Below are 107,469 nucleotides of genomic sequence, written 5' to 3' on the forward strand. Positions count from 1 at the left end.
AAATAAACACAATGAAGCAAAAAGCTTGAAAGAAATAAGGTAAAGCAACTGGAGGTTGGCTTTTTTTTTCCACACAAGGGTAGTTTTTAGCCCACTTTGTGCTTTTAACATGCTCGGCTAGCACCACCTAAAGGAAGAAGAAGCAAACCGTCTGCTTGCAGCAAACAGGCTCAGCAGCGACTGAACTGGATCAAATGTCGCAGAGAAATGATTCAGCATTTCGGTGGTGAAAGTCTGACTTTTGTTCAGTAAACAACAGGAACAGAGCCTAATGAGCCCCAGCAATAAGCTGCAAGAAGCTCACTGGAAATGGAGAACATTTGTAAGGCTCCCCCGGTCACGAGAGAGGAAAGCTTAAGTGTCTGCCAGAGAAGGCGATGCTATCAAGTTTTCTGTTGTTTGTGGGTTTGTTTATTAGCTGGCTTGTTTACATTTTTATATATCTGAGGACTATCTACTTACTTTCTGCCAAGTACTTGAAAGCAAAATATTCCTTCATCCAGAACACCTGGTCTGAGCAGAAAAACGCGTGCTGAGTCCACAAATGGTAGAATACCATTGTTGGAGCCGTTGCAGTGCCATTTGGCCTAAAGACGCCTCTGAATACATTGGAAATTTGCCCTAAAGTTTCCTTGTAGTTGCAAACTGCAATGCAATCTGATGTGTCACCAACATATATCTATCTTACCCTGGAACAAGTTGTGGAGGCTTGGTGAGTCACAGGGAGATGAATTTCAAGGGCCCACAGGCAGCCACTGGTGCAAACCAGATCATAGAAGGCAGCTGTTAGCTTTCCCCCAACTCCACTATCTTTAGACCTCAGTTTTGGTTCTTATAGTCACTTCCCTTTGTATGTAAATGTTGCCCAGCCACAGGGCAGCCCAAACTGACTCATAATCCGTTCTGCCTGTGGGTCCTGTCTAACTTGTGAACCATTCCTTGCTAGTTAAACTGTTGAATTTTATATCTGTGATTTAACTTTTAACAAGAACATGAAAAAATTTGGGCTGGAAGAAACTGTGCTGTGGAGAAGAGGTCAAGCATATGTCCAGCATGGCAAATCAGAAGAAGCTACTGAGAGAAGTCACACAGAAACTAAACTTTGAAGGAGTTTGGCTTTGATTGAAGGAGATAAAATATGATATATATATATGTGTGTGTGTGTGTGTGTGTGTGTGTGTGTGTGTGTGTAAAGAAAAACAAACAGTTCAAAGTGCAAGTAAAGACAGATGTACTTGGGGAGTTATTCTGCAGCCAGATTATTAAGAGTCTTGGCATGCAAAGTGATGCAAAAACACCTGATAGTATTTGCAGGTCCCTGAACACAGACAGACAGACCTACGTGGTTCCCATAGACGGACTCATGTCATGCTCAGAATGGCCACTGGAGAATCGCAATTCTTAATGGCTCAGTTTTATGGCGAAGAAACAGAAATGCAGTCAAGTTTCATCCTTCCTTCAACATCTCATCACATATGAAGTTGGAAGCTTGCTCCTAACCACTACTCCATATTGCCTCTTGTTACTCTAAGGAGTTTGGTTTTAAACTGTCTCCCACATGAAGAAAACTTAAGCAAAACCTTCTCAAAAATGAAACCAAACCAAACAAAAACAAATAGTGAAAATATAAGGCGAGCTCCCCCAGTATCACAAATGTTATTGTAGTACATTCTGAAATCTCTCCATGTTAGACTAACACAAGGCAACTAGTTAAAGAATGTAAAGGAGCCGGGCGTGGTGGCACATGCCTTTAATCCCAGCACTCGAGAGGCAGAGGCAGGCGGATCGCTGTGAGTTCGAGGCCAGCCTGGACTACAAAGAGAGTCTAAGACAGCCAAGACTACACAGAGAAACCCTGTCTCGAAAAGCCAAAAAAAAAAAAAAAAAAAAAAGAATGTAAAGGAGTTAGCCGGAAGCAGCCTGCCCCACCCCTGGGCTCCACCCTTCCCTGCCCCTGGAAACCTCTTTCAGATGTTCCAAGCGCAGTCTTATCTATTGAACTCACGCTGGCTACACTTTGGCCCAGAGTCTGCAACCGCAGGGCTGTTTTGGACTCTACTCCTGCTTCCTCGATAATTCTGAATAACACGGAAGTATCCAGATTCCATCAGTGTTCCTGGGCTCTTTCTTCCTTTGCAGAATGACAAGTGCGGTGCCCTAGCCTTCCCCTTTCACTCTCTCCATCCTCGAGTTTCGGCAGCTTCCTTTGCCTTCTAGAGCACTAACCCTGGCAACAGCAGTCTCTGTGGCAACCAAAATCAAGACGTCTGTTCTTCATACTCAGTTGATTTTAAAAGCTAAACTCCAATAAACAACATTTGTTAACATGACATTAATTTTTACCACAGTTCAAGAATAAAATGAGGATTATGTTTCCCTTTTTAACCACTCCAGTGTCAGTTCCTGGACCACGAAGAGGAGGCCGGGCCTTCCCTCTGAGTGAAATGGCTCTGCTACACTCCATCAGTTGGATTTAAAAAGTCATGACATATTTTATTTTCTTCAGATTTCAATCACAATAGCTTGTGATCTTCCATGGATTTTATTATGGAAACAGGCTTTAAATGGCCTTTTAGAGCCTTCTGGACTGATGTTCCCACATGGAGTGAGTGTGTGTACTTCTGAGTGGTCAGATGGCTTCTCTCCTAGATTTTATTTCCGCTGCCTCTGTGCATTGAACCCCTCCCCCTTGCCCTTTGAGGCTGGGCGAACTCTTTCCTCTCAAATTCTTTTCGTGTCTTTCTAGATGCTAGAAAGCTAGACGCTAGAGTATATGTCTGCAGGTCATGCCAGACCCCCAAGTTGAGACAAGTCACTTAGAGGAAATAGAACAGAGAAGATCTCAGGACTTTCAGATCCCAATAAAGGCACAGGAAAAGGACTCTCTATTCCTCCTACACTCCCACAGCAGCCAGGAGACCTGGCGCCTAGGAAATCCAGTCTACGGAGTCAGCTTCCTGTCACACAAAGGAAGGCACAGAGTCCTCTCTGGAACTGAGCTCTAAATGGAAAAAAAATTACCTTCTCTCTCTCTCTCTCTCTCTCTCTCTCTCTCTCTCTCTCTCTCTCTCTCTCTCTCTCTCTCTCTCTCTCTCTCTCTTCTCTCTCTCTCTCTCCTCTCTCTCTGTCTCTCTCTCTCTCTTCTCTCCTCTCTCTCTCTCTCCTCTCTCTCTCTCCTCTCTCTCCTCTCTCTCTCTCTCTTCTCTCCTCTCTCTCTCTCTTCTCTCCTCTCTCTCTCTCTCCTCTCTCTCTCTCCTCTCTCTCTCCTCTCTCTCTCTCTCTTCTCTCTCTCTCCTCTCTCTCTGTCTCTCTCTCCCCCCTCTCTCTCTCTCTCTCTCTCTCTCTCTCTCTCTCTCTCTCTCTCTCTCTCCTGTCTCTCTCTGTCTCTCTCTCCTCTCCCTCCCTCTCTCTCCTCTCTCTCTCTCCTCTCTCCTCTCTTCTCTCTCTCTCTCTCTCTCTCCCTCCCTCCCTCCCTCCCTTCTTCCCACCCCACCCCCAGACAGTCCAGCACAGGCATGAAATGGCTTCTCATATAATCACATGTGCCTGTCAATATAAATACTCACAGATTCTCGCGGTTGCAACATTTTCAAGGTGTCACTGCTATGCCTACAATGCTTACTTTTTGTCACCATTCTCCACTTCATCGTTTATCCAACACTGAGACCTCTGAGTCACCTGCAAACTTTTTTTCATCTATGATATCTAAGCCACCTAGCCCGAGGTCACAGAAATCACCAATAACCACATCCTCTAAGATACAAACTTCAAATATCCTTTCCTGCTAAATACAACTTCATTTCACTGAAGTCACCAGCTCTAGGCATCTTTTGCTACTGTTGTTTTGTTTTGTGAGTGGTCAGTTGGATCTCACAGAAACCTGGAACAAATGGCTGAGATGCCTATTAACATATCAAAGCAGAGGCTGGCCTCCAGGCTCTCAGCTTATAGCTGCTACAGAGCCCTGGCTCCTCAGGTCTTCTCAACCCCCGACTCCCACCCCACTACCCTAAACGTCTCCAGTCCCTGACCTTCACTTCTACCCCAGCTGCTCTTTTCCTATAAAGCACTGCCTTTTTTGGCACTGCATTTTCTTGGCTCTTGGTTCCACTCCTAGACCTCTCTTCATCCATTTGTCCTCTCTCCTCTTCCCCGCCTCCTCCACACAGCCCAGGTTAGTCTGGACCCTTCCAGATGCCTTTGGCTGTGCTCTCCCTCACATCTTCAATTAAAAAAAAAATTCTCTTCATGTCCTCCTTTGCAGTCAATATCTAGGCCACATTGGCCGTAAACTTGAGATCCTCCAGCCTCTGCCTCCTAAGGACTTAGACTTAAAAGTATACCACCACACTTGGCTCTGGAAATCATGTAGCTTCAAAGCCCTCTAATCTAGTTTCCACATTTTCTCCCTTCCTACTTAACCTCCATCTTGACCCAGACCAGACCCACAGTACATCATTATAATCTCTCCCATGAAATCCATTAATAACTTTGCCCTTTTTCATCATCATCTGGAAAAACTCCATCCTGTGTTAAATCTAATTATACTATTTAAACTCTTCCAGATGTGTTCTCTACAGGGGACAAGCTACAGACAAGCCTCTTGGACTATCTCAGAAAAGTATACAATAGAACTAACTTAAAATGACCAGAATACTAGTAATGTCCTCTCCCACAAAAATCCAACCATCTGTATACGTTATCAAAATATTTTTCCTACTTCCTGTATTAGTAATAAAATTACATGTTTTAAAGGGAGTTTTTACTATGTTATCCAGGCTGGCCTGAAACACCTAGGCTTAAGCAATTTTTTCATCTCACGTGCCTAAGCAGTAGTCCCACTGTGCCTGGATTTAAAATTACACAATCTGGATGACTAAAAAATTTACAGCAGCATTATTGTGGTAGAATGCTTGCAAATGGCCCCCATAGGCTCATAGGAAGTGGCACTATTAGGAGGTGTGGCCTTGTTGGAGAAAGTGTGTCACTGTGAGTGTGGGCTTTGAGGCTATATATGCTCAAACTACAGCCCACTGTAGCACTCAGTCTCTCTGCAACTGTCGAGCAAGAATTAGAACTCTCAACTCCTTCCCCAGCACCATGTCTGCATGTTTCCCCCCATGATGACAATGAACTAAACCTCTGAACTGTAAGTCAACCTGTTAGGATTCTGCCCACCTGTGATGTCATTGCCTACCTGCCATGGGGGCGTGGCCCTGCCCAGGGCTATATAAAAGGATAGCTCCAACTTGCCCCTCCCTCTCTTACACCCTTACTCCCTTTCCTCTACTTCTTTCTCTCTTCCTATGTCTCTGTCCCCACACCCTCTCTCTGGCATACCCTTCCCCGCTTTCCTTCTCTCCCCATGCTCATTTAATAAACCTCATATAATATAATATCTTTTACCTGGCATCTTATTGCCTTATTTATTAAAGAAAACACCCCTAATTAAATGGTTTCCTTATTAAGAGTTGCAAGGATCACGGTGCCTCTTCACAGCAACAGAACACTAAGACCATCTCTATTCATGTTTTTAAAACGCACAGCATTACAGCACTTTCGTGTTCTGATATGTGGGCCCGAACAATCTGTAACTCCCTCTATACCCTGGGCTGACCTGGAATTCACAGAGGTTTACCTGCATCTTTCTGAGTGCTGGGATTAAAGGCATCTGCTGCCACCACCACCCCAGAACAAAGATTCTGGGTGGCAGAATTTTACAGCTATAAGCATCCCCATCATCCAATAAAGCCAACTAAAAGCAAAAAAATTCTGACTATTTTTTATTTTAATCCAAATTGAGTGTTTGATGCTTGAAAATTACATAGAAAATGGTATGAAATGCATGCTTTCTGATCATAAGCATTTATTCTCTAAAAAGAAAAGCCAAGTAATATGCAAACATGGTATCAAAATGAAAATGGTGTTGGGTCTCCTGTTTGACATTCTGAAAAATAACAGGTGAACTTCATCAGGGATGGATACAAAGTAATTAACTCAGAGGGGAAAAAAACCAATATAATCCATATTTATGGTGTAATGAGCTCAGAACCACCTGCTATAAACCAGTAAAGAAGGCACTATAAACTGCTAAAACGAGACACTAATCAATATGATACACCAGGAAGTGGGAGAGAGAAAAGATGACATTAACATAAGCAGATTACAAAGAGAGTGTACAGAGGAAGCTGACCTAAATAACAATGCATATACAATTCATGAAGCCTATTTGGTTCACCTCAAGAAAAATGCTCGAAACTAAAAAAAGGGTATTAAACTCCTAAAGACACTATTTATTTGTACTACTAATAAAATAGGAAGAGGTGTCAAGTAGATAACTCTGTATTGTTATTTATAAACTGCATATGTTATTTTGTTTAACCTTCACAGGAACCCCATGTAATATGATAGGCCTTACAATTGTTCTTGTAGAAATAATGTATTAGTTTGCTTGGGATGCTGTAACAAAATGCCACAGTCTCAACACCTTAAATGACAGAAATACATGCTTGTGTCTCTGTAGTTAAAAGTGTAATGATTAAAAATGAGATGCCAGGCAACAGATATGATATGGACACGTTTATTATAGGTGTGTGGGAGAGCAGAGAGACAGAGAGACAGAGAGAGGAAGAGAGAAAGAGGAAAGGAAGAGAGTGAGAGAGGTAGGAGAGGAAGAGGGGCAAGAGAGACAGCCAAGGTTGGTTTGCCCTTTTTATATCCTGGGCAGGCAGCCCACCTAGTGACAAGAAGGTAATGCTGTCATAGGTTGCTAGGTAGACTGGGGGCAGTATGCTAACAAGAAGTCTGAAAGCATGTGTAGCAGGGTAGGTGGAGGGCTCTGGGGCAGCTCTCTGCCTTAAGGAGAGTATCTGATTGTTTCTTGATCAGGAAAAAGCTCTCAGGTGTTTCCTCTTAAGACTCCAGGGCCAGACTGTAGTGGTGAAAGCCTTTAACCTGAGCCCTCTAGAGGCAGAGGCAGCAGACTGATCTCTGTAAGTTTGAGGCCAGCCTGGTCTACAAAAGAGAGTTCCAGGACAGCCAGAGCTACACAGAGAAACCCTATCTTGAAAAACAAAACAAAAAGGACACCAGAACCCTCTCAGATCCAAAGGAAATTCCACTTCCCTGAATTCTGGCTCTCTCCTCTCTTCCAAAGGAGCCATTTCCTTATCACTGTAAGAAAGGGCAAATAGCTCTCTGTCATACCTATTAGCATAGCAAAGCATTGGTGGCCTGCAGGTGTTCTGAATATCACAACTGCCTGTGGCTTTTCTCACCCCACCCCCAACCCTGCGGGTCTCTAACTAATGGACTCCCCCCCCCCCCTTTGCCCTCTTAGCTTCTCACTTCACATAACCTGCCTTTTCAGTCCTGTGTCTCTTGGTCCTCTTTTGCCCTCTTCTCTGGGTCTCCTTGGCCTACACACACACTCTCTCTCTTACTCTCTTTTGGCCCAGTCCATTCTGCTAGCCACGTTCTGCTAGCCACTTTCTCTCCCTGCTCTGGATGTTTCCAGATGCCTTTGGGTGTATTCTCCCTCATATCTACAATAAAAACCTTCCCCACAACTACACCTTCCAGCAGTCATTTCCTCACTTTATAACCACTGGCTGTAACTCTAGCACCAGCAGACGCAATGCCCTCTTATAGCCTCCCTAAGCACCATGTATGCACACAGTACACATATGTACATGAAGGCAAAGCCCTCATATACATAAAAAATTTTAAAAATAAATTTAAGGACAGCCATCCTGTTCTACAGATGTAACTCTGTTGATAGACTGTTTACCTAGCCTGCAGGAAAGCGCTAGGTTTGATTCCCAGGAGCATGGGTGTGGTGATGCACACCTATAATCTCTGCATCGGAGAGCTGAAAGCTAGATCAAGAATTCAAGGCCATCCTCAGCCACCCGAGATCCTGTCTCAAACGGGAAGGAAGAAGAAAGGAAGGAAGGAAGGAATTAAGAAGAAGAAAGCTCACTCATTCATTCTTGTTCTGGAGGGGCCAACCAACACAGCCTTTAACTGAGTGTAAAGCTCAAGCTAACAATAATAGGATGTTGCATTTCTTTCTTCCTTAGCTGGCCCAGGAAAAAGAGGAGCACAGCTGTCATACCCAAGTTCGTACTGAGCAGAATGTAGCTTCTGTGCTCACCTCAACAAAATCTGCAATGGTCAAAGACTCAAGCCACCAATTCCTGACTCCTTTCTCAGTACACCCACCTTGCCCGTCATAAGATGTACTCTCTTCCCCCATTAAAGCTCCCTTAACCTTACTTTGGGGATGGGGGCTTCTCTCGGGTTGTGTCTGGGAAAAGCTATGGGGGAAAAGTACCCAACCTTCAGCTCAAGAACCTAGTGTTTTTCCAGTTCTCTTAAAACACATCTAATTAGCATTTCAAAGGGACAAACAAGCAGCTGTGTGCTCACAGCCTCCTGCTGTGTTTATCCAACCACTAAGGAGTCTAGGACCCCAGTAAGAATGGCTATCATTTAGGACTCTAAGGCAACATGCTACAAAAAAGATACTGGTATGGCTGTTTTCTGCTGCACTACTCACAATAGTAAATTATGGAATCAGCTTACTTGTCTGTCTACAGATGAATGGTTAAAGAATATTTGGTATACACACAATGGGGTTTTATTCCACTGTACAGAACCAAGTAGTAGCCTGTAATAAAAATTATGTTGTGTATGGAGCACTGGAATTCGTAATTCAAGTCTCTTCATCTGCCTCAGCACTAACACTATAGAAGCAGTGAACTCATTTTAGACTTACGTACTTCCCTGCCACCTGTACTTTTTCCTGTATCCTATCTCTAAATTAATAATATAATTATCCACACAGATTCACTGCACTCAGAGCAGAGTGACAACTCAGGGGAACTGGCCCCTGAATGGCTGCAGACTCACTTACCCAGCATATCCAATCAGTTATTAGCAGTGTCTGTCATTAACCTCTGCCCCTTTATTGCCTAAATTCTAGCCTTCATCACCTTTTGTTTGCATTATTACAATTACTTTACTTTACTTTTTGTTGCTGGTGGTGGTCTAACCCCTGAACCTCTCTCCACCCCAAATGTGAAAAAGAAAAATGGGGGAGGGGGAAACCTCTACTTTCTATACAAAGAATAAGGTTTAATTACTAGGAATTAATTAAAATAAAATTTAAATTTTATTGGGGCAGCTTTTGGGTGGGTCCAACGACCTCACAGGAAGGGACCAGTGAATTTGCAAGATTGGGCTGGGCTTCTTAAAGGGGTTCTTTGTGTGTGTGGGGGGGGGGCAGGGGGAGTTGTGACTTGATAGTGGGATAGTAGGATTATAGCCTTATTTGGTGAGTTCAGGATCCTGTAGGTGGGTCTTCGGTCCAGTGGTCACTTTGGAATTTGGAGCTAGGAAGTGGCTTTGTCCAGCATCTTGTGCAGGCTTTTGTAAACACTGGCTCCTGGTCAGAAGAGAAGAGGGTGGGGGGTTGGGGGGGGGTGTAGCTCTTGTCCCTCATGCTTTGACCTCAAACCTCTTGAATCAACAGGAATTTGATCTGGTGCTGCTTTGTATTAAAATGTTAAATACTGAAAATGATGCTCCAACAGTTGGGGAAAAACCTGGGTGACTGTCCAGGTAGCCAAATGCCTCTGTCATTTCCTTGTGCTGGAAGCTACTTGCTCTGCACTTCCTATAAACTCACATGTTTACTCCACCTCAGATCTCTGATGGGGTTAAAGACTAAACAGATTAGTCTCACAATTAGACTTAACTTGGTTAAGATTTTTAAAAAATGCTATTAAAAGACATTATTAGGTCTAAGTAGAGTTTTTAGATTGTTACATTCTAGCTGTAACAAAAAGTGATTTGGGTGCAATACTCGGAACTCACTAAGATAGGAAAGATAGTAAAATTCTTTCTCCTAAGTTGCCAAATAGGATGGACAAGACATTGTGAATGTAATTGTTAGGTCAGCTAATGTAATATAATTGTTTCTTTTTTTTTTCTTTTTTCTTTTTTGTATTTGTTGTTTGAGACTGGGTTTCTCTATATAGCCTTAGCTGTCCTTGACTCACTTTGTAGACCAAGCTGGCCTTGAACTCACAGAGATCTGCCTGTGTCTGCCTTCCTGAGTGCTGCGATTACAGGCCTGTGTCACCATGTCCAACTTCATATTTGTTCTTACTGTACAGTTTATTATTGTAAGAGAAAGAGCCTTTTATTTAGACAAAAAGGGGAGATTGTTAGGGGGTTTGTCTGTTGCTATGTATTCAAATGCTAAATATTGTCCCCCAAGATCTGGTTACACCCCATACAAGCACATTCTCACATACCCCGAGTGATGCTGTGTAAATTTTGCTCACCAATATTTTCTGACTAACTAAAGTTGCTAACAGCCTATAGCTGGGCATAAGAGAAGTCGGCGAAGCTATGGTTCCAGGGCTTTGGGTCACAGAGGGACCACAAGGCTAGGAGGGGGGAGGCAAGAAAGAAGAAGGGGAAAAAAGAGAAAAGGAAGGAGCTCACTATGAGACAGGATAGACTAGGAGCATGTGGCCAAGAGAAGTTTGCCGTGAGGACAGACTGATGGAACAGAAGCCATCTGGGAGTCATCAGATTGGCAAGTGACGGCCTGTTATGTAGGTTTTAAAGGTAGTAAGATTAGAATAGCTGAGAACCTGCCCAGCATAGTGTCTACAGCTTAATAATATAACATCTCTGTGTCATTTACTTGGGAACTAATAATATGGGGAAAGGTGGGGTATATAATTCCCAATGGATATAAAGAGTAAAGGGGAGCAAGCTAACCCCCCAGAAAAATAATTACATGATATATATATATATATACACACACACACAAAAATTGGGTGATGATCTGAAGATTAAATTGTCCATCTTCTATGTTCTGTTGCAGGATATTAGATCCCATTGTGAACCCCAAGATTGGGAACTTTAAAAACCTGTTTATTGTTGGTGTGGCTCAGCAGTAACATACACTTTTAATCCAAGAACTTTCTGTTTATTGTAAACAGGTGATTATGCCAGCCCTAACATGCACTTTTAATCCAAGAACTTTCTGTTTATTTTAAACAGGTGATTATGGTGTGGTCAGCTGTAGCATACACTTTTAATCCAAGATTTTTGTACACCAGATTTAATGAAGTTAAACTTAAGTCAAGAGGCAGAGGAAGAAACCAGCAGACAGGGACTAAGTAGATAGGAGGACTTTGAAAGAAGGGTATTTAAGACCACGTGGAGAAAGAGCTCTAGTGCTTTTGGCTTTTAGCTCTTGGCCTTTTCCTCTGGGCCTTCCAGTAAGCTAGCAGACTCCTTGGCTTTTGGTTTTCACTTCTAGGAAGTGAGCTGAGTTGGAAGGTCAGCTGGGTGCTTTCTCTGCCTTTCATTTCAGCATCTGGCTCCTTAGTCTTCACTGGTAAAATTGAAGGTTTGGCTTTTTTTTTTTTTAATAACAACAATGTTCTATGTAGTCATTTTCTTCGGTGACAGTTTCTCTACAATTTCCCTGCCATTTGCAGAGTAAAGAGAGAAGAACTCTGATATTGTCAAACTATTTTATTACCCATATAACGTGCAAATCATTATGCCTGTCAAGATTTACCTGGTTAGATGATCATAAATCACAATAAACATTTGCTTAGGAGATAATAAAGGTTCATAAATTTACATGTTGTTAATTATCCTATTTAAAGTAGCAGACCTCTAGGGCTTTACCTCTCTTCTTTTTAGTACTTATTAGCACCTAACATTATGCTTGTGTGTTTTCTGTCTCCAACGGAAAGTGAATGCCTAAAGGCAAGAATATCACGTTTCAGTTACTAATCACACCTATTACAGTGTTTAGTTCAAAACATACATACAGTAAATATGTGTTTAACAGATAACACAGATAGTATAAGACCTATAAGTCTTTTCTGTCAAACAGTATAAAAGTTCTATGACAAAGAATTCAAATCTTTTAATCTTCCCACCTCGTAAGACTTTTATACAAATCTTTTTATCATACCCCATGCATATTCCTTCTAAGATTTTTTTATGCAAATGTTTTCATACCTCACTACCCACCACTGGGTAAAACTTTCGTTCAATGCAAAGGCTCGGCTGTATTATAACGATACCTTCCTATTTTCCTTCATTCCTTTGGGCGAATGCCTTTAAAATTAGCCAATTGTGAAAGATTGTGAGGTGGGATCCCAGTCAATGGTGTTAAAATAAAAACCAAGTGGACTTCTGCCTTGATACGCTGTCCTAGCTTAGAGTGTGGCACACTTGTTTTACAAAAATGAATTCACCTTACTGTGTACCTTCACTTTGTTTAGGTGTTCTTCTACGCACACTGAAAGTAGTTTTGGTTTTATTCTATCAACAGTTGGGGGAAAGAATCCTTCAAGTATGAGAAATTAGCTCTTCCACTGGAGCATTAAAGGCCAGGATGACAACCAAAAATAAAAGAGAAATAGCTCTTACTATATAAAGTACCATCTCAGCAGCCGTCACAAAACTCCTTGGTCAGAACAAGTGGAAGTGTGGTTTGTAAGCACTCTGTTACTCAAGCTTAGTCCGAAGCTTGAAAACAAACAAAAATGCCATTAAAAGGTCACAAGGCCACATCAAAAAAGAAAAATTAAGAAATAAAACCCTGTAGACTTCACCAACTATCAATAGCAGACTCGAGAAGCAGGTTGGCTCTGACAACTTGCCACATTTGGCAACAAAGTTTTTACGGCAATCAGAAAGAGGTAGCTTTCAATTATGACGCTATCCCCCCAGCCCCTCCCAAGACTGGTTCTCACTGTGTAACTGGCTGCTCCTAAACTCTCTATGTAGACCACTGGCATCACTTTCTTACTTACTCATCCCCTCCCGCCCCCCCTTTCGAACTCACAGAGATCCACCTGCCTCTGCCTCCCAGATTGCTGGGATTAAAAGCATGAGCCACCTCACCTGACTCCTATCCATCTTCTAAAATTTCCCAAATTTAAGATTTAGTTTTCGGTACATATTTTTTAAGAAATTGATAAATCATAAAAAAGTAAACTTTACTAAAACTCTCAAGTAAAGTTAACGTACAAATACGTTTATACCCAGTTCTTGTAGCTTAATAGCTAAAGCAAAGTACTGCAAATATTTAGATGGATTCTTTCGTCCCATTAATACAAAAGGGTTGGTCCTGGCCTTATAACTAACTGGAGGTAAATTAACATGCAAAAATCACTAAACCAGGGTCGAATCCTTTAAAATTTACGTAATAAATTAAAAGGAGAGCATATCAAGTAAGTAACACATATCTCAAGGCACCCTGCCTACTCACAGTCCCACAAGTCCCAACAGGAAATACATAAATACATAAATACATAAATAAATAAATAAATAAATAAATACATAAATAAATAAATAAATAAATTAGCGAAAGTTTGACTAAGTTATAACTCTCAGGGTTGGGAAATTTTGTGCCAGCCACCGCGGTTAACCCAAACTACTTTCGGAGTCAAACGTGTCTTATGATGACTCCTGAATAGAATTAAAATCCAACTTAAACGTAAAAATTCATTGTTATATCCAGTAACGAAAGTAATTCTAGGCTGATCATGAGCTCACAGAGAACCACCTGCCTCTGCCACCCAAGTGTTGGGATTTAAGGCCTGCGTCACCACGCTGGTCCACCGCTCGGTCTTTTTACAGGGATCCACGTACAGTTCGCGGAACTCCGCTGCCCAGAGCTAAAATGCCCGAGTCGGCTTCTCAGCCCACACCCAAAATGGACGTTGACTGTGACGTATTGAGAAAAAAAGACTTCCATTGGTCCCGTCTCCAAGACAAGACCCGCCTCCCAGAGTGCGCCCGCCCTTCCGTCAGAAGCCTGCTTTTGATTGGCTGTCTATACTATTTACCTTTCGTCCGGATATTGCGTGACGTAGTGAGTCGCGCGGTTGCGGAGGTTCGGGCCGAAGGAGGTCGTACGCTCACCGTTTGGCTGGCCGGGAAGGGGGGCCCGTGGTTGAGGTGACCGGAGCTGAGGTACTGCCCCGGGAGGCTTGAGAATCCCAGTCCTCATGGAGGGCGTCATCAGAGCTGGGTGCAGACGGGCTGCTGCGGGCGGGACAGAAAGCTGAAGCCACAGGTTAAGATGATGTAACGACTTGAAAGTACCCAGAAGGGCTCGAGGTTACTTCCGCAAGGTCAGATGGCTAGGAGTTGTGTGCACTTCATAGTTCAGATATTTAGAAGAAATTCTTAACTTTGGAGGTGCGAGTTAAAACTTCTTTCTCGTTCCATTCCGGGAGTTTTAAGGTAAATTTTGGGAGATTTCAAAGTTCCAAGGCACTGTCATCAGAACACTGTTCTGGTCCAGTTGGGAAAGAAACGCGGAAGGGTAGTCACTTGTCCAAGGTTCATCCCAGCTCATTGAGCAGACATGTGCGTTTAGCATTACAGAAAGACGTACAGGTAACCATTTATCTGTTGTACTCTTCCTGGAGCCGAGACAGTTCAGTTTCAGAATGTAGCGCAGGGAGGGGAGGTTGAGGACTCCGGAAGGAGTCTTAACTGTAGGGAAACCTGGCTGGGCAAATACGTATATTTTGATCGAATGTTATCCAGTAGTGGGATAAGTACATTTGAAAATGTATGTTGTATCTTAAAGGGGAATAATATTTGATTTATTTAGTAGACATTTTAAAAATGGCTTTTGTTGATGTCTTACTGTGTACAGTGTGACCTCAAATGGTTATCATTTTTGATGTTTTTCCTATGCTGAAAAGTTACACAGATTCTTTCACTTTTACTCACTGAATGATGGTATAAATCGCAGGCAAAGCTATGATTGCAAAATCTGTCAGAACTTGTAATTGTGTTAGCATAATAACATTTATTCTGTATTACATATATGTGGTCAAACTGGGAATTATATCATTGGGTGACCCATCCCAAGAGTTACAAGGAACAAGGGGAGGATTCAACGTTAAAAATGAATAGGCCACTGTTCAGATATATTTTTTTTCTACTAAAACTTAGTTTCTTCTATTCTTTGGCTTACCCATCTCAACTCAGTTAATTTATTTTCCCCCGTCTACCTTTCTAACTAGCATTTCAGATCTTGCTTAGTAAACCGGTATATCACCCACCATGCTGGCTGCAAGGCTTGTGTGTCTCCGGACACTACCTTCCAGGGTTTTCCAGCCCACTTTCATCAGCAAGACCTCTCCGCTTGTGAAGAATTCCATCGCGAAGAACCAATGGCTCGTAACACCTAGTCGGGTAAAGAAAGATTTTTCAGTATGGGTTTCCACGCCCTCCAGGTTTTTTTGTTTTAGAGTTTTGGTTTGGTTTAGTTTGGTTTCTTGTTTTTCAAGAGAGGGTTACTGTGTAGCCTTGGCTGTCCTAGTCTCCATTTGTAGACCAAGGCTGGCCTCCAACTCACAGAGATCGGCTTGCCTCTGTCTCTCTCAAGTGCTGGGATTGCAGGTGTGTGCCATTGAGCCCAGCTAGGATATTTTTAGGTTGGTTGGTTGATTGATTAGTGGGATGCTCTGTGAGTTGAGTGGCATACTCCCTAGTGACTTACTGTAGCAGTGGTTTGCTAAAGTAACAGTAAAGTTTCCAGTGAGCTTTCTCCCTGTTGCTTTTCATCATTCTGACCCCTCCATAACACAGACAGAAGAAAGGCACTAACACCTTACCTGTACCTGATAGTTTAAGTAACTTCTACACTGATACTACATTCGTGTAAAAAGATCCTGTACGTCTGGATGGTATATCTTTTTTTTTTTTTTAATGTCAGGAATACGCTACCAAGATAAGAGTTAGGACCCACCGTGGGAAGACAGGGCAAGAACTGAAGGAGGCAGCTTTTGAACCATCGATGGAAAAAGTCTTTAAAAGTAGGTGGGCATTCAGTATTTAATGTGAAGCCTATGAGTGTGCCTAAGAAGTCCGTGAACAACTTCCTGAAAATACACTGAAACATGTATGTGCATGTTTTCTGCAAGAAAGTTTACACTTCTACTCTCAGGGATCTGATAACCCAGAAAGATTTGGTGCTTTGCATTGGGTTTGGTGGTTCCTGATTATATTAAAATGTATCATTTGTAGAAAAATAAATTATTTTCATACTGTTATCTAAAATGGTAGAACCTGTTCAGGAAGTTTGTTTCAAGTTACTTAGAGTCTTCATTCAAGCGTGTGTCTGTGAATGTCTCAAGTCAAATATAAATCACCAAGACATAAATGTTATAAAAGCTTAACCATCCAAGAAGAGTCTATGACCTTCCCTAAGCCCTTTTAAGGAGCACTACCTTTTAGAAAAATTTTCTACTTATTCGTGTGTATGTCTGAGTATCGGCCAGGTGTGTGCAGAGTCCCACAGATGCCAGAAGAAGACATTTGATCCCCTGGACTAGAGTTATATGTTGACTGTATGCCACCTGAAGTGGGTGCTGGGAACTGAACTTAGGTTCTCTGAAATAGTAGCAAAAGGCTTTTAACCACAAAGCCACATGTGCAGCCTCTAGGAAAGCATTATCTCAATGAAGTAATTTTGATTCATAGTTAGGATTTTAACTTCAAAGATTCTGAAACCAGATTGTTAATCTCCCCCAAACGATTTAAGCAAGAGCACTGCTACTTTGCAGTCTTGGAAATGTCACTGTGTTCTAGCTGAGGAGAGCCCTAATAAGTATCATACATTTCTTTCTCTTTGATTAGATGCTTGACCACAGAAGAAATCATGGTTTTCCAGTAACATTTTTAGTGAACAAATTTAAGAAGGGAGTAAGATGTTCTTTATGAAGACTTGCCTCAGAGTGGATAAATTTTCAGTATTCTAAAGCAAAGGCATCTGTTCCTTTGTGGAGTACATAAACATTCATAGCATTTTTCTTTGTTGGTTTTCTAGAGTCACATAAAGCTTCACCTGGATTAATACCTTAGGCACAGTATGGAATGACAGATACCATTTCTCTCTCATTTTTCCTTTCTTTTTTTTTTAAATATTTATTGTTTTATCTGAGACATGTTCTTGCTGTGTAGACCCAGCTGCCTGTCTCAGGCTCATGACCTTTTGCCTCTGTCTCCCAAGTTCTTTAACAGTTGTGTGGGCCTCTATACAAAAACGCTCTTCTATTTGTAGTGATTCTTGTACATTTCTTTCAGGGGTGTCCTTCCGGCCTGTTGTAGGTTTTTATGTTTTTTTGTTATTTTTATCAGCATGGCCTAATAATAAACATTATTAGGCCTAAATTATTATTACAGCAGTATTCTTCAACCCGCTAGCAATCAATCAAGACACAGACACCTGTTATAGTTTAAAATAGCCTTAGTTAACCTGGGACAGGGCAGATATTAATCCCCTAAACTACTTAACCATAGTGAGGCAGGTATCCCATACCTGCCCCAATCCCATGCCACCTGCTTCTAATAATTTCTATCAAGCTACCTCCCATCCATAATCCCAAGTACTAGCTAATTATCATCATCTGAGCCAAATCTCCATCCACAACAGCCATGTGCTTCTCTTCCACCTCAGCCATGGTGCAGCCTTCTTCCTCTCTCTCCTGTCTCTCCTCCACCCCATATTCTCTCTGTCTTTCCTAGCCCTGGGACCTTAGCCACGCCTATCCCATTTGCCCTGCCCAGGTGTGATGGCCTTTTATTGGTCAAACAGGTTAGGTTCTTAGGCAAGGTACAGCTGGGTCACAGAGACAGCAAGCAGTAATTAGCATCAAAATACATCAGACCAACCTCCAACACTTGTCTCCTGATACTGAGATGTATCTGTGTCCCCCATGTGACTACTGTGAAGAAATAGTTACAATTTGATCCCCTCCTAAATATTTTGAGTCATTACCCCTGCACATTAATTTAGTAGAGATGTGCTGATCCTAGCCTGTGTTTGGTGCTGTTTGCAGTTGATCAGATGGGAAGGTGGTTTGTAGCTGGAGGAGCGGCTGTTGGTCTTGGAGCACTGTGCTACTATGGCTTGGGAATGTCTAATGAGATTGGAGCTATCGAAAAGGCTGTGTAAGTAAAATGTCCACAAAAAGTCCTTCCTTCAAGTAAAGGTTCCTGTTTCCTTCCCTTTTGTGTGTGTTTACTTTGGAATGCCCGGTCTGGTTTTATTTGTGAATATGCATAAATGTATAAAGTCTCTTGTTCACTTGTCATAGATCTAGTCAAGCCTAAAAAAGCATCTTTTGCCAAGCTTCTGTATTCAGACAAGGAGAAATTGTATTTTTTTATGTGTATCAAATGTATGTTTATGTTATTTAATTGTCAAAAGCTCTAAGATGTGCATACTTGTTTCCATCATAGCCAGTGCATGCTCTTAATACCAGCATTTGGGAATCAGAGTCCTGGCCAGCCTGGTCTCCAGGGTTGAGGTCCAGGACAGGCAGAGCTACACAGAGAAACCCTTTCTGAAAAAGCCAAAAGCATAAAATAATGATTTCCATCATAAATAAGACTGAGGACATGGAAGTGATTTATCACAGGGTCTTTGTATCTAATGAGTGACTTAGTCAGAATCTACACCTATAGTTCTGCATGCTAACTTTGCCTTTACCGTGTTTCTTACAGAATTTGGCCTCAGTATGTGAAGGACAGAATTCATTCTACTTACATGTACTTAGCAGGGAGTATTGGGCTAACAGCGTTGTCTGCCTTGGCAGTAGCCAGAACACCTGCTCTCATGAACTTCATGATGAGAGGCTCTTGGGTGGTAAGTTAGCTACTTGCTATTTTTCTGGAGAAAGTAGTGCTGGGTGAAAGGTGGGTTTAGTTGCTTTTTTGTGTTAAGATCAAAAGATTTCATGAAGTAGGGTCATTAATATACTTTAGCGGTAAAGAACTGGCCTACAATATGTTGAATGCTCAGTCAGTCCTTGATACAAGGAAGAAAAAAAGATTTGCTAAAATAGGTTGTGAGATAGGGAGAGGGCATTAAATGGAAGAATACTGTATCTCTCATTATTGAATATGTGTTTGTTTGTATTGGTTTTTCCAGACAGGGTATCTTTGTGTAGCCTTGGCAGTCCTGGACTCAACTTTGTAGACCAGGTTGGCCTCGAACTCCCAGCGATCTGCCTGCCTCTGCCTCCCTTGTCCTGGGATTAAAGGTGTGCGCCACCACTACCCGACTTCAAATATGTGTTTTTTGTTTTTGTTTTTGGTTTTTGGTTTTTTCAGAGTCAGGGTTTCTTTGTGTAGCCTTGGCTGTCCTGGACTCATTTTGTAGACCAGGCTGGCCTCGAACTCCCAGTGATCTGCCTGCCTCTGCCTCCTGAGTGCTGGGATACACAGGCGTGTGCCACCACGGCCAGCCGAATACCTGTTTTAATAGGATCAAAGGGGTTGGAAACGGGGCTTAGGGCACCCTTCCTATCTAGTAGTAAGTAGCAAACAACTTCTTTTTGTCCCCACTTGCAGGGCAGATATGAACTTCCTGTCCCTACACCCACGTTTTCTGCACTGGTAACATTAGCTAACATAGCGCTGCTGCCGCTGCTGCTTCTTCCCCCCAGCAACAAGACACCTGTTGAGTGGACATTTCTTAAAGCTCTTGCTGTTTTGCTAGCTAGCACTGTATGATTTCAGATATGGGTTCTGCTCCTGCCCTGTGGTAGGGGAGATCCTGAGTGCACTGTATGGGATGTGTCATGAGAAATAGAAAATTGACAGCAAAGTAACACGTCAGCTGAAAGACCGTCTGGCACAGTCAGGGCAGTTCTGTGGAGCCGACTTTGTAGCGTGTTTTGTTTAAAAGAGGACAAGGTCAGTGCAGTCTGACCAAATAGCCGAGCAGAGAAGAGCTGGGAAGGTCTAATTCGAAAAGTGGTTTACAGTCCCATTTGAGGGAAATTTCAAGTGTTTGAGAGGATGTGGTCAGGAAGAGTATCAGAGACCACTGTAGAGCTTGGGGTGCAGACAGTATGGTTCTGTTTGAGTGTTAAGAGTGAATGTGGGAGAGACACAAAGCAGGTCTTCAGCTGTGCCTCTGAGTTTCAAAATGACTAAGAAGAACGTGAACTACAGTGAGTGAGACTGGGCAAGGAAAGAGATGGAAACTAAACAACTGTTTCCTGCAGTTGGGAGCCCAGAACTGAAGTTTGGAATCCATGACATTTCCTGTGTTCTGCATTCCAAGAGGAGAACCATTATGATAACATGGCCACTTCATAGTCCAAGCACCTAAGTGCTGTGCTCACCAAGAGGAGAACCATTATGGCAATAGAGCCATTTGAACTCTTACATAGTCTAAGGACCATGCCCATCAGATCCAACTCTCTTAGCCTGGGGGTTTGTGAAGGCAAAGAATAAGTGAAGATGAATTCTCACTAGGAAAGTCAGTTCAAATCAGGCAAATAATGTACAGTGATGCTCAACATAGTAAACAACAGAAGTCTGAAAAATTAACATGTGTATAAAAATACAATACCATGAGGCCCGCCTGGTCTGCAGAGTGATTCTAGGACACTCATGGCTACACAGAGAGACCCTGTCTCAGAAAACAACAACAATACCAGCTGAACACAGTGACGCAAGCCACTCTTGGAGGCAGAGGCAAGTGGATTGCTGTGAGTTAGAGGTTAGCCCATCTACAAAGTGAGTTCAGAACAGCCAAGGCTACACAGAGAAACCTGGTCTCAGGGAAAAAAAAGACCACAAGGAGCCAGACGGTGGTGAACACCTTTAATCCCAGCACGTGGAAGGCAGAGGCAAGCGTATCTCTTGAGTTCAAGGCCAGCCTGGTTTGTAGAAAGAGTTCCAGGACAGCCAAGGCTACACAGAGAAACTCTGTCCCAAAAAATACATACATACATACCAAGGAAGCTTTGTGGTGTGACCATAACCTCTGCAGCAAAATGTCACTCTCTACTGCTAAGAATACTTAAGAAAATAGGTTGATAGTACAGAAGGGAGGGTGGAGCATGTTGGAGCTGATAAAGATAGGCAGGAAGGCACAGTTTGTTTTGAGAGGGGAGCAAGCATGATTGCTTCTAGTCAGGCAGGGACACTTAGCAATGTCCAGAGTGGTCATGACCCTGAGCCATATGGGAAGAGGGGGAAGGAAAGAGAGGAGAGAAGGGAACCAGGTTCAGCAGCCAGGAGGCCCAAAGGTACAAAGAGAGTGGATAGCCTAAATGTCTGGATCACATAGGGAAGAGAAGAGCAGCCCCTGGGCTGGAGAGTTCAGGGTAGGGGGCAGAGTAAGCGAGCCAGGAGGGCCCTCTTAGCAGGTAGAGACTGAGGGATGCAGAAGAACCTGGCACAGGGTTCACTTTGATATGTTAAATAGGCACCTCAGCCATTTGTCCCAGGTTTGAAACCTAACATCTCTCAAGTGCCTTTGAGACAGAAGAGAAATCTTCCACTGTTGGGCAAATTGAGTACTAGGAAACCTGAGATAAGCTTAGTCGGTCTGACGGTAAGGAAGGTGTGTGGATGTGCCTGTGTGTGTTTAGGATATGCTGTACATGCTGTGTCTTGCCTGTGGAGGTCAGAGGACACCTTTAGGGGACTGGTTCTCTCCTTCCCACTTGTGTGTGGATTCTGAGGATGGAGCTCAGGTCTGCAGGTTTGCAGCTGGGGCTCAGCGAAGAATTTAACTGCTGACCTCTCTCACTGGCCTGCCAGGATGTTTCTTTGTTTCATGGTTTGGCTTATTCTTCATTTGCGTTTTAGTTTTTTGTTGGTTTGTTTTTTGATTCAGGGTCTTTCTATCAACCCTGTCTGTCCTAGAGCTGTTTGTACTAAGGCTAGCATTGGTTTTCTTGAGGCAGAGTCTCTATCTGGGCCAGGTTGTCCTAAAACTTAGTAGACCAGGCAGGCCTTGAGTTTAGAGATCCATCTGACTGTGTCTCCTAAGAACTGCAATTAAAGGCGTGTGCCACTGTGTGTTCTAAAGGCACAGTGGATACATTTAAGGAAGCATGAAATTTTGGAGGATTTATTCAATCCTACCAGTTCAGTATCACTAAACTGTAGAATGTGGAAAGGTAAAAAGCAAAAAAAAAAAGGGCATCTTTAAAGAAAATATACAACTGAGATAAACATCTAGAAATTTCCGGGAGCAAAGAAGTGTGTGAGCAGTTTTTTTTGTTTTGTTTTGTTTTGTTTTCTTTTTTGGTTTTTCGAGACACGGTCTCTCTGTGTCAGCCTTGGCCATCCTGGACTCACTTTGTAGACCAGGCTGGCCTTGAACTCACAGTGATCCACCCGCCTCTGCCTCCCGAGTGCTGAGATTAAAGGCGTGCGCCACCACGCCCGGCGTGTGAGCAGTTTTTAATTAATTGTTTCTCCATTAGAAAACAGTGAGGTAGAATCCAGTATGTTTTGCAGCATCAATTTTTTGTTGTTAGTGGTGGTGCTTTTGTTTTTTGTTTGTTTTTGCTTGACAAAAAAAAAAAGGCTGTTTTATTTTCCTGTGATTTAAGTCAGGTTGAAAATTATTGTGGCAGCAGAGGGCACTCTTGCTAATGCAGTTAATGCTGAAATGAACTGGAAATAGAAACCCAAGTGTACTGGAGAAAGACACAGGATTCAGTTTATTCTTCCCAATGATTAACTGATTAACTGTACTTGAGCCTGTGGGCTTCTCCTTTAAGGGCCTGTTTCTCTTCATGTGTGTCTTCCAGACAATTGGTGCAACCTTTGCAGCCATGATTGGAGCTGGGATGCTGGTACAGTCCATACCGTATGAGCAGAGCCCGGGCCCAAAGCATCTGGCTTGGATGCTGCATTCTGGTATGTTCTGCTCCAAATTCTTATTAAACTGTCTTGAATATAATGCACTCTCCTCTTTGCTATTTGTTTGGCTTATTTTTGTTGTTGTTGCTCAATTTTGAGACAGGGGGCTTGATATGTATTGCAGACTGACCTGTAGCTTGCTGCCTTCCTGCTTTAGTCTCTTGATGCATCTGACTTTCAAATATTGGCCCTTCTGAGTAGCTCTTCAGTTGTAAATGACTGCATGAGCCTCATTTTTAGAAAACAGCTTCATACAGTAATTGTTGCTGCATTATTGCCAGGCCTTTGTTTCAAAGGTACTGGTATTGAAGGTTGGTATTAAGATAACTCCAAGCTGTGAGATAAACTATGTATAAGAAAAGAGCTGAGACGCCAGCAAGGTGGCTTAGCAGATAAGGCATTTGCTACATAAGCGTGGCAACCGTGTTCAATCCCTAGAGGCCACACATAAAAATAGAGAACTAGCTTTACAGAGTGGTCTGATCTCCATACTATGCCATGACATGTGTAGTCTCTCCAACACACACACACTAATAATTTAAAACAAGAGCCTGGTCTGGTGGTACACCCGTAATCATACCTATTCACAAGGCTGAGTCAGGGAAATTACAGATAGCCTCAGTGACATACCTCTCTTAAAAGACAGATGCAGGCTATGTAGCTCAGTGGTATTAGTCTTGCTGCACACGGTCCTAGCTTGCTCCCCAGCATCATGAAAACTAAAAGCAACTTTACGTTTTTTCTCTATTGAAATAATTTCATATCCTGGGATCTTCTAGTTGATGTTTGGTAATTGACAATACCTCACCACTGTAGTATTTTGCTTTTGTTTTATTTTTTGTTTTGTTTTTGTTTCAAGACAGGGTCTCTATAGGCTCATTTTTTTAATCAATTATATTTTATTATGAACTTACTAAATTAGCCTACCTCCCTAACAACCTGACTAACCCAAACAATCAGAAAAGGATATTAAAGAACACTACAATGAAACCTTAAGGATAATCGTTGCTGGTGTAGTCAGCAGGATTTCAGCAGATCAGCAATTCCACCAAAGTTGCTGCTGGAACCAGAAGCAGCAGCTGGAACCTCAAGCCTCAGCTGGAGTCCAAAGCCTTGAAACTTTCCCTGGAGCAGTTCTCTTTAGGAGCCTCTTGAAGTGCAGGGATGAACAGCCAAAAACCAACTCCCAACCAAAAAGCCCCCTCTCACTGTTTTAGGTATATATTATATATATATATATATTTATTTTATAATCTCTCAGTCTGTTCAAGGCTGTCTTTTACCAAGCTCCTCAATGAAGTAGTTCGACTTCTAAGGAGAAAAACATCCTGTTTTCTCACATCTAAGTGGTAAACATCCTGGCCACTTCTCTGTCCCACACTTGGGATCAAAACAGAAACAGGTTTATTTCCCCTTCAGGTCTCACTATTTAACCCTGGCTGGCCTTGAACTCACAGAGATCCACCTGCCTCTGCCTCTGCCTCCTGAGTGCTGGGATTAAAGATGTGTTCCACCACACCCATCCCTGAGATTTCTTTTTATAGTCTGAAATGAGACTGTGCTCCTCATTAGGTAAGGCAAATCCATTGTCTGCCTGGGAAGCCTCTACATTTCTGAGTTCCATCACACACTTCCCTTTCAGTTCTTCTCTTTGGGCAGCAGTAGGTTTGACCTTCAACGCAGGCTTTGAGTTCTGTCTTCTATAATTGTGAAATCTAGTAATGGTCTCAGATCAAAATTGTGACCTACATAGACTTTTATAAAGTTACTAAAAATTCAGGCTACTGTTTGTGTTTAAATTGTAACCCAGTGTTGATGTGGTAAAGAATTTGTATAACTACAGATATTGATTCTATAATCTGGATGGTAGGGGAGGACTACCTAAATGTAAAATATTGTACTTACATTGCTTAGCATGAGGTACACCTTCAGAGTGACATTTCATTTTCTGTTTCATGGTCACTTAGTTGATACTTAATAAGACCTTTCTCTCTCTCCCCAGGTGTGATGGGTGCAGTGGTGGCTCCTCTGACTATCTTAGGGGGGCCTCTTCTTCTGAGAGCTGTATGGTACACCGCTGGTATTGTGGGAGGCCTCTCTACTGTGGCCATGTGTGCACCCAGTGAGAAGTTTCTGAACATGGGAGCACCCCTGGGAGTTGGCCTGGGTCTTGTTTTTGTGTCTTCACTGGGTAAGCGGCTATGCTTTGAAGAGTTTAGGTAGCCTGAAGCATTAAAATTTATTTTTAAAAGTTGTCTAAAAGATAAACCAGTTTGATTGGGTTTGATTATCATAAAATCTTGGCTTGTGGTTAACTATTCTGTTTACTAAATAACTCAAAAGTGATAAAGGTGACTTGGAAATTGCTCTAGTGTTGGCAAGTAACTATCCTTGAGATTGTGTAAGCACCTACTTAAATATCAGCTATGCAAAGGTCAATCGCTTTAAATAATGGGAACTATAGGTCCACTTGTAGGAAATCCCTTTTTTATTATATATATATGGTCTAATTTTTTTCCTTGTTTCAGGGTCTATGTTTCTTCCCCCTACTTCGGTAGCTGGTGCCTCTCTGTACTCAGTGGCAATGTATGGTGGATTAGTTCTTTTCAGCATGTTCCTTCTGTATGATACTCAGAAAGTAATCAAACGTGCAGAAATAACACCAATGTATGGAGTTCAAAAGTATGATCCCATCAATTCGTAAGTAACCTTAGTGTTGCTGCTTGGTTACCTGGGTGTGGCTGTTTTGTTCTGGGTGTATTTGTTTCACAGGGTACCACCACAGCAACGTAGCTTAAGATAAGTGGCTTAAAATTTATTCTCTTCAGTCTACTAGACCAGAGAACTAAGTCAAGGTGTCAGGAGGGTAGGAGATGCTGAAGGCTTTGATTGAGAATCCGTCTCTCAGCTGCTTATCATCTTGGCTAGTAGATACCCACCTCCATCTATCCCTGCCATTCTCCCTGTGTTGTATGTCTCAGTCTTTTCTCTTATTTTAATAAGGCCACCAGACATACTCTACAGTATGGCCTCAGTCGAATTTACATTGTAGGTATATCTTTGAAGACCATGTTTCCAAATAAGGGCACACAGGACTTCCAGCAGGTCACATTTTGCTACTTGTGTTGGTATATCATTTGGGCTCTCTATTTAGATAGCTGATTGCATTGCAACTGATTATAACATTTGGGTATCAGTTGGACTGCCTGTTGTAATGCACATAATTAACTGGAATGTTTAAGGAAAGGAAACCAGTCCTGAAAACACTTCCTTGTGTTTATTTTAGAGACACTCAATTCTTAGTTGACATTCAGTAATATAAAATAATGTTCTTTCTCTTTTCCTGTATTCTGTATTCAGAATGTCTCTCACATTTTTAGTAATGTTTTCCTTTACCTAAGAATAAAATAATGTAATAACTTGGTATAACACTTGTAATTTTGTAGCAGCTTTCTTAAAGAAGATGGATATTTGAGGGTATAAAAAGGGTGTATTCTTTTTGAAAATGCCAGACTGTCTTGCGAGTTTTTAAAGGTGTGCTTCCTTAATTTGTTTTGGTTATTCCATTGTCTGACACCCAGGCTTGATATTCACAGCAGGATGTCAGAGACTAGATAATCCTTTTAAGAATTGTGTTTTGCATATAAAGATGATTCTACCAGAAGGAAAACTGCAAACATTATCTAGTTTAGGACTCGTAGCTAACATTTAAACATTTTATTTTTAATGTCCATTTAATAGCACTAGGAATAGTATTATTCTTCCCTTCTTTGTACTAAGAACTAGATTGTCATTATTATTAGACTCACATCTATAATAATTTCTTTTCTAGGATGTTGACAATCTACATGGATACATTAAATATATTTATGCGAGTTGCAACTATGCTAGCAACTGGAAACAGCAGGAAGAAATGAAGTGACTACTTGAAGTGTCTCTGCTTGCTGATGTCTTGCTTGCTTAATAGGAGCATGCAGTCATTACATCTGCACCGTCAGAACTCCTTGAAGTTTAGACAGTAACTTGCCACTACGTTTAAAATGTTCAGTAATGTGACCCTTCAGGCCTGTTTTTTCTTTTAGAGAATAAATTCAGTAGATGTCTTTCAAGTAGGCACATACATTTTCATCTGTCGTGCTTAAGTAATTTTAAAATGCTTTGATAAGTATGCAAACTAAGATTTGTGTTAAAAAATTTCAAGTATTTTAACAAATTTATGTCTCTTCATATTTTGGGAAACTTGTATTTAAGTGATGTCCGGAGAAGTTTTGGTCTAGAGATCAGTGAGAGGTTAAAAGTCATCTGCAGTTATGTTTTGAATGCTTACGACAGCATTGATTGTAGTAAGCCAGTGAGAGACGTATTAGATGTGGAAAAAAGTGACCACTGTATATGGTGTTAGTGAAGACACAGACGTTTCTTTCTGTGCTACTAATGATGCCTGTGTTGACTACTCATTGTCAGGATACTCCAGAGTGTTGATCATACAGAGAATCCACGGTGGAATTATGTGTAAATGAGTTTACTGTGAGGTCTTTTAAAAACAGCAGGGCAGTGGTAATGGGCCTTTATTCCCAGCACTCTTGAGGCAGATGCAGGTACCAGGGCTACACAGAAAACCCTGTCTATAAAAAACAAAATCAAAAATAAAGAAAAAAAAATTATACTCAGTATGCTCCAAAGTGCAAGATTTGTTTATTTTCAAAAATACGGTATATTTACAGCTGCAGGGGTGTTTTGGTATTTTCTCAGTGTCTAATTGAAAGCATGTTGTTTTTCTCATCAAGCTTTGACAGCTGTGAGAAAAGCCTCTTTGTGGCTTCTGCTAAGATTAGGATTGGTTTTTCTTCTAAAACTGTTGGCTTCCTACATTCCGTCTTGGGTTGAGCATGAACAAACACAGCCAACTTAGTTGACCTTGGGAAATATATGAATGAAGAGTGTAATGGGGAGATGCTTCGTTAGCCGCCGTTAGCACTGTCCCTCTGTGCTTAGCACCATCGCTTAGCTTCCTTGTGACATTTGTTAGTTGTCTGGGGTGAGGGGTTCTTCAGTGAAGTCTAGTGTGAATATTTACATAATTGCTGTTTTTGAGAAATAGTATTACAGTAATTCATAAGTAACTTGCTCATTTTAAACACACAGAATGCTTATATTTGGAATATAGGTTTCAGCTAGATGGGGATTGCTATACTTTTTTCTCCCTAAAACATCCATCTAACTGGAATCTTAGGTAAGAAAGGAACATGGGCTGTTACTGTGTAGTACATTACTACGGTCTGTGAAGACAAGAGACCGAGCTGGCGCACACCAGGCAGAGGCAGGTGGATCACTGTGAGTTTGAGGCCAGCCTGGTCTACAAAATGAATCCAGGACAGCCGAGGCTACACAGAGAAACCCTGTTTCAAAAAACAAAACAAAAAGACAAGACAGCTGTGTCTAGCTATCCTATCTGCCATTTGCATCTGAACTGGTGTCTTGTATGACTGAACAAATTCCCTAACCTCCCCATGCCCAATTCCCTCATCTGTAAGATGGAGACAACATCCACCTGTGGGAGTGAGTAAATGCAGACATGTTGAGCATTGTGTGAGTTTTAGCTTTGTTATTTTTGTGGGGTTTTCCCCTGAATTAAAATGTCTAAATGCCTAAATTCTGTCTTTATTCTAGTGTCTATAAAGTCTCACTGTCACTTTAAGTTGAAATCTTAAAGGACCTATTGTTTTCAGTTACAGTTCAAAACTCAATCTTTGGTTTCATATAGTTACTCACAAAACAACAATATGATTTCAACAATGGTGTTGGGTAGAAATTGATAGGGTCAAGTCCTTACATGTGTGGATACACAGATGTATGTCGGCATGTGACAGTCTAAGGGACAGCTTGAAGGGTTCTCTTTAGCATGTGGGTCTCAAGGTTTCAGCTCAGGCCATTTGAGCTCCTTAGCAAGCACCTTTTATCCACTGAGCCATTTTGCCTGCCTTGGGCTGTTTTATTTTAATGATAGTATTTTATAGTGTTTAGCTTCATTGCTGAGACAATAAAGACTGTAAAGTGAGTCATATAAAATGTGATTAGTTGGGTAATGGTTCTGAAGTGATAATGGAAAAACCTGTTTTCTTGGATCTTGATAGCATCCTGGGTAGGTGGGTGAGAGGTATTGTCCTCACAGAACAGAGTTGACATGAAGAATGATAGGTTTTAGGCAAAAATGGAAATTTTTTATCAGTCGGAAGTCTTAAAGTATAACAAATAGATGGTTTAAAAATCACAGGCCTTTATGATGGCTTAGAAAGGTTTTGGTTTTTAAATTTATTTTGGCCAGGCTTGGAGACATGCAAATGCCAAAGTGGTGTATACATTCAGTTCCAGTCAGTGGCGAGCACATTTTCTGTCCTGTGCTTGGAGATTCTTTTTTGTTTATTTTGTCTTTAAAAGTATTATGCCTTTGTCATAACTGTCTACTCTTCTCTGGGGACCCCACACCCTTGTGTGCTCTCTCCCACAATCCCTTTTTAAGTTATTAATAACTCAGAGTTTACTTAGTGCTGCACATGTGTACATGGTTATGTGTCCATCCACACAGGCATGAGTAACAGCAGCAACCATGTCCCTGGTGGAAAGTGACTGTTCCTCAGCAGCCATCAACTGCCAGCAAATTCTAGGAGGATAGGACCTCACAAGTCCCTCCATTATACTGGAATTTTGGCTGGCTGGATCATGCGCGGGTGTTACATGCTGTGAGTTGATGTGTGTGTGGTGGCCATGTTCAGAAGTCAACACTGTCCTACATTTCGTTGTACAACCTGTGAAGATGCCTGAGCCGTGGGTGGTGGGAGGTTGCTAAAGCAGACCCATGCACAGCTGAGCACTACACTACACTTGCAACACTCAGTCTTTAGCCAGTTAAAAATCTGCATTAACCACTACCCACTGCAAAAAGAAGCTTGCCTGACCAAAGTTGGAAGCAGCAAACGTCTGTGGATATTGACACGCATATTTAGAAGGTAGCATGACATTTTAGGAAAACAAATTTTATCCCCTAAGGTCTATGATCTTCCACGTTAAAAGCATCTAACTAGGCTTTTAGTACCAAGGATGAAATCCCTTTCATGGCACAGGCTTCATTTCTAATCAGAAAGCATTTGGTGACCTTCAAAACATGCCCATCATGGCACCAATGGCCACATCTTTCCCACAGGTCAGTATTGTATCACTCAGGGTTCAGCATCAAATAACAGCAGCAGCCTGCACACCACTTTCCAGCACTGTAAGTTAGCCAACACGAAGTGTATTCTGGCCATTTCAAGGTTGATTTCTATATGTCCCGAGCAAAAGGGATTTGCCATCTAGTTATGGTAGGTAACCAAGAGCTTGGAGTCCCTTTGGGGCCTGCCAGACCAAAACACAGGGATCCTGTGGTTGGCACTGAGATTTTCATTTAAACGTGTCTTCTGGGAGCACCATTATCTACTTACTCTGTACAAATTCTTTTCATATATCACTCAAACTTGTTGATTTCCATAAGGTTTCCTCATCTATCTTTAGTTTTTGCTAGCAGCCAAACCTCTCCTCTGTTTACACTGATCACCATGTGTTCACTTAATCCCAGGAACCCTCCCCTCCCCCTCTTCTGTAACCTGTATTCTACTGTCCCCTTCAATGGGGCTTTTTTTTTTCCTCCTTTGGTTAGAAGATCCTGGGTTTCCATACAGCCAGTATATTTGCCATGCCCCCTCCACTTTGAGCCTTCTTGCCAACCATATTTTCCCATTTCCCACCCAAGCTGTACTTGAACCTTTCCACCCCCAGTGCTCCCTCTCTGCTTTGATTTTACCTGTATTTACTGTCTCCTCCCAACCCCATCTAGTAACAGTGACTCATTTCCAGTTTCCTTGTTTCCACATGTACTCCAGGTTAAACATAAAACAAAAAATCCAAAGTCAGGATCCACATACGAGAAAGGAAACAAGGCTTTTGTCTTTCCCTGAGTAGCTACTGTGGAGCAAGTTTTCTAGTTCCATTTACCTGCAAGCTCCATAATTAATGTTTCTATACTTCTAAGTACTACTTTCCTTATTCATTCAGCTGTTGGTAGACATCTAGATGCCGTTTCCCAGCTATCAGGCCTCATTCAGAGTGGCCAAAATCAAGATATAAATGACAACAAATGCTTTCTCGGATATGGGTAAAGGGGAATCCTTGGACACTGTTGAATGTAAAATTTCCAGAGAGCCACTCTGAAAATCAGCTGGGGGTTTCTCAAAAGCTAAAAACAAAACTACCATGGCCCAACTATATCACTCCAGAACAACACTTTAAGGCCAACTACAGAGATAGATGTGTACCCATAATTGCCTTTACCTATTCTTAGTGAAAGCTAGGGCTGGCTCAGCAGGTAATGCGCCGCAGTGCCTAATGACCCGAGCTGCATCTCAGGGATTCACATGGTGGAGGGAGAGAACAGACGCCTGCATGTTATCCCTCTGACTTCTACATGTGTCGCCCATGTGTTACTTTAGGGGGGTGGGGCTTCAGAGAGCATTACAAGAAAGCACACTGAGTAAGTTGATCTTGGCAATGCAAAATAAGACTAGAAGTTGAAAGCTGTACTGGTAAATATGATCTGTTTCCAAGATTAAGAAATTTGGTAGACCTTGAAGGAATTCTTGGTACCAACGGTGGAAAGATGGAATGAGTAGCCAGAGGTATGCCATTCTGAAAGGTTACAACTGAATGCCAATAACCAGGAGAGATCTAATAGTGTCTGTCAAAAGAAGGCAGTTGTCTCTGCTGACATACTACATACTTGAGGCAGAAACCCTTGCTGGAGATAGAGAATTGTAAAATCTCAACACTGGGTCTCCACAGCTTGAATCACCCTTCAGATGTCAGCACACCTGAGTGACTCATGAACCACTCTCAGGACATTGGTACATCTATTAGACACTCTTACATAATAGTGAGCTCATGGGAAGTAAAACTTAAGTGACTCAAGATCATCCAGAAAATAAAAAAAGGATTATCCATAGTAATATTAATGAGTTCCAAGAAGTGTTGGTACTTTGCTGGGAAGAAGAAAGTCTAGCCTCAACTCCACAGGCAGCAGGTGTGGGAAGTGTTGACCTACTTAGCAGAGAACTCAACTCTACTACAGGACCCTGGGCAAATGTGGTGGTGGAAACTATAAAGTCTTCAGGACTCTAATTGTGCTCAAAGTGAAGTAAGGCCACAGTGGGTGTCTCAAAACAAGTATAATCAGCTGAATCACTTAAGTAGAATGATGCGGTCTAAAGCTGGAGTTGGGGGAGGGGTGTTAAGAGGACTTGGTGGATAAAGGCACTTAGTGCCAAGCTTGATGGCCTGAGTTTGATATTTGGGACACATGGTACAAGGTGAGAGCCAATTCTGGCAAGTTGTCCTCTCGTCTTCAATCAAGAATCATAGGTGCATGGGTGCATGCATGTGTTCACACACAGGCACAAAAGTGACAAAACTACTGAACTGCTGAAATTAAGTTGTTTTTTTGGTTTGTTTTTCACTAGTAAATTGAGTGACAGGAAAGGAAATCATTTGATGAGAAAAGGAAGAGTTTCTTACCTTTTAGTATGGTAGAATTGCCCCCAGGTAGCATTTGATGTGTATGAGTGTTCTGCCTGCATGCATGTATGTACCATGTGTATGCCTGGTGCCCTCTCATGTCAGATTCCTTGGAACTTGGTGTTCCAAGCTAACTTGTGAGTACTGGGAGTCAAATTTGAGTCCTTAACTGATGAAACCATCTCTCTAGTCCCTGGGGAATAAACAAGGGAAACCCACATAGACAGTGAGTGAGAACCATTGCAACACTTGATAGGAAGCTCCTGGGGAGTGCTCAGAAGACCCATAGCAGCACCAGAAGGCTCTAAGCCGTCCAGCCCTGTGGCCCAGCATGACTTGTCTGTGGCCTTTACTCCTCCAACTGGGTTCACTGTACCTGGGGACTGCCCATCTCGAGCAGCTCCACACAAGTCTCCATTCTATTCTGGGGTTTCTAGTGGTAGGGAAGAAAGGTGACGCCTCTTTTGGGACGGCTGCTGTTGAGTATCAAAGGACAGAACAGACGCCAACAAGATCCTTCCCAAGCCATCTTGCTGTTCGTCAGTCCTAAGAAGAAACCCTTGTCACTCCTATATCCATACCCACCTTCCTGCCAAGTCTCACATGGGCTCTACTTGTCCTCACCTTTATTCATCCAAATTGGCATGTGCAGTGTCTCCTGTTATAACTAAGGAAGACCTAAGATTCATCCCCCCCCCCACCCCTTTCTCTCTCTCTCTGCATGTTCCTAGTACAGCAAGAGAGAAGGTAAGCATCGGACACCTTTTAACACAGGTGGCAGTTGGGTACTGTTTGGAGACAGGTTATTAGAAAAGATCTAGTCATCCCATTTCTGGGTACACACCCTAAGAAAGTGAAATAGGTGTGTTGAAGAGATATTTGCATACCGGTATTCATCCCAGAGCTGTTCACAGTAGCCAAGATAGAGCATCAACCTGAATGTCCAGCAGTGGCTGAATGAAAGACATCTGGTAAATATGTCCAATATAATCCTACTAGACTTAAAAAGGCCAATCTGTTAAAAAGGCAATAGCCTGGGTATTGTGTGAAATGAAATAAGCCAGGCACAGAAACAAAGCTCATACATGAACTCTAAAGCTATTAAACTCAAGCAAAGTGGTGAGTAGAATTGGGCTTTTTACATCAAGAGCAAAGAAACTGGCACTCTGACTTCAACACCAACCTGCAAGGACCATGGAAGAGCTAAGAAAGAGAGGGAAAAAACTCATCCTGCAAGCCTCTGTGGACTGGTAAAGAACACAACATTCCCAAAAAATTAGCAGTGGAGGAAACCCCAGACCAACTGCTGCCTCCATGGAAAGACACAGTAGCCCCATAACCAAGGCTGTAGGGAGAGCAACCTGGTAGCTGCGAGATGTGAGGTAACAAAGTTTTACTACCTCCATGAGAGCAGAGACCAGGCCCTCATCAAGAGCATGGATTGAGAGAGCACCCGGACATCGCCACTGCATACCCCATGGTTGCCATCACCAGCATAATGCCCACAGGCAGGCAAGACCAAATGGACAGAATGAAGGCCTAGAAGGAAGTTCAGTTGAGGTTAGCTGTGAACTATGAAAACCACCTTGCTGGCCTTCCACTGTGCGTGCTCCCCGGAACTCTGGCAAGAACAGCAGCTTTAGAGTCTGACAAGACTTGAAAGTCTCTCATGACTGCAAGTCCGTGACTTCTTAACATCAAGTGGGTGAAGGAATTCAAGGCCACCATGAGGAAAGGCTGGGGCCTGAGACCTGCTGTCACCCTCCATTTGTTGCTGCTCTGCAGATTGCTGAGCCCACAGGAGAGAGAGTCATTTCTGATCACCCACAAGGTCTATAAAAGAAGAGGTAGGTACTACTGCCTGAGGTGAGCAAACAGGGTGGGACAACTCTGGCAGCTTCTTCCGCCCTATTCTTAGAAATGACAAATTTGATTTGAAATGTTTTTTTGTTTTTCCTTCCTTATAAAATCCCCTCTTGTTTTAGGTGTGTCTGCAGACACTTTCTTCTCAGGATGGCTGCCAAGGTTTCAGCATCATCTTTGGAAACCATTCAAATTTAGGTCTTTCTTCGGTACTAAAACCGCATGTGCTTAAGACTAGCAGGTGTCCCCGTTAGCATTCTCCTCACTCCCACCCTTTTCACGCATCACGAGATTTTGGATATTCTAAAAAGCCAGAGGTGCTCCTTCCTTTTTTAAAGTAAGAAGTTGACAGGTTATCTTTGCAATGTTGTAAGTAAGTGAAAATCTGAGAAGAGTGACTGTCCCCGGGGATGGAACGGCTCCAGAACTGGTGCCCAGGAGAGAGGTGGAGCAGCCACTGTTGGGAAAGTGTGTCACCTCTTGAGGTGGCGTTAGAGGGGAAAGAACAACTAGCAGAGAAGACTGGCCTTTATGACCTACAGGCCTATAGACCAGGAAGCTGAACTAGTTTCTTTGGGTGAACTAACTGTAAGGTGTCTTCACATCTAATAAAAAAATAAAAATAAAAAATAAAAAAGCATGGGCTGCTGGTTAAAATGTTGCCTGGGCATTGATTTTCTCACTGATCCATTTTGGGCACGAGCCTAAACTGCTTCTCTAGCGTACAGCAAACAAAGCCCCAGGGGAGGTGCAGGTACCTTGGGCCAGTCCCCATCACTCCTAGAGAGCTGGGTAGACTGACACTCTCCTATGGGACCTGCTAGGTTATGAACCAGCCATCCCATTCCTTGGTCACAAGAAGGGTAAGCCTTTTAAGGAAAAGGACAGTTGCCATCCCACCATAAGGGTGACCTCAAGTTTCATGTGTGTTCACAGAGGCAGGATACATGAAGGCTCTAGAAACTGCCCAGAGGGAGTTCCTGCAGGCTGGCCCACCTTCCAATACTCCATAGCTCTTCTTAAGTCACAGTCAGCTGCTTCCCTGTGCCCGGCCATAGGGATAGCACCTCCTACACATGTTCCTTGCACACTCGTGGCTGGAAGAACACTTGCTTGCTTCTCAGCTTTTCATTCCTTAGATTCTGATCTGGGCCTATGTAATGTAGCCAGTTCCTCCTCTTTTAGTTTACCTTCTTTTGCCCAAGCCTTTATGAGGCAAACATGATAACCACTACATAACAGAAACAAAGCTCTGAGCCTTTGTAATACCCCAGAATTAACTTGTAAGCCCTATCTGCCCCGGGGAACTTCCTGGAACGCTGTGGGTTATACGTCTTGGAAAATAACTGGGCCTCATGGGAAAGTTCAGAGACCAATAGGTTAGTCTTTATAATGGTCTTGGGCCCCTGCAATGGTCTTGGGGCCACTCAGCTGGGAAATTCTGGGGAATGGCCCTGATCAAAGTCCGTCTCTCAGTCAATATTTAGTATTTAATAAAGCTTGCTTTAAATTTGGCCCAAAATGATGGAATGGGTTTTTCTCCTGTGAATCTCAGGATTAACACCTTATGTCCAGAATGACAGCCTGACCTGGACACAGAATGGCCAGGTGCCTTAGACTCACAGCGCAACCATAAATCATAACGATGCCACAGGCTCAGTGTCTGCTCTACACTCCTTTTGCTCCCCGGGTTCCAGCCATTTGTCTCCTGGACCTCTGTTGCTGGGAGGAAAGAACAGTCTGAGAACTAACTGTGAACATCACAGCAGGCGTCAGGAAAGCCTGGGAGAGAAGATTCCTGAGCCGGGTCTGGAAGAAGGAACAGGAGTTGGGAGTTTGAGCAGAGCTGGGTAAAGGCTCAGCAGAGTGTATGGGAATTGCCCATTCACTATCCGTCATAGGCTGGAGATCACTTTGCTCCTCTTGCCCTCACGTCCAGGGTCTGACATTTGCTAAGGCACTCATATTATACTGTGCTAGCTCTGTGCCACAAGAAGCTGCCTTCTATTCACTCCCTAGGCTTAGGTCAGGCTTAGGGACCACAGACCGTTCCTAACAGAAAAGGAACTCTCAAGTGTGCAGCCATCTGTCTACCCAGCAGAAAGACAGCAAGCCCCCCTTTTTCATCTTGGCTAATATAACTCCTCTGTGGTCCAGGAAGTCCACCACAACCTGGCCTACCATACCAGCCCACTGCCCTACCAATCCCTATTTACTCCGTCTCTGCACAACCTTCTCTCCTTCTTCTCCTAACCGACTGTACAACATGGGCCTATGGCATGGTACTATGTAGCATGGCAGTCACCTCTTTGCACAGCAGTCTCTGGGGTCAGGCACAGTGTCACATCCCAGTCTAGGGCATGTCTAAGAGATGGATGTGTGACCTAGCTTCCTGCAACTGTGAAACACTCCCTTACTCTTCCAGTTAGTTTTTCCCAGGTGCTGTGCCTTGCCCGGGCCGACATATGGCACTTTTCATTTAATCACCTTGTCAACTGCCCACCAGGGACTAGTTGCAGTCCCCACATAATTTAACAATGGTGTAAGTGGCCAGCTTGGTACAGATGACTTCTGGAACACATCCTCGGAGCTCTGTGTCCACTTCACATGTGGACAGCAGACGCAGAGACGTCTAGTGGTGTCAAGATCAAGAAAACAACACTGCTGATCACTGTCAGAGAAAGGATTCAAACCTAGCATTTGGCTCTCCCCAAGGCTTTGCCTTTGCTTTTATGGCCCTTCCCCAGCCACATTTACAAGAAAGCAGGAAGATCTGCATTTGGTGCAGTTGTCGCTGACTCTAAAAGTTAACATTCAACCCTGGACAGTGGCTTTTCCCAGCATAAGAGTTTCTTCCTCTAACCACTGAGGCCAACACAGAGTAGCTCCCAGGGTCAGACACATACAGGTCCACACAGCAAGTCACCTAATCATCCTGACTTCTTGAAGAGCTGGTTTGTTGTCTTACTGGGAGGAGCCCAATGCACTTACGAGACTTTTAGGGCTGGGATGCCTTGCCTGTGTGGAAACGCCTCTCTGCCACCCTATAAATGTCTTCAGAGGCCAAAGGGAGGCCTTTTTGTGGCACCGCTCCCTTCCCTAGCTGTGAGACTTGAGCTACTTCACTATGAGACTTCTAGCCCTGTCCGGTCTGCTCTGCGTGCTGCTGCTCCTCGGCTTCTGTGTTCTCTCTTCAGAAGGTAACCTGCCCCTGGGCTCTGGTCCCCAGGCATTGATGTCAAGGTCTGGGAAGGTTTCAAACAGGAGCTAGCAAACAATCCTAAACACTGGAAAGAACTTGGAAGATATTCTAGCCACCATAGTGCCCGATAGATAGCTTGACAGACTTCAGGCCTTATAGCTTCTGTGGGCAGTCCTATGCTCCCAAACAAACTGAGGGCCTACTGTGTCAACTAAGGGGTTTGGCGCCAGACATATAATCAGAGAACATGGCCTTTCCAAGGTATGATTAAGGGGAAAATTTTTACTGTAGATATTAGGTAAGTACAGCCAGAGGCATCTGGAACAGTCTAGAGCAGAGAGGAAGTAGTAAACTGAACATGGCCAGCAGACTGAACTTGGTCATGGGAGAAAAGAGGAAGGGAAAGAGCAAGAGAGAAAGACAAAGAGAATTTGGACAAAGGAAACTAAGGTAGAGGCAGGGGCGGGGGGATGGTGAAGGGGGGCAAGAGAGGAAGACAAAAGAGAGGGTGCACGGCTGAAATGTCAGGGTTCTATGGGAATGAAAAGTTGGAGAAGGGAATCCCATGGGCTGAAGAAGTTTAGGGTAAAGGGGCAGGATGAGGAGGATTGAGCAGAGCCAGCCAGAATAACAGGATGTTATACTGAGAAGTCCTGGAGGCCGGCATGCACTTTGGTATGTCAGCAGGTACCACAGACAGCCACCTGTGCCTTCTGAAAGCAATAAGGAAATGGCTCCTTTGGCAGAGGAAAACATACACTGGGATTTGGGGGAGTGGAGTTTCCTTTGGACCTGACACATGTACAAAGCTGCATAGTTACCATATGAGCACAAATCCACTCAGCTAGCTGCCCACCTGAGGCATTCTTGTCTGGAAAGTCAGCAGCCCCCTATCGTCACATGTGTTGTCTTTGGAACAGAGCAAATGAACAACTAACTATGTGAACTTGAGGATTTCAAATCCTCCTGTGCAGAAAGCTCCATGGGCAGAAGGGATGAATACATGTGATAGGGAGATAGATAGTATGTGTGGGACGCTGGTGTGTGTTCAGATGTGGGGAACATGCGTGATCTTTTTATTCCTACAGGGAAGGGAAGAGCAGGAAGAACTCCTAAAGCCTGAGCCACCTCCCATCCCCTAATTGCCGTTCTTCATTCTAAACGCCGAGTACTGGAGCCTTTTTCTCTTACTTAACCATCTACCTACTTTTCTATACCAATATTTCTGATGATATTAACACTTAGTGGACATGAAAGACTTTTTAAAACCTACACCATATTACTTAATCATCCAAAATACTGATGATTGACTTCAGTACTGTACAGTCCCCTCTCTGAATAGTGGGGTTACAGGAAGCATTTGTTTGGTTTTTGTTGCCCAAGTTTCTGCAGTGAAAATGTACCTCCTAATAAGGAGAGGTTAGATTCCTCAGCACAGCCCACAGCATCGTCATTTATCATACCTGTAATTTTGGACAATGTCAAGGTCACCAATATGATTCTAATAGAAAACTGAGTGAGACTGATGTCTTTAACCATAAACCTTCCTCCCATTTAGGACTGTGTCCAGCAGCCTCAAGGGATGGCATTACTTATCAAACACGCGCGTTGTGCATATAAAATGTTTCCTGTATCTAGGGTGTTTTTCTTAGACGAGAGATCTGGATTGCCATTTCCCCACAGTGCTATGAGTTTTCAAACAGCATCATGAGAAGGAAGCAATCAGCAGGTGCAGTAAGCTCCAACATTGACTTTATCTCTGGAAAATCACACAACATAGGCTGCCTATTTCCTCCCTCCATAACCTCAGCCTGGTTTGTTGTTGTTGGGGTTGATTGTTTGTTTTTTTAAACAAATATTCTTTTTGTTTGTTTGTTTGTTTTGATTTGTTTTTCAACCCAGGGTTTTTTTTATGTGTAACCGTGCCTGTCCTAGAACTCCCTCTTTAGGCCAGGGTGGCCTCAAATTCAGAGATCCGCCTGTCTCTACCTACCCAGTGCTGGGACTAAGGACATGTGCCACCACTGGCCAGCTTTTAACATATATTTTTGAACTCCTATAAATAGTCCTGTAAATCGAAGTTCTCCCAAGCCATCCTTGTATAGATCTGCCCAATGATGGCCCTGGCCCACTGAAGAAAGGTCTATCCTTCTTTACTTTTCAGGGAGAAGGCATCTGGCCAAGCCTCCGAAACTCAGACCCTGCTGTCACCTAGCTCCTAGATCCAAACTGACAGCCCAGAAAGGTAAGTGACCTCATCAGGTCTGGTCTGGAAGTGGGTGGATTTCTAGGGTAGCCATGGGACAGACCAGTCAGTACCTGGTGTCAAGCACTGGTACAGAGGGACCACATTCAGTCTTGGGCACAACAGAATTTAGAGTTCTCTGAAGAGGCAACAATTTAAACACTTAAAACTGGACACTTCTGTCAAGAAAAAGCTCTTAAGATTGGTATAGGGGCCGGGCACGGTAGCACAAAGCAACCCCATCATTAGAGAGGCTAACACAAGACAAATGTGAATCTTGAGACCAGCTAGATACACACAATGAATTAATGGCTCAAGGGCTCAAGTGTGTGGCTCAGTCAGCAGAAGAGTGCTTGCCTGGGAAGCTCAGGGCCCTGAGTTTAGTCACCATTGGAAGAAAAGGAAAGAAAGAAAGAAAGAAAGAAAGAAAGAAAGAAAGAAAGAAAGAAGAAAGAAAAGGAGAAGCATGGGAACACTCCCATCCCTGGATAGGAGACCTTATAGGAAAGATTGCAAGACTGAACACAGATGGCAGAGACTAGAAATGGGTACAAAGAAGCAGGGTGCAGTGGCGCACACCTGTAATCCCAGCACTTGGGGAAGCAGAGGCATGTGGATCTCTGTGAGTTGGAGGCCAGCTGGTCTACAAATTGAGTCCAGAACAGCCAAGACTGCATAGAAAAACCTTGTCTTGAAACAAACAAAAAAACAAACATGACAATAAAGAAATGGGTACCGAGGAAACAGCAAGCATGAAGGTCTGGCTTGGGCAAGCAGAAGGAACAGAAGCAGGGGAGCTATAGGACAGGTGGTGCCCAGAGCATGTGCAAGCCATAACCCAGCTATAGACCTGAAAGAAGAACTGCAAGAGGGTCTGCAGTCAGTGTTTGGAGAATGTGGATCTGGAACTCCAGCTTGGTAGGAGACAAGACAGCACCCAAAGATATAGACAGACTCAGTCTTGAGCCCAGGCTGGGCTTCATGATCAGCATGAGCCTGGAAAAGCCAAGGTGCCCTCTCCCAGACCTGCAGGTAACAGGCAGCAAGGAAGACAGTTCAAGGTCCAGATATAAAGGCACACAGATCCCAGCACCAGGAGTCCAGGCCAGCGGCACACTGAAGCTCTGAGTTGCTGTCCTAGGGTAAGTGGTTAGGATGGCTGTGTGTCTGGGATTTTTGTACAGAGAGTCCTGGAGCTTAGAACAGGCAGAGCCCTGAGGAAAGGCTGCGGAACTCAGACCAGACATGCCCAACTTCAACACAGGGTCCCTGTGTCTGCTCTCTATAGCCTCAGTGCTAATTCTCCGGAGTCCAAGGCTACAGCTCGCCTTGCTCCTCCAGGCTGTGCCACCCGAAGCCCATGACCAGCTACCAAGGGTCCTGTCATCCATGAGAAAACTTTGATGTGAATGAAGAAGGGAACAAAATGAGGAAGACAAGATAGTTCCAACCTCGGTACCCCCCCCCCCCAGGGGCTGACAGACCCTCCTCCACACTGCCATCACACCCTGTCAGGGCTGGGTAAAAATAACCTCTTCTCTCACACAGACCTTGTGAATAACTAAGTGTGAGGCACCCGCCTAGGGAAGGTGGAAGATGCAAGCAACTCTGCCCCCGCCCCACCAGCAGCTTGTGAAATAAGGTGCAAATGCAGGGGAGAGAGATGCCAGCTCCCCACTGAGGGCTTGCTGGAACCTGTCTTCACCTCTAGCCCATCCCTGCACAGATGCACAAAGGCAGAAAAGAGGAACTGGGGGAAGGAGGGGTGCACAGTCACACACTACCTACACCCACACCCATACACACAACCATACAAATGCATATGCAAGTGCATGCATGCGAACAAACGCACAGCACAAGACATGCACACTACATACACAAACCTACACACATTATACACACACATACCACACATCTAGAGTTAGACGCACAAACATGCACACCAAATACTACATATACAGACACAAACACTATCCACATATCCCCACATGCATACACATACATACATACATACATACACATATACAACTACTTAATGATATGCACACAAACATATTCCTATATGTCACACACAGACTTAAGCACATAAGTTCACATGCTGACTATGTACAGAGGGGCATGGATACACACATGCACCACACTCTGCACATAGCTTCTAGAAGTGTGGAATGTGGCTAGGTACATGTCTTATGTCCAGTACAAGAGCAGCCTTTTGTTGAGCACACTAACTTAGGAGAATGACCTAAGTTATGGATCCTATGTTGAGGCTGGATTTCCTTTTGAGCATGTGTTTCAAAAATTCCATGGTGGAATTCATGAGCAACTTAGAATAAGAAGAATGAAGCAGGCATCTTTTCTAGACCCTTACTGTGTAGTTGTCTGGAAGCCCTAAGGCCCACTGCTGGGAGATCTTGTCACAGTCATGTAGAGGCTCAGCAGGACTCAAAGGCAGAGCTGAACACCAGGGTCAGTGAGTCTCTTGCACTACAGCAGACTACCTCATCTCCAGAAGGAAGCTTCCTGAAGAATGTGAAAGGGAAACTTCCAGGAAGGAAAGTGCCCTCAGGGTGGGGTCTCAGCTCCACCACTCACTGGCATTGTGCTCCTTCGCTTGTGCCTCCTCTGCAGATGATGTGTGGCTGTAGGGTCCAGCTTGCTGTTGTTCGGATATTGGTAGGCTTATGTCCACAGAGCACAGGGCATCAGGCCAAGCCCATGACACCCTGTGAACCTGTCTTGTGGTCACAATGGAGGAGGGGCTGGGATTCTGGGAGAGCTGCAACCACCCCAGAACCCATGTGTATTATGTATATTCGTGTATGGAGTCACATAGCACATAGGTTGTATATTTAGTATCTGTATATATCTGTGTGTCTGTCTGTCTGTCTGTCTGTCTGTCTGTCTGTCTGTCTGTGTACCTGTCCTTCCTCCAGCTTCTCTTTTCTCCCTTGACTCTGCACTGCTGCTGATTACTCAACACCTCACCCAGAGCACATGCTTGCCCAGGCTTGGTGCTTCCACCCAGTGTCTCCCAGGACAGTCCCTGAGATCCAGAGAGAAGGACCAAGGAGATAAATCAGGGTATTGAGCAATGCACAGCAGGATTTCAGTGTCTCATCTTCCTGTCATCTAGCTCCGTGTGCCCAGCAGGCGTGTGCCTGCTCTGCTGTCTATGGGAAGAGAAATTACTGCCAGCTGGGACAACAGAGACACCCAGAGTGACTGCTGCTCATCCTAAACCCTCTCCTGGGCTCTGCTTTGTGTCTGCATGCTGGGCTGGGTCCACAGAATGACACAGTGTACAGGCCATGGGATTCTGTGTTGAAGTAAAAAAAACATCTTTGAAAGTTAACACACAAAATGAAGTGACTGCACTTACCAGGTCACTGGAAGAAGATGGGCCAAGGTTTTCTTAAGGTAGTTTTTACAAACCGTAGAATGATCTGCACAGTAACACTGCCCAGGCAGCAGCACCTTTGAAAGGAGCACTCAATACACTGGCACAGTTGGCTATTGAGGGGCTCCGACGCTGATCTAAGTCAGACTCATGGCTTCTTCGATCTCAGCAGATCAAACTTACCAGCCAGGAGCCTTTGTCTTCCTTCCATGCGTCATGAGGTCACCAGGGGAAGCTTCTGGAAGGCCAGGCAGAAAGACTTCTGATACCTGAGACAAGGCTAGGCTCTGAGGATTTCTGCCACACTCTACTTCAAAGCTCAACAAAAATGAGTGAACCCACAGGAAGAGCAGACTCAGGGTAGAAGACTGCAGAGCATTTCCCTCACCATGCAGCTGTCTCTGTCCTCACAAGGGGGCTTCACTGACGGTGACGACGGTTACCCACTGGGAAAGGGGTCACTTGAGGCTTTCAGGATAGCAATACCAGGGTAGACATATAACATGTAGACTCTGAACAATAAATGCTTGAAGGAGGTGGTGGCCAGAGCTGGCAGCCTCACTGCCCAGGGGTCCAATTAGAGGAAACAATCCCTACGGTTCCTTGTAATTCTATTCATTACCCTTGCCTGCACAATAAGCTATCCTTCTCACCTTGGGTAACCCAAAACAGTAAGGATGGTTTTTACTGAGTTTGCATAACAGATTGGCATGTCTTTCACCATAGCCAATCATATCCATGTGTTTGTTTATTTGCTTGTTTGCATGTTTGTGATAGGGCAATGGAGTCTAATTTGTGATGATTGCATGTAGTTGAGGATGAATAAGGATACTTAAATTTTGTTTTTCATAAGTATTTGTATCTGCTAACACTTTTTATCCTTGCAATGTCTTGAAATTAAATACTGTTACTTGATCTTTTTTTTAAGATTCATCTATTTATTATTTATTTATTTATTATGTACACAGTGCTCTGCCTGCATGTACACCTGCAGGCCAGAAGAGGGCATCAGATCACCAACCATTATAGATGGTTGTGAGCCACCATGACCTCTGAAAGAGCAGTCAGTGCTCTTAACCCATGAGCAATCTCTCCAGCCCTACTGGTTCTTTTTGCTTTTTTTTTTTTTTTTAATGGATGTGGGGCCAAACAACAGACAAATTTCAAGGACCTTGTTGAAGATCTGGTTGGTCGACAGTGAGCATTACAACCTTTGAATCCAAGCGATTCAGCCCTAGACTCCATGCCATTAATCACCACATCATAATGCAGACAGGAATAAACTTCAAACACAGAGAGAAAAATAATCACATCACCATCACTTAATAACCCATTCCATTCCCCACTCAAATAACACTTGCTCCATGATATTTTAATTAATGCCAGGAAAGTCCCATTGGGGTTCTAGAGAGGGTGATAAGATCTACTTATTTGACTTCTTTAAATTTTTATACATAAGTATGAGTCTTAATCATGTTTTCTTCCTCTTTCCACCCATGTCCTACCCACTTGACTTTGCCTTGCCATTCCCCTTCCTGGCTGTTGCCACTCATCTCCAGGAAGCCACACAAGGCCCTGCAGACCATGCAGAAGCAAGACACAGTCCAAGTCATGGGTGGTACCAGGGGCTCTCCCACAGATATAGGGCTCCCAAAGCCTGGCTCCACCCAGATGAGACCTTGACGCCCAGCTGTGGAGACACCAGAAGCCTTGACTTGCCCCCACCAACCTTCATAGCAGCAGTGAGCTGTGACACTGGGATGCTTCACTTCAGACAGCCAACGACATCGCAGAATTCCCAGTCCTTGTTCCAAAGGTACCACCAGCCTCCAGAGTCACTGTGATCCAGGCTCAGCCCACATGTCTTCAGGGCTCCTCCAGAATCAAAGCCAAAGATTCTGCCTCTAGCATCTACCGCTCCAGACTTCCAAGCTGACTAGAATGTGATCCCCAGCGAGACCAGCCAGGACTCCAGCATCTCAGGCACCCACAGACATCCACAGATTCCCAGCACTTAACCAACAGTCTCTGAACCAACTCCTGTAACTTCCTACTGTAGCCACCAGGAGAACACCGAAAATAATAAATAATGAGTTGGTGTACACACTATGCATGGAGCACCGTTGTCTGAGAAAGTCAGTAATATGGCCCGAGATACAATGTTTATAATAAAATGAAAGTATCTGGAAAAACTTGGAGTCTACCCCTCCATCACAGAACAGTAAGGAAAAGAGACAGTAGTTAGGTGCTTGGGTCCCACACACCAGGACACAGGGCCTAGACTTGCCCAGGTTTTTGTGTGTGACTTAGGCTTGGCAGCTCAATTTTCTGTAAAACAGAAATGATGGGAAAGATCTACTGCAACGGGCTAGGCTTAGAAAAGCTCAGGAAAGGCCCCACCCTGGAGCAGTGCTTATATCCACAGGGAGCCCGAAGCTCAGAGGAGACAGGTGGCTCAGGTCTAAGAGGCTTGTGTCTCAGTAAAGCTCCCTCTATAATCGGATCCTTCCAGCAAGGTGAGAAGCCTCCATTCCTGCATTACTCCCAGCTGAGTGAGAACACCAGGACCATGGGTTGTGGGGCTGTTAGGCAGAGCATCCTTTGGGACAGCCATGCCCAGGCAAATCAAAGCCTGGATTTTATCATAACCAACTTTCCAACTCCCTTTTATAACTGTTCCCTCCCTCCCTCCCTCCTTCCCTTCTTCCCTCCTCTACTTTGCCATTCCCAAGGAGAACAATGATCAGACTACACTGGGTCCTAAGGCTCAAAGAATGAGGTCCTCTGACTTCTGAGAGGCCAACATTGCTGTGTTGTAAGCACAAGGTGACAAATTGAAGGTGGCATGTAAGAGTAAAGCAAAGAAGATGAGCACCTGAGCCACGTTCCCAGCGAGAGAGTCCCAGCTAGAGGGGGACGTGCTGTGTATGGGAGAGGTGGTGGATGTGCTGCGATGCGTGTAACTCACTATACACGCTGCCTGTATGGTGTGGTATGTAAGTGCATAGTGTGTAGATGACCCTGAGTGGATTGGGGCGATGAAGAGATGGGAAGATTTGAGAACTGGAACATAACTCGTCAACTGGATGTCTGCGTTGTGGGCCAGGAGAAAAGCAGAAAATTAGAACTCGGAATCTTGCCATGTGCTTGTATTTGCCTTGAGAGCAAGGAACAGTGGGAATGCATGAGAGCAAGAGAGAGTGCAGGTAGCAGCAGCTACAGGGAGCTCTACTGGGAGAGCTACAGAAGGCAGGGCCAGGCTTCGGAAACAACATGGTGTGGTTTCATGCTTCTCAGCTTCCTGGGCAGTGGATGATGTGTTCACAGACCATTCATGGTTCTTTCCAACTGACCTATCAGGAACTCCTTGTATATGAAACTCCTACCTGATTGGCAATGGAAGGGCTTCTATCTGTTATCCTCACCGCCCCCCCCCCCCCATTCTCCCTTCAAATAATTAAAGAAACACATGTATGTAAGACTTTACACATGCACTTGGGTATACTGGAGAAATAAAGACAAGAAGCCAAAGACAGGGCCCATCCCATTGTGGACCGTGTCACAATGAGGAAAGCACATGATGGAAGCCCCAGTATCCCAGAGGGGAGGGAACAAGATGAGTAAGTCAGTTCCTGGAGAAGGGGACAGCTCCTGGAGCAGGGGGATGGTAGGGACTGCAGTGTCCCAGCTCAAAGCTACTTCCTGTGAAACGGTTCTGTGGAGGTCAGCCTTCCAGGACAGTAGCCCTAGAGCAGCTCAGATCATACAAACTCAAAAAGGAGCTAAGATCTGACACCTGCTCCCTACCTCCACCCCAAGCCCACATCTGTCCTTTCCCTAAGGAATACAAGAAGAATCTGGTTTCCAGCTGCAACTTAGCTCACTGTCAGGACTCACGAAGGCCCATCACCCCAGGAAGTGTATGCTAATCCCCTCAAAGACCAAGCATCTCTTCCTTCCTCTTTCACTGACTTCCAGCATCAGCACCACAGGCTTTTAAACATTCCCAGGGGTAAAGAAATTTGCTCACAAAGGGCAGACAGAAAGTAACGAACATGGCTACTCATGCTTGGGGAGAAAACCAAAGCATATAGAAATAGCTGTATAATCATGAGACAAGTCTTAAAGTGCCTTTGTTAGCTCCTTGAAGAACCTATGCATGCTTGAGGACAGAGTAGGGTCATTGGAGAAAGTATACAATTTCCATGGCAACTAAGGAGTCCATGGTCCCCAAGGAATTAGAACACTTGGTGCGCTTGATAGAGCATGAGCTTCTGAGACAGAATTGGGGATCAAACAATGGCTCTGTCATGAGCCTGAGATAGCATCATGAGCACCTGACGCTCCTTCAGCACTAGAGGGAGCCTGGAGAGCCTGGCCCACCTCCTGTTGTGTGCTCACAATGGAACTGTTTACTTATGTGGAGAGATAAAATCACCTGTAGAGTGACATCAGGCACAGGCCTTTAATCCAAGCACTTGGGAGGCAGAGGCAGGTAGATCTTTGTGAATTCAGCCTCTGTGAGGCCAGCCTGGTCTACAAAGTGAGTTCCAGGACAGTCGGTCAAGGCTATATGAAGAGAAAACCCTGTCTCGAAAAAAAAAATCACATTCAGATGAGCAAAAACATATGCAGGTGGTGGTGGTGTGTTTGTATACACATGGGTCTGAAAACAGGAGTAGAACTTAGGCATCTGTTGCAGATAGCTGTGTGAAAACAAAGAGGAAAAGAGATTGTGGCTTAGCTTACTCTAGTGCAGTGGTTCTCAACCTGTGGGTCATGAGCCCTTTGGCAAATTTCTATCTCCAAGAAAATATTTACATTACAATTTACTACAGTAGCAAAGTTACAGTTGTATAGCAGCAATGAAATACTTTTATGGGTCACTAGAACATGAGGAACTGATTTTTGTTTGTTTGTTTTGTTGTTGTTGGATTTTTGTTTTTGTTTTTGTCTTTGTTTTATTTATTTATTTATTTATTTATTTATTTATTTATTTTGGGTGCTTTTCAAGATGGGGGTTTCTCTGTGTAACAGCCCTGAATGTTCTAGAGCTTGCTCTGTAGATGAGGCTTGAACTCACAAAGATCTACCTGCCTCTGCTTCCTGAGTACTGGGATTAAAGGCGTGTGCCACCACTGCCAGGCTGAGTAACTGTGTTAGAGAGTCTCAGCACTAGGAGGGTTGAGAACCACTATTCTAGTAGACCAGATGAAAGTAAAGGTGTGGTCTTGTGCTGCCATGTTGGCAGAGTAACCTGGAACCCTAGTTTATGCCAGGCTGACAGAAGGCATTCAAAGTCTTGTTTATTGATAACTGGGCTGGCTGCTATAAATCCAACAGAGGAAGAGCTATCAGAACCTGAATTAAAGATGGCCTAATTGGGAAGGGTATACCAGAGGTCATGGAGGAAGCCCCAGCAGATAGGAGTGCACGAGTCATCCTATAGCAGTGATGGGCTTGTGGGAGTCAGGATAAGGGACGTATGTGAGGCTGCCCAGGTTACAGGGTAAGGACCAAGCCTTGAGTTCCACAGCAGATGGTTGTCCTCCCAGATGCATCAAACCAACACCTCCAGGTGGCCTCCGGACTCTGCACTGTAAGGTCAAGGTTATGGTGCATAATCAGAGCCACCAGCAAGAGCTTCTGTTTTCGTGTGTTCCGAGGACAGGGACACATCTAGGGTAGTCACCTACCCACCCCAGTTACCTGAGACTTTTCTGATTTTAGTATTGAAAGTCTTGCATTGCTGGAAACCCCTGAGTCATAGGCAAATGCCTATGGATAGCAGTGCCTCTGGAAGGTCTTTTATGTTTGTGGGCAGGCCAGCCTCTTTAAGGAAAAGAATATAGATATACCTATGATATCTCAGCAATGGAAGGACAGGTGAATGACCAAAGGGCCTGAAGTCTAGAGCCTCAGTGCTATGTGACTATGTACCCAAGTCACAGAGAGTTTCAGTTTGAAAGCCAGGCCAAACCAGATGTGACTCAAACTCTGACCCGCATTCAGTGAGTAAGCCTAGGTAAGTGACTTGCCTTCTCTTGGCTTTAAACTTTTCCTCTGTAAAGCATGGGCAATCACACCGTGAAAACATGAAGACTATACAGGACAAATGGGACATGTGGGGTGAGTACACATACACACACACACACACACACACACACACACACACACACACACAGAGCCCTTGGACCAGACCTCCCTGATCAACTCTTAGAAAGAACGAGGGATTCAGAGAACAGCAGAAGATGCTGAACCAGTACACCAAAGAAAGATGTGCAGCAGGTTTTGGGTAAGTCTGACCAAAGGCCTTTGGCTGGACCCTTCTGGATCTTTGGCTGAGAATGTGCACAGGAAATCACACTGGTATTTCTGCACCTTTGCTTTTCAAGATGCTAAGACAAAGCCAGATCCTACACAGAAAGCATAAGACAGGTTTGCTAGAGATTGCTCAGACTTAAGGGTTCCCAAAGCAGGTGTCTTACTGATGTGCTGAGAAGACCTGGCTCTCTCTGCATCTTGTCCAGCATCTCTTCCCTAAGAGGCTCCTTCGGGCCTTTGACTTCTCTGCTGTCAGTTCATTCAATTAATGAACATGTAACTGGAGAGAGATGTGTATGCCACATGCCAGCCTAGCACATACATGCGTGTGTGTGTGTGTGTGTGTGTGTGTGTGTGTGTGTGTGTGTGTTGTATGTGCTCTGCTTCCTTGGAGTACCCTAGAAAGGGAGGATGCTGAGATGTACATGGTGCTTACTGAGGGTCTCGTTTGTCTAAGGAAGGGCACAACATCCATGGGGCAGCTTTGAAAGCAACCTGGTTTCAAGTTATCACTCAAGCATTGCCTTACTCCTCACCCCGACTGATGAATGTCCCAACAAGGAATAGGGGATAAGGGGTATTGGAGAAGGAGAAGAAGGAGGAGGAGGAAGAGGAGGAGGAGGAGGAGGAGGAGGAGGAGGGTCCAAGCCAGGAACTCTATTCCCATATCGCCCTCTCTACTCTTGCTCCTCTGGTCTCTCTCAGCTAAAGAACAGGTTTCAATTGTCAGGGCACTGCCCCTTTTCATCACTCTTTCTTTTCTCTCAAAGCCTACCCCTCCATCCTGAAAGAGCTGTCTTTCTGCTCACTGTTTCATTTTAATGAATGCTTTGATCTCAGGCGTCTGATCCCCTGAAAGCCACAAAACAAGTTAAAGAATGCAGGAAAATCCCTACACAGCGGGAGCCATACCAAACCCCAGGAAACCCCGAATTTCTTGTGGCTTGCCCATGGTAGTCTGAGGCAGGCACACAGTCCCTCTGCGCAAAGCTGCACCTCTGCACCTGGTGCTCCTAGGTTGCTAAGGCATAGAGGGCGTGGTAGGAGGGAGGGAGTTTTGTCACGCCCTCCCGCCCGCTGCTCTAAACTGGTCCCAGTAATTGGTCTCATTAGTTGTCTGACCGGAGCCATCCAGCTGTGCAGATCCGCCAGCGCTGTCATCCGCTTAGCGCCCTCGCACCACCCGCTCTCCCTCCCTCCTGCCACTGCCGCTGCTGCCACCGTCACCTACAACGTAGCCTCTGCTCTCCTCAGGCGCCTAGGGCATGCTCCGAGGACCAGCACCCAGCCTTGGCAGTGGCCAGGCTTTCAACCAGTCCGCGGAGACATGAGGCTCGGCCCGCCGGCCGCCCTAGTCCTGGGGCTGCTGCGCTTTTACCTGGGTGAGTGGCGAGGGCCCAAGAGGGGACCACTAGGGGAACACTGGGACTGAGCCTGCACTGTCCAGTTGCAGACCTCGGAAAGCCGGCAACCTCCCAGGCTAGAGGCGGGACGATAGGACACTCTGGGAGCTTCTCCAGAGGCTGAAAGCCAGCATCCCAGCAAACTGGGGCTCTGCCACTAGAGGGTTTGGTTCCTTCAAACTCACAGTGGGAGGCTGGGGGTTACTCTGCTGGCTGCCCTAGGCAAGGCAGAAAGTATGACCTTGGCTAGGTGCACTGCCCCTCTCTGAGCTCTTTAATGGGGTGGATTGTGTCCATCATCTTGTTTCTCGGTGCCTGCCGTAATATGTGTCACTGAAAAGCTCGATCCCAGCCCAAGCATACCCTTCCCAGGTACCCAACCCTTCCTTTTCATTATTTTCATTATTACCTGGGCCTAGACAGGTGACTTTGCTAGTGTGAAGGCCCCTAGGCATGTCTGGGTGTCTGTTCGTCATTCTGCTTTCATTATTTTCCTAGTCCAAGCCAACTTTGCCCCTCACTTTTTTGACAATGGAGTGGGCAGCACCAACGGAAACATGGCCCTGTTCAGCCTTCCAGAAGACACTCCTGTAGGTAAGAAAGTAGCCTTGTCCACAGCAGCCATCCCAGGTCTCCCAGTGAGAATTTCCCCCAGGGGGAAACTCACCTCCCCAGAACTCAGTGAAACTGCTCACTGGTGACTCCTCAGGGAGCCTATGGAGTGCCAGCGCCACAGGTGTTGCCTCCCCTGGTTACCCTGTTCGTGCTCTCAATGCCCCAGGGTAAGGACAAGGAGAGAGGTCACTGCTGCTATGGTGATCCAAACTGGACTCCTCCTCGGGACCAGGCTGGGGTTTCCCAACGAAAGGGTGGGCCGGCTTCCTCAGAGGCATAGTTGTGAGGTGCTTGCTGCTCCTTTCGGTGTGACCTTGAGCAAACTTATTTACCTTCACGAGCCTACAAAATCTAGGATTTAAACCCAAGAACTTCCAACCAGCTGAGATGCGCAGAGTGGTGGGGAGGAAAGAGGAAAGAGTCCCACCCTGTACTTCACCTTGTCAGTTTATCTAGTTCCTGGGAAGAGAGCAGAAGAACAGAGATGCTTGCGTTCAGAAATCCCTGAAGAGTGAGTCCTCTGTTTGAGAGGCAGCCATCTCCTCCTCTGAGTGACTATGTGTTTGCTCTTCTTGGCTCCTGATCCTTGGGACCCCTGCAGTTTCAACTTCTGGGAGAGAAGGCATTTCCAGGCAGAGGGCAAGTTAGCACTGTCAGACACCTCCTCCATAAGCTGTATTACACATCACAGTCTGCCGAGTGGCAGATGATAACATCTCATAGCTTTGGGAATAAAGAAGTAGGAAGCAGACAGCAGGGGTGAGGCCTGGTGGGGGGCTGTCCCCTTGGCACTGAGTATTAATAATTGAGTCTCTAGCTCTGAGCATCTGCCGTGGTCAGCAAGAGTTGGGTCCCAGGTTCCAAATATTCCCTTTGTCTCCTTCCAGGTTCTCACGTGTACACCCTAAATGGAACCGACCCGGAGGGAGACCCTATCTCCTACCACATCAGCTTTGACCCCAGCGCCAGAAGTGTCTTTTCTGTTGATCCAAATTTTGGAAACATCACCCTGGTGGAAGAGCTGGACAGAGAGGTACAGGAGGCAAATCGGGCTAGTGCTGGCTTAGTGATCACACATTTCTGGGCTGCTCTTTGTGGAAGAGGGAATCAGGGAGGAGCTGACCCCGTGGTGCAGCTCTGCCCCTAGATTGCTTCCTCCAGGGGGAATAATGGCAGTCCTTTCAATGACACTTGTTAGCCTTGCCTTTTTTTTTTTTTTTAAGACAGGGTTTCTCTGTGTAGCCTTGGCTGTCCTGGACTCACTTTGTTGACCTGGCTGGCCTCAAACTCTCACAGAGGTCTGCCTGCCTCTGTCACCCCGAGTGCTGGGATTACAGGCATGCATACAGTCATGGATCACCTTACCCAGCAGCCTTGCTTATATGTAAACATGTTTAACTTTTTTTAAAATGTACTTCTGGGGGCAGGGGGTAAAAAATGTACTTAGATGTTTCTGAAAGAGACCCCTTGTAGTGGGTTTTTAAAGCCTGACCTTGCAGAAGCCCCACAGACCACAGAGAATGCCACAGGCTGGGCTAGAGAGGGGCTGAGAGAGTGTACCTGGCTTTGGAAAACACCCCTGACTCTGGGCACTTCTGAGCCCTGCAATGATGGAGTTTGGGTTTCCTTTCCCTCCACTTCCCTACATGAGCTGTGAGGCTACCGCTGTTTCTGGTTCCGCAGTAAGACCTACTAACCACAGGTCAGCGGAGGGGACATGTGGGGGGGCTGTGGGGGGGAAAGAGAGCACTCACCACTGATCTGAGGACTTTGTAGTAAGAGCAGACTGCTGCCCCACACTGCTCTGCACACTTGTGGATCTAGTTAGTGACCTCCTAGAGATCCCACCAAGTCCTAAGAAATACTTGCGACACCATGAACATGGACCATAGCCAAATCCTGGAGTGTGGGGATGTGGAGAGATATGGGAGGAGAGAGGAAAAGATAAGTGAGGGAGACGAACCTCCCCCCCCCCCTTTTGGCTACAGCAGGGTTGCCACTCCCCTTTCTCTAGCAGGGCAACATCCATTGGGAACACAAGAAACCCTCTGGAATTATGAGAATCTGGACCCACAGAGCCCTCCCAAATAACCCCCCCACCCCACCCCCGCCCCCCGGCAGAGGGAGCTTCATAGGCCTTGCACACTAGCACTACCTTGTTCAGCGCCTGGCCTCCCTAAAACAGCCTTCTCTGGTGAGGCTACAGCACAACCTCAAGTCTCAGCAGATGGCATCTTGTCAGAACTGAGACACTCACGCAATCCCCCTTCGCTTCACAGAGGGAAGATGAGATCGAAGCCATCATCAGCATTTCTGATGGCCTGAACCTGGTGAGTCAGCCTTCATCATACCTTTTTTTTTCCAGCCTGGATGGGGCATGGTTCTTTTTCCAGGCTGTGGGACTCCCTGATCAAGGCAAGGCCAGGACAGTGAAGGCCTACCCAAAGTGCCCACATCTGAGGAGCATAGTGAGGCCACAGGTGAAGGAAGGACAGAGACAAGCAGAGATCAAGGCATCTCTGCTTCGCTTCACGTGGGTTTTAGCCGCACCACGCAACTTCTCAAAGCTGTCTGTTCATTCCCCATCTGCCAGCGTCTGTCACTGCCTCCTGGAGCCTGGGTGCCAGGTGTTCTCCCTCACACCCCCCCCCCCCACACACACACACTCCTGCAACCACTACTTTCTGCCAGCCACTTCAGTGTTGACATGATTACAACAGGCTCCACGGGGGGGGGGGGGTGGGCGCGGGGGCTAGCTGACCACCCAATCTGCATTAGGAGTGCTGGCACGCCTTTCACTGTGAAACAAAGATCTGGCTGCACTCCAGTTGTGAAAGCACAGACAGCTGGCGCTCTTCTCCCTCAGGATGAAATCCAAGTTGCCCTGCACGGCCTCCCTGTCAGGCACCATCTGCCTCTCCCAACATTTCTCCCCCACCCATCCTGCCAACCCGGTGAGCCAGACCCTCCTGTACTCCCTGTGTGGGCACCTCCTCAAGGCTTCGCATACTGATCCCTACTTCCTGATTTGGTTCTGCCTCTTTCCTCCGGAAAACACACTGTAGAGTTGATGCCTCCTGTCTCAGAGGCTCCTGGTTGTCCAGCACCACATTTCAGGCTCCTTGCAGGGCCTGTGGATACAGCGTTCAGCACGAAGGAAGGACATGTTGGTACAGGCCAAAGGCACATGCTGTCTTAGGGGGTTCTACTTAGGGCATTGCTCCGAGGATTTGAGTATCACATTGTCATTCTAAATGGTATCTCTACATGGTGATTTCTGTCCATATCTAAGCTACTGTGGGCCCGGAAAATGTCCCATCAAATGTTCTCTGTCTCTAGGGTGGAACAAAGTGCTTGTCATCTAGGGGTTGCTTAACAATATTTGTTGCACGGATAAACAAAAGCAAGTTAGAAAGGAGGAGGGAGGGAAGGAAGAAGGTGGGAGAGAGAAGGGAAGGAAGGAAGAAGGGAGGGAAGAAGAAAGATGGGAGAAGGAAAGAGGGAGGAAGGGAGAGAGAGAGAAGGGGGAGAGAGGGGGGGGCACAAACATCTGGGAGAGTTAGAGTCCATCTTTTGTATCTTCCCAAAAGGTCTCCCTGCCCCAACTTCTGACCTCTCTACTCCGCAGGTGGCAGAGAAAGTCGTGATACTGGTGACAGATGCCAATGATGAGGCACCTAGGTTCACCCAGGAGCCTTACGTCATCCTGGTTCCAGAGGTGAGTGAGGGACCCTTGGGAAGGGACAAAGCTCCTACTTGGGCCCATGGCCTGACCCCATAGGCTGCCCTATGACTTGTGCAGGGGACCAGGGCCCTGAGTGTAGCACACCTGTCCATTACCCACTGCACCCAGTGGGTAGAAATGTTAAATGCATTTTAAAAGCCATTCTCACTTTGCAACTTCTCTAAACTTTGGTGTGTTTCCTTTGTATGTGTGTGGGCATAGGATTTTTACTCCTTTTGTTCGATATGATTGTGATTTAAAAATATGATTTTTGTATTCTAGTTTTTTTCATTTCACTATAATGAAGAAATTTGCTCTTTCATTGTCAAGCCACATGAAATATCAACCTTTAAGCACAGCTTTTAAAAAAATATTTACTTATTTATTGTGCGTGCATGTGACTATATGTGCAGCACATATATGCAGCATGTGCCCAGGCCAGAAGAGGTCATATCCCCTGAAGGAGTTACAGATGATTCTTAGCTGCCATGTGGATGTTTGAGGCTGAACCCAGGTCCTTTGTAAGAACAAGTGCTCTGAACCACTGAGCTATTTTTCCAGCCCCATACAAACATGTTCCCCGCCTCCCCTTTAATTTTGATTGTTCTCAAGTTGGATGTGGTGACACATATATGTAGTCTTATTATTTGGGAAGCAAGAGTGTCACCAAACGCAAAAGGATTTTGGCTTTTTGTTTTTGAGAGCGTGTAACAAGGATGACCTTGGATTGTGGTCCTCCTGTCTCCACCTGAGAGCCTTCTGCCTCCAGACTGGAGGTAAAGGTCAGTGGCATAAACCTAGCCAGTAATTCCTCTGGCTCTACGTTTGCCCCCTAGTGCGCTCCTTAAGATAGAGTAAAAACACTGAAGTTACTATTCTGAGTCACTCGCACAAATTCTTTAAATTTTTTAAAAATTTATTTTCATAAGCGTAAGTGTTTTGCCTGAATGTATACCTGTGCACCACATGTTCATAGTGTCCAAAGAGGCCAGTGTCACAGATGACTGTGAGCAGCTATGTGGGTGCTGGGAATTGAACCTGGGTCCTCTGGAAGAACAGCCATCACACACTTCTTGTGTTTCCAAAAGAAAAAAAAAATTAAATAAAAGGTCACGTTGTTTGTCCTCTGCTTTATGATGCATGAGAACAAGCTTCTCCTCTCAAAGGTTTACTAGGTGGCCGCTGAGGTGGGTTAATGGGTAAAGGCATTTGCCAACAAGCTGGATGATCTGAGTTCAATTCCTGAGAACTACAAGGTGGAAAGCAAAAATTAGCTCCTGCAAATTGTCCTCTCACCTGCATACAAGTGCTGTGGCATGTGTACAAGTGTATACACACACACACACACACACACACACACACACACACACACACACACACACACTGTATATAAAAAACCATGTCTTCTAAGTCAAATCAGTAGTGGTGGAAGATACTCCACTGTTCTGGTAACTGTGTGTGTGTTCTCTGCTGATCCTAATATGTTCATGGTTATAACCCTGAGTATGTCTGTTTATGAGCTATGTCTTGTTCATAAATTAGCGTGTCATATTTAAGTCCTTTAGCTCTTAGGGGCCCAGTTTTTGCTTCTTACTCTCCCCTTGAGGACATCCACTGACTTCTTGCCCCACCTCCCTTCCATCTGTTTTGTTTGTTTGTTTGTTTTTTTATTCACTCCCTCAGCTCCCCCTGTCCCTGTCCCTCTCCACTCTTGTTGGGTACTTTGCTTGTCACCACCTCCTCTCCACGCTGCAGTCAGCCACGCTGCTGACCCCTCTGTCCCATGGCCCCCATGCCTCTACCCTTCTACCTTGTCACTGACACTGACCCTGCTCTGTCTGTGACCCATCAGAACACACCTGCTGGGAGCAGCATCTTTAAGGTCCATGCAGAGGATAAAGACACAGGCTCTGGAGGCAGTGTCACCTACTTCCTACAGGTAAGATGGAACACACGGGATGCAGGCAGGGCCTTGAGATGGAGAGGGCACCTGGGTGTCCTCCATTTCCATCACCAGCTCGTCCCCGAATACCTACCAGTGTCTCTGCTCTCAAAGGGAACCCCCAGGACCAGAACTAGATAGAAGACCTCTTCCCCTGATAGAGCCATCTTGGCTTCCTCAGTATTGACCCAGCCCCTCCCTCTTTCTAGGATTCTAGGACCCTCAGCTCTCTACTTTCCTTACACTGTTCCTTAAAGAAATCCTGGACACTTAGCACCCACACAGGATGCAAGAAGTCCATTTAGGACTGAAATGGTCAATAAGAAAAAGAGGAGAAGGAACTATGCCAAAAAGAGGGCCAGGATGCCTCAGCCCTCACTCCCATCCATTTTTTGCTGTGTTAGCAAAGATGGAGCCTTCTCCCTGGAACCTCTGCCTTCTCCTGATCTCCTGGGAGCAGCTGTCCACCCTCCCGTGGCTTCTGTTGTTGCAGCACTTCTTCTTCCTCTTCCTCTTCCTCTTCTTCCTCCTCTTCCTCTTCCTCCCCCTCCCCCCCCCCCTCCTCCTCCTCCTCCTCCTCCTCCTCCTCCTCCTCCTCCTCCTCCTCTTCTTCTTCTTCTTCTTCTTCTTCTTCTTCTTCTTCTTCTTTCCATATCTGGTCAGCTTCTCTCAGAATTCTCAATGCAGTACAGCATTATGGCTAAAATTATAAGTTCTAGAGAAATCCTCTGAACTCGCAGGAACTAGAGACCCTTCCCCACAAGCACACACTGACCACTCATATTCTTCCAGCACATTCCTTAACTCTCCTACTTCAGCTTTCTCGTGCATAAGATGGGTATGAGAAGCACTGGTTTGCTTATTCAGTCAGCATGAGGTTTAAACACATGTAGAGCTCCAACTATAATATCTGGAGCCTATTTCCTGACCTTCCCCAAGCGGAAGAGCCCCTAAGCACCTTACCAGAGGCAAGTGCTTTTACAGCCTGTTCCTGGTTACCTGCCGTCTCCTGTTAAACACTACATATAATCACCATGGCCATTTAGCTGGTGTGGTTTGAAGGTTCCCAGATCTCTCTCGTTCGCTACTACACTTAAGCCTCAGCTACAACAAAGTCAGAACACTCTTTAGACGTTTCTTCCTGCTACAAGGTGGCAGGTTTTGTTACAAGGGGATGAGCTGGTTTTGACTGAAGGTGTAAAGGCCTGAGCAAAGAGAATGAAAGAAAACCTCAAGTTCAGGCAGACAGCCGTCTTGGACTTGGAATCTAAGCCTGGAAGCCAGAGTTTCTGCAAGGAAGGCAAATGACTTCTTCAGTAACCAGAGCAAGAGCTCCTGGCTTTTTCCTGGTTCCTCCCTGAGTTCAGCTGCTCCCTAACTTTATAGAACCTACACTCGTCCAAGTTTACCATGGACCGCCACAGCGGTGTGCTGCGTCTCCAGGCTGGGGCCACACTGGACTACGAGAAGTCGAGGGCTCATTTCATCACTGTGGTTGCCAAGGTAACAAAGAAAGATACGGGGGAGGGGGGAGGGGAGGGGACTTCTAGTGGTGATTGTAGCCTTGGCTAGGTTGGAGCACAGTGAGTTTCTATGAAGGCGTGAGTGTTTTCAAGAGCAGGAGACACAATGTGGGCAGCGGAGGCACCTTCGGAATCTCTTCTGCCTGAACACGTTTTCCAGGAAGGGTGATGTCCTTAGGCTAGCTAGGCCACATTTCCGTCTGAGGGCTATCGTATGACTCCCTAGAAACTTAAAAGTTAGGTTCCTTCTTAGTGGAGGTAGCCATGATGCAGGGATTTGTGTCCCTCTTACAACCTCCACTGTCTCTCTCACTAGCGAGCCTGTCTCATGCTGCTCCTCCCTGCTGTGTGAACAGCTATCTCCTCTGAACTTGCTTTCCTCAAGTGTCCTGAAGCTTACTGATGTTCCTCACTTCAGGTTGTGAAGCACATGGTGGGATGTTGAGAGTCAACAGGTGCTCAGCCCGGCCTCTTGCCTCAGGGAAGAGGAAAACCCAGATGTCCCATTAGGCTTGTTGAATTCTTCTGTAGGAAGCCCCCCTTCAGATTGATGCTTGGCTATCAGCCACCCTCCTACGGCCTGTACCAGGAGGCTGGGTACCACTCTACCTGCTAGCTGTATATTTCCCTTAAACAGAGAAGAGCCCCAGCCACGTTCCTGGGATGCCATGGCCCCCACCATAGACAAGACATATGGAAGGTTGTTAGGAGTTGCCTGAGGCTTGATTTCTAGCTGGGAGTAGGAATTTAGGCCTGATTCTTCCTCCTTTAACACTAATCACACATAATGTACTTGGAGAGTTAATTAATTCTGTAGCCAAAGAAACATACCAGACACCTCACTTCAAACTTGCATGCATCACTTCTTTGGCATGTTCTGCACCACTGAGAGGGGATAATGGACTCCAGAGACCCAAGAACAAATAGACACTGGAAGCGGCCAGCTGGTTTTATAGCCAGGAGGTCGCAGGAATCTCATTCAAGTGGAGCCTGTCACCCTAAGGCCAGTTTGTCTTCACCTTCCTTCTCTGTCCCGATTCCTCCCCAGGATGGTGGGGGCAGGCTTCGAGGTGCCGATGTGATGTTCTCAGCCACCACCACTGTCACCATTAATGTGGAAGATGTTCAAGACACAGCCCCTATTTTCGTGGGTACACCCTACTATGGTTATGTGTACGAGGACACCCTTCCGGTGAGTGGCTGCATCTCCTAGCCAGTGTTCCTTGTGTGACTCCCTGGGACTACTCTGACGATGGCTGGACTCCCCAGATGCTAGCCAGTCCCTGCTCAGAGAAGCTGGTTAGGAGTCAGTTAGGAGGCCAAGAGTTTCAGTTCCAGAGACCGAGAGTGGTGAAGTTTACTCAGGTGGTTCCTTCCACCCTGGAAGGCCAGGTGCAGAGATCCCTAATCAAGTCACAACAGGATCACCTTCTGGAGCCACCCAAAGCCTAGCTCTTTTCCTGGGTGAGATGTTACTCCTATCCATGACTGGGCCATGTTGGGTTGGGGAAATCACTACATCACAATCAGCCTCAGACAGGGGTTCCTCTTCTCCAAGGGCTCAGAGGTGCTGACTGTGGTTGCCATAGATGGAGACCGAGGCCGACCTAACCACATCCTCTACAGGCTCTTGAACGGTAAGCGGGGCTACCTCTCTGCCACAGCTCTGATTCTGGGCAACTGGATCCTGCTTTCCTCACCTATGGGACCAGGATAAAAAGATGCTGGGGACAAGGGTGGGACAAGTCCCCTCAGGTGACAACTTTGACCTATCCCTGCTTTTCATTCCATCCAGTGAGAGAGAGAGATAGAGAGCACCACAGGCTCCTGAGAGAGCTGTATACAGTCTGTCTCCTGACCCTGAGCACAGTCACCAATGCTGTGAGCAGCAACATTTCTCACACTTTCAGAATTGCTGTGTTTTGTTCTCATTTGTTGTCCTTTCTTTATGACTGGGGCACCTAAGTGAATGAATTAGATGCAGCGCTGTTGTGGTATTTCCATAGCACTAGGCCTGTATGTTGAAACTTGATGTTTGGAAAGGTTAATACGTGTTGACCGCTTCGTGATTTTAATCTAAGTCAGATGACTGGAATGTTCTCTTAATACAACTGCACAATAGCCAAGTTGTACCAGTGTCCCTGGGCTGGGCTCCACAACCCTCAGGAGACAAGAATAGCATACCTGAAGCCTGACCCTAGATGCACTTACACCTGTAGTGGCACTGCCTCTTCCCTAAGACACACTGGTACACAGGCATTCAAGTAAAAGCATGCCCCTGACCACCCAGAAATTACGGATGCATGGGCTCCCTTCCTCACCACCTCTGAAACATCCCCCAGTTGCAGTGCTCTCACCCCATGCCCCTTCCTTACCTCTCTCCTTTACACCTTCCATCTTCTGCACCTTCTCCAAGCTCCGTTCTGCCTTTCTCCTCTCCCAATCCATTTCCCCGTTTCTGTCTTCCTTTTCTTATCTCCTTCTCTCCTTTGCTCTTCTTGTTCACCTTTTCTTACACACACACACACACACACACACACACACACACACACACACACATATGCACATATCCATGTACTCACACTATTAAGTATAAGAAAAGGCACATGGGATGGATTCTGAGAGCAAGAAAAAAGTTCAAGTCCGGATCTATACTGGCTGAGGGACCTTAGACAAGTTACTTGGCCCCTCTGAGACTCAGTTTCCTCATTGACAAGACACAGATGGTTGACAGTGTTACAATCTATGAGGAACCAGCCCTCCAGGGGATGCCAGAGGACCCCTGCCTATGACCTCGTGCTAAACTTCAGAACATTTATTTTTCTGTGACAGAGAGTGATGGAGTCTTTGAAATTAATGAGACATCTGGAGCCATCTCGGTCCTTCAGAGCCCTGCCCAGCTCCGGAGAGAGGTGTATGAGCTTCATGTCCAGGTGACCCTCCACTAAGTGGGCTTGTCCCACCCAGTCTCCAGTCCTGGAGAGCAACAAAAGTGATGAGACCCAAGGGCTCAGTGTGGGGAGGGACAGAAATGCCACTCCAAGGAGCACCTACACCAGGCTGCAGCCAACACTTGCAAAGAGAAACAACGATCACAAACAGGATTAATGACAATGCAGAGGGAGCATCATTTCATGGCCTTGGCCCTGGGCTCAATACAAGCAGAGAAAGCTAGAGATGTTCCAAGCAGGAGCAAGCCAGCAACACGAACACATACAGTCCTTTCGCTCTTGACTGTGAATGTGATGTGACCAGCTGCCGTAAGCTCCTATTTCTGTAACTGCCCAGCAGTGATTAGCTACGTGGAACAAGTGGGAATAACCCCTTCTTCTCCCAGGATTCTTTTGGTCGGGGTGTTCTGTGACAGCAGCTGTAGGGAGACTAGGACAGGCCTGGAGGGGATGAAATACTCCTCTGGTTGTGTCAAGAGAGGAGCTGTTGGCAAAGTCCACATCCGGGCAGCATCGGAGGCTAAGGGAGAGGAGGATGTGGGGAGCAGGTGAAGGAAACAGCAGGGGCTGAAGAAGGCAAGAACTTGCCAAGAGCTGAGTCACATAACCAAGGGAGCTGAGCCCTCTCGAGCTCAGGTGGCAGAGCCAGATGCAGTGTGGAAGTCCGTGCGAAAAGTCTAAAAGGGGACGTGTGAGAATTGAGTGGGACAGGAAAGAAGGACAGCATGCAGAGGCTCCTGAGAAGGAGTAGGCTACAGACAGGTGTCACACGGGGTCTGGGAGGGTCATTTTAGAGCAGCATAACAGTAGCGCAACTACAGTTATGAAGTACCATTAAAAATAATGTCACGGCTGCGGGGGGGGGGGGGCGGGGGCGATCACCAAAACATGAGAAACTCTGTTAAAGAGTAGCAGCGTTAGGAAGGTTCAGAAGCACTGTTTTAGAGTATCCTTTTAGGAGCAGAACGTCCTTACATAACATAGGGAGGAGGCCTTCAAAAACGGACGTTTGCCACGGTTTCATGGTCTTGGCCTTACAACCTATATTAGTTGGCTAATGCCTGAGGAGAAATCACCCCAAAATTAATGCCTTAAGACAAACATTCATATCACACAGTATGTGAGAGTGGGGAGTCCAGGTCCAGCTTGAGTGGATCTTGGATTCCAAAGTCATGACATCGCTGCGATCAGCTAGCCAGGGATGGGGTCTCACTGGAGGCGTGGCTGGGAAAGGACTGGCTTTCGGGCTCATGTGGGTTTCAGTATGACTCAGTTGCTCAATAGCTGTTGCCTGCAGGTTACAGTTAGCTCCTATCCTAAGCCTCTCGAGCACAGCTGCCTGCTTCCCAAAAGCCTTGAGAAAGAGAAACTCTGCTAACGGAATGAAATCATAACCTCTTGTAATCTAATCGTGCGGTTAATCAAAAGCAAGTTGTCAGGCAGAACGACACTCAAAGAGAGGAATTACCAGGGCATGAACACCAGGAGGAAAAAAACTTCTTAGGACCAGTAACAGTCTGCCTGCCACACGGCCACAGCCATCCGTTTCCATTGTAGGTGACAGAGGTCAACTCTCCCGGGATCCTAGGTGCTCAGGCCATGGTCCCAGTCATCATCAGGATTGTGGATCTCAACAACCACCCTCCCACTTTCTATGGAGAGAGTGGGCCTCAGAACAAGTTTGAACTATCCATATACGAACACCCACCCCAGGGGGAGATCCTTCGTGGCCTCAAGATCACTGTCAATGACTCTGACCAGGTGGGTGCTGGTGCCCTTGAAGTTGACTGGGTCCACGTCGACTCTCAGTTCCGGTGGGAGAGCCAAGGCAAGTCACGAAATGAATAATGGGATATGGTGCAATGAGAAGGTAGCGGAGGAATGGCAGTCAATCCCGTACCATTTGCTTAGACATCCACAACTGGTTGCAAAGCAATAGCCAGGCAAAGAAAAGGCCCTCTGCATCTGCCCTTCCAATTGCACGTCTGCAAATGCCTCTGCCTCCTCCTAGGATCAGCACAGAGCTAGGCCTTCTTCATTTCTTACCTTGCTTAGTCGTCATGCCCTGCTAAGTATGATCCTTAGTCGACTCACCTCTACAGGGAAAGATAACTCGCCGCTTAGGGCATGTACGGGCTCTTCGCCTAGCCCAAGTATATAATGCATTTCTGTTCTTAGCTATCTTCTATTTCCTCTCCTCAAACTCTATTGCCCAGGGAGCCAATGCCAAATTCAACTTACGGCTGGTGGGACCTGGTGGCATTTTCCGAGTGGTGCCACAGACAGTCCTGAATGAAGCCCAAGTCACCATCATAGTGGAAAACTCAGCCGCCATTGACTTTGAAAAGTCTAAGGTGTTAACCTTCAAGGTGGGTCTTGCCTCGCACTGCCCTGAATGGGAAGTTGGGCTGGGAGTAGGCTAGCTCACACCGCTGTCTGAATTCAATGTGCGGGGACCGTTGTCACCCCTGTCCCTGAGTAGTGCTACTCTCTCCCACCCAGAGTATCTGCCCATCCTGTGGGCATGTGGGCAATTGGAGGTTGGTTGAGGGTGGGGGTGGAGATATCTCCATGTGCAGCTTCTGAAAAGTGCTCGCAGCCTAATCCTTACTGAGGTGCCAGCTTCTGAACCACCTGTGCCTTAGGAATGTAAGGACTAGGAAGTCAAGAGTGCACTACCAATATAGTTACCAATAGTGTTTGCCATGCTAATAGTGAAACTGTGTGATTATCAAAATACAGGCTTTCTCATGTGCCTGTGACATCTGTCACCAGTTCCAGTAACAACCTTAACAGAAGTAGGGAAATATAGTCCTTTGATGTCATTTATAATTATACAACACTATGAATATATATAAATAATGCCTGTCATATATTAACATGTGAGTAATATATTAATGCAAAGGAAAATCAATAATACTTCAGTAATATTACCTAACTCATGATTACTTATAATTCTATATACACAGAGCATATAGCCAGCATCATGGTAAAAAGTGAGATACTAAAAGCTTTGTCTGGAGTTGGGAATAAAACACGAGTCATCTTGTCACCAAGATGGTCCAAGATGTCACCCAATGTTTGGAATGACATTATTCTCAGATAAAGGGGAAATAAGAGCTGCAAGTGTTAGAAAGGAGGAGCTAAGAGGAGTATTTTTGTTTTCTTAGAAAAATGTAAGAAAAGTTATTGAAAGACTCATAAAGTAAAAATCATAGCACAGAGCTAGCACTCTAAACCCAACGGTTTCCTTATGGAGTGGAAGAGAATGTGAATATAATGGAATAAAAGGCACTCTTGCAAAAGTAATGAACACAACATTCTTATGAATTATCCTGGTGAGAAATATGCAACACTTAATGAAAATCACAAGTTTTCACAGAGGGATCTAAGGAAGGCAAGGATAGGAAGATGTTCCTGGCTTTAAAACTACAAATCCTCCCTAAATAATGAAGCCTTTAATGCCATCCCACTTAACTCATGTTTTTCATTGCAGTTTTTTGTTTTGTTTTGTTTAAGACAGAGCCTTGCTGTATAGCCCAGGCTGATCTGGAGTTCACTGTGTAGCCCAGGCTGACCTGAAACTCACAATCCCCCTTCCTGCACATCTGGAGTACTGGGATAATAGGCATGTGCCACTATGGCTAGTCAAGCCAAGTTAACTTTTACCTACAATTTCCTTTGGGGAGAAAACTTGGTAAAATTATACTGATTTGTCTCTAGAGAAATCAGTTTGTAAGAAAAGCTGGAAATTCAGATTACAAAGGAATATGTAGATCCAGAGAACAAGACAGTAACAGTGCCAGGCCCGAGTACTAATGGAAGTGATAAAGAGCACTAGCATTGCAGACTCATAAGGGAGGGATGCTGTGTGACTGTGAGGACGGTAGCAGGGATAAGGGACCAGGAGCCAGAGTAAGGATGCGATGCATATTGGGTGTGGTGGTACACGCCTGTAATCTTAGCACTCAGGAGGCTGAGGAAGAAGGGTTGTAAATTTAAGGCTGGACTCTGTAGCAAGACCCGGACTCAAAAAAAAAAAAAAGAACACAAGAGGAACAAGAGATAAGAGATGGAGAGACTTGCACATGGTGGGAAGGCCAGATCTCAGGAGAAAGGTGGGAGTGAGATCTTGGGATAACTGGCTAGCCAGCCAGTGTGTTTCTGGATCTTTCTCCAGCTCCTGGCCATTGAAGTGAATACCCCAGAGAAGTTCAGTTCCACGGCAGACATTGTGATCCAGCTTCTGGACACCAATGATAACGTCCCCAAGTTCACCTCTCACTACTACATTGCCAGGATTCCTGAGAACACTCCAGGAGGCTCCAACGTGGTGGCCGTCACAGTAGGTTGGGGATGGGCCTACAATGTGATCTGGAACAAGCATCCGCCCCCCCCACCCCCGCCTTGTCCCCATTTAGTCTCTGATTCTTCATTGAAAGATAGTCTGTGTCTTCACTCACTAATTATGGAGCAGGCGCCAGATGAGGGGATGGGTCTATACTATGGCAGAAGGCACCGTCTCTTATAGTCTGCTCATAGGGGTGTCTCCTTACCTTTGCCATGTGTTATAGAAGCAGCTAGGCCACTTCCTACTAGTGATAATGGGGATATATGTGGAAGCCCCAAGCTCAGGGCCTGAAGCTGATCCCCTCTCCTCATCACTTCTGAAAGAAGAAGAACTGTCTTTTAGATATATGCCTTTTGGATTCTCTTACATTTGGTACCTCCCTGAAGAAAACCAGGGTGCAGATCAGCCTCTAGATTACTTCCTCCCTGCTGGACACACCCTAGGCGCTGCCAGATTTCCACTGCTAGCTGCCTGCCTTCATCTATAGGAGCTGCCACTTGCCTCACCACAGTGCTGGTGCCATTAGGAACTTTTCTTTCTTTCTTTCTTTCTTTCTTTCTTTTTTTCTTTATTTCTTTCTTTCTTCCTTCCTTCCTTCCTTCCTATCTTCCTTCCTTCCTTCCTTCCTTTTCACAGGCTGTGGATCCAGATACAGGACCATGGGGCAAAGTCCAGTATTCCATCTATGGGACCGGGTCAAACCTGTAAGTAGATCCAGAACCCAAGACAAAGCTTCAGGTAAGGAGTTTAGGAGGCTTTGGGTGAAGGGAGTCCCTGCTTGTGTCAGGAAGAACCTAGAAAAGGCTAAGTGCTAAATTAAGGACGTAAGCATCCCAGCGTGCAGAACAAGGGGCAAGGAAAGGAAGGAAACCATGGCTAGCCTGAGGGAAGGAGAAGGGACACTCGACTGAGGTGACTGGAAAAAGAGATTGTAGTCATAGCCTGGAGGATAGGTAGTGACCTCAGAAGGCAGATGAGCAGGGAGAGGATGGGGGTGCGGGGTGAGGAGATGACAGGACAGGGGGAAGGAGTACAGGCTGTGGTTTGTATTGTTGAACTTAACAGACAACAGCTGGGTCCTCCTCCTAGAGTCAGACAGTAAGGATGCGGGAGGAGCAGGCAGGATGCTTGGAGAAGCTGCGCAGTGTCTCACTGAGGACTTTTGGGTGTGTTTCATAACTGCAGGTGTGCATGCATGTGTGTGTGCACATGTATGTGAGCGTGTGTATAGGCATGAACATGAATGTACATGTATGCATGATTTCCTGTGCTTTCTGCTTTCCATGTCTGGCAGGTTCTTGATTCATCCATCCACTGGGCTTATCTACACTCAGCCCTGGGCCAGCCTGGATGCTGAGGGCACTTCAAGGTATAATTTTTATGTGAAGGCAGAAGACATGGATGGGAGGTACAGCCTGGCTGAGGTGTTTGTCACCCTGTTGGATGTCAATGACCATTACCCCCAGTTTGTACAGAGCATCCAGGAGAAGACAATGGTGCTGGGGACCCCAGTGAAAATTGAGGTGGGTTTCAGAGGCAGTAGAGTGCCCGTGACTGAGCACCCCTGATTGTATCCTGTTAAGGGCAACAGACCACATGACATTTTACATAGCTTCTTCTCCACCCCACCTAGAAAACTCCTCTAAGAAAAAAGACAGCACCAATAAAATGCCTGATGTTCAGAGGGCTTGAGTGTTGCTCTGGACTGAATTCACAGAACTGATCTGCCTGTCTTCAAAGCATGCTACTCCCACAATGCATGGTCTTTTCAATGCAGAAAAGGCATGCGTTCTGAAACCCAGCAGACTTGCTTTGAATGCCAATATCCCCCTTCCATTGGACCAGCCATTTGGCATCCAAGCTTTTATCTTTGCATATATAACGGTCCACTAACACCTACTCCATAGCACAGGGTAGGGCCTATCAAGAACTATGGCTCACAGCAGTGCACACATTCTCCTTCCCCAACTCTATCTATGACAAATAGGATCAGAATCCTTTCCCATCAACCCAGAAAGCCCCACTTTATATTCTGATTTAACCAATGTGCACAGATATCTTCCCAAGTGCCTCTCTCTCCTCACCCCCCTGCCTTCAGGCCACAGACCAGGATGCGGAGGAGCCAAACAATGTGGTTGACTATTCCATCACCCGTGCAGAGCCAGCCAATGTGTTTGACATTGATGCACACACAGGGGAGATCAGGCTCAAGAATTCCATCCGCTCCTTGGAGGCCCTACACAACATCACCCCCAGTGGGGACTACTCATGGTCCCTACAGGTACAGGCCAAGGACCGAGGCTCCCCATCTTTCAGCACCACAGCCTTACTCAAGATCGACATCACAGATACAGAGGTGAGCACAATGCTGTGGCCAGGAAAAGGAGGCAGAGAGAGGCTGCTGCTGCCTAAGGATTAAGGATACTGAATACTATGAAGCAATGTCTATGAAATCAAACCGACAGACTTGGGAATCACATTGAAATTCTAATTTCAATATTAACTAGTGTAGTTCTCAGCTCAGTGTCTGGCAGGAATCCATCCCACATGAGTTTCCTGGTTCAATGGGGTTTATGGGCTTCCCTGTAATCAAAGACGAGCAATATTCTGTCATTTCAAGGAAACACTCCAGTGGATCAGGACTTTCGAATGTGAAGGAAGTTATTGTGCTCTGTCTTGGTTTAGTTTTCTGGAGGTTATCAAAGTGGTGCCTTGGGGTAGTATGCTAAATCTGTCAGGTGTGGGGAAACTCACACAGCCACTGCCAATTAGGAAAGAGGAAGAAGCAGTTGAACGTCAGGGGTGGCTTTCTCTTCCAGACGCTGTCCCGGGGCTCCATGGCTGCCTTCCTGATACAGACCAAGGACAACCCCATGAAGGCTGTGGGTGTCTTAGCTGGTGTCATGGCCATTGTGGTGGCCATAACCGTCCTCATCTCTACCGCCACCTTCTGGCGTAACAAGAAGTCCAACAAGGTCCTGCCTGTGCGGCGTGTGCTCCGTAGAAGGCCCAGCCCTACGCCCCACACAGTTCGCATAGAGTGGCTCAAATTCAGGAGGGCCAAGGCTGCTACCAAGTTTATACTCAAAGAGGATCCTCCCAACGAGAACTGCAATAACAGCAGTGCAGGAATCACAGTGCCCCCCAGAGCTCCAGCTCTCCCTCCACCCCCCAAGATACCATCCAGTACAGTGGCCCGGCAGACAGTGCCTACTGTCTCTGGATCCCTCACCCCACAGACACCCCAACAAGTACCCACGCCCAAGCCCTTGGGAGCCCCCATTCAGTCCTCCCTGGTCTCTGAGCTCAAGCAAAAGTTTGAGAAGAAAAGTCTAGAGAACAAGGCTTACTTCTAGAATATGCCCACAATTCTTCTCCCGCCGCTCAATAGTGACCTCCAAAGTCACCCCTATTTTGTATAATGTCATAACTTCATATACAGGACTCTGCAAAGGGCTTTGGGCAAGAGATGCCTCAGACTGTGAGATGCACTTGGCAAATACATACCCACAGCCCAAATCCTTGGCACAACAGCTACAACGGTCTCTAATCTTCAGGGAACAGAAACCCACAAGGAATACTCAAGTCTGTGTATTTCTACTCAGCCACCCTAGACCCCACAGTCATTGGAGTCCTACTGGGACGTTGTCATCCTCAGTGGAGAAGTAGGACCCTGACCACAGGTGACAAGACTGGCAAGAATCTGGATCCCCAGCTTCAGTTAACAACAGGTTAATGGACGTTTGTCTTCAGCTAAAGTTGAAAATCAGTGAACTTTGTAGGATATAGAAAATGCAGGCAAAAAAGGGGGGGGGGGACAAAATGCTCTGAAAACTCATGCTGACTGTAAAGCTAGTGCCCAAAGCCAGGGATCAATAGAATTAGCATCTAGATAAGACTGTGCTCCTGACAGTAAGCGTAAGGTGAGCTTCTCCAAGAGTGAGAGCAGATGGCTCCAGCCTAGCTTGAGGAGACAGGGCAAGGTGCTAGGTGGCCATTAGGCCTGAGTTTAGGGAAGGCTTCCATTTTGATCCAGCTCTTCTCTTATCATGTGACCTCAGAGATACTGTTTAAACTCTTAGTGTCTTCTTCCTTGTCTGTAAAATAAAGAAAACACCCCACCCCCAACAGTGATTCTGAGGGCTTTGACCAAGTACAAAGCAGCATGGTTACAAAGTATTTGTTGTAAGCCAGTTCTCTGGCTACACTTCATCCAGAAAGTATTAAAACCTTCCACTGCTCCACAAGTGCTCCCAAGAGAGATTATGCAGAGGTTGGGGACAGCCACTGCCCTAGACAGCCACAGTCTGATAATGGCTTTCTCTCGATTCATGCAACTTTCCTTCCATTCACCCCTCACCTGATGTCGCTGTCACTAAGAACCGGAGTCAGGCAGTAAGGTCCAATCCACATCTGTTTGGCTGAGACAGAGAAATGAGTCACATAGGGTAAATTGCTCCATGCACACAATGGACTGGTAGCAGGGATCTGGCCTGGGCTTCCCTGGTTCACACCGTTTTTCTCTACTTGGGACATACCTTGTTAGTATGTGAGCATCTTTCAGGAGGGAAACTCTGCCAACTGTCATGGTTAATACATGGAGACTGTTGTTCTTCGAGGAAACACCTTTAAGGAAATCTAGATCTGCACACTCTATGAAGCCCTCTAGAGTTCCGTGGTTACTGATGTGATCAGATTGCATAAACATGTGGTTTTCCTGATGCCCTAGTCTGTGTTTTGAGGTGTTATGCAGATGTGCTAGTCTTCATAGTCCCTACCTGGAGGTGTGTAGTCCCTGGCCCAGACTGTACTAAGGGACAGACACTACCATGTGAAAAATCCAGCCTGGAAGGCACTAGCTAGCCCATGTTTCCTCAGTCAGGTGCTAGGCTGGATCATGTTTGCCACTGCAGGGAGTTCAGCATCCTATAATATGCATGTTGTCAACCTCTTTTGTAAATGGTAAATAAAATCTATCACTCAAAGGATAAACTGACTTCTGGTCCTCTTGTATTTATGTTTATTGGCTTGTGGAGACCAGTATCCCTGGCTCATTCAAGGGTTGATGTTGTTCCTGGCCTGCGTTCCGACCCTGGGGGATATTGCAACATTTTGTCCAAATTGTCTGCCTACATCTTTTTTTTATATTGAAAAATAAAATCATTCATATTACATCTCAATTGCTATCCCATCCCATGCATCCTCCCATTCCTCTCTCCCTCCTGCTTTCACCCCATTCCCTTTCCCTATGACTGTGACTGAGGGGGACCTCCTCCTCCTTGAATATGATGCTAGGATATCAAGTTTCTTCTTGGTAGTCTGCTATCCTTCCTCCGAGTTCCATCGGGTCTCCCCATCAAGGGCACATGGCCAAATATGGAGCATCAGAGTTCGTGTGAAAGTCAGTCCCCACTCCCCACTTAACTATGGAGAATGTTCTGTCCCTTGGCTAGATCTGGGTAGGGGTTCGATGATGACTGCATGTATTATCCTTGGTTGGTGCCATAGATTGAGAAGAACCCCTGGGCCCAGATCTGCCCATCATAGTGTTCTTCTTGTAGGTTTCTAGGACCCTCTGGATCCATCTATTTCCCTATCTCTTATATTTCTCTCACCTTAGGATGTCCTTCCCTCTATCCCACTTTCCTGGTAAGTGAAGACTTTCATGAGACATGCCCCTTGGGCTAGTGTCCAATTATAAGTGAGTATATACTATTTGAGTCTCTTTGCTTCTGGGTTAGCTCACTCATTAGGATCATTTCTAGTTCAATCCATTTGTCCACAAATTTCGGGAATTCCTTGTTTTTAATAGCTGAGTGGTATTCCATAGTGTAAATGTACCGCAGTTTCTTTATCCATTCTTCTACTGAGGGACACTTAAGCTGTTTCCATGTTCTGGCTATTATGAATAAGGCCGCTATGAACATGGTTGAGCATATGTCTCTGTTGTATGCTGGAGCATCTTCGGGGTATATTCCAAGGAGTGGAATAGCTGGGTCTTGAGGAAGCCCTATTCCCAGTTTTCTGAGATAGCACCCGACAGATTTCCAAAGTGGCTGCACTAGTCTGCATTCCCACCAGCAATGAAGGAGTGCTCCTCTCTCTCCACATCCTCGCCAGCATGTGGTGTTGCTTGAATTTTTCATCTTAGCCATTCTGATGTCTGCCTGCATCTTAATTACCACACCTTTGCAGACCTTGTCTTGTTCTGGACTTAAATTCTTTTTTTTTCCCCAATCAAGAAAAGTACAATCAGGATTGCTTGGAGAAAGAAGTGGGTCTGGAGCGTGGACTAAGGACCACTAGGGCAGCCTAGCAGGGACAGTGTCTGTAAGGCCTGGTGTGGGTATGACATCCAGAAGAACAGTGGCAGTGTGTGTGTGTGTGTGTGTGTGTGTGTGTGTGTGTGTGTGTGTGTGCGTGCGTGCGTGCGTGTGTGTGTGTGTGTGTGTGTGTGTGTGAAGAGCTCTGGACCGGAAGTACTGCTCAGCGCTGTGGTCCTTAGCAGAAGCATGGCTTTATAGACAAACTCAGGAACATGACCCAGGGGAGCCAGTTCTGGGACTGGCCACAGAAGGGGAAAGGGCCTAGCAGCCAACATGAGCCTGCTGGGAGAGAGGAGGATAGAGCTAAACAACATCAGCAGATGTGGTCAGCACTGGAGGAGGAGACCCTGTCACTCTCACCCTGGGGTGAGGCTGGCCAGTCTCATGCATTTTGAAGTGGCAAGCAAAAGAGCAGTCTATTCTGGGACACTGAGATAGGCCCAGACCTACAGTCTAGCTTAATGTTAGATTTCCAAGTCCCATAGGTGGGAAGGAGGCAGGAACAGCAACTAGAAATGTCCTCCCCTTTCTGAAGGCCACGAATGGAGCATTAACCCTATACCCAATCATTAGGAGTGACCTAAAGTCGTTTTCTTTTCTTTCTTTCTTTTTTTGTTTTGTTTTGTTTTGTTTTGTTTGAGACAAGGGTTCTTTTTGTTAACCTTAGCTGTCCTGGACTCTCTTTGTAGACCAAACTGGCCTACTCACAGCGATCTGCCTGCCTCTACCAACTGAGTGCTGAATTAAAGGCATGCCCCACCATACTTGGCTGCCTAAAGTCATTTTCTAAGTGATCTGAAGCCATTTTCCTTCCCTGTGAGCTTGGACTCAAAGGTGTGTGTGTGCTCTTGTGTGTGTGTGTGTGTGTGTGTGTGTGTGTGTGTGTGTGTGTGTGTGTGTAGGCAGGTGCACCAGGGGAGAGGCGGTACCCATGCCCATGAGGAGGTCAGAGGTCACCCTCAGATATCTCTTACTCCTCCTTATTTATTGAAACAGTTTCTCACTTTTACATAAAACTTTCCTATTCCACTAGACTAGTTGGCCAGCAGGCGCTAATGATCAGCCTATCTGTGCCTTTCTGGGATTACAAGCATGCCCCATAATGCCAGCATGATTTTTTTTAAATGTGGTTCTGGGGTTCAAAGTCAGGTCTTTATGCTTGCATATCAAGTACTTTACTGACTGAGCTATCCCCGCAGCCCTCTAAGCTCAGCCTTTCTAATTTTATGAACTAATAAGGTGTTGTTACAGTTTGACAGTCTTAGGTGTGAATTTAGGTTTTACTACTTAGGTGTGACTTCATGCCACAGACCAATGCTGTCTGAGCCTCACCTTTCTCATCAGTACAGGGTGCAAAGACTTAATTGTTGTCAGGACAGCAAGAGCTAATATATGCAAACACCTAGGTCTGCTTTGTAGCTACTGATAGAAGCTCAGTTGCTATTCTTAGTTGTGTAAGATGCATTAGAGGATGGTTTGCTGTGTCCCACATACAAGAGCACATGTCCTGGAGGAAAGGACAAAAGCACATGTCCTCATGCAGTCTTGTACATGGACAGCCCTCAAAAAAGGCATGGGGATAGGTGGAAAGAATTGGAGGAAAGCAGCTATGCATCATACCCTCCATCTGTAACTTGCAACCTGTGTTTTGGCATACTCCTCACTCCAAGCAAGAACTGACAAGGTGCCCCTAAAAGATCATGTGGTACTTTGTCTTGCAGTTGCTCTCCCTTGGGTCCAAGCTAACAAAAGTGGCAAAATGTGGGGATGAAATAACTGTCTTGTTTCTCAAGACCTTTAAAAGATTCTGTCTCCATATAAACATAGGTGCTTTGTGGTGTTGAGACAGGATCTTGCTGTGCTAATCAAAGTAGTCTTGAACTCATGGAATGTAATAATCCTCCCATTTCAGCTTCCTAAGGAGTGGAGACTACTGACTCCAGGCTTATCACAATGGGAGCTTTGAGAGAATCCAGCAAACGTGCCGTGGATGTTGGCATCAACTGGAAACAGTTACTCTTCTCTAATGGTTATCAAGACTCCAGTCACAGAAAAAAAAATGTGCTGAGATAAAAGATAAGATGCTACATGGGACCAAGGCTATCTATCCACCTGGTATATGGGTACATGATTTCCCTTTAGGAGAATCAGAAATAAATAAGGGATAGTGTGTTGGAGCTGGTGTTACACACATTTACATGCCATTATGAGATCATACTAATGGACCTCCTTGGCAGAATAAGGTTCAGTTGCTTGTCATTAGGCAATAATTTATTCCGTCATCCCTGTGCTCATACATGTTTATAGTCTATCATCTATTCCAGACTGTTCTCTGTCTATGAGGTAGACAGGCTCCAATAAGACAGAAGAAGATAGAAAAAATAATCCTCCTTCACATTTCTGGAACTAAAGATGGCTTCATACTAAAAAATGACTTTAAAATGGCATGGTCTGTAACTTGATCTACATCTCAGTGTTAGTGTTCTTGTCTAGGATTTTATCCCTAGCACATACACATGCACGCTTACATGGTGTGGTGGCTTGAAGGAAAATAGTCCACTAGGCTCATGTATTTGAATGCTTAGTCCCCAGTTAATGAACTGTTTAAGAAGGCTTAGGAGGTGTGGCCTTGTTGAAGGAGGTGTGCCACTGGGTGGGTTTGAGGTTTCAAAAGCTCATGCTAGGCCCAGTCTCCTTACCATCCCACTCTCTGCTTCTCACTCTCTGCCTGCATATCAGGATGGAAAGCTCAGAGCTATGGTTCCAGTACCGTGCCTGTGCGCTTCCCACTGTGGTGATACTGTACTAACCTTCAGAAGCTATGAACAAGGCCCATATTAAATGTTTTTCTTCTGTAAGTTGTCTTGGTCATGGTGTCTCTTCAGAGCTACAGAACAGTAACTAAGATGCTGGTCTAACTTCTGAGTTGATAAGAGAAGAATATGTCTCAAATATGACAATGAGTCATAAAGCTATAGAATCCTTTAAACAGGAATCAAGCAAAAGAAGTGAAGGACATCAGCATAGATGTCATGACATACCATATACAGATGCTTCTGGACTTACAGTGAAGTTACAGAACCAATAAAGCCATTGCATGTTGACAAATACACTTAAAAAATCAAACTAAAAGCTGTTTCGATGCCCCTCACTTACCCAAACATCTTAACTTAGCAACACACCAGACTGTGATCTCGGTTGCTTCTCTTGCAATCATTGCGTGGGAGCATCTCTAGAGAGAATCACAGTGTATTTCACCAACTCTACAAAAAAATTAATATTCAAATCTAGCTTTGTTTCTACTAGATGCGTATTGCTTTTGTACAATTCTAAGGTTGAAAATTCTTGACTAAAACCATAAACCCACGACCACATCTAATGTGAATCTTTGAGGTTTTCTAAGGGGTCACTCAAGAGTCTTTAAACACACACACACACACACACACACACACACACACACACACACACACACACACTAGTCCAAGAAGTCCTATTTAGACCACATTCTTCATCCCCAAGTCTCTAAGCCCATACAGGCATCTAAACACAACTTATCAGCATGCTCCTACAATCACTCCTGGGCTTTCTTTTCCGTGGTGCCTTTCTGTCCCAAGCGACCACCAAAATCATTACATCTTCTCTCCCCTTTATGGTAACTCTAGGCTACTTTATGATGAGAGGACAATAACCGTATTTTTCTCTCTCAGGATACTTGTTTTTAAAAACTGTACCATAGAACACTTCTCATTAAGAAATGCTTACTATACAAACCAAACTTACTAATTGGTGAGGTTTCTATTTCATTTATGGCGAAATCTAATGGGAAAACATTGCTTCTTGTTCAGCATCAAATGTACCTACAATCTTATCCTCTAGGGCAGTGGGTCTCAGTCTTCCCAATGCTGTGGCCCTTGAATACAGTTCCTCATGTTGTGGTGACCCCCCACCATAAACTTACTTTCATTGGTACTTTATAATTGTAATTTTGCTATTGTTATGAATCGTATGTAATATATGTATGTCATTGTATGTAATGTATATAATATAAAGATCTGGGGGTTTTGACAGTCTTAGGTGACCCCTGTGAAAGGACCCCCCCAAAGGAGTCATGACCTACAGATTGAAAACCGCCACTCTAGAGCTAACATGAATAAATGTTACTGTCAAAAAAAAGAGATGCTTACTATATTATGTTTCTGTTGTTATATATGTACACGTCTACATATATATGCACATACTACATATACATATAAATAAAATTAAAATACAGGTTTTGGGGAGTGACAATAATAGTGTGGTTATATTATTTCAAACTTTTTCTGTGGGAGAATAAACTAAAGTATTTTCAAGTAAACTAGCAAGAGGCTTTGAAATTATTTTAAAATAATATATGTATATATTTATCTCTATATCTCTCTGTATACATATACACTCATACACAGAATAGGTATGTATACAGAGTCAGGCAAAGATCAGACAAAATAAGACCAGAAAATGTTAAAATTTGTTGAAGTCATCAGAAGAGGAGGAATGTAATTTTTTCTACTTAGGGTTTCCATTGCTCTACTGAAACACCAAAAAAAGAAGTTGGGGAGGAAAAGGCTTATTTGGCTTACACTTCCACATCACAGTACATTGTGGAAGGAAACTGGGACAGGAACTCAAACAGGAAAGAAGCCTGGAGGCAGAGGCCATGGAGGGATGCTACTTACTGGCTTCCTCTACATGGCTTACTCAGCCTGCTTTCTTATTGAACCTAGGACCACCAGCCCAGGGATGGCACCACCTACTTGGGCTGGGTCTTTCCTTGTCAATCACTAATTAAGAAACTGCCCTATAGGTTTGTATACAGCCGGATATTGTGAAGTCGTTTTCCTGAGTTTTCCTCTTCCCCGATGACTTCGGCTTGTGTCAACTTGTATAAGACTATCCAGCACAAATAGAGAATTTCCATTTAAATTTCTTCCCAGAAGAAAAGAATAAGAACATAAAGAAATGAAGGATGATTAATTTCAATACAAATGTTCTCATCAATTTTTAAAATGCTGTTTCAACTGCCACTGGTTCTCAGTACATCCTTATGAGCACAGTGGCTATAGTAAGGGCAGTCTCTGACTCGTTTGTAGAACAATGAGACTGATCCTCTGTAGACCAGTGCCCTGCCACCTGCTAGACAAATGATAGGCAAATCATTGGCCTCCCTGGGACCAAGTTTTTTACCTACAATAAAGAGCATAATGCATGCGCGATGTTCTGTGTAAATCCTATATGGTTGTGTATATACAAAAAGTAACATTTATTAATTTCTAGCCACTGTCAGGCATAATAAAATGATCAGTTTAATAAGTCAGAGCTCCATTGCCTTTAGCTCTATGAAGATAAATACCACACATCCCCTTTCTTTTGTTTTTTTTTTATTGTTGTTTGTTTTTTGAGACAGGGTTTTTCTGTGTAACCCTGACTGTCCTGCAACTCACTCTGTAGACTAGCCTGACCTTGAACTCACAAGTTTGCCTGCCTCTGCCTCCTGAGTGCACCACCACCCAGCCCCTGGTCCCCTTTCTTATATCGTAACTCTCTCCATCAAGTTCCTTAATTAGAACATAGTGAAAGCTCATTATCACTGTCAATGTCATTGTTTGATAATGGATGGAGCCAAGTTGTGCTGTCATAGAAGCGTGTATTCAGGGACTGGAGGTCCATCCATTTCCACTCCATGGTGGGCTGCTAACTGTTATGGTCTTTTTCTATCTCCTCATTCTCCTCCATGACTCTGTGACTCTCACCATCCTCAAAGACAACTGGAGGGTCTTTGAAAGAGCTATCCTTGTACTGTGGTACTGCTTGGGGGCATCTGAGGGTTTTCCTGTGCAAAGGGCTACAGGATAAATACCACTCCCTGCAGTTGTATGGACCCTGGGCTGCCCAGACATATGCACCCACGGGCAGTGCCAGAAGCACTGCACACAAGACCACAGTGACATGCAAGAGGCGTTCACGACCCTCCAGCCCACCACTAACTTTGCCTGTCACAAAGACCACACACTGGCCCTGGCTTGGAGGCTGACTCCTCAGGCTGAGGCATGCTTTATATTTTGTAGCAGGGAGGAGGTCATCCACAGCGTATGTGTTGATTCCAGGGCCTATGTGGACCACCTTCTTCCTGAGAGCTTCATCAGATGCAATGTAGAGGGTGAACCACTGTTCCTCGGGGAGGTTGGTCACCGTGAGCCACTCCAGCAAGATGCCATGCACCGTTTGCTTGACCACCCGTAGGTCAATATAGATACTGCTGTCCGAGGAGACGGAAAGAGAGTGCAATCCAGGCACGGCCTGGGAAGGCTGGATGTACAGTGAGATGACAAGAGAGCTTCTGCCGATGGAGTTGAAGGCCATACAAGTATAATTGCCACTGTCTACCAGGTGAACTGCTGGGATGACAAGCTGGGAGAGAATGACATCTTCTGCAATTGGTGAGGCCAACACTGGGTGAAAAGAAGAACAACACTGGTGCATTTCTTTAACAAACAGCTGGAAAGTTCTAGGATTGCTAAATTTTAGGTTAAATTGATGATTATTATTTATTAAGTATGCACCTTGTGTCCTGTAGCTTGCTTTGAAGACCAGGCCTCAAACTCAGTGATCCACCTGCCTCTGCCTCCCACGTGTTGGGATTAAAGGCATGTGCCACCACTGTCTGACTAATTTCTTCCTTTTCTTTCTTTCTTTCTTTCTTTTTTTTTTTTTCAAGACACGGTTTCTCTGTGTAGCCTTGGCTGTCCTAGACTCACTTTGTAGACTAGGCTGGCCTCAAACTCAGAGTGATCAGCCTACCTCTGCCTCCCGAGTGCTGGGATTAAAGGCATGCACCACCACACCTAGTTTCTAACTTCTTGATTTTAAAAGAAAACTAGAACGATGAATCCTGTCTTTCTCTGCTGATAGCACTTAACACCTTGTCAATATGATCAAATGATCAAAATGAAGAGAAAGGTGAAAAACTCAGTCAACTGCATATTTTTTTAACCACCTGAATGTTTATCATCAATCTATGAAAACTGACTTGGCTGAATCCCTCAAATACTACTCCATTTCAACTATTCTAAATATAGGAAGAGTTAAGAAGCTGCATGTCTTCTAGGTCCAACATGCTTCTGAGGAGCCCTTGCCTGACTTTGGAAAATGTTAAAATCTACTCTAAGAAAGGAGGTACAAACTCAAGTTCCAGTTCTGGGCCTCTGGAAGTCATTTAATCCTTTTGGCCCTATAATAATTCTGAGCAAATATTGGGTTTATTACAGTGATGGGAAGTAAATATTCAGTTGATGTGTAGAACTTGCTCTCCATATCTTATGAGGAACACTGCAGAAATACACAAGTAACAATACATATTGTTGGCCCCAGACTCACTGAGTTCAAACCTCCAGAGAAGGGGATTATAAGTCTTATTTCAAATAAGCATCCCACATGAGTCTGGTGAGGCAAGGTTAGAAGATAAATAACACTTGCTAGAATAAGTTCTAGCTGTAAATTTTAGGATTCTAAAATGTTACAACCTTCATCTAGAAGGTTCCTGAACACTGTATTTGTTCATATGCAATTCTATTAACATATATACACTATATGAAATTGTAAACTACAATCTACCTATCATGTATATATATACCATATATATATACCATATATATATATATATATATCCTGCATGTGCCCACTTTAAACAGTGCTGATAGGAGAAAGCTACTAACTTAGACTCTTTTGTGTTTTGGAGAGCTAATGCACATAAATGCCAACCTTACTTGTAACCATCCTTCACAACAGACACAGTTTATACCTCTGTAATGAGACAGGGTCCTAACACAGATGTGTGTGTGTGTGTGTGTGTGTGTGTGTGTGTGTGTGTGTGTGTGTGTACAGAGAGAGAGAGAGAGAGAGAGAGAGAGAGAGAGAGAGAGAGAGAGAGAGAGAATGTGGCTTACCATCAAATTCTCTCCATGTGCTCAGGGGATACTTCCACACAATGGTTGGTGAGGGACTGGCTTGTGCCAAGCATTGAAGGGTCACATTCTTTCCTATCTGGATAGTGACATTTGCACTAGGGGTTGAGATATTTGGCTTCATACAAACACCAAGCTCAGTCTCATGTAAAAGCCGTCCTGCCTTAGAGACAGGACCCTGACATATCAGGTAGGAATTCACCAGGATGAATGGAGGACCAATGGATTTGACAAACTGAACAAGCCCCCTTAAGCGGCAGTCACATACCCAGGGATTATTGTGCAGTGACAACACCACGTTGGAGAGAATTTCAGCTCCACAGCCCTGCTGCTGCCGTTTCTGATAGACTGGCCAGTTCAAGAAGACACCTTTGGATACAACTGTCAGCCTATTGGAGGATATGTCAAGGTATGTCAGGTTGGCTAGGAACTGAAAAGCCAGTGTAGGGAGCGAGTCAATCCTGTTGTGTTTGAGATCCAAGACGCGCAGGAGAGGGGTGGTGCGGAACGCTGTCCATGGTACTGAACGGAGTTTGTTGCCCTCCAGTCTCAGCTCTCTCAACTCTGGCAGGTCCTCCAGGGCGCCTGGGTGGATCACAGTAACATTGTTAAAGTTGAGCCAAAGGTATTCCAAAGTGCTCATGTTGGTGAAAACCCCCTGGGAAAGTTCAAATAATGGTGAGTTTTCAATTCTCATATGCTTGAGTTCTTCAGGAAAGTTATCTGGCAAATTTCCCAAAGACATAGATGTGCACTGAAGACTCCTGTATAAGAAAGCAGAAAACTTTAATAAGCATCAAGGAATCTATAAGTGGTATTGGGTGGATCCAGTTATTAGACACAGAGACTAAATAAAAATAATAAGCTTGAAATAAAAGAGATTGAAATTGGTTTAAAAGAATGTTCTGCTCAATAAACTTCAGAACCAACTAAAACAAATCCCATGGAGATTTACCACAGACTCTAAGCCTGTGTCACTCCATGTCATCCCTGAAGAAAGTCCAGCCCCTCCCTCTATCAGCCTCTGGAGTGTGTCAGCACAGCACACCTGCCAAAACTCTCCTCTGAGCAGGTGCATCCTGGCAGACAGAAACGCTGAGCTGCATGTGTATCCTGAGAGAGCAGAAATGGCAAGAAACAGTAAAAAACAAGAGCCATATTTATCCGCAGGCAATACTTTGTGTGTTTTGAATAGGTATGGTCTCAGCTTCTGAGTAGTAAATCCTATTACTGGTAATCCATGACGATGTAGGTCAGCATAGCAGCACTAAAGCCCTGAATGCTCTGAGGTCTGTTACAGCCCAGCTCCCAGGCTCAGGCCAAGCCCATGTGGAAGGACTTGCATCTCTTAACTAAAGAAGGAAAGTCCACCAAGCTCTGGTTCTTGAGTTTGGAGAGAGAAGTATAGATCGTACATCAGTTCTATTTTGTTTTTGCCTTCTCTCAGCCTCTTACAAAGAATCCAGGGAACATTATGCTCCTGAGCACTACATCTCAGGACATGCGCAGAATGCATCTAATGCTTCAGAATACATGAATGAGCCCTGAAAACCCAAATTTCTAACTATTTTCTTAAAGCAAAAGCAGACGATGAGCAACAGAGCAATCCTGTGATGATTTCCCTTGCTTGTTGTCTGCAAGCACTGATGGGTGATGTGTTTAGATGCGCTTCTACTGCCTGAAGAAAGCTGCTTCTGCACCTCATAGTACTAGAATCAGAGGGGCATCAGGGTGCCCAACGCGGAAGTTTAAAAATGTAAAGCCAAGCTTTGGGGTCAGGGACAAAAAGTTTTATGGTATATCTTTTCCTTGACTTTTCCAAACCACGGCATCACACTACAAAAAGCAAGTGATAAGACATTGCTCTATCACTCATCCAATGTTTATTATTTATTCACTATAAGTCACCTTTGCCAGGCACAATGGTGGTGAGGGAAAAAAACTGTTATAGCTTTTTCTTCATTTAGTCTTCTTTGTGCTTGTGCTCCTGAGTCTGGATGTTGGGGAAATACCTTTTAACCCAGGGCCTCTGTTCTCCTCTGCAGAATGAGAATATTAGCAGACATCTCACAATGTGTTCAGGGAACATTTAGATCAATTAAAACAAACTACCCAGCACACAGTAGATGCCCAATAATTCACCCTGTAGAGTGACAGAGTCTAAATGAGCAGAAGTTTCAACTTTCTTATTAAATGGAGCACATCAAGAAAATACAAAAATTCCGTGTTGTTGTAAGACTCATGATATACATTATATCCCACAAAAGGCTTCAGTGGGAAAAAGATCCGCTTAGTAGCTGACCAGTGAGGGGGAAATGGGTCAGCAGCTAAGCTGCTTACATTCCAGGCTTCCCACTCATACCAGATGCAATTTCTGGCATTCCTAAGCAATCTAACTCGAATTTTGGATATGTCTTTGCAGTTTCTTTCAAGGTAAAAAAAACAAACAAACAAATGCAGAGTGTGTTGTGGGCACACAGTCTTTGTGAGATGGGGAGATGTGCTTCACTCATTACCTTTCAAATGATGAAGAATTGGTACTCACCTGTAGGAAGTGTTTCACAAAATAAGCACATACCCAGGGACAGGCTGGGGAAGCACATCGGTTGCTTAACACTGAGAGGACTTTGCTCCAGAACCCTCTGCCAAGTTTGCCCTACTTAGGCTTGTTTCATGAGACTCTGCAATTCAATGGATGGGTATCTGAAAGCCTTTCTTTAACCAAAGATAAAAACAAAAAAATCTTCCTTTCCCACAATATCTTCTCTGTCTATTCTATGTCCTACTTAACACAAATTTAGACCTACTCCCTTTCCTAGAAAGTGCCTTCGAGCTTGTAAGGAGTACCTACTGTCCTGTCTTCTTAGGGATCGCCTGGGTCATTCACCTCTGCCATGTTTCTTCTGATCATCACCCACTTATTTTGCAAAAGGCATGAGAAGTAACTGTCAGGGGTGAAGAAGGGTCTAGAACAATTTAAGCTAGCTTGGTGGCAGATCTGACACTCAGCAGCACTGTAGCCAGGTCAGCCTTGGTGTGGGCCTATAAAACATGTCACCTTACCTACTTAAGGTAAATTATCTACCTCCTCTGCTGAAGGCGCCTTCTGATGAGCATTCACACGGAACACCCATTTGGAAATATCTATCCACATACACCTTCATCAAATGTCTTTCTCAGTAATGTTCCAGCCATATTTTTCCCAAGTCTCTGAGCACTCAGCCAATGCATTGCCTATAGCTCATGAATCAGTAAACATTCACACATCTGGCCATTTCTCCTTTGGGCAAAATGTATGGCTACGCATACCACCCGAAGTTCTACGCACTGTGAAGATTACACTTCATTGGTGTCTTTCAGGGTTGTTCCAGAAAAGTATTGTAATGCTGCAGCTGTCCACTTCTGGATGGTGCAGGCTGTGGTTCAGCTAATCCAACCAGCCAGTGACCTGGTGGCATGTTGCCTGCATTGTACCACTTCTTCCATGGAAAGGACAGTGCTTTGTCTTTTCTGGAGTAGACAATTATTGCGGTTATAGATTTTCCTTTCCTGTATGTAAATGCTTCTGCCCAAACCACAGTTCAGTCCATTGACTTGCCAAATGCCTTATTAACCACAATGGCATTGTATACAGTATTGCTTTTGACCACAGGCAGAGAAGTGAAATGGTGGGCCTACAATCATGGAATACACTGGTCTTCCATGTTTCCCACTATTGTGAAGCAGCTGGCCTGATGGAAAGATGGGATGTCCTTTTGGAGACACAGTTACATCACCATCAGGTAGCAGCAGCCTGGTGGAACTGCTGGTTTCTCCATAAGGTGTTCAATATATGTAGTTTCTCCTATAGCCTGGATTTCTATCAAAAGATAGACATGGGCATTGTTCCAGTCAGCATCACACTTAGTGACCCACTAGGATAGCTTTTGCTTCCTTCCAGGAAACACACACACACACACACACACACACACACACACACACACACACACACACTCCACTGAACTGGAAGTTCAGACTTCTCCTTGGCCACTTTGGACTTCTGATGTCCTTGAGCAAACAGACTAAGAAAGGAACAACAGTGTTATGAGGGGTGATTGATCCAGATTACCATGGGGAAAATGGATTTTGTTTTTACAGTGGAGGTAAGAAAGATTATGTCTGGAGCGTAAGAGATCCTTTAGGGCATTTCTTGGTGCTACCATGTTCTGTGATTAAAGTTAATGGTAAATTACAGCAGCCTCACCCAGGGAGGATGACAATGGGCACAGGCCCTTCAGGAATGAAGGTTATGATCACTCCTCCAGGAAAAGAAGCAAGACTTTCTGAGGTTCTTGCTGGGCGTGGATGAAATACTGAACAGTAGTAGAGGAAGGGAGTGAAGAATACCAGCAAAAGCCATGTGACCATGTGAGAATTATCATTGATAGGAGTGCTTCTGTCAAGTATGTTTAAGAGTCTGTTGGTACAGATATTTGTGCTTTCTCTCTTTGATTTCCTTCTCATATAATGTAACATCAATTAAGAGAATATCAGTGGTTTTCATATTTAAGTTTTGAAATACCAAAATAATGTCCCTCAAGGGAACACTGACACATATTCTAAAATGTATAATGTGTTTGCAGTTGTATAAGGAATAGTTATATCATGCTAGGTATAATTATGACCTGGTTAGTGTTTTCATTTGGAAATTAAGCGTGACACAGGAGGTATGATTGTGTGTCAAGTTGATAACGGGTGGAATTGTGATAGTTATTCTCAGTTTTCAGTTTGACTACATCTGGAATAAAGCACAAGTAGCTGGGTACACCTATAAGGGACTTTTTCTTCATTAAGTCATGAAGTGGTAGGATCCACTTTTAACCCTTCTTCTAAGGTGGGAAGATCCACATTTAATCTGTGCCACACATTCCGCTGGAAGCCCATACAAAGGACATGAAAACAGGAATTTTGCTTTTTTCCTGCTTGCATACACGCTTGATGGCAAATCCATTCCTGCTATTGGAGCCTGCTTCTTTAGGATTCTGGCATATACTAAAAGACCATCTGAAATATCCAGTTTCATGTCCTGAACAACTACTGGATTCTTGAACCTTCCATTGGTAAACAGCCATTGTTGGACTAACTGAACCATAGCTTGTAAACCATTCCAATATTCCCTTTCTATATCTATATCCACATCCAAATAGATATAGATAAATAAGTAAATATCCATATCTATAGATACATCTATACCTATATATAGGTAGATATAGATAAATATGTATATTCATACCTAGATACATGTAGATAAATATGTAAATATATCTAAATATGGATATAAATACAGATTCATTCTATAAGTTCTGCTCCTCTAGAAAACAATGGCTAATACACTTATTTGGCTAGTGTTGTGGTTTGGCTTGAATAACCTGTTGCCAAATACAGACCTAAAAATCATGAGACTCTAATGCCAAAGGAGAAACAATCTGAGAATATTTCATCTTTATCTTCCATCCTGAAGGAGGCTTTTAGGAATTTAGCCTGAAGAATTCTCTCAAGAGATAGTAATTGGAGAAGAATTTCTGTGTGATTATGGCATACTTATAAATTACTGCTGGGAGACAGTTTCTGTCTTATCTGGATACATTCTCAGTAAAAGAATATCCTATTCAGTTGAAAAGTGCCATTTACTCCCCCAAATTAGCCCATCTGAGACAGCTTGGATCAGAAAGAGAACTAAGCACATTATTAGGTGGCAGACAGACACCCGCCTTTTTCTCTAGACAGAGCCTTTTCCTTTTCTATCTTTTGGCAACAGTGTCTCAGATGGTACCTGGGCCACTCATGCTGTGTGGTATGCCAGTGAGATAAATGGGGAAGATCACATTTCAAAGGCCCCTTGAAATACCCAAGCAAGATGACCCAAGTTTGGCTATGGTGATGTTAGAAGTAATAATATTTGAAAAGCCCCTCTGGGATTTTCTAGCTTTGGTTTTCCTTGTCGAGGTAGCTGTTGATCTACCAGATGGTACAGTTTCCCATAGCCTAGCTCTTCCCATAGCCTAGTTCCGTGAGGCAGAACCCTCCCTACATTATTCCCCACTCAATGAGCAGCCTGCTAGAGCAAGAATGAGTCATTATGTGCTAAGCCACTGAAATGTGGAAGCTGCTGGCTGCCATAGCATAAGCTGGTTATGTCCTATCTACAACGCCCTTGCAAAGTAAACAAAATATGGTGCCTGGGAAGTCATGATTGTCTTCAGTAGATTCAACTCTCAACCCTCAGATCATGCTCATTTGGTCATTTGGAAGAGCTTAGTTTGACAGCTCACATTTTCTTCCCAGCACATAACTTGGCCTTTCTTTTTCTTTTTCTTTTTCTTTTAATCCTGCAACATGGAAAGGCAACTTAATCATTTTCAGTGACATTGGACATACCATCTGTGTAGTCACGAGTAATACAACCATGCTATAATCTGGAAAATATATGATGGAGATGCCATGCAACCATGTAAACTGACTGACACTGCTTTGCAACTCCTAAACTAGCCACCCAGGGGCACCACAGGATCCCCATAGTCAAGATGGCAGCTGGCCTTTAGTACAGAAAGACCAGGAATTCTTTTTCTAGGCTATTCTGAGAACACCCAGTTTTCAGGGGATGGCTTACAGTAAAATATTCATATGTAAACCAAATACCATTTATTTATTCATTTGACAGAGGGGTTTGCTTTAGTAACATAAATACCCATGGGAACAAACCAGAATGATTCTCCCTTATGAGAGAAAAGTCAAAGAAGACAGAGTACACAAAGGACAGCTGATACATGGGCATTAAGAGACCAGGCATCTTGGAGTCAGTGAACGCCCACACCCTGAAAGCAGCCCTCCTAGACTGATGGAACAATTGAGCCCCATCCCGAGTTTTTCTCTGTCTCCTCTCTCCTGCCTCCTCCTCCTCTGTCTCTCAGTCCGTATTTTGTTTTACTTTTCATTTTTAAGTTCCTGAATTTTCTTCCACAAAATTCAATAAAGCTAATTTGGTGTTGTCTCCAGTTTGTTGTCTGTTTTTATAAACAACCTTTTATTGGACGACATCCATGGTCATTCACTTACATATAGTCTATATTTGCTTTTTGTTCATCTCATTGGCAATGACAGAGCCTGTGGTATTCATTATCTGGTTTTGTTTACCCTCAGCCCCCACCCCATACCTGCTACCCAGATCATGTTGATCACTAATGCAGACAGCAGCATTACTGTCAATCCAAATGGCTTTTCTTGCTAGTGGTGATGATCTACATGTTATAATCAAATGCAACCTTCAAGGGAGTGACAGAAAAATATCTAGTTTGGTGACTCTATATTCATGTGCGCATATGCGCTTGTGGTTCGGGATTTCAGGTTTCGGTGGCTGTAAAAAACAAAAACAAAAACAAAAACAAAACAAACCTCATTTTTCATAGAGAACCTGCTGTGGACTACACTTCAGAAGTCAATACTGGGTAATTACATAGCATCGCAAATGCTGTCAAAGATACGGATTCCAGAAGATCATCCTCCCCTCCCTTGTATACATATACTTGTTCCTTAGTTTCTTCATCTGTAAAATTAAATATCCCAACATCCAGAATGGGCTGTTAGGAGCATTTTGTGATGTCTTTGCAAAGAGGAAGGGGATCCATATCTAGTCAACATTTGAATGGTGTGAATTATCTTGTGTGATTTCCTTGGATCACTTCTGCCTCTGAAAGGCCACAGTTGTTACCAAAGGACTTGATATCCATCTTCTCTGAAGACAAGTAGTAAATGGAGTCTTCTGCTAGGACCTTTCACTCACTGCTGTGCACAAACATCTTAGTCTCTGCCTTAGGCTAAACTCAGCAAGAATTCTCTTCATAAGCATCCTGCTGCATGGCCAGAAAATCTCCTAGATATTCTCCAAAACCAGGAAAGTTTCAGAAAGCATTGCAAAGGCTCCTCCATTGGGGATGGGCTGGCTGTGAGACAAGACTGAGTATGACTGTGCCTCTGTTGTAGAAGCTTCTTGGCTCTCTCCGGTCTAGCATGCTTAAAAGCAAAAGATCAGGAGTCTCCAGAATTTATTGCAAATAAAATGATTATCTCCAAGCACCCTAAAGGACAAATGTTAGAATTCAATGAGACAGGCATATGTGGATGAGGGGTGTGTATGTGTGTGTGTGTGTGTGTGTGTGTGTGTGTGTGTGTGTGTGTTCAAAAACATAGCTAATACATAAAGAGACTGTGTGTATGTATGTAATTGTATGTATGAGTTGGTATAAATACAAGCATAATGCAACATAAAGAGTGGTAAGGACTTTCCAAGAGAACCAACTGTCCAACTCCCTGGTCAAAAGCTAGAGCTGCCACTGCCCAGTGGCAGTACTATAGTGGACCATGTAGCAAGTAAATATGTTTCTAAATTTTTTGTCCCCTTTGCTTGCCTTGTTAAAGTTGGATTTGGCCATGAGACTATCTTTGGCAGATACAAGATGGGCAGAAGCAGCAATGTGCCAGTCTCACACTAAAACAAGGCATTTTTTTTTTCAAGATTTTGCTCATTCCTCTTATGTCATTTGAGAAAAGTCCACCCTAAGTACCCACTTCTCTCCACCTCTGAGGCCCAATGGGACACACATAGCAGAGCCATGCCAGTCAACCTACAGACACAGTGTGAAAATACGTATTTAAATGCTGCATACTGGAGAGCTTTTGCTTTTATTTGTCATACAGCAGAAGCTGACTGATACAGGCCAAAAATACTTAACACCTGTTTCTTCTCCAGGAAAATAAGGAACGAGAGAGAAAATGATGCCTGCTACTAATGGTTGTTATGAGAGTTATGTGAGTAAATACCTATGAATTACTTTGGATGCTCGGTGGCACACAGTAAAGTGCTTTAAAAGCTGTGTCAGCTATCATTGATGCAAATGTGTAAGTAAGTAACCAAGTACCAAGTCAGTAAGGGTGGTTGAGAGCACAGTCGGATGTAACAGTAAGTGTGTGAGACTGAAGAGGAAGAGCGGGTAGGCAGGTGTGAGTGGGGACTCATTAGACTCAGCAGAAGTACTCATTGATACGTCTGCCACCTCTGACGCCAAAGACCTGGGAGTCCACGCTGGAGCGCGCTGAGAGAAGCCGATCTGCCTCGCTGAGGCTGCTCCTGGACAGCTCCTCTGAGCCATCCTCGCTGTGGCCCAGTCTTCCCAAATTAAAATAGGCACCAGATGCCTCTGCAGAACCCCGAGTGCGGCACTTGCGGCAGCGTCTTCGGAGAGCCCCGCAGCAAACAAGCAGGGTGGGAGGTAGCGCAATGATGGCAGCCACGCTGATCACTACCATGTTGATGAGCCTCTGTGTGCCCTCTGCATCCACCACCTCGTCAGTAGAGAAGATGACACACTGTTCCTTCGTAGGCACCAGGCCTCGCGCACAGACACATGCCACATACTTGGTCTTTGGAGCAAGCCCTTCGATGGTGACACTAGTCTTCCCAGGCTCCACCACCATCCTCCTCATGTCACGTTGCCCAAAGACTGCATAAAGGACACTAAAGGCCGTTGTGTTCCCAGCGTGAGGGGCCTTCCACACCAAGGACACACTGTGGTAAGTATCTCCCACCACCTTGAGAGACCTAACCATCTGGGCCTCCTGGTGTTCTGATTGCTCTCTGGAGAACTCTGCTGGTACATCCATCTGAAAGTGCTGGAGAGCCAGCTCTTCCTTTATGCTGAGCACTGAGGGCTTGGTAGCCAGGGCTACAGGTTCGGGTAGATGGGGAACATGCCTGGCCACCAGCTTGTTGTTGTAAGCAGCAGCTTCTGCTCCCTCACCTGTCCTTCCCCACAGGACCCCTGGAACCCCAATGTATTCTGTAGAAGTCTGGGGCTCAGTGACAATCAAGGATATAAGCGTTTCAGAAGCCCCTAGGAAGTTCTTGGCCTGGCAGATGTAGTCTCCAGAGTCAAAGAGAGACACAACAGGCAGATCCAGCAAAGTCCAACTTGAGCCATCACTGGAGACTTCCTGGTGCACTGAGGAGAGAAAAGGAAGATACAGAGGAATGGATGAGTCGTCTCCAGAGCCTCCCTTCCAAGGCCACTGTCATGGTGCCGGGTCTACACACACTATAGTCACCACCAGTCATCCTAAGAAAATAGTGGCATTCACTCAAGTCTCAAACCCTTCAAGGCCCATCTCACTGGATTACTCAAGAATAAACTGCCTTCTGAGTCTGAGGTGGCCTAGAGAGTTGCACAGATGACCCCTCAGGGAAGCAGGCAAATGCATTGTGGGTAGGTAGGTTCAGAGGTGAGCATGAGGCAAAGAACAATCTGGAAGTGCCATATGCACCCCTGCACACCCCAAAGAACACATTTAATCAGCACCTTCACCTCTGTGTTTTTGCACAATGGAGCCATTTGCACCACTTTGCAAACTAGTCCAACCCCTCACATCCCTGTTCTAGAGCAACAGTCATCAGTCTTGTTGAGGGAAACAGAAAAAAATCTTGGTGTGACATGAGACTTTTCGGTTGGGTGCTAAGAAATTATTGCTACCCAACTTATTTTCTGACTACATATGGCTGTGATTCTTGTTCCTGCCATGACAAAAACAGAGACAATCCGCTTCTGCCCACATAACCCAACCAGAGTAGACACCTCACACACACTGTGAAGCCAGGGCTATACTGATAGGCATCCCAGTTTCTTCATATATGAGCTGTGTGCTATGTATGTCCAAGCGTTTCCCTCTCAGCACTTCCATTTATTTGCACGAGAAGAAGACAATCAGGTTGCTTTTTACAGTTTTGTTTTGTGTTGCCTAAGGATCGGGGTGGTTCTGAGAGAGAGTCTCACGTAGCTGAGTCTATTAACCCATAGCTCTCTATGTAGCTAAGATTGCCCTTGAACTTCTGATCTTCCTGCCTCCCAAATGCTAGGGTTATAGTCTCAGATCACCATGCCCAACCTCACTTACTTTTTAGAAGTTCAAAGACATTATGGACATAATTTGCTTAACCTAATGTTGGACCCATGCAAAGATCTCAACGGATGGCAATCCCACCATTAGTTATTCCTGGTGATTCTGAGTTAATATTTTTTTTTAAGCTTAATGAAGTATTAAATACACTAAGAGTACTTTCTCCCTAAAAGTCAACTTTGTATTGCTCCCAACATGGGCCCTGGGTTTCTGATGATAAAATGGCTAACGAGATATAATAGGATGGATTGAGAACCATCGTCATAGTCAATGTCCAGCATATGAGCAGATTCTACCCAATTACATTCAGGCAGACGAGAGTCCAGCCTGGCGTATACCAGTCCCTGCGAATAATGTCCACTCTCCATTTGGGAAGCTGAGCCACATGTATCAAGCCAGCACTCAACACAGATGGTCTTGTTGTTCACACACCTGTCCCATTGATTGGACGTCCATTGGCTCTCCTCCAGCTCATCTCAGGTCCCGGGATCCCAGTTGCTCCGCAGCGTAGCAATACTGTGCTACCCAAAGGGGATATGATGCTAGTCACCCCTGGACGGAGCTCTGGGCTCTGACACTTTCTTAGCTCCAGCTGGCTGAAGGCCACTCCAGCCAGGCTGCGTGGGCTGGCACACTTCAGTCTAGCCTCGATGAAGATCAAGTTGGAAGCCCAATCATCTAGGAGATGAACCAGGTCGTAGAGGCGACAGTCACACACCCAGGGGTTGTCCTGGAGCCCTGAGAAAGTGACAGTAAGTGAGAGATTAACCCTAGATCTTCAGGTCCAGCTCCATTTTTGTCTCTGGGAGGAAGAGACAGTTTTCCCACTAAGAGTGAGTCATCAGAACTGACCTCTGATCCCAGCTACTTGCCTTGCCAGATATATGACCCAAGACTTAGCTTTCTCTCTTCAGTGACAGCATTGTTTCCCTTCAGTGTTTCCTTCTTCATAAATAAAGTAGTCACAGTATCAAGATGTGCAAGTCACTCAAAAATACGCACTGGGTCTGAAGAGAGGGCTTGGTGAATAAAGCCATCTGGACAAGCATGAGGAACAGAGTTTGGATGGATTTCCTAATGTACATAAAAGCCAGGCAGGCATGGTGGGAGGCCATATTCCTAGCACTGGAAAGGCAGAGGCAGGAAACTCCTAGGGCAAGTTGTAGTTAGACCAGTTAAATCAGTGCGCCCTGGCTTCAACAATAAAACCCTGCCTCAATAATAACAACAGAGATCACAGAAGGCAACTGACAACACCTCCAATTTCTATATTGATATGCATGTGTACCTGCACACACACACACATGCCCATACACATACAAGCATGCATAAACACATGCTACTTACACACAAATATGCAAAGAAACCCTTTGTGGGGACCAAATCAATGTGTGGTCTCACATGCTAGTCGCAAAGAGTAAAAATTATACCAGCCTTTTTAGAAGCGATCGAATTGGTCGTAAAATTTTAACATATGCACTGTTTTATCTGGCAAGTTCACTTCTCAGCTTCTATCCTTCAGAGGCATTTGCACACACACATACTTAAAAATACATGGCTGACAGAGGAGTCAAGGACACTACAACAAACAAACAAAACCTCAGGGAATCAACTAACCTGGGCCCATAGGGGCTCACAGAGACTTCAACTGCCAGACTGACCTCGGTCCTCTGCACATAGGTTGCAGTTACGAAGCTTGGTCTTCTTGTGGGGCTCCTAACAGTGGGGGCAGGAGCTGTCTCTGACTCTGTTGCCTGCGTTTGGAGCCCTTTCCTCCTACTGGGTTGCCTGTCTCGCCTTCTAATAGAAGAGGAGGTGCCTAGTCTTACTGCCACTTGACATGGCAGGGCTGGTTGATATCCATGGGAGGCCTGCACTTTTGAAGGAGGCATGCGTCGGGGGGTGGGGGTGGGGTGGGGGGGTGGGGGGGGGTGGGAAAGAAGGACTGGGAGAAGAGGAAGGAGGGGAAGTTTCAGGATGTAAAAAATTAATTAATTAATTAATTAATTAATTAAAAATGTATGGCTAAAAACAGTTTTCTGTGGCACCAAAGGTGTTAGTGAGACAGTGGAAACAAACTAAAGGCCTTGGAGAGGGGCCTTCTTTATTGTGGAATATATAATAAATGAACTTGTCTCATTTGCAGTTACAGAAAAATCTCTGAGATATATTGTTGGAAGAAAAATTGGTGCTGATTTATCATATAATATGATTTTTAAAAATTTAACACCAAGGGCTGGTTAAGAGTACTGTCTGCCCTTGCAGAGGACCTGGCGCCTACAGGGAGGATTACAGCCACCAGCCACTCCAGGTACAGGGGATACAACGCCCTCTTCTGGCCTCTGATGGCATCAAATGCTCATATGGTTTGCAAACAAAAAAAATTGTGACATCACCCAGCTTTTCTTTGTGCGGCTATGTATATATTTGTATTCACATGTAAACGTGTTGTAAAGATAAGGAAGTTGTAAGTCAACATGGTAATTAGTAGCTGCCCTTAGGGGAAGGAGAAGGGATTAGGACAGGTAGGAAAAGGGACAAAGGGATCATTAGACTCTTTGCTTTGTTGTTGCTGCTGGTGGTGATGGTGGTGGTGGTGGAGGTGTTGGTGGGGGTGGGGGTGGTGGAAGAAGAAGAGGAGGAGGTGGTGGTGGTGGAGGAGGAGGAGGTGGTGGTGGTGGTGGTGGTGATTTTTGGTTTTGGGTTTTTTGAGACAGGGTTTCTCTGTGTAGCCTTGACTGTCCTGGACTCACTTTGTAGATGAGGATGGTCTGGAACTCACAGTGATCTGCCTGCCTCTGCCTCTGGAGTGCTGGGATTAAATGCTATCTATGCTGGTCAGCCCCATGAGCAGGCAGGTGCCCTGGGCAGGAAAGGCTTACCTGTTTACTCGGTAAACCTTTGGTTTATTAGAGCAAGGAGGGATAGAAGTGGAGGGGGATCTGGCTGGTATATTTTGCTAACTCATTCCATCCTGAGCTGAGAAACTGACTTTTAAGAGGGTCACACACTGGTTGTGTGACTAGGGACCTCCCCCCGCCCCCACCTCAGGAGCACCACCCTCCCCATGTCCCCAGGAGGTTTGGATAGTTGCCCAAGACCCCGAGATGCACCAGGATGGTTCCGAATGAAGGATGTCATCTTGATTACCTAAGACTAGCCTGGCATGATGGCCGGAAAGGAAGGGCCCGGTCTTCAGGTGAGCCCACGTGTCCAGCAGCTCCTCAGGAAGCCTCATCAGCTGGTTGCTGGAGAGGTCCAGGAAAGTAAGGTTCTCCAGGAAGTGTGCAGCCTCGGGTGGCAAGGTCGAGAGGCGATTGGCCTGCAGGTCCAGCAGCTGCAGCTGTGGAGTGTCCCTGAGCGCTGCCCAGGGAAAAGTGACCAGGCGGTTCCCAGGCAGACGCAGCTCTCTCAGGCGGCGCAGGCCCCTGAGCACAAGGGCACTGAGCTCACTGAGAGCATTGTAGGGCAGCCACAGCTGCTCCAGGCGGCTGAGGGGCCTGAAGGCCTCGCCAGGCACCCTGCGGATGGCGGTTCTCTCCAGACGCAGCCTGCACGTGTCCGGAGGAATTGAAGCTGGGGGCAGAGTCAAGTCTGGGTCGCTGCATACCACTGTCCTGGTCACAGAAATGGGGCACATTTGAGCAAAGATCTGTTCTTTATGAGCCCACCAGATCTGCCTATTAACACAGATGCCAACTGCAATGTCTCATACATGGTGGCGCTCTGAAGAGAGGACCTCAGAATCAATGTCACAGTGCCTGTCCACAGCTATTGATAATCTAGCCAAGGAGGAAAGGCCTAACACACGGTAGGGGGCTAGCAAGGAAGAAGGGATGTATACTTTGCATACAAGTAAAGGAAGGGAACTGATAGGGTAATTGTTCCTAAACGGGTTAAAATGGTCAAGGGAGGATTCAAAGGTTGGTAGGAGCCTAACATGAGTCAACCTAAAAATCTGGGCACTAAAAGAATGGGGAAACATCTATTTAGGTGCCCCATATTGCCCTTGCCAGCCACCTCCCAACACACACATCTGCAACTGCAATTTCCAGAGGAACACCGTATGTTCAGGATTCGAATGTGAAGCAGGAAGCGTGCTAGGCTGGTTCTCTGTAACTTTAGAGCCAGCTCTGAGGAAGGCAGCTCACATACAAACGGAGCCTTGCTTCGGGTACACAGTCTATGCCTGCGGTGACTGGAGACCTTGGGCTTCCGTGCAGCCTTTCATCGCCTCACTGCCCTCTCAGGACACTCCAGACTGATGAGTGACTCTCCTGTTTCCCCTGCATGGCAGAATTCCTAGAGTCTAAAAGTTAGACTCGTGGATTCTGGCACTGGCTTCATCACCAACAGCGTGTGGCTTTGAGGCATTTGCTCTCTGAGGATGGTGTCACCTTTGTGCCCAGGGTGACACAAAGCACCCTCAGCACACTGTCCTTAGTCATCAGCCATCTTCCAGGCTGAGTGAACATCAGCCTGTGTGTTAGTTAATGAAAAGAAACCTATTTCCCATAGAAATTAAATCATCAAACACATCAAAAATGGAATGCTGTCTTTTCTCCAGAGTGTACAAAGTGTCTTGTCTGGAGGACCCTCTCCGTTCTCGGCAGCCACCATCCCCTGTCAACCCAACAACAGTGCCGGGGTCATGTGGAAGGGTAATTTCCAACATCATTTCCATGATGAGAAATCACCAGTGCCCCTGCAGTATTCATGTAAGACAAAGAAGAAAAGATGATGAGTTCCAAAAGGTTGGAAATTGATAGGAAAGGCTCCCGAATGAAGAACTGAAACCCTTGAGCAAGTTAGACAAGAGATTTCCTACTGAATAAGCCAAAGAAGTTAATAAAGGATGATTTAAAGTGTGCTGACCAGAGGAAGAAAATGAGCTACATGAGAAAAGCAAGGGCCCAGCAACCACAGTGGCTTTGACTTCAAAGGTCCATGAGGAGGAGAAGAAAGCATGAAGGGAAATCAAGGATTGTGCTGAGGATGGAGGGAGCTTGAAGTAGCGGCGGGGGAGGGGGGGGCAGTTATCCCACCATGGGTTAGGAGTGAAGTGGAGGAGTACATAGGGCTTGGGGGGGGGTGCCCCACCATGGCTTGAGATGCAGAAGCACCTGAATGTGACTGTACATCATATGGGCATCAGGCGTGAGAATGGGAGATGCCCGAGAAAGCAGGAGCTGGGAGACACAAAGATAAAAAAAAAAAAAAAATGGAGGAAAGCAAATGGAGGAAAAGAACGAGATAAGCAAGACACTTCCTGACTTTTCCCAGTACATGAAGGAAGGCTCAGGAAGAACGTCCAGAACCTGGCCCACGCATATCCCATACCCTTCTGGGCAGCGTAAACTCCCTACTTACTGAAGATAACACAGAACACACTGCTTTCCCATGACCCTGGCCTTCAAGGGTCCCAAATCCAGCATGTTCATGTTTATCAGATGGCCTCAGATGCAAGCAGAAGACTTGTGAGTAAGTGGACAGCTGCTGGGCACCCAACCCCTCCCAACCTAGCCGGTGGACCTATGAAGGCTTGGTGACCCACCCCGAACCTGGTGGTGTCATACCTGGCCTTGCTGCCGTCGCTCAGGATGTGCAGGCTGCAGCTGCATTGAGAGGGACAGAAGCCCCAGGCTTGGTGAGGTCCCCCAAGTGCCAGGAGCCAGAGGATGCCCAGGGCCACCCACATGTCTTCTGGCTCCTCTTGGGCCCAGGCAGAGGCCTGTCCCGGGAGTGTTCTGTCCTGTTTGTCCAGTAAGGCTGGCAGTTACCCACTTGCTCATCACTCTCCAACCCCCACCCAAGGCCATGGGATAAACACAGGCTGGGGATTAGGGAGGGAGCCCCAGCCCCAGCACTCAGCAGCTTATTGCTTCCTGAATCACCCAGTCTTGAGGGGAGGGAGAGAATCCCTGTACAGCAATAACCCCAGGCCAGAAGGAGCTAGGGCACAGCGAGATAAGGCAGATGGGCGGCCACCCAGAGGCAAGTGACTGAATGGGCTGTCTACTTGCAAAGAACTCCATTTCAGCCAGGCTGTGGGTAATAAATATGTCTGTCTCTTTTGGGGTGCTAGGCTCAGGAAAAAAAATGAAAACACAACTCTGGCTTCTAATAAGGACCTTTACGAATTGTCTCCTTTTTTTTTTTTTTATAAGAGAAATCAGTAATCATCCCCATTTTAAAATATGTTTTATTAATTTATTCATATTACATCTCAATTGTTATCCCATCCCTTGTACCCTCCCATTCCTCCCTCCCTCCCATTTTTCCCTTACTCCCCTCCCCTATGACTGTGACTGAGGGGGGCCTCCTCCCCCTCTATATGCTCATAGGGTATCAAGTCTCTTCTTGGTAGCTTGCTATTCTTCCTCTGAGTGCCACCAGGCCTCCCCATCCAGAGGACGTGGTCAAATATGGAGCACCAGAGTTTGTGTGAAAGTCAGTCCCCACTCTCCACTCAACTGTGGAGAATGTCCTGTCCATTGGCTAGATCTGGGTAGGGGTTCGAAGTTTACTGTATGTATTGTCCTTGGTTGGTGCCATAGTTTGAGCAGGACCTCTGGGCCCAGATCTGCCCGTCATAATGTTCTTCCTGTCCTATGATAACCTCTAAGGTAGGGGGCGGGGAGTGATTTGGAGCAAGGCCTCCTGAAGACAATGCAGGCATCAGAAAGCTCAATGCTTTCGGGGCCTGACACCTGTATCCAGATTTCTGTTCATCACTTACAAAAGGAAGAAAAGCTTTTCCATCTAGAGCACTGGTGAAAACTAGGCTTGCCCATCCTTGACTGTGTGGAGGACAGAACCTTTCCACAAATATAAGTTTCTGGTGTACACAAGCCCTTGCCCACAGAGGAGCTGGGAAGATTCTGGCATAGCAAGGAGACACTAAAGATGCCCACACACAATCAGGAACATGGGCAAACACCTGCCTTCCCACAGTACTCCAGGGGCACCAGTCTCAGAACCCTGAGGTGTCAGTGGGCTACTAACTAGTCCATGTAACTAGGATAACTAGTCCATGTAACTAGTCCACCAACCAGTCCAGCTGGTCAGTTATTGGGGGGCCGAGGGGGGTCGCAACCTGTAGTTAAAGACATGGGCGAGAGAGACGCAGAGCTCAAGCGAACAGTTGCTTGTCAAGAGCCGTTTATTGAAGGTAATGGCAGGCTTTTTAAAACCTGCTTTAGGGAGGGCGGGGGTACGCAAGGAGAGTAGTGGAAAAGTACAAAATCTTCTGGGATTGAGCCCCGGGAACATTTGCAAGGGGAGGGGTCTTCCAGGTGAGACAAAGCAGGATGTCTCTGTGGTTATCTCAGGACCGCTCTCTTCTCAGGACTAAGCCGGATGCCTTGCATGCCTAATGAGTGGCCCAGCAGGATGTTTGCTGCAAATGCTGAATGGGTGGGGGTCGGCCTCAGGCCGTTTGGTCCCTGGCATCTCATCCCTTTTTGTTTATTTTGTTTTTGGCCTGAGGGAGACCTTACAGCCCAGCGAATGACCTTTAGGAGGTCACCAGTCATTGTTACAGGATGGCGGTATATTTGAGAATCACTAGTGTCCAAGTGTTTCAGGACAACAGTTATTCTGGACCGGCCAAATTCCCAAGGAAAGGGGGCCTCGCGATGGCCTGAGCCTGCTAGAGGATCGATGCTCAATCTTACCACGCCTATGGTCTGTCCTCCCACCAAGGACCGACCGACGTCTGATAACCGAGACTTATTCGATCGCTCCGTCTCTGACTTACCAGGCACTATCACGGGTCAGGTCAAGGTGGGCTCAGGCCAAAAGATATAGGGGAGGGCTTGCACAGGTTTACCAAAGGCACCGAGGGCACAACCAGGCTCACCATCCAGCATTCTGCATCCTCGGGAACTGCAAAGGCCGCCCATAGGAACTGCAAAGGCCGCCCATAGTTAACCGACTGAGGCGTAGGTGAAATCTCCTGGATGGAAATAGAAGTCTCATTTGGGTCCTCAGTCTCCAGGCGGCGGTAGTGAACCTGGATATTCTTGGTGGCAGCTTCAACCTGACTTTTAACAAATCCTGTAAGACGGTTTAAAGTCCATGGGCCAAAGGATAATAGAAGGAGAACACCAACGAGGGGCCCGAGCAGGGTGGGGAGAAGGGTAGTAAGCCAGGGGGAGGCAAGGTTAGGGTTAGGGAAATTTCCCCTTCCAGAAAATTTAAAAATGAGTCGGGGTCATGAATAGTAAAACGGGGAAGAAGAATAACAAGGACACACCAGTCTTTGGAGGAAAGGAAGGTAGGGGCATAGACGATCGAGGTTAAACCAGAGGAACGAGCAAAATGGGTGTTATTTGGCGCGGGAATGTAGGGGAGGGAGAGGTCGGGAATGACAGTCTGGGCGCAAACGCCGCTGAGGGGAAGAGGAGGGAGCATATGGGGACCCAGGAGGCAAGTACCTATGCCGGAAACGGACTGGAGGGTAATGCGATTGTCGGGAGCTAAGCCGGTGAGGGTGGGGTAACATTAGTAAAGAGCAAGGTGGAAAGAAGAGCAATACCCTCGTAAAAGGGCGGGGAGGGGGAGAAACACATCCAACATTCAGGAAACGACAAGGAGGAGTCATTTTTAAAGGCCCATATGGAGGCATTTGCCAACTGGAGAATGACATCAGCCGAACTGGGGGGGGGGGCCCACGGGGAGGGTAGGTGGGAAGGGAGGGGGTGAAATGGACCGAAGGAGGACGTCCGAGGGGGTGGGCGGGGAGGGAGGCATGGAGGTGGCAGGTTTAGGCGGGGGGCCAGGAGCAGGAACAGGAACAGGATGATGGAAAATATGATTAGGCCCAACCACTGCAGTACCCTTATTGGGTACCTCTTTCAGGAGGTGCAACCTGAACGTAAGTCCAAAATCGTACTCTGATTTATAAACACGGAGGCCCCATTCAAATCGACGACCCGTCCAACTGGCACGTTTACCGGGCTCAGTGAAGCGAATGGTCAGGGGGTTGCACCAGCCATTGGTGACTGAACGAGCTGCATTGCAAAGGTCTTTAACGGCCTCACCATAGGGCTGAGGATGAACCCAGGAATCGACAGTGATGTAGTCCCAAGAAGAGGATGGCTTCCAGTACGTGTCGCCAGTGGTCTCACACCCCCAAGAGGCACAGTAAAAATCTTGGGCCCCACCACAGCGGTGGTTATCAGGACGGGGCCGATGAGAGGGTCCCAGGCAAACATAGAGTCCTCCGGCCCAAGCAATCCCATCTTGGTGTAAAGTTTTGTGGAGCATGATGCGCTCCAGGTCATTACGGCAGCCGGGACTGGGACCACCAACCGAGCGAGAAAAAGGGGGCGTCTCCTCGGGAGCCTAGATTGTTTAGTAGGCCAAAAAACGTCTTCCACGCCCCAAGAAGAGGGGCCTCCCAGGGCCAGGGCACAGAGGTCAACCTGTAAATCGGGCCACTGGGGGTTAATGCCCTGAGAGGAGGAGGAATTAACAATATCTCCCGCTTGGTTAATAATGACCCAGGTAAAATTATAGATTGTATAAGGCTGAGGTTGGCGCAGGAATGCGGCGAGAATCACTTCAGGAAGGCAGAGGCAAAGGAGCAACGCGGTGAGTAGCAACATGATGAATCGGCGGTATCTTTTTTATCCTAAAAAAGAGCACAATTACATCTTTTCCTCAGGGGAGTTCCCTGGGAGAGGGGGGTTAAAAGGTTTGATTAGGCGCTCAGGTAACCAGTGCGCATTTTGTTCTTTCTGATCATAAATGCAGGCATGACCTTTGCCCCAAATAAGGACTGGGTCGGGTCCATGCCATTGGTGGGTCAGTGGATTCTTCCACAGAGCCTTGGCATAGGTGGAGGAGGTGGAAGAGTGCCAAAGGCGATCGGCCGCCGAATGGCCAAGATCATCCTTTTGTAGAAAATTTAGGACGAACAATGCATGATTGAGAAGCAGGCGAGGCCCTGCTGTAGAGGGATATAGGATTCCTTTGGAAAACTGTAATTTATTAAGCATTGTTTTAAGTGTCTGGTGGGCCCTCTCGACAATTCCTTGTCCTTGGGGATTGTAAGGTATCCCCGTAACATGTTTAATCTGCAGTTGGGCACAAAAGGACTTGAAGGCAGAGCTTGTATACCCAGGGCCGTTATCAGTCTTTAAGGTAAAGGGTTTGGGGGCAACAGTAAGGCAATACAAAACATGATCAATAACATCTCTAGTAGCCTCTCCAGCGTGCGGAGAGGCGCAAATAAATCCACTAAAAGTATCTATAGACACATGAATATACTTAAGTTTCTTAAAAGAGGAGAAATGAGTAACATCCATTTGCCAGACCTGTCCAGGCATGAGGCCACGAGGGTTGACTCCCGTATATGGCTCGGGAAGAAAGGTGACACATGCCTGGCATTCTTTAACAATAGCCCGGGCTTGTTCCCGAGTGATGGAGAACATGTGGCGAAGGCTTTGGGAATTAAGGTGGTGGAGGGCGTGAGCCTCCCTGGCCATAGCAACGGGGTCACTGGCGGATGGAACGGCCAGCCCTGAAAGCAGGGGGCGCGTGGCTGAGTCCACCTGGGCATTAAGTGTAGTCAAAGGCCCTGGCAGGGTAGAGTGAGCGCGAATATGACCAACGAAAAAAGGCTGAGAGCGCAAAAGAATAAGCTGTTGGATACAGGAGAAGAGAGGGGAGGCATTAGTAGCAGGCTTAATACGAGGAACCGTCTCGAGGAGTGGAACAGAGGACGCGACATAGGCACTATCAGTATATAGATTAAAGGGAGTATGGGGAAGCAATGTAAAGGCGTGTGTGACAGCTTCCAGCTCAACAAGCTGAGCAGAGGTATGGGGGGTTTGTTTTTGCAGGATAGCTCCGTCCACAGAGAGGGCAGCAACCCCGGTAGAGGAGCCATCAGTAAAAACCAGGGAAGCTTGGGGGAGGGGTCTGGAGCGGGTGACTCTCGGGAAGATGACAGGTTGTCGCTGCAGGAATTGAATTAGTTTATCTGAGGGATAATGATTATCTAATAGGCCGCAAAAAGAAATACAGGAGACCGCCCAATCATCTGAATTTTGAAAAAGCCACCTTATTTGTGTGGCCGAGTAAGGCGTGATAATAGAGTGAGGGTCCCTTCCGAAGAGCCTGGTGGCCGCTTCCCGCCCCTGCCGAATGAGAGACGCAACCAGAGTAGGATAAGTAGGAAGGACCTTAGTGGAGGAGGAGGAGAGATGAAGCCAAAAAAGAGGGGCCTGTTGCCAGAGCAGTCCTATGGGGGCAAAGAGGGAAGGAAAAATTATGAGCGCGAAAGGCTGGGTAGGGTCAGGAGCCGTTCCACCACCTTTCTGTTCTCCCTCCGAATCTGAGGAATCATGCTCACTATCAGAATCTACAAGGGCCGCGGACGACTGGGAAGGTGTAGGGGCAGGTGGCTCTCCCGAAGCAGCGCCTGAATCAGTGGCCTCAGTTTTCGCCCCGCTCAGGGCGGGTTGGCTCTGGGAACGGGTAAAATAAACGGGGCTGTGGAGGAAAGGCGCGTTGTTAAAAGTGAAAGCCGTTGTTGAAGTTGAAGAATCTTCGTTGCATGGGAGATCTGGTGTTGGAGATGGGTCTCCATCTGGCAAAAGCAGTTTGGGAGGAAGAGTGTGAACGGCGCATTAGGTCCGTAACTACGGACAGCCGTGTTAAGTTTTTCTAGCTTTTTAAATTTGAGTTTATGATAAGCAGTGGGGGTAGGGAGGGAGTCGGGGCGGCGGGAGGAGAGACAACAGAGTCAGCCAGGGTTAACGGAAGGGCCTAGGCCAAAATCTGACCAGGAGAGATGGAGAGGGCCCTGGGTAGCGACGGCAAGGAGGAGCGTAGGAGAAGGGAGGGGGTGTTTCAGAACGAGGGGATAGATGAGTAGCCTGATAAGGGCAGAAGAGGCGAGTAGCCTCCTCCTCAAGGGTGGCAGCAGCATCCGGATCCAAGGGCTCATCTGGGGCCTGAGAAAGGAAATGGCGGGAGGCGCGTGAAGGGGCGACCGACAGAGGGGGAACAGGAGAGGCTGGCGGACCGGACCGGACCGGACAGAGGGTGCCCTTTTTGGGGGAAAAACAGGGGCACAAAGTGGTGAACACCCGCGTTCCATAGCGGAAATGGGGTCCTCATAGGTGGGAGGAAGCGACAGATAAAGACGGCAGGGGGAAGGGGAAGGATTTTTTAAGGGCTCCGAGGATGTAGGAGGAACAGAATCAGGGGACATGTCAATGAGCGTAAGAGAGGAACCCTGCAAAGAGGAACAGGAAGGAACACGAGAAGGAGGGAGAGATTCACGCAGGCAGAGTTCAGCCACGGAGAGGAGCTGCCTCTGTCTGCTTTCGTTTTCGCTGGACTCAATTATGTCCCGTATAAGGCCCCAATAAGAAAAAATACTGTTCGACACCGCTGTATTACCATCTTTTTTAATAAGTGCATTAAGCTCACGCCCCACCTTTTGCCACTTTTCAGAATGAATAGTAGGTCCATCAATCATGAACCAGGGACAGGTCTGGTCAATAAAAACAAAAAACTCAATCAAATGTTTTTTTTTTTTACCCTAATACCCCTCTCTCTGAGTACGTCCTTTAAGCCTCTTTGCTTCTTTGGACAGCGAATGGCCCATTCTTGAGATATGCGAACGGATGACTCACCTAATGACGAAGCCAGCTGGGCGAACTCGGCTGGTCATGAAAACTCCTGTGGACCGGTCCCTTAATCCGTTCGGTGAGAAACCCGCACCTCGAGTCCCACGTCGGGCGCCAGATAACTAGTCCATGTAACTAGGATAACTAGTCCATGTAACTAGTCCACCAACCAGTCCAGCTGGTCAGTTATTGGGGGGCCGAGGGGGGTCGCAACCTGTAGTTAAAGACATGGGCGAGAGAGACGCAGAGCTCAAGCGAACAGTTGCTTGTCAAGAGCCGTTTATTGAAGGTAATGGCAGGCTTTTTAAAACCTGCTTTAGGGAGGGCGGGGGTACGCAAGGAGAGTAGTAGAAAAGTACAAAATCTTCTGGGATTGAGCCCCGGGAACATTTGCAAGGGGAGGGGTCTTCCAGGTGAGACAAAGCAGGATGTCTCTGTGGTTATCTCAGGATCGCTCTCTTCTCAGGACTAAGCTGGATGCCTTGCATGCCTAATGAGTGGCCCAGCAGGATGTTTGCTGCAAATGCTGAATGGGTGGGGGTCGGCCTCAGGCCGTTTGGTCCCTGGCAGGCTACCTTTTGAGGCATTACCACCCATGCTAAAGACAAACGGAGTCACCGCAGGTAGAGAGAGGTCTCTCCTCCTCAAGTGTCATGCACCAAGGAGGGTTCCAGAGCTGGATCTCACAAAAGTTTTGGAGATTTTATTTGCTTTCTCTTCTCCAACCCCATCCTGCAAAACCTTCTCAAGATGCAAGGCAGGACTGAACACTAGGCTTCCTCAAGTCACACACTCGCTGGCTTCCCTTTCTGTCTCAGAATACATACATGGTCCTCTGGCTTTTCCAGTAGGTTCCACAGTCTGGTATGGACATGCTCAGGAGCCTGTGACTAAGCCTAAACAGGTAAGGTTGGTCCAAGAAAAGATGCCCAGGGACTGTGCTGGATAATTTTATGTCAAGTTGAGAAACTTAAGTCATCTGTGAGGAGAGACCCTCAATTAAGAAAAATGCCTCTATAAAATCGGGTTGTACGGAGGAATGAAGGCCACTATAAGAAGGCCCATGGGGGCTCACAAAGACTGAACCACCAACCAAAGAGCATGCATGGGCCGGACCCACACACATATGTACCAGGCATGTAGCTTGTTTTTCGTGAGAGTTTCTTAACAATTAGAGTGGGGGCTGACTCTGACTCTGCTGCCTGCCTTTGGAACCCTTTTCTCTAGCTGGGCTGCCTTGTCTGACCTCGGTGGGAGAGAATGTGCTTAGTCGTGCTGTGGATTGATGTAGCAGGGTGAGTTGGTACCCCTTGAGGGCCTCCGCTTCTCTAAAAGTAAGGGGACAGGGGTATGGAGGAGGGGCTGGGAGGTTGGGACTGGGAGAACAGGAGGGAAGGGAGCTGCGATTAGGCTGTAAAGTGGATAATGTTTTAAAGTTATTTTTAGAAAAAAGAATAAGAAATCGGGCTGTGCTTAAGCCTGTAGGGCATTTTTAAGTTAGTGACTGGTGGAGAGGGCCCGGCTCATTGTGGGTGGTGCCATCTCTAGGCTGGTGGTTCTGAGATCTACAAAAAATCAGCCTAAGAAAGCCATGTGGGGCAAGCCAGTAAGCAGGACCTTCCATGGCCTCTGCCCCAGCTCTTGTCTCCAGGTTCCTGCTCTGTCAGAGTGTCCTGATTTCCTTTGATGATGCATAGTGGTATTGAAGCATAAGCCAAATAAACCCTTTCCCCAAGAGTCTTTGGTCATGGGGTTTTGTCATGGGCACACTGACCCTAAGACAGGACCCAGTGCATACACATACCGTGCCTAATTCCATGCCCTGACTGTCCGAACAATCTCAGCTGCTGCTGCTTCTTCTTCTTCTTCTTCTTCTTCTTCTTCTTCTTCTTCTTCTTCTTCTTCTTCTTCTTCTTTAAGATTTATTTATTTAGTTTATGTATATGAGTGCTCTATCTGCATGTACACCTTCAGACCCTTCAGACCAGAAGAGGGCATCAGATCACATTATAGAAGGTTGTGCGCCATTCTGTGGTTGCCGGGAATTGAACTCAGGACCTCTGGAAGAGCAGTCAGTGCTCTTAACCCCTGAGCCATCTCTCCAGCCCACAATCTCAGCTTCTTAAAGATGTTGCATCCCATATCTTCTCTTCATATAGAGCCAATAACATTTGCTCAGTGCTAGGACAGTATCTGTCACTCTCCTCTCTAAGTCCAAGTCTTTCCTGCCAGCTGCCACGCCCAGGCTGACTTTTTCTCCCTGCATGGAATGCTTTCACTCTGATGTTATCCAGCTGACCTTACTCTGCTGCTAATCTTGTCCCTTCTCTCCTTTTCCTGCTGTCTTTGGTGATCTTGTGGGCGTGGGAAAGGCAGCAGCAGGTGCTAAGCAGCAAGGAGTGAGAACTCAGAAAAGAGTAGGGAAAGCCCTGGAAGATGTGGCTGGAACTTTGGGCTCTAGGAGTCATTGAGTTCAGACTTAAGTAAGTATTGACAGGAGGGAAGGTTTGTGACCTGGGCATTATCAGAATAGAATGAGTTGCTCTTCTAGAAGGAATCAGAGGGGGCCAGTGGGAAGTACCAGGGCCTGCACGATGGAAGGACATTGTTGAAACTACACCTACTACTACTACATGGCCTGGGGCTGATTCCAAACCAACTTATCTCCAATCTCCTCCTCGGAAATGGAGAGGTACAGCATTCATGGTGTTATCTTGGGGAGTCTTTGTATGATCATCCATTAGTGCAGTCCCTCCCTTTACTAGAAATGATCTAGTTTGCTTATAGCCCTGGAGACTTGGTTTCTCCATCTGAAAATTGCGTGTTGCGTATTGATCATTGTCTTCTGATGCGAATTTCAGCATAAGCCAGTACAAAACTTATACCAAAACCTTATGTGTTGAAGCCAAAGTTCTTAGTGAGTCATGAGGCAAATTTTTTAAAATCTTTTTTTAAAAAAAGATCTATTTATTTTACATATAATGAGCGCACTGTCTGCAATATGCCTGCAGGCCAGAAGAGGGCATCAGATCTCATTATAAATGGTTGTGAGCCACCATATGGTTGCTGGGAATTGAACTCAGGATGTTGGAAGAGCAGACAGATAGATCTTAACTGAGCTATCTCTCCAGACCTCTTGAGGTACTTTGAAAAAAGGCTGCAAGAATCCTTCATCCTGGGAGATACTTTATATTTGCACAGCTCAAAGGCTGCCTGGGAGACAGGAAGTGAAAGCGTGAAGTCTAAATCCATGATGGATTCCAACCACCACTTAACCAGAAAAGGGCATGGAGCAGAAACACCCAATTTGAATAGAAAATGACCCAGTGGCTGTGATGCAGCACAGATAGCCAGTAATGGCAGATGCAGAACCAGAAGCCGAGAGTCTGGTCCCTGTCAACGTTTGTTTTACCACAGCAGGTGCCTTCAAAAATCTCATCTTTCCCCCAAGGCTTGCCTGAACATGCCTATGAGCCTGGCTACTATCCAATTCTCGGGGGCAGCTGCAGCTCAAATCCTTTCTTCCACCTCCCTCGCTTGGTTACGCAACCCTTTCCCAGTTCAGCTTTCAGTCACACACCATTTGGACCCTAGACCTTAATCCTGCCTAGTGCGCTGAAATGAGGG

At 45.6% G+C, this 107,469-nt stretch overlaps 5 protein-coding genes across 8 annotated transcripts; 3 read left to right on the forward strand and 2 right to left on the reverse strand.

Moving 5' to 3' along the window:
• The first annotated feature begins 13,899 nt into the window (after positions 1 to 13,899).
• Positions 13,900 to 28,402, forward strand: GHITM (growth hormone inducible transmembrane protein). Of its 2 annotated transcripts, none has more exons than XM_084796839.1 (9): positions 13,900 to 14,025; positions 15,093 to 15,264; positions 15,788 to 15,887; positions 17,913 to 18,024; positions 18,580 to 18,721; positions 22,638 to 22,746; positions 24,752 to 24,940; positions 25,278 to 25,449; positions 26,582 to 28,402. In XM_084796839.1, the coding sequence occupies exons 2-9, from the start codon at positions 15,133 to 15,135 to the stop codon at positions 26,664 to 26,666; spliced, it is 1,041 nt and encodes a 346-aa protein (XP_084652965.1). In that variant the 5' UTR covers positions 13,900 to 14,025; positions 15,093 to 15,132; the 3' UTR covers positions 26,667 to 28,402. The 2 variants fall into 2 exon arrangements, with proteins under 2 accessions (XP_084652965.1, XP_084652966.1); XM_084796840.1 differs by lacking the exon at positions 13,900 to 14,025 and adding an exon at positions 14,432 to 14,454.
• Positions 28,403 to 37,263: 8,861 nt separating this feature from the next.
• On the forward strand, positions 37,264 to 45,248 carry GPR15LG (G protein-coupled receptor 15 ligand). Its single transcript, XM_084795880.1, has 3 exons — positions 37,264 to 37,412; positions 39,579 to 39,659; positions 44,616 to 45,248. Exons 1-3 carry the CDS (start codon positions 37,340 to 37,342, stop codon positions 44,699 to 44,701), a joined length of 240 nt encoding a protein of 79 aa, XP_084652006.1. The 5' UTR covers positions 37,264 to 37,339; the 3' UTR covers positions 44,702 to 45,248.
• Positions 45,249 to 47,365: 2,117 nt separating this feature from the next.
• Positions 47,366 to 74,405, forward strand: CDHR1 (cadherin related family member 1). Of its 3 annotated transcripts, XR_014782125.1 has the most exons (20): positions 47,366 to 49,081; positions 49,281 to 49,351; positions 50,635 to 50,762; positions 51,282 to 51,377; positions 52,286 to 52,431; positions 53,678 to 53,728; positions 55,027 to 55,116; positions 56,975 to 57,061; positions 58,451 to 58,567; positions 59,636 to 59,779; positions 60,146 to 60,224; positions 61,420 to 61,520; positions 63,096 to 63,299; positions 63,755 to 63,907; positions 65,719 to 65,883; positions 66,526 to 66,593; positions 67,184 to 67,412; positions 67,988 to 68,245; positions 68,709 to 69,620; positions 74,128 to 74,405. XR_014782125.1 is itself a non-coding variant. In XM_084796822.1 (19 exons), exons 2-19 carry the CDS (start codon positions 49,308 to 49,310, stop codon positions 69,243 to 69,245), a joined length of 2,697 nt encoding a protein of 898 aa, XP_084652948.1. In that variant the 5' UTR covers positions 47,366 to 49,081; positions 49,281 to 49,307; the 3' UTR covers positions 69,246 to 70,881. The 3 variants fall into 3 exon arrangements, 2 of the variants coding, with proteins under 2 accessions (XP_084652948.1, XP_084652949.1); XM_084796822.1 differs by lacking the exon at positions 74,128 to 74,405 and having other exon boundaries at positions 68,709 to 70,881; XM_084796823.1 differs by lacking the exons at positions 47,366 to 49,081; positions 74,128 to 74,405 and having other exon boundaries at positions 49,237 to 49,351; positions 68,709 to 70,881.
• Positions 74,406 to 77,942: 3,537 nt separating this feature from the next.
• On the reverse strand, positions 77,943 to 81,421 carry LRIT2 (leucine rich repeat, Ig-like and transmembrane domains 2; the record flags this gene model as incomplete). Its single annotated transcript, XM_084794650.1, has 3 exons — positions 81,261 to 81,421; positions 80,195 to 80,976; positions 77,943 to 78,700 (listed from the first exon to the last, which is right to left on the reverse strand). Exons 1-3 carry the CDS (start codon positions 81,368 to 81,370, stop codon positions 77,943 to 77,945), a joined length of 1,650 nt encoding a protein of 549 aa, XP_084650776.1. The 5' UTR covers positions 81,371 to 81,421.
• A 7,848-nt stretch (positions 81,422 to 89,269) lies between these two features.
• On the reverse strand, positions 89,270 to 96,893 carry LRIT1 (leucine rich repeat, Ig-like and transmembrane domains 1; the record flags this gene model as incomplete). The annotated part of the gene is made up of 4 exons (XM_084794655.1): positions 89,270 to 90,246; positions 91,628 to 91,933; positions 94,346 to 94,812; positions 96,772 to 96,893. 4 exons carry the CDS (start codon positions 96,891 to 96,893, stop codon positions 89,270 to 89,272), a joined length of 1,872 nt encoding a protein of 623 aa, XP_084650781.1.
• Between the last annotated feature and the right edge of the window lie 10,576 nt (positions 96,894 to 107,469).

Source organism: Acomys minous (assembly GCF_964271855.1).
Source record: "Acomys minous genome assembly, chromosome: 9".
Taxonomy (NCBI): domain Eukaryota; kingdom Metazoa; phylum Chordata; class Mammalia; order Rodentia; family Muridae; genus Acomys; species Acomys minous.

Excerpts from the sequence above, each read along its gene's own strand:
- GHITM (XM_084796839.1), top strand. The coding sequence starts at position 15,133 with ATGCTGGCTGCAAGGCTTGTGTGTCTCCGGACACTACCTTCCAGGGTT. Across the intron at positions 18,025-18,579 it reads GGAGCTATCGAAAAGGCTGT|AATTTGGCCTCAGTATGTGA; the intron begins GTAAGTAAAATG and ends TGTTTCTTACAG. Across the intron at positions 25,450-26,581 it reads AAGTATGATCCCATCAATTC|GATGTTGACAATCTACATGG; the intron begins GTAAGTAACCTT and ends TTTCTTTTCTAG.
- GPR15LG (XM_084795880.1), top strand. The coding sequence starts at position 37,340 with ATGAGACTTCTAGCCCTGTCCGGTCTGCTCTGCGTGCTGCTGCTCCTC. Across the intron at positions 37,413-39,578 it reads CTGTGTTCTCTCTTCAGAAG|GGAGAAGGCATCTGGCCAAG; the intron begins GTAACCTGCCCC and ends TTTACTTTTCAG. Across the intron at positions 39,660-44,615 it reads CAAACTGACAGCCCAGAAAG|GAAGCCACACAAGGCCCTGC; the intron begins GTAAGTGACCTC and ends ACTCATCTCCAG.
- CDHR1 (XM_084796822.1), top strand. The coding sequence starts at position 49,308 with ATGCTGAACCAGTACACCAAAGAAAGATGTGCAGCAGGTTTTGG. Across the intron at positions 50,763-51,281 it reads GCTGCTGCGCTTTTACCTGG|TCCAAGCCAACTTTGCCCCT; the intron begins GTGAGTGGCGAG and ends TTATTTTCCTAG. Across the intron at positions 51,378-52,285 it reads TCCAGAAGACACTCCTGTAG|GTTCTCACGTGTACACCCTA; the intron begins GTAAGAAAGTAG and ends GTCTCCTTCCAG.